This window comes from Notothenia rossii (genome assembly GCF_949606895.1).
Source record: "Notothenia rossii genome assembly, chromosome: 12".
Classification (NCBI taxonomy): domain Eukaryota; kingdom Metazoa; phylum Chordata; class Actinopteri; order Perciformes; family Nototheniidae; genus Notothenia; species Notothenia rossii.
Genome location: NC_136911.1, coordinates 5198786 through 5328635, shown reverse-complemented (window position 1 = coordinate 5328635; position 129850 = coordinate 5198786). Strand labels below are relative to the sequence as shown.

General features: G+C 41.6%; 1 protein-coding gene across 1 annotated transcript; it reads right to left on the bottom strand.

Moving 5' to 3' along the window:
• Window positions 1-19541: 19541 nt before the first annotated feature.
• On the bottom strand, window positions 19542-93184 carry ofcc1 (orofacial cleft 1 candidate 1). Its single transcript, XM_079661821.1, has 23 exons — window positions 93129-93184; window positions 89334-89400; window positions 88787-88966; window positions 84951-85055; window positions 84225-84308; window positions 81725-81937; window positions 80863-80960; window positions 79448-79531; window positions 79110-79174; window positions 77705-77828; window positions 71609-71851; window positions 68226-68374; window positions 67902-68016; window positions 66923-67208; window positions 60936-61027; window positions 59079-59218; window positions 47414-47665; window positions 44601-44853; window positions 43944-44107; window positions 40739-40898; window positions 25729-25926; window positions 20431-20557; window positions 19542-20302 (listed from the first exon to the last, which is right to left on the bottom strand). The coding sequence occupies exons 1-23, from the start codon at window positions 93144-93146 to the stop codon at window positions 20229-20231; spliced, it is 3291 nt and encodes a 1096-aa protein (XP_079517947.1). The 5' UTR covers window positions 93147-93184; the 3' UTR covers window positions 19542-20228.
• Window positions 93185-129850: the final 36666 nt, after the last annotated feature.

Here is a 129850-nt window from a genome sequence, read left to right as displayed (position 1 = left end):
CCATGTGCCCAGTGGGCTCAAAGCACCCACCAGTAGCCCAGTCATCCCCAATGTGACAGCTAGCTCAACGAAGCTAATGCTAATGCTGCACACCACCCCACTTCCTGTTGCGTAAAGTTGATCACACTCAGAAGCTCTTTTGCTTTCCAGGGCAGATTTAGATGCTATGAGGTAAATAATTCCCGTCGTTGGGGGCTTGATGCATGTCTGAATGCTTGGGTTGTCAAAAATGTATTATATGCAGACGATGCCAACTAGTTCACCGAGAGCTGTGAGGAAAGGGGATTTGGTGCATTGTGCCTTCAGAAGAGAACGCTGCAGTACTCCCATATTCAGCTCCTGCTTTGTGCCCCTCTGTACCCCCCTGAATCTGTGGGGGCTTTGTCAGCCTAATGAAAATTACATTCACACCCGCGCCACTTCTGCCTATACAGCCTACATTATGCAACAGATGAGCGCTGGGGCCACGGTGTCTAAGTTTGATAGCATTTCTTAAGCAGGATCAAACTGGAAGCGCGGGAGGAGTGTTGGCAGTGATGTGAATTTGATGAGTTCAACAGTAAAAATATTCACTTTTCCACGTCTAATAAGAATGAAAAACAGGTCTGCGCTGGGTAGATTTTTTTGGAGAATTTTTTCGGGAAGGAATCTTCTTTTGCAATATCATTACTGGGGGTAAAATTGATATACAAAATGAACTTTTTTGAATAATTGACTCGGTGCTTATAACGAGAGGGGATCCCGTCATTTGTTATGAGCCAAATGTATGCTACAATATAGGAAATCCGGTTAGGAGGAAAGTGATGAGTTTCAGGAGGCACCGAAATCTACATGCAAATGCATAATAATCACACATCTACAATATTGCAGTGTTAAGAAAAAAATACCTTGAATTCAATTATCATGTGGGCTGGAATAATCATAATGTTATTGGAAACTCAATTACGGAGGCAAGCCATGTCTGGAAATTAGCTGAACTTAGCTAAGGCAAGTCAGCCCCTTGAATTCATCAAGTATGGATTATCACAATATTACATGTTTCACTTTGATTCTGCTGTCCAAAGACAAACATTCGCAGTCACTGCTGCACACTCCCAACGTTTGTTTTATTCATGAACTGCGCTCTGATCTATTATACATACAAAACTGATTCTATGCTGATCGCCTCGGGCTAAGAGGCTCAGACATAGAATTAATTATATGATATACACATGCATGATAATTGTGTACGATTCGGTCAAACACAGAGGTATTTCTCTATGTGTGATTACCATTGTTGCTTTGGCGGCAATTATTTTCATTATTGTTGCTAATATTGTTAATGTTATTGTTTTGTCATTACAGCATTTCTCTGGGGCTTATTTTTAAGATATTAGGATGTATGTGACCGCTACTCTGGAATAAATCACGGCGTTGGCTGACGAGGCCCATGACATTAATACATAAACGGCACGCTCATATAGCAAGAAAATTACTTTGAAATTAAACACCAGGCTAGCACAGGTCGGGCACAGGAAATAGAGATAAGGGTGCTAATTCATTAAAAAATATTAATGAAATATCCCCCTCTACGCAGTGCGCGCGGAGACAACCATACTTTTGAATATTGCAGCATTACAAGTCTTTCCTCTGGCTGATATGAAGGGTAGATCTTTCTTCAATATTAATATTATATTGGTTGATACTCTGTTTTCCATGCAGAGCATGATTGAAAATATCATTTCCACTCGGTACTGGGAGCGTCATGCATGGGTTGGTTATCAAATTCCAACACACACTGCAAGGTCCAATAAGATTCCACTGGAAGATTGTCCGAAGACATTTACATAAAATAAACCGGGTTTATGCAGAGTTTGCTATGAAGGGAGTGTTGGACCTACAGTATGGAGGTCGATTGCATGCATTGGTGGCATTTCTAATACAGATACTGTATTTAGGCATGGAAACCGTGTAAGGAGCTTTATTGATATTTGCATAGTATGGGAATGTCTGAATATCATATGGAAGACAAAGCATGCAAAAACAACTGAAAACAGTGAAGCAATACAGAAAAGAACATTAATGGCTTTGTTTCTTACTGCTGTCCAGGGTCAGTGACTCTACTCATTTGTGTGTGATTGCCTTTGTGTGTGTTTCCGTAAACTTGGAGAGTTCCTTTCAGTTCACTCTGTCTCCAGCCTCTCCCCTGTTCCCCTGCACTGAGCTGGGGAACATGCAGCCTCGCTCCGAGACGACTTCAATCCCCTATTATCAGGAGAGCGCACATTGCCGCTCACAAGGGTTTAATTTATTTGTGCCTGTTTCAGCCCAAGATTAAAGTTTAATTGGCGCTGACTGGCAGCTCCCAAGTTTTGACTAATTCTCCTTATCGGGAATCCTTACCGAGTAGCTGTGGGCAATGTGAGGCCTGCTGCCTGTGTGCATGCGTGGCACCGGTGCCCACACACACACACACACACACACACACACACACACACACACACACACACACACACACTCACACTCACACTCACACACACACACACACACACACAGACACTGTCCAATCATCCACTTCACATGCGGTAACATGCTGTCAACAAAGTAATCCCTTATTTTAATTGGTCGATACCTGTGACTACATGTTTTTTTTTTTTTACTAGTGTGTGTTCTAGGTGTGTGCGCAGGTGTGCATGTTTGTTCACATGTGTTTGTTTGAGCGGTAATACACGTGTAAGCCTCATTTGTCCTTGGCAAGCACCCAAAAGCTTCTAGATTGTTAGCCATTTTAGACATGCATTGTATTATTTACTCTAGACTTTTATAATTAACTTGTAAAGGTGGAACCATCCTGCTTTCGTGCACACAGCTCTTGTTACTGCAAACAGAAGCTATGTGACGCTAGCAATGCATATGCATGTGCACTGATAGGTAAATGTCTCACAGTGATGCAAAAACAAGAGAAGAAAGATGCTTGGTAAAATAATCACTATTGGATTGTGGTTGATGCGACTGTGCTACCACGTCTTCCATGAATCGTTCTAGCATAAATCATTATAAAGTGCATTACCGTAGAGGGATTGCATTTCCATAAGTGCGTGTTTATGCCAAAGTGATACACAAGCGTAAATAACACTGATAATCTCAGCCTGTGTTTGATCAGCCAAATCTGAGTCTGAGGGTGCAATCATTTGTGAACTGTAATATTAGTGGCAGCTATTAAAAGCTGTGGAGGATTTGCAAAGCTTCATTTAGTCCGTCGGGGAGATGTGCGTGAAATAGAGTTCCTTTGGTCGTAACTAATGTCTCTAATTCTAATGAGCGAAGCTTCTGTGTTGCAGCTACATGCTCCTAAACTGGGAAGCACTGCATTAAAAGAGAGGACTCGGGAGGGCAAATGGACCCGAGTTCAAAGTCATCAGCTTGATCAGGCATGCAGATGTACACATGGTACAAAAGCCTGTATCAAAGAATTCAACGGATGTACTTTTGTATGGGGGGGGGGGGGGGGGGGGGTCACAGTCAGCGCTGACTTTTATCCTATAAAAACTGAACTGGAAGTGTTACAAAATTCGCCATGGCAAGTTTAGGGAAATTAGTCTCTATGACTTTGGTACTGTGCCAGTAAGAGTGACATTTGTAATGTTTCAGTGTAGAATAGATAAATGAGATCTATATTGGAAAAGGAAGATTATATAAAAGTTTGAATGTGAATGAAATTGAAGACTACATGCACGTGTATGTAGGAAGAGTGAGACATAAAGGGGGGTGACTGAGTCGTCCTGGCTAGTTGAAAGCAGTTTCTCCCCTGCCAGAGCAAATCTGGGATATTGCCAAACTCACAGGTAGCCTGAGCGCTGCGTCCAGCTGGAGAACACAGCCTCCCCTCTAATGCAAATAATGTGCTAATACACTGTCCATGGGAATATCAATGGGCCTGGCTGTCCAATGGAACATGCATGCCACTGCTGGCTACCTGTGGGAGTAAGGGGGACAAAGGGAAAATATACATATTTGAAGTAATGTGTTGATGCAGAACTAAATGACAAGCTTGTTCTCTACAGGCTGTGTATATTTTTTGCCCCAGTGACGCGTCCTAAAACCCGGAAGTAAGTTAGCATTTTACCACTTCCGGTTCCTTCGACAAAAACCAATGCAATTTCTCCATAGGATTTTGGAAAATAGCTCGAAATAAGGTCTGTGGTTGACACAAATTGAAGAGACGGATCACGTTTTGTTCAGCCGGATAATATCCACTTGTCTACCCTAGTTTTATAATTATCGAATCATAAATCTAATCGATAGATTTATGATCGATGATCGATAGATTTATGATTTGAATGATTCGGTTTTTGTCGAAGGAACCGGAAGGAGTTTACTCCCGGGTTTTAGGACGCGTCACTGTGGCACTCTATTGTTAGACCTTTTAAACAAAACACATTGTTCTGGATTAAGAACACTGCCCCTAGAGGACTCAAAGACAGTTACCTGTTGCATCTGCCTCCTGATTGGGTAATTGGCTCCAGGTCTGCCCAGGTGCAGGCTGATCACTTCAGATCAGTCTACCTCACAGCAGACAGACCTGCTTCTCTTATGCGTGTGAGTTTTTTTATGGACATTATTGTTTGAATTAGATTGTGACCATATGCTTGTTTACCTCATTCGTGGATAGTTGAATTTACTGTATTATAATTTGACCTTAGATGCATGCATTTGTTTCTATGTTTGTGATATGCTAAAGCGGGGTCGGCAACCTTTTTGATATGAAGTGCCATTTAAAAAGAAAATTATTATCGGCGTGCCGACGATCGAGAATTATCAACAGGAGCTTGATGCTCGTGGACTATCAACCGGAGGGCGGGGGGAGCCTCGCTGCGGGGAAGCAGTGTGTGGACCTGTCAACGAAACTTACACATTTACCATATTTAAATAATTGGTTTAAACTGCATCATAATAAGGACAATCGTCCGTTCTGTGATTCTCCAGAACACACATGTTATGATATTAGGGTTATGCAGAGTGAGATGAGATTGCTGTCCCTTTAAGAGAGAGAGAGAGGGAGAGAGAGAGAGAGAGGGGTGTGGCTTGTGCATGTGTGTGTGGATGGCAGAGCGACAGTGAGGGGGGAACGTGTGTATGTTTCTGGAAGTGAAACGAGGCAGCAGAAAAACAGAGGTCTGTGATGTATTTTGTGAAACAGAAGAACAGCTAAATAAATGCAACGGCCTCCCAAGAAGAGCTCGCCTCTCTCCAGTCATTTAAGCTAAAGTGGGTTATTGAGCCTGAAGCTTGTTGCTTCTGCCCTCCTCGACTACGGTCTGGGAGCCGCCAGGAAAGGTCAACACACACAGATGGCCAGTCCGCCCCTTTGTAGCATATTATTTCGATGAGCAGATCGCCACTGGGCTTTCAACTAAAGACACAGCCACGCAAAAACTGCGGCATTTGTACAGCTCCTTATGGGTACTGCAATTAGTGAAGTGCTTTCCTCTGTGGTGAAACGATCAGCACTGCACCACGGAGGAAAGCGGCTGAAAGTCAGCGGGGCTGCGTTGCGTGCATGGCTTCCTTCTGCAGGTAGACGCGCGGTGGCGGCGGTCTCGTTCAGGATCCGAAAATACAATTTAAATATTATTGCACACTTATTCCATTTATTCCTAGTGTGCCACTGGTTACGGTGCCGCGTGCCAATGCTGGCACGCGTGCCAGGGGTTGCCGACCCCTGTTCTAAAGTAACCACATTCTGGCACTAGCTTCAAATGTAATGCAGGCCTTCAGACATGGCAATCTTTTTTTGGCGGTCTCTTAGAAAGATAGTGGATGTCCCGAAAATGATCTCAAAACAATGTTTAAAAGATCAGTACACCCAATTTACCAGAACCCTTCTTAATCACTTAAGCGTATAGATCTATTTTCCAACTCTGATATGTTTTTCCATTCAGCTCTATAATGTTTGTATTGTGGTAAGGTCATGAAGTAGAGTTATTTGTTGGTAGTTAAAGGTGGGGTAGGTAATTTTGGAGAAACCAGCTCGAGTGCGCTCGAATTTGAAAATACACAACCGGAAAAAATCTGCCACTTCCTTACAGAGCCCCTCCTCGAACACACACGAACGTGCACATGACCAATGAGGGCACGAGATAAGTTTGTGCACAGATGGAAGGCTGACAGGCAGGTAGGCCATCCAGTTATTTTAGCCGGGCCGGCTCAGATTATTGGTCGTGCTTTTTACAGTAGCTACTACAGCTTCCTCAGATTACATTTTTTTATGAATTTTTTGCCAAAGCACTTCAGATATTCATTGCTATCGGATGTTAAGAGCATTCCATGGAATATAACAAAAAGTGTATCTTGAGCCGGTTTCTCAAACTTACCTACCCCACCTTTCTTGTAACAACTTTGAGAAAGTCTTCACACCATATACAAACAAATAGTTCACCTCGTTCGGGTATTTAAATGTAACATTTCCTCTAAGTCAATTTGATACTTGGCTCAATTCAACATCACAACTGAATCAGTTCTGTTTTTAGTTGTTTGGAAGAGACGGCAAACTTGTTGGATGTAGAACTTGTGAATGATGTGGTTCGGGTGGTGTTTGCTAAACGGCCCTGGAGCATCCCACGTCTTTTGGACTTGGTGAGACTCTTAGCTGGGAGTCATCTTTTGGAGCCGTGGGATCAGACGGGAATTGTGTGTGTGTGTGTGTGTGTGTGTGTGTGTGTGTGTGTGTGTGTGTGTGTGTGTGTGTGTGTGTGTGTGTGTGTGTGTGTGTGTGTGTGTGTGTGTGTGTGTGTGTGTGTGTGTGTGTGTGTGTGTGTGTGTGTGTGTGTGTGTGTGTGTGTGTGTGTGTGTGTGTGTGTGTGTGTGTCAAGGGTGTGAGATTTAAGGGCTGTCAGTGTGCTAAGATGGGGGCGGCAGTCCTTAATGAATCCTCCTGGTCTTAGGGTCTTTCATTGACGGCTGCTAATTTCAACTGACACTGCCGAGACGCCGCTGAGCACGGCCTGGCCACCGATCGGCACGCATCAGTCTCAATCAGGAGGAGATGCCCCCTCTCTGGCGCTATCTCACACACACACACACACACACACACACACACACACACACACACACACACACACACACACACACACACACACACACACACACATACTCACCACTTAATACAGGGTCAGGGCTGGTATCAGTTAAGCGTCATCCCCGAGGAGAGCACCTGATCCTGGCCGGGAGTTGACGCTTTTGCTGAGTCTAACTCTTCCTGACCTCCAGGTGCTAAATACTCTGACTCCGTTGTCGCATCTGTCACACCTGAGGATTGTGGAATTCTCCAGGGAAACACACCGGGGCCTCTTCTATTCTCCGAAGCAAAAACTCTTGATACCATCACCTTGGCTTATTGCCACCTTTTCGCACACCCAGTGACAACTCCTACAAACATTGTGCGTGCCACCTGAGGAGTGGCAGAGTGGCTTCCTCTCAAGCTGAAGTCAAGCAGCACCAAACAACAACACCCAGTAGACAGATGGTGTCACACTGCTGAGCCGAAGCACAGAGGAGCCAAATAACAGGGTTGCCAGTTATGGTATAACACCATCACCATCCATAGGAAATGTGGATGTCTCCTGTGTGTGCTTCAGTATTCAAACATGGTTTCAGTGGCTTGGCTTGGAAAAAGTACACTCCTGTATATCAGAGGGACACGTGTTGGCAGTCTCTGCTGGTCATCTGGGCCACAATCACAAACTTGAATTCACAAGTGTGACAAATGCACACCATCTCCTGCCTTCATCATCTTCCCATTGGTCCTTTTTTTATTTAGCCTTTTTTCCAAGGTCTTACTCCAGGGCACGGCAAATGTTCCTTTCTGCCGTCCAACTCTGATGAATAAAAAGCGAGGCGAGAGATGTTTACAGGAGGAAACAAAACAAGAAACAATGTTGAGAAATGGGCGCCGCAGTTAGTTTTTGCAAAACAATTAATGTTGCTTGCGGTGGGCAAAAAGCGCCCGCGGCCAAAACCCATCTCTCGTCCTCCTCAGCTTGTGTATGGAGTCGACGTCGCGGGTTTCTCTCTGTGTCAAGAAAGAACATATTCAAATGTGTATGGCTATTAAATGTTAATTTGCACAACAGATGAATGTCAAGTACAGCGCTTCATCAACAAAATGCCCCTGTGTTTCAGTATGCAAAGAGCCGGGCTTTCACCGAGGCGAATGAGCAAATGATTTTTGCATTAAGAAACCTTAAACTCATTTATTTTATAGTTTTAAAAGTTTGCGTCGCATTCAAGTTGCAGCTCTGCTTAAGAGATGGAAAAGGATTTCTCCTCACCTTTCCAGGCACAAAATGATTAAACCTTTTGGCTTATGTCTAACATTTGAACAGTGACTATCAAAACATGCTGCGGTGCCACTAAAGACTTCTGTTTTCCCCCTGTATTATTTCTTGTTTAGACCTTAATCTTGAGCACACAGCTTGAATTGGCCACAGCTCAGGAGTGACTCAACATCGTGTTGACATGGAAGAGTGTTGAACCATTATTGACAAATGTCATTGAGCAATGCAAACCAAATCACTGGAGATGGAGCGTTTTAATACGGCGAGCTTAGAGCGCTGAGAGATGGAGATTATCAGAGTGAACCACTCAACACATGATTTACAAATCCAAACTCAAACAACGCCTGACATTCAGTAATGCTTTATGGAGGCCTCTGTTATTGTATGGAGCGTTCTCTTTGACACTGATTTACCCTGCTCGGCCACAACATGGAACTTTAGTGCTTCCCCTTTAAGCTTTTTATTTGCCGAAACTTTAAGGGAAGGCCCTACATGTGAATACGATACAAAGCTTGAATTGTGTTTTCACCATGAACCGTCGCTTTTATAACATTTTAGGTTTAAACATACAAATGATGCATTATCTTATGGAAAACGTAATAATTTGCAAACATTTCCACAACTTAAATCTGAACATTTAATAAAGCCAGGTTAAAAATGAGTAATGTATTTTATTTGGACATATTCTAGTGAAAAACAGAAACAAATGTAAATGCTAAACAGACCAATTTGTGTTTTATTGAATGTTAAAGAAATCAGGTTATGAATGATATTTGAAAAAAAAACGTTTTTAACAATAAAGATAAGAATAAAACTGGGATCTGAGTTTATGTTAATAGCAGTATAACAGAGACTTCTGGCTCAAAGTCTGAATAAGAAAATCGTTTGCCTTTTATGATATGATTTTCCATTTGTTCCATTTATAGACTATAAGGCTCGGCCTTTAGCTGTAGCTCCGCCATGAAGCATTGTCCAGATGTGAGTCACCCCTCTTCTCTTTCACACAAACACACACTAAAGCCCCTCTGTCAGGAGAGCTCAGGTACGTTCAGAGCGTACGTACCTGACAGCTTCTCCCAACCACGTCTGCTATGGAGACGCAACACACACTCACACCCGGGCGCTGAAACAGAGACCGGAGAGGAAGCGTGGTCCTCGCCTCGCGCCGGAGCTTGAGCTGATGCCGCCTGACACGCTCAAAAACAAAGCTCAGTGTTTCTCCGCCGCTACGTTAAGCATCCAGTGTCAGGCCTTACCTGCTTCCTGTTTGAAGGCTCCACTGAGAGCCGGTGTGACGCGCCACCTGGTCAGTGTCAGCCGGAGTCAGTATGAGAGGGAGGGAGGAAGGAAGGGGGAGACCTGGGAGAAACTGCCCCCTCCTGCTGTACTGTATCGCTGCAGGAAACCAATGTTCATTCTCATAAATATTGATTCTTTTGTTCTAAAGAAGTAACATGCTGTACTATTGGCACATGCCGGATTGTCCAAAACACTGACCTTTGCTCTTAATTCAGACAATTGTGGAATTAAACATTATTTAACATTTGTGTTGGGGGACACATCGGAGGTGAAGCCCGGCAAAAATGTGTTTCCAAACTTGCTGCTTTTATTTTGCCTGCATTTGTGTCATATGTAATGCCTTCAGGGGATTTATGTATCTATTCATTTATTGAGCTACTGGTGCATTTTAAGAAGTTATAAACATTTAATAAATTCATTGTGTCAGCCCACTTTATATTGATCTGTAAAGTTGGGCCACATGTTCGAATTCTGTACAAGCTATAGGAATAATTATAAGATTGGAGAAACTGTTTATGCGCAAAATGATCAAATGAAAATGTGCAGTTTGATTAAAGTAGGACATTGCATCAGGAGTGCAAACGAGATGCAGAGCTGAATGCCTGTGTGTGTTTTCAGCCTTCCCCCAAATGGAGGCCACACTTTTAAGGTCAGCAGAGGAAGTGCAGCGGGTTGCAGAATGTTGCTGGCACTTAGCTCGCTCACTTCTGAACCTCGCAGACTGTGGCAAGGTCACCGCGGGAAGCACAAATGGGAGTTGATGGCTCCGTTGTTCCGTGTCATCCTCCCTGCTCTCCACCATACTATTTGGGGACGGCGCTACTGAGCGCAGCTGACATCACGTACAAACATGCACACAAAGGAGGCAGGGGACATTAAAAAAGCGTGGCACAAATAGAGCCCGGCCCGGCATTATTAAGACACAAGCTTCAGTTAGCCCACACAATGTGATGATGGGATGGAAGTGATGCATTCTCTGTCCCGAGAGAGCTTCTCATGCTGGCCTACACAAACACACATCCTTGTGTCCGAATGCATTTTTTGTGAGCTAGTTTTTTCATCTTTTTATAAATGGAGAGGATAATGGACATTTCTGATGAGAGGCCAGAGTGGTCCTGATCCTCCACTCGCCCTTTTTTCTACTCAAGAGTTTTTTTTTTCCTACTCTGCGAATGCATTGTTTTACTGCAAATTATAACCATAAAAAAGCCTCTGATCCCCCATTCTGTTAAATTAATAGAATTACGCAAAAAATGTAATGATAGCAATTAAGTCTTGAAAATGCAAATTTTATAGTCAAGGACGATTACCTCATTTATAGCATGTGCTGGAATGATGCCAGACGAAGGTAATTTAGATCCGGGTTGCTCACGGTTACATCATGATGAATATGAGACGAGCGGGGCCTCATCACGCACCTCCAGTCGCCAAACTCTCAATCAAACGAAGGTGGGGGCGGAGTTTAGGGGAATGAGGAACATGAGTGCTGTCAGGGACAACCCTTCCCGGGAATAGAGGCATACATCAGGAGCAAATGGGAGTGGAGGGACGTGCAATCTGCAGGTATTCTCCAAAAGATAGTATTGCATTTTAAAATGACTGCAAAGGGCACGTCTGCACTGACCATAAGCTTTAAAGGCCTGTTCTTGACTTCTGTGACTTTACAAATATTATGCATTCCAACTCCTCGACGGAGAGAAGCTGTAATGTGTTTTACAACGAATGCTGACATTTTGGAGTGAAATGGATTCTAACACAGGTTTGATGGAAGCCTCTCAGCGCGCCCTGTTAACCTCGTAATGTTTATTGCCCGAAATTAAGAATTCACATCCAAACTCCACGCCCAAATGACATTTAAATGCAGGATTTTTAAAAGCGTAAGTGTTTGGCTGAGTAAAATACTCACATTAGTTAATTATTCCAGAAAGCCAGCTGTAATGGCATGAATCTTTTATGGAGGTCTGCCTGGTGCCATGATCTCTAATAGCTTAACATTTCACTTTAGCACTCGCTCACCCTCCGTGCTAGTACACTTTTCTAATTAACAACTGTTTTACATGCTGGAGTGTGATGCAGGGGGCAGCATGGCACCAGAAGTCCAAACATGGAGCACCTATTGTTTTAAAATCCCTTCCTCTGTCTCTCATAGCAACAAATCACCAGGAGGAAAGTTTAATTTTGTTATGACAATTTATTAAAACAAATTTCACTGAGGTTTCATCCTCATGAGGGCTTGATACGTCCCTCCTATCCGTCATATATGTCCACATATTACCTGATTTAGCTGGATTCACCCCCAGGGAGATTTAATAGCAGAGAAAGCACTGAGATAAAATAAGAGAAGTATCCCTCTTGTTTCCTTTAAAACTGGAAAGCCATTTAACTAACATCTCACCCTGGCTATTACACAGTCTATTGACACACATTGCACCGGGCTGGACTCTTTCTCAACCCCATCCATCGGTCAAACAGATTGTCCCCTGGTCGGCAGGGGCCTGCGCCGCTAATGGAAATGGGCGATGCTGGGAGCATAGAGCCTGGAGAAGCCTGGATGATCCCTCAGGCCATGGCTGCCACGGGATGAAATAGAGAGACTATTACAGCAGAGTTGTAAAGCCCCACACGCTCCACGCACTATCATAATAGAATATTGATTCTATCAGATGCCAGGCCCAGGCCTGTCCCCGCAATGAAGAAAAGAGCACTAAAGGTCATTGTGTAAAAGAACAGGGTGGGGGGGGGGGGACAGAAGAGCAGAGAGGTAGAGAGGAATAGAGGACAGGAAAGAGAGTGCTGTACTGTATTTCTGTAATAACCCAATGTATCATAGAGCAAACAAAACTATTACAAAAGTAAAAGGACTCGTAGAAAAGCTGTACGAATGCATTGGAACCAGTCTTTACACATTTCTGCGATTCAATTATTTTGTCTTTTTTTTTTTGCATTGCCGCATCTGTCTCCACAGCCATAAGTAACAAGGAAGCAATTTCAACCATTAATTGTTGATCAAGGCGGTTGGGAAAAGCGCCAAAGGAAAAGGATGACAAATAAGCGCCCACCACGCGAACAGCAGTACAAATTACACCACAAGCAGGAGACGTTTATGCTTGATTGGAGCAATTTAATGTTTTCTTACGAAAAAAAGCTCGCAAATCCTGGGAGGACAGTTAAGGAAATGACTTTTTAATCATCCAAGGAGCCGCTGCGCCTTGTCTCTCCTGATGGCCCCATATTGAAGACTTAGAGCCATTAGGAGACGGAGTTCATTGGTGGAGGCCGTTCTTAGCAACAGTTGGACTTGTGGTATTTAAGGAGACAACTTTGTAGGGAGCAAACTGAGAAATAACAATTGATACAGCCCTAAAACAGTTTTTAAAAATATATACTTTCATAAATGTACACCACAGGAAAGGGAAACCCCAAGAAGCGTATTAGGGCCCCTTTGAGATTTCATATACTAAAACAACACTAGAGAATTTACAATAAAATAAAAACTTGTGTAAATGGAAACAAAAAATAACTAAATGCAGTCTAGTTTTACCTCTGAATGCCCTCAAATAAGGCCCAACAACACTTTTTGTGTAGCAACAAAAGCCATTGCAGTTTGTCATAAAGCATATACCTAACAATGCCACCGTTACATGCACAATACATTAGGAAATTGACTAATCTTCGCTGTGACATTATGGCCTGTACAAACTTCATGATGAATTCTGTTTTTCCAGGGCCCCACGGAAAATATATTCATGAAATTTCAATGTCCGATGAAACAAGTCATCTTTTAACCAGAGCTTGACTGTGACATCCAATTCCTCATTTCCATTCCTGGGCAAGGCTTTATTTTAGTCAAATAAATATCCATTCGTCTTGTGTTTCTTTTTTCTTTTCTTCAATTCACACACAGCCCCGGTAATTGAACAGTAGTTGTTGTCGGGGGCCCTGGCAAATGAAACTGCCATTGTAGCATCAAAAATAATCAATTTGATGAGTCTTGTATACACACCCATACTCAAAGTAATGTGATATTGATCTGGAGCTTTGATATAGTAGCTACTCCTCTTCTGCACCACAATGATTATTGGCTTTAGACAAATTCCTGCACACTCTTTTATCCAAACCCCCCCCCCCCACCCGCTCTGCTCTGCCACCTCTTTTGTCACAAAGCTTCAGTTCCAATCTGCAGCCCGACGTTGTGTGTGTTTTTAGGAACACACTTGGACGATAAAAGACTATTTTCTTTATTGCTAAACAACAGCGGGAATACAATTTGACCCGATCAGTCTGCATCAAACCATTTTACACGCGACTCAATTTGCATCTAAAAGACATGCAATTTCATATTGTACACCGCTCTCTCTCTCTCTCTCTCTTTGTTTCACCTTCACACACACACACACACACACACACACACACACACACACACACACACACACACACACACACACACACACACACACACACACACACACACACACACACACACACACACACACACACACACACACACACACACACACACACACATTCCTTTAAGTTATTATGTTTCATAGCGGTGTGAGGCATTGTGGGATGGCAGCTCCGAAAATCTAATACATTATTTAAATCTAAATCACCCTCCCCTGTCCGGCCCTGTTATGGATGACAGTGACGCTGCTTCTCTCCTTCTGTAGCTTTCTCTGAATCAAAGAGATGCCATGGAGCAAAACAATCATACGTTTTGGGAGTGATGGGATACGGGATGATGGATGGAGTTCAGGGCTTGAGAGACAGAAAGGTGGATGAATGAAAGGAACGGAGGAATAGGAGAGATGGATGGAGGGATGAGGAGTGAGAGGCCGCAGAGGAAAGATGGCAGGCCTCGGTAGCAGGCCGGTGTGTATTGATTAGTGTGTGTAATAAAGAGAGTGAGACACTTGGCCCCGGAGAGGACATGGTTCACTTGGTGTCTGCTTTAACAAGGAGTGTGTGTGAGATCTTAAGCCACTAAATATGCCGATGTGTGCATTTTACAAACACAAATGCCTATGGGTGTCTGCAGAAATGAATAAATGAAAAGTATGCGTGTGTGTGCACCTGTGTTTGTGTACATGCAAGAGTGTGTGTGGCGGGCTGCAGGCTGCATCCCCTTTGAAGCGTGCATGAAAACACCTCACACACACACACATAACCGGGGCCTGCTCATGGAAAAATCAATATGCTGGTGATAGAAATATGCGAGAATGTTTTCTAGGTGAGAGATTGATCTGAGCTCCACTGAGGGTCTGTCCAAATCCAAGTAATGGTTAGGGGCCAGCGACCTCCAGATCTCCACAGAAAACAATAATTATTACCACACTCTGCACGCCTGAACTCAGCATAAAGGCTGCGGTCAATGGCGGCTAAATGCTAACACTGCAAAGGTGGTGGCTGAGCAATAAGAGAAATGGCAGCTTTCAACAATAATTAGGTCTGCACAGTAATTGTAGATATTGTGTTTTTACCTAAATGACAAAAATCACCCTTTTTTCCTTATCAACATCTAATAGGGCCGGCAGATTGTTGAGGGTTTTATTCCACCAGGTTGTCAGATTAGAGTTTTCCCAAGTCAACCACTTTTCTAGGGACTATTTCTTTGGTGGAGAGTAGTCCAGGAATTCTTTACAGCAGCAAAAAACTAACACATATTCAATTCAAGGCTTTGAATTTACTCAAAAAATACTTTATGTCTGCAGTGACTGTTCTTTCTAATGCCTGACAAAGTAAAGTTTCTGCTTTTAAATATGATCTTTGTCCGATTTTAAATACTTTAACACCAAGTAATTATAGAACAATTTAACAAAAGCAATATTCAAATTGTTCTGCTGAATATAACAATTTTACAGGGGGCAAAAGGTTTTTTACATCTACAAATGTTGACATGCTTAGTCTTATTCAAGTGTTTGGTATGATAATCCTAAAAGCAAATATGCTAATATAGATGTTTTGTTAACGCTGGATTGGCCCAGGGAATATCTTGATATCACCTAGCCGGGCCTATCATCTGCACGGCAACTTTTTGAGTGATGAGTCTCCTACAGGAACCAACAGCTGTATGTGCAAATCATGCATATAAATCAATTACTGGGGCCCTATGTACTTTAAATGCACTCATTAATTAAGCAATGTCAGACACAATGAACCGTGAAGTTCATTACATTTTTAGCATTCAAACCCCGGATTATTTGAAGAGTGCATGAGAGAGAGGGAGATGGCTCTACCTAATGATTAGCCTCATAGCTCAATGTCGGGCGGACGCCAGCGGAAATTTCAGGAAAGCTGTTGCGAGCGGGGACAGAGCGGCGGCGAGCTGTCTGAGCGGAGTACGGAAACACAGAGGGGTGATCAAAAGAGAAGCAGGAAAGAACAACAACTGATCGTTCTACTTCTGAACTTTTAGTTACGTTTTATAAACAGAATGCTCTCGAACAAAACACGCAACATACCCCAGTAGGCCTACGTGTATTTTCATCAGAAGAATTTCTTATTTATCCAAAAAGTGTCTTAAGAATTTTCTGAATCCTTCAAATTAGAAGCATTGAACAGCATATTCAGGTGTTTGTGTATGAATGTGTGTCCATGACCTCGGTGTTGCTTCGTGCCAGGCTGCAGTTTGGTTCAAGTTGCTGTAAGATGACAGCAGAGGTGGGGGGGGGGAAGGGGGGTGCAGAGGGAAGAAGCTGGGCCCAGCTGCCTGGCATTAAGCAATGACCTCTGCATAATGAAAGATGGCGACAACATTTCCCACTCATTACAAGGTTCCACACTGTGACAAGATTTGCATATTCATATATTTTCCCCTCCACCTCCCCTCCCTTTTTTTTTTCACCGCAAATTATTTTTTTCCTGTGAGCAGGACATCTGCCTCCTTGACACTGAGGAAAAATAAATAAATATGTGTGCAGAGAGGCACATGATCCATCCAGATGCCACAGAAATATGGCACGATGTTGACTTCCTCGCACACCCCGACCGTGTGTGTTTTCCACGGCTTAAGCACCAGGAAATCATGTTCGGGGTCAGTGGAGAAGAATACAGCGTGGGCAGGAAACCTGACAGAGGTCTGGAATGTATTTCTGTTTTGCATATTCTTTTTCTACAGCGGTGACATGAATGCCACCGTTACACTGGTGTTGCAGGTCCGACTAAAAGTCTATTTCATTTGTTGCTGAAATGATTAGACCGGCTCTTCCACGCAGCTGGCTTCAATTCAATTCGATTTATACACAAACAGTCTGAAACACAATGGAGATTTGTGGATTTGGCCACCGCAATAAGCTTTTGGAAAAACGAAAACAGGGCCCAAGACACTAAACAGGAAGTATTTACACTATATATTTCAAAAGAACACGTAGAATTAAACATTTACGAGCTTGAGACACCTCAAACTTACCAAACACTATTAAAACTGATCTTTTCTACTTCTAAATTGCCCCAATATAGTCATTATCAGACACACCATTGGTCTCAAATAGGTATATAATGAACACATTACACTGTATGTCTCAGAGAAAATGAATGTACAAATTAGCTTAGCTTAATGTTAGCACTCAGGTGGGTTTTCTTTGTATATATGATTAAAATAAGTAATATTAAAAAGAGATGCAGAGTTTAAAATACCAAAGCATACATTATGATTTTGTTACATTATTAAATAGTTGCAAAGACAGATGTTGAATAGAAAAGTTTAATATTGAACATGATATGTTTCAAGAAAATAATCATATTAATAGAAGTCTAGGGAACACACATTATAGCTGAATGTCATCAGACGTCTTTGATTGATGTTAGTCTGTAGGATTTCTCTGATCATTAACGCATCAGAGGACGCTCTTCCACTCCTTACAAGACATAATTACATTTCAACATCAAACAAAGGGGTGCCTTAAATGAAAGTTGGGTGAATAGAAACGTATGCAAAGACAAAGTTCTTGATCAAAAGAAAAGCGTTAGTGGTTTCCTTTCAGAAAAACAATCAGGGGGAAAACACAAAGCAGTGAAAGTGAGAATTTGAATCCCTTTTATATAGTTGGTAACTTTAATTCAAATGAATCAGGCTGCGTTGCCCCCGCCAACCGCGCCAGAAGAGTCGCCGATCTCCTCGCAGCGGAACCATCACCGCAGCACTTCTGAATACAAACTGTTTTATGTGAACACCTCAAGCTGAGGGCTACATAAATATAGAATTAGACAAAGTGTTATTTTTTTCTTTTTATGTTTTATTCCCCCCCCCTCTCTCTTCTCTCACTCTCCAGCAACATCCCCAGGTTGGGCTGGCTCTAAGCAGATGCAGGCACTTACTTCAAAAAGTTGCGGCTCCCTTATGATAGCTCTGCAAAAAGCTTTTCTTTTAACTTAAATCAGCAAATGTGTGGAGCCCAGACCTAGCGGCGTGTTTCTCTCCCCCAGAAATAATTGCTCCCAGGGATCAATTTGAAATTTAAATCGCGGCGAAATGGTGTTTGTCATTAACAATCAAATATTTGAACCGTTGAAATACCTTTACTCCCCCCTTCTGCCTCCAGTTTGAAAATATTGCAGAGGGCATTGTTTTGATGAACTGAAAAGTTGGTGTTACTCTCAGAAAACATCAGAACAGAGACAAAGCAAGGGGGAAAAACATTCATCAAAGATAATAGATTTATATAAAGGTGTTCAGATATCAAAACAGCAATATTTATGCTTTTTAGACGCATCGATTCTGCTTCTGAGGCCTACGTCTTGTTGCTACGATTGAAATACGTACACAGAGAAATACATGGTGGGAAAAAAGGTGGTAAAGTAGGACAAATGGAGCGAGAGAAGAGCTTCCTGTCATCTCTGAGGCAGCGTCTCTGCTTAATGTTCATTAGGGGGCTGATTGAATTGGGGGGTGTAGCACTGTCACTGTTAATGGAGTGATCTCTAATTGGAGCGCATTAGCTCTATAGGTTCTGGCTACTGTCAAAGGCAGACAGAAGGACACAGAGCAGCGCGAGGGGCTCACATCCTGCCAACGACAAAGAAATACACCAAATTAAAGAAAATGTCATTATCTGTGCAAACAGTGGAGATACACAATGTAGACTTATGCCAACATTTCAAATCCCACATGGACTTATAAAATGTCATCCTAATACTGCCCTGCTTTCCACTTTTCACAACAATACTGATATTATTCCCAGTATTTGTCATGTTATACTGTTTATCCGTTTCTAATGTAAATATTGCTCTGTATTTCAATGTTACATGAGTATTTTTTTAAATAGTTATTATAATAGTTTGGTCCTTTTTTATTACAACTTTTCTTCTTTTACTATGTTTATAGTGTGCACCATACTGTATACACCAAGGAACATTTTGTGTGTGTGTAAACCTTCTTGGCAATACATCTAGTTCTGATTCTGATTTCTGATCACATCTTTTGCCATTTATCTCTTCCTGTTTTGCAGACATTTGGGCCCACAGAGCTGTGAGGATCTGAAACAGAGGTGTGTGTGTGTGTGTGTGTGTGTGTGTGTGTGTGTGTGTGTGTGTGTGTGTGTGTGTGTGTGTGTGTGTGTGTGTGTGTGTGTGTGTGTGTGTGTGTGTGTGTGTGTGTGTGTGTGTGTGTGTGTGTGTGTGTGTGTGTGTGTGTGTGTGTGTGTGTGTGTGTGTGTGTGTGTGTCCTTCCACATCCCCCCGGGCCACGACTGTGATGGTTTGAAGAGCAACTTCAAGGCCAAAGTAAGGTGTGTATGTACCTGATAATGGCGAGCACGAATGGCCCCTCTACCGCCATCCAACAAGACCCAGGAGTTGATCCGTAATGGCCGCCCATAAAGGAACATCATCATCAATGAAAATGACAGGTTATTAAGATCCGATTTTAGGAGGGGGGCTATGGCTTTAGTATGATAGGTTAGCTATCTATAAAACCTTTAAAGCCCGGCCCTGGACGACATCAGTCCCGTCTCCCATCTCCCGTGCCCTGCGCCAGAGACACATGCTAATAAGCTCACAACCTTTAATTAAGCAATATGTGTAAGTAGGCAGCCATTATGGCCTGATTTGTGAGCCACTTCATTACACTGAGCACCGGCTAGCAGACACATATTCAATACAAATCAAGCTGGCCTGAATATTATCCCGCTTAATGTGAGGCCAATATTGATATTTTATCACTCGGGTTCTGATTAGTGACTTTATAGAATCTTCATTTATCAGGCAGGGCTCAACACCTTCAATTGTACTGTTTCTGAACTATCTTTATTAGCTTTCAAGTAGTTCACATACTATGTATTGTTTTGTACTTACTTGCCGAGGTATGCTTTTACAAAAATAATTTACAATTAACTTTTTCTGACGAGTCAAACATTTACATTTCAACTATATTAACACAGAAAGTGAGAAAGTGCTGCACAATTGTATAAACGGTAGCTTTTGAAAAGTAATCAGATATTTTATACCACATTTTCCAGATGATGGCAGCAATACAGCGTTAGTTGAGCTGCTTAGTGAGAAATATTCAGTTTTTAATATTTTAATTCAACAAGGATCACAGAGTTCAAGTCAAACAGACGGTTGATAAGATAACTCACAGTCGTTTAGCGGCCATCTATCTTATCCTTTGCTTGGATGTCATTGGCTGAGGTCTTGCAGTGCGAAACTGGAGCCACACCCGCTTCCTCCTACGGGCTCGACGCGGTGGAACCCTGAGGGAGCGAGAGAGCCGACAAAACTGAGCAAATTCTGCTAAACAAACAGCCGCTAGGACCGAAAGGTAAAAAAGGGTCACATGTGAGATGAGGTGAAGACGATTACTGATTGTGTTCTCACTTACGCCCAAATAGCTTCTTCCGTTTTCGAAGCTGGTGTGAGGCACCTTCCATGTCCTCTCTCTGATTGGTCGATCCCTGGCCGGGCACCATCAGGGTTGCATCGGCCATCCCTTCCATGTCACCAATCACCTTAATGCGAGATAAATGAACAGCTGTTCACATGCATCAAAATGCAGGTTGGGTGACAGAGAGTGAGATTGGCAGGAGAACTGAAATGCTCCTGGAGGCCTGAGAGGAGTGTTGTCATGCACAGACTCTACCTCTGAACTTGGAGGAGAAGTAGAAATGGAGACTTTATATGACACACTCCCTCCAGTCCCAGAGGGGAAACAGCTCTCACAACTCCGGCTTGGCCTACTTATGTACAGGGATATGAAATACAACTTAAATCTCACCGGTATAAGCCATGATAAAACGATGGATCGTAAATGTGTCTGTAAACTTGATATATCTCTTCTATAAATATAGGAAAAAATGATATTGTGGTGCATAAATAACGATCGGTAATGGGATAAAATGATGTCACATTCTTTCCGCACACCTTCAGCTCTATATTTCATACAGCATCAAAAAAAAAAAAAAAAAAAGGTAGGCTGGCACATCTCAAAAGTTGCAAATTACACAGCAATTGAGCAAAGTTGAAAAAATGTGCCACAGAGTGCTTTCTTTATCTGGAACTAGTATAAACTTGCCAGATAATTACACGCGGTGTACTTTGGAGAAGTCCTCCTGCTAAGCAGATATGGCTGCCAGGGAGGCATTAATCTCCTCATGCAACATACAGTATGGAGCCAAGGACACCCCCCCCCCCCCTCTTCTCTTTCTCTCTCTATGTGTGCAGGAAAGATAGCACACACACTTCCTTTCCTGTATAAATCGTATTCATATTTCTGAGGGCTGCCGATGACCTCACGGCAAATGAAGCGTGGGTCCTCAGCGGCAATCAAACGTGCGGCAGAGTAATTAGAAACGAGGGGAAGAGGGATGCCGTTTGTCAATTCATGTTGCTGTAAGGTGTTTTTTTTTTTTCCTACCAAAGGTTAACTTCTTAATATTCTCTGCATTGTAAATTAGGTCAATATTGGTCCGAGAAAGAGTCATGTGGGCTGAGTCATGCAGAGGCGAGACAAAGGGTCCTTTAATGAGAGATTTGATGGCATCATGAGGTGTCCCTATTCCTCATCTCCTCTGATCATCATCTGTCATCATCAGATTGATCAGCTTTGTGATTCTAAAAATCTCCCAACTACAAGGGGATGTCCTCTGCTGATTACTCAAAGCATGCGTAATACAGCAGTCCTCCCTGCTGATAATTAAATGTGATCCAGTTAAAACCCTTCTATGTGAATCAACTGCATACCTTTTTGTTTTCCGACAAATGGTTGAGCACAGCCCGCCCCGAAAAGAGAGAGAAAAAAAGCTGAAATTGCCGAGAAAAGTGTTTTTATTTATACAAGTCGCTGGAGATGCTCATCATCAGCGTTTTTTCCGAGCCATAAATAATTTGCGGAGAGAGGTAATATTCAAGCTGGCAGAGCTTTAGTTGTGCATCTTTAATGGAAGTTTTACAGAAGCTGAGCCAGTTTGTGCATATGCTGCTGCCTCCCATATGGAGGAGAGGAGACAAAAGGGGCACAGTTGGCTTGTCCTATCTTTTTATAAGTCCATCGACACTTAAATGCTAGCCCCGGAGAAAAAGCGACACAGGGGGACATAAACCCACTGTGGTTTTAGGAGGGAAGATAATGACTTTGTCTGCATTAATTTCTTCATCAGCCATCTTGTTTCCTCAGACAGAGTGGTTATGAGGCCCTCTCTGAAGGTCCTAGGTTATATAGATGCATTTCCCTGCATAATCCCGGGCCCTAACAGTTGTTGTCAGCAGTGCATTTTGCGAGTTGGCAGCTGGGGAACATCTGTTTATAGGTAATGAGTGTTTGAGAAGCTACACCTCACTTTACCTTTAATGTGTTTTATTGGAGCACACTGATGGGAGCGCGCCTTTAACTTTTTTCTATCGTTGTGAATCAGCGAGAAGATTCCTTCAACATGGTCGCCATTAGGAACAGCGGCCCTGGGCGACGCGCTTGATGAGAGCATATGATGGATCATTAATATTAACTTCTTTAAACAGAATACAATATGCAAGTCAATAAAGACTTCATTTTATGTTTTACTGCGAACCCACAACTCAGAATGTAATCCTGCCTCTTTGTTCGGGCCAACATGGGAAGACAAAAACTTCGATTAATGGCTGAATAAACATCGGAAATATTTCGTTTCTCATGACTCCTGCCCCATTTCTTACCCTCCAAATCAAACAGGACACACCTCGCGGTTATGTTACATGCACACAGTGTCTATAGCTCAGGGCACTTCTTCCAGGACTTGCTTCTTAAGGTGTTCGTTTAGACCTATTTTGGATTTAAATGTGTGGGTATTATGGAAATACTGGCCCCTGGAGCTTTGGTCATGTTAGTCTAAGGGAGGAGCGGGTCCTTCGGGGCATTGGTGTCCAGGACGCTGCCTGAGAAAACACACCTCTTAAAAGGGAAATGAGTGATCAGTCAATATTTCCTCAGTAAATGGAAACAGAGTTATAGAGAGGATTATTCTTCTGAGAGGAAGTTACTTTAGAGGCAAATTCAGGTTTTTGTCACCCTAAGTGTCAGTGTAATGCAAATAATGAAATCCTAGTGCATAGTATGTTCTAAATGTAAGATGTTGAAACAATGATAAGCTTATAATAAAACCTGTGGAAATGTCAAAACACCTCAGTATTTTTGCTTAGAGTAAAACTAATGACATGATTTTTTGTATTGCTCAAACAGGATTCATGCTACATAACCGCATCACCATAAACCATGCCACTGTTCAGATAAGTGAATAAAGTAATAAGCCCATACAGGAAGACCCATCAAATTGCTTTAAAATGTCATAAATCTAAGAACAGATGGGACTCCTCTGCATTACTGTGGTCACCATCGTGGAGCCTTCGTCTATTTCATTCTTTATTTTCTATCTATTTCATTTTTGCAGAAGTGCCTGCGCGGCTCTTATTTCTCTCTGAGGAGCTGTCACCTTACATCTGAAGGCCAGTTTGTACACAGCGCCCTGTCGCAGTGTGCGTATCGCTGCCAGAATTATATAAAGCTCTAATAAAATCAGCTCAAGTGTTCTTCCGAGTGGTGGGGATGCCCTTTGGTGGTTCCCGGATCTTGCTCTATACATAAAACCAGTCTATATATTCAGGGGAGGATTAGCTTTGAATATGTAAAGTGGGGGTCCGCGCTGCGAGGGGAAGGGGAATGGCATGGTGCTCTCTCGGCGATGCTGCGCGTCGGTTGTTATCGCTCCCCTCTACCAGCGGGTGAAAGAGGGTGCCACCGGCGTCTCTGCTACTGGAGGTCCCTGCCTGTTCAGTTGCAAGGAACAGACAGCAACACCCAAGAGACACAGTGTGTGAGAAGAGAGCAACAGAAAGAGTGTGTGTGTGTGTGTGTGTGTGTGTGTGTGTGTGTGTGTGTGTGTGTGTGTGTGTGTGTGTGTGTGTGTGTGTGTGTGTGTGTGTGTGTGTGTGTGTGTGTGTGTGTGTGTGTGTGTGTGTGTGTGTGTGTGTGTGTGTGTGTGTGTGTGTGTGTGTGTGTGTGTTTGCCAAGAAGGTTTACACCTATCTTTCACTTAAGATGGCCTCGATGAAACTCCCTTCACAGTTTGAAGAATGGAGAGTCAGCACAGTAGAAAGGAATTGCAAAGTAGTATTTATGATGTCGAAAACATTTAGAAAAAACTATGTAGAAACATAACTTACAAAAATTACTTAGTATTGTTTGTCGAAAAATAAAAAAAGTATAGTATTTAAAACAATTTACAAAAAAACATATGTCAAAACAATTCTGAAAACGTGACTTACCAAAGAATAATGTATATGATGTCTGACATACTTTACTCTCAGTCAGCTAATGTGTTGTTTGAGTATTTGTTTTGAGTGTAGTAAATATGTGTCGTCATCTGTATCTGTATGTTTTTGTCTAGAAAAATAACAGTTTTTCACACAGGAAGTGATGATCTGTGCATCTGTATCAGAGTCGAATAGTGTGTGCTGTTTGGATACAAACAATCCACCCAGATGTCTCATCTGCTATGCACAGGTCTAGAGGCTACACACACACACACACACACACACACACACACACACACACACCACACACACACACACACACACACACACACACACACACACACACACACACACACACACACACACACACACACACACACACACACACACACAGTGCGACACCAGTAATAAATATACCATGCTGTGTGTTTACTCACATAAGCTCACCATCACTCAAATTATGACGGAGAACCATTAGAACGCGAAAGAGCCTCAGAGCTAATTGTTAGCGCACATAACCCCCTCCTTCCTCACTCCTCTGACATTCAAACTTCAAAATATTAATTTGGTCGGGATGATCCAGGTTGCTCTTGGGCGACTGACAAAATGATTGAGGAAAGGAACGACTTCCTGCCGCTGTAGCAGGAGTCACAAACACTACTTTTAATTAGGCAGCAATCTGAGAGTCAGTCTGTTTCTGCCTGTTGAAGGACGGAGAGCTAAATATAAGTTGCATTGGGTACGATGCCTGGCAATGTGTGCTTTTTCTGCTATCTAAACATTACGTCATCAACAGTTTGAAATAGATTGAGATGCTGAATGGTCATTATTAGAGATTGTAAAACGATGAAACAGGCAGAATAGAAAAAGGTGAGTTGTGTTGACTCGGTTGTACTGCGCAGCGTTTATAGATACACAGCAAACTAAGTCTTGATTTGATTCTCAGGACACATCCTGTCATTTACTATTTGAAGAGAATAAATCGTTTATAATGTGGAAGAAAAAATAACAAGGACCGAGTTTCTACATCCAATTCTGCCCTCACCCTTTTTTACTCTCTATTGCAGAGAGAGTTTTCCTCACCCTCTATATGTCCATTTTCGCTTTAATTGCAAACTTTAGTTAAAAAAGATCCTTGCTGGACTTCTTCTCTTGAACATTTAAATAATCTCTTGTTTATCACGACAACAGATTCAGACAGTTTTAAATCCATGATGTGAGGATGTCTTCTCTGCATTTTATCGAGTGTATTTCTCATAGTACCCTTCATACTGAAAAGCCTGTCGTACGTGATCCCATTGGCAATAATAGCAAATAGAATTAACCCTGGATATCCTGAAAGACAACTTGTGTTTCACAGGTTTTTTTAAATAGGAAAAACTTGATGTTGATATCTCACCTCAACGATAGCCCCGTCCGGTTGACGGAGGAAGTGTCTGTACCTCTGTTTCTGCCCACTCAGGTACAGAGTGTACACTGCAACATGGGTGCTGGTCTCCCCCTCTGGTGGGGGTTCACCCTCCCTTGGGGGGTCATTAGGGACTGCTGAGCCTGCCAAGGGGTCCTCTGCTGTCCAGATATAGTCGTAAACTGTAACCTAATCAAGCAAAGACATTAAAATACATTATGATAAATTGATGATAATGAAAAACTCTAAGATCCTGCATAAAAATAAGGTTTAGGATTAGAGCTTTTAATCAAAAACCCATGTACCGTATATTATAACTGGCATGAACCCACTGAGTTGCTCATTTTATTTACATACAACTGCGTACACCAGATAAGCTCCACTGGTGCATCAGCCGCTGATTCCTAGAGAGTCCTGTGGGGCCTGATCTGTGGCAGGTAAAGAGACAGGTTGTGTTTGTGATCATGCATACAGATGTATAATCCTGGTGGCAGGCTTGTTTATGACTCTTTGTGTGTCTGTGTGTGTGTATTGGGAGCTTACACACCTGTAATGCGCTGCCCTTCTGTATTAGGGTGAGACACGGGGAGCAAGCGGAGCGTGTAACGTGTTATATAGGTCATGTAACTCGGAGTCATCCATGTGTGAAGATCATGGAAGCTCTTTCCCCCTCTGATAGTGTCTGCGGGTGAAGGCTTTAATGTGTGTTGATCATACATTAGGCTGGATCTTATACATTATTTCAACTTAAAGGCAAGGCAACTTTGTTCATCCCTATGCAACAACATTAAATTAATGAGAATATCAAACTGTTGTTTGACATAAATCCAGTGTTCCTGCTTCAGACTTCCGGGCAAAGTGAGGCCCTTATGTCCTGTTCTGGGATGTGATAATTACCAGCAAAAGGTGCTTTCACCCCAAGTACTTTGCCGAACTTAGTTCATGAGAACTTAGTTCAGCAGATCGCGTTCACACCGGAATAAGTCCCTGAGGGAGGATAAGGCAAATGAAGCCGCTGACGTCACTTCTTCTTCTTCTGCTTTGGGTTTACTGGCAGGCCGCAAATAACTTCATAGCGTATACTGCCACCCGAAGTCCCCAACAGCTTCTACTGAAGCCTTCCGAGTAAATCGCCAGAACGCCGACACCTCCTCATCTCCACCGCTCCCACGTTTTTATTTTGTGTTGCCATAAGTTAGTCTCTCTCCGTTGGTGCGCTGGGCTAATGCTAATGCTAATAATGTTAATGCAGGTAAATAAAATGGCGGCTTCACCAACAAATGGAAACTTTTCACCCCCTCTTCAGTCCCTGCTAGAGAGCAGGTACTTTCATGGGAGAAAAAGTTCTCATGAACTAAGTTCTAGTTCCGGATTTCTTTTGGTGTGAACGCACATTTTCTGAACTATATCGGAACTATACTGGGAAAAGTACTCCGGTGTGAAAGCGCGTATTGAGTCACATACCTACACATTCAAAATTCACATGTATAAAACTATTCAAGATTCAAAGATCCAAAGATTTAAAGGCTTTATTCTGAAAGGCAAAAAAGGTAAATCGTATTTGGTGGATTTAAATATCTCAGTTCCAGGCTCCTCCAACAGTGCAACATACAATATAGTTAAGAAATAAGGAAGTCAAATATTGCAAAACGTGACACAATGGTGCAAGTAAATGCAGGGATAAGGAATAAGTATGTAAACTATCCCTAACTTAACGTACACTTTAGGCTAATTTGAACGCCAAATGACCTCATTTCGACCCCCCATGCTGTCTTTTTAACTTAGTCATAAGACATACCATGATCACGTTGAAGCACCAATGGCGTTAGTAAAAACGTCTAAACAGTCTGTACGTCCATCTGCTATAGGGAGAAATGTAAGCCATAATGCAAAAGTTATCCAACACCCCAGACTCATGCCAGGTAAAAGCTCATGGACCCACTCACACACACTTGGAGTAATGACAAGGAGGAAGTTTTTCAAGTAGTTTCTTAAATTCAAGGTGACCTCCTAATTGGCTGCGTAATTATGATTGGTTTAAAAATACAGAAAAAGGGAAAAAGGCAAACTCATTCAGCAGGCCGTGAGTGGCAGGGTCAAGCTGAAGGAGAGGTTTAATTTGGTGTTGTATCGCTGTCAACCCGCACTTATAAACGGTTAGCCAAACACAACTCTAGGCACTTCACCGAGAAAACAGTGGGAGCCATTACCGCACTCGTAATTGGAGACGTTGCATAAACGGCAAACCAGAGGAGAAAGGACCTCATTGTCAAAACGTCAAAGAGTCACGAGTGCAGAAAGACTAGCGAAGAACATTTTAAAAAACGTGTGTGTGTGTGCATGTAAGGGGGAGGTAAGGACGCAAGGATGCATCTCTTGAACGCTAATTAAGACGCTCATTAGTGAAAACGCCTGAACTGCGCCTTGCCTCCAGCTTGGCCTCTGCCCACACTGGAGGAAACTGATTACCTGAGTCCTTTAAGTAATCAGCACCTCTGCTAGGCAGCAATCAGTCTGTTTGGATAGTGTGTGTGTGTTGATTTGCTGCTTTTTTAAGGAAGTACAAGTGTGTGCAGAAACTCCCAGGTTCGTTTCCTACATTGTGTGTCTTGTGGGACGATACAGTAAAAACATCACAACCATTTAAAGTCACGAACATGGAGAGAACTGACATCTTTCCCGCTGTGCTAGCCACAGGAAGTCCGGCTATTACCCTGTGAAGGCCCAACTCAAGGGTTTCATAACCCAAGCTGTACAGGGGTGATAGAAACACCATGTATTCAGCCTCCTAAGTCACTTTGGTTAACACACCTGCTCAAATCCCCCTGTTTGTATGTTTTTTGGCTTGCATGAAAATAGATTTGTCTTTATGTTAGCCATGCCACCATCCTACGCTAATTAGCACGTGAAATCCAGTTGACAAGACCAGACAAAAGCTTGAAAAGGTGTTTGTGTGTTCGGTTTGGGTGATGCCATTTCATGCAATGCACCATGGCTCTCAGGACGCATCACCGCCGAGACACAAAAAGGGAAAGAGCATTAGAGGGGCCTGTCTGCTCGACACTACTCTGTTCTGCTCTGTTGTGTTGCGTTATGGTGCTAGCCTGGCTTCTAGCCCTAGCTTGAGTGCTCTCTCCACTCCACCATTGTTCCATTTGATAGCACTAAGTGACTGATTTAGGTTCAATGCCTGCATGGAGCAGACAGGCCAGCTGTGGGTTAAGCAGATAGCATTCAAGTGAGCTAACCCAATTGAAACCCAATCAAGCCGGGATTTATTGTTGGGGTCTGTATTTAGAAATCTGATAGAGTCTGCATCAGTCCCTTGACTTGCATCAGGAGAGACGGGCCTTATTTATTTTAGCGGAGGACTATAAACGGCTGTTTTCCAGCAGGGACATCAATTTCAGGATTTGTAGACATTACCGCAAATGCACACAGAGGACGGGAGGGAGTGACAGGGGCACAGGAAGTGGGGATGACACAGCTGCAAACATGGCTCCATGGCTCACAAATAGAGTCTGTCTTTCTCAGAGAAGATGCGATTTCACACCAACCGAATGATACCGTATGAAAGCAACATAAAAGCAATCAGCACTTAAATACATGTGCCTGTGGATAACTTTTTTCTTTTAAAATGGGCTGACATGTTGTGAAAAATGCCTGACCTGTCAATCATGTTTATTCAATCGGTGCAAATATAAAGTCTGTCAAGAGATGGAGTTATAATTATTTCACTGTGGTGTTAGTGTAAGGCCAACACATAGGCACCACTACTTCAAAAATGAAAAGGATATCATTTTGTGTTAAAAGGAGGGCTGTAATTTGAGTTAGGGAAAGTAGAAGTTGTTGAGATTTGTTTTCTGTCTGGTTATTTAATATTTGTGTTTACTTTTGGCTCACATGCTTGATTAGCATTTAAACGTGCCTCTAACAGCTAAAAAGAGGGAGGAAAGTATTTCTGGGAATTAAACAGTAATTTTCCATTGTCCTTTACTGTCATACATATCTATATCTCCTTCATTTCGTTGGACACAAACAAAGCACATATAGTTACAATGGGAATCACTCCCGTTCAAAAATGTGAAAGTCACCCATAGAGCCACCATTTTGAAAACACTACCAGAAGGGGGGATGCATCAGCGATTAATAAACACAAACCAACAAGGCCCCAGAGTGAGTGAGTTATCCATAGCCATTAAATATTAAGCTTTATGGAGAGAGGGAGTTTACATGTGTGCTTAAATGCATCAGTGTATGATGTATGATGGGAACACACATGTGTTTCGCTGAACTGAAGGGAGGAGAGAAGGAGAAGTCTCCACGGCCGGGCAGGCTGAGCCGGGCTGGCGACTGTCCAGGACCGGAGCCTGAGGCGTGGGCACGAACAGGCCTGTCGGTCCCCCTGATCCTTTAATGATTGATCCAAACTAGATAGCCATCATTACCATTCGTGCACTCTCTCTTCCCCAGGTCTCCCTGCCTCTGTCTAATTTTACCTTTCATTTGCATGTTCCCATGGACTAATTAAATCTTTCCTCTCTCTTTCTCTCTCCCTCTCTCTCCGTGTCCATTGGTATGAAAAATAATGCAGCACATTATTATGTATGAAATGTGAGGGAATAATGTATTCCAGTGGGTTGAAGTTCTGTAGACCCTGTATGTAATGAGCACACCAGAAGTCGACTTGCTGCACAGCCAGTGAACACCATACCTCCCTTTCCTCCCCTCTTAAAGACAAAAGCCTCCCTCCATACTCCAGCCACACACTTCACTTACCCACCATACATCCATAGGTGGGCTTTGGTTTTCTCCTGCCACTGCCGTGATCATTTTGGTTTGTAGTTCTGTCCCACTTGGCTTTAATTTACAGTGGGGAAATAATTAGAATCTCACTTTTACGAAGAGTGGAGTGAAAATGTAAACAATGCTTCCCTGCGGGCGGGTGCTTCATCACTTTGACAGGTGCATTTGAATTTGCCTGGGTGGCGGACAGGTTTGGTTATTTATGTGTCAGTCGCACATGGAAGCCCCGGCTGTGGCTGGGACTACGGCTGCGACCGAGACTGGGGAAGAGATTGGAACTCTGTGGAGAGTGGGAGATAAGTTGAGATTTGGGAGAACACTGAGGATGGTGCTGGTTCTGGACATGCTGCTGAGAACAGGGCTGTTGCTGGTCCTTGCACTCTGAAAGGTCATAGCGTATTAGGGCTAGATCCGGATGTGGATCCTGTGTGTATCTTTGGCGTGGGGATCTTGGTGCTTTACTTGGTGGTATCTTTGGAAATATATTGAGCAACAGCTGTGTATGGACTTGACTTTATCTCAAATAAAGCTTCCTAGGGTTAGGGTTAGGAATTCAGGTTTGCCCCTGTAAGAGACAGCCTGTTCAATCAAGACATGGCAATGGATGAGGCTTAATGGTCTCCATAAGGGCCTCAAAAGGTGAATGACATAAGATTTTGAAAGGGAGTATCATTGTTTTGTATCAAATAAATGCTATATCAGGGCACTTTAAACTACCTAAGGATGCTAAATTGTTTAACCAAATATGCCGTCAGAATATTATATCTTAATTGTTTGTCTTTTAGAAATGGCTTAAATGCTCATAAAACTTTATTAACCACTGTATGGAAGCTACGGTGTGTTCGAACAGACCAGGTCACTGTTTTCAATATCCTATATTTCTCTATCTCTTGTATTTATTTGTGTGTAACCATTTGACACTAGATGTTTCGGTAGATTTCAAACAAAAAGGCAGTCATTACACGAACATGCAGCGGGCACACTAGATAGAGCATCAATGATTATTGCCAAGTGAGAGAAGAGGTAGACGTGGTTGCTTCTTTTGTCCACAGATCCCCACACACACACACACACACACACACACACACACACACACACACACACACACACACACACACACACACACACACACACACACACACACACACACACACACACACTCACAAACAGACAAAGCCTCACACAGTGCGAGGCAACGCATGCATGCATCTCCAGTGCCTGCGGGCGCTTGGGGCTAGGCAGCAGGGAGAGAGGGGGGGGGGGGGGGAGGCAGGAGGGGAGATGGAGAGGAGGGGGGGAGAGAGAAGTGTGCACTGTGCAGAGGCTCTCTAAGCTATAGAGGGTCAAACCCTCCACTGCACCCCCCCACCACCACCACCACCCTGTCTGTCTGTCAGAGCTGGCCCGGGCTCAAGGCCTCTTTGCTGAGCACTGGGTTCATGCAACACTGTATGTAGACACACACACACACACACACACACACACACACACACACACACACACACACACACACACACACACACACACACACACACACACACACACACACACACACACACACACACACACACACACACACTTGAAATAACAGTCACATATACTGCAGTGCAGATGGACAAGCTTTGCACATCAGGGGTCACACTGCACAAATGCACATGCTCATTCACAGAGATATTCATGCATGCACATGTACACACACATTGGCTCCACATACAAGGTCAAGACATCATTGCACATGGCTGGGAACAGACCGAGCCACAGAGCAGAAAAGACCACCGACATACATGCATGGATAAGCCAAGCAATGTCAGCCATTAGAATGGAAATAGATATGCTATTATTGTAAATTTGCCCAATATGTGGACGCTCTGCGGATATAATTGGAGCAGCTTGAAAATGGCATGGATGCACACTGTCTGCGTTGGGACTGATTTGGCTGAATCAAAGGTCTGTGTCTGGTTAAACGCACCACTGGACAAGACAGGCCACCCATTCATATTTGCATGCAGGGACACACATAATGAACACACGGGTACACACGCGGAGTGACAAAAAGGCTAGTACGCTACAGTAGCTCTCATACACCCTCCTCATTACAGTGGCTATAAAGCCGAGATCACAGGCTATAAATATTCCAAGTGCAATAGCGCACTCCATCCAAAAGTAGCACAGACCAAATTGGACTTCGAGAAAAAAGATAAACAAGCAACAATGACTATATTTACATTCAGAAAAAAAACTTTAAAAGAGATTATGCAGTGAGATAATATCTCTGAGTGCCTGAGATAATCCAGAAAATGAGATATGCATAATTCACTGTTACTAATCTCCTTTGCAGAAAATAAAGCCTACTCCCAGCCTACAGTAAACAACTCCGATAGTAGCCCATCGTTCACTTCCACACCATGTCTGACTCACTCCCCTCAGGAGATCACTTTTCCAGGTTTGTTTCGAGCACATTGAAGTTCACCTGCAACTTTATTTAACAAAGGAAAATATGTGTGCTCAGAGATAATAAAGAAGGATGATTAAAACATTGAAGATGATAAATTAATCACTCCACCTGCAGATATGTAACCTTCATCATGGACACATAAGCCAAAGTAAAAAAAAATGCAAATTCACAACTTGTTTGTTTAATTTAAGATATAAGCAATATTAAAGGATTATATACGTAACACATGTGCATTCATGCCTCTAATATAAGTTATATTTGGCAAAAGTTGAATCATGCAAACAATCACACTGAAAAATATGTTGACTTGCTCCCCACTGATAATCCTTGTAAACACATTTTCCGACTTAAAGTGTATGAAAGACATATTTTAAGACGTTTGCTCAGAATTCCAGGCTCCGTATGAAGATGCTGCAGACAGATGTCAAAGTTGAGTATTGCCTTTGATATCCAAAATGTAACTTTGGAGAAGCTTCAACCTAATCAGGCCTCCCAGGCAGGAGGTGATAAGTATCCGAGCCAATAACCCGAAATGAGAGTTAGGGAATCAGCGGTAACACGCAGACGCACACACACACACACACACACACACACACACACACACACACACACACACACACACACACACACACACACACACACACACACACACACACACACACACACACACACACACACACACACACACACACACACACACACACACACACACACACACACACACACACACATACTGTCTCTTTAAGGTTATAAGTGAAACCCTTATAAAAAAAAAAAAGCCCCTCCAAATGTCTATCTCTCCTCGGGATGTCATGTGGGGCTGTTAAGACGCGACACCTGTCACGATCACCAGACCTTCCTCATCCCCTCCGGGCCGCAGGGAGCGGCCAAGGTCAAACTCTTTAAAGGAGAGGAAGGGAGAAAGGGGGAAAGAAGTGACTAACGACGGACAGTCACAAAGAATCAGATCTGTCAAGTTGGGCTGTAAAACCTCTACGGAGTCAGAATCTGAATACTTTATTTAACTCGGAGGGAAATAGGATATGGGGAATTGGCAACATCTTAGAATAAACATTTATAAAAATAAATGAAAATAGAGTAAAAGTGTCAATTCAAGTCCAAAAGCCACTTGGACACAGGCTCTTTAAAGGCTGCACCTTTATAGATGAGTTTAAGTTAGCATTATGTTCATCGTTGCCTCATAGAGTACGCAACGTTTTTCTGCATACTGTATAAGTCATGTGACATTTACTCTACGTTGAGTAAACCACATTAACAGTGTATCCACACGCAGAAAAACCTGGAGCTGTCCTCTTAATTTTGATTCCATGTGTCGGGGCCTCCTACTAAATCTTATCCCACTCTTCAACAGTCGAATGTGTTGCCTGATGTTTCCCATTATGGAATGGCTAGGGAACAGGCCAGGGGTCTGTAGGATGGAGGAAGGAGGGGAGGTTGAGGATGAGGACAAGGAAGGAGGAACCAAAAAGCATCTCGAAGTGGTAAAAAAACTGCCGTCAATTTAACTTTCTCCAGCTGGACATGTTTTGACAGCTGACAGGCTCATATTCTCATATACTAGAAAATCTCTCCCTCACTGACAGTCACATGAGGCAGGTGTCCGAAACATTCGAAGAACACATTGTTTGGAATTGGCCTCCAAGAATCTTTGCTTGATCCTGTTCTGTGACACCGGGGTCGAACATGCTGTAGGCGGCTAACCAAAGGCACTTCCTTGTTTTGACTGGCTTTCTCCTCCTTTTTTTTGACTCCCTCCCTCCTTTGCCTCTGAAAGAACAGCCTGCCCAGAACCAGGCTTTGGTAGATAATGACATCCTCTCCCTGGATTAATTGTGAGGGACACATTAAGCAATGGGGCTGACACTCCCTGTAATTAAACTGTTCACACCAACGAGTTCATACTGGAACACTTTCTGCTTTCTCCTTCGATGTGCTGCTAAAGCTGTTTAGAAATGGGATGAGACATTATAGGGTTGTGTTTGGGAGAAAAGGGAGTGCATGACCTTGTGAAATTGGTGGGATCCGCCTGTGTTCACACCGAATAACCATATCTTGGTAATATAAAACCCGATCTCAAGATGATACTCGCACTTAATGAATCTTACGATGTGACACCATTAGTGATAGCCCTTGTCCACTGAGCCAGACAAGCTTTGTTTGTTAAACCACTGAAAACTACCAGGACTAAAAATGTATCGAATGCGGAAGTGCCAAAAACTGCAGTTCCTCGAACGGCCATTTCAGGCTGGTTTCATAAATCAAGTCAATCCCCATAAATCCCCTTGTTAAAATGTCCAACTTTAGTGGTTTGTTTGTTATACAAGTTATGATAATACCTATTCCTGGGTCCATCCCCTCACATGGCCAGGTCTCTGGGAAAGTATGAATGGGTTTGGGTGTGCCTCTTGCTCCAAACAGCAGGTGATGAACAGAGGTCAAAGAAGAGGCGCGTGTATCAAAAAGAAAAATGCTGACTTGAACAAAGGAACAGACAAAGGGTTAACAGCTCGCCACCCACAGCTCATTTAAGATAGAGCTGGGTAAATGGGAAATGCCCTTAAAAGAACAGTTGTGCAGAAAGTAGTTATTCAAGCATTTGCGTCTTTAAAACCCTATATGTGTGAATTGGAGAGGAGATGAGTCTGATCTTTATCTGCTTTTTTTACCCTCCTTTTTTTTTTTTAACACTGTGAACCGCTTTCACACATTACTGCCCAGCAAAGTCCGTGACCTTTTCAGGAACACAGGCATGTAGCTGTGCAGTCATATCTCATATTGAGCTCCCTAATGCTCCGACTGGATGCTGTGCTTGCTGCTACGTCGCTCGTGTCCTTGCCTGCCTGCTCGCTATCGCCTCGGGCCATCGGGGCCCACAGCGCTGTCCACAAAAAAAAGAAAAAAGAACCCATCCCCTGTAATTGAAGAAGCCACTTTAATGTGACATGCACATGCGGGCGTAGAAAGGTTTGCAAGTATACACACTTACAAATGACAGTGTACTCACATGCATAAATGTACACATGAACGAATACACAATACATTGCTGTTTGGTAGACGTTATTGGGGGGTTGGGCGAACTTTGTTGATCCCACGCCTACACACACTCGTGCACACACACCAACCGTAGACCAATAGTTGCCCTCTGACTCTAGACGACCCCTCCTGGGCTACTGAAGCACTTAGCTCCTCTCCTGGTGTTCCTGTTTTGCTGTTTTGGGTTCCTGTTCAGGAGCTGAGGGTCCTATTGTTGTGTGACAGCGGTTCCTGTGTATCCTGTCACAGTCCACTACCCCCTCTGTCCGCCTTCCTCTTTAAATCTTCTTCTTCCTTCGCCTGAGTTTAGATTTTTGTCTCGGATGGCCTCATCCTCACTTTACTGTAGTATTTGCACGACGTGAAGTGCTACATTTCATTGTCTTTTTTTACCGAGAGTAAAGATGCAATTACCCTCAAAAGTATTTCACCTGTGATACCATAGCTGCCCTGGACGGCACCTGGCAAACAACCAGTTGTATTTTGCAGTTCCTTTCTGCCACATATCAGATTTGTGAGTAAAGATGCCATGCTGACTCCTTTACTCTGATACATGAAATTATTGTAAACTTAAACGGCACTTACAGTAGAGGGCAAAGACCTGCCAAAGCCAAGGCTGCATTCAAATGCCCCTGGGATAATCTTGTTTCCTGAGTTTGAATGTTATTCTTCCGTCTAAGGTGTGTTCGTGAGCTTTAAGGTGTCCTCCTTGGCGTAGTTAGTAATTATAGTAGCCTGGATAGGGTTATTTCGTCTAAAAACGAGAGGCATTACAGAATATTTCCGATTGAACTTTTCAACAATATTTAAACACCAAGTTATTTATTTGTAATTGGTAGGAAACAAAATGGCGCTGGTATGGCTTTGATCAGGAGGTACCATCATGTCACTGCTTTACATTAAGATGGAGAACACATCCTACATGATTAACAGCTAGCCTCCCAGACTCAGGTTATCATTAGCACTCCAATCTGTGCTGTTTGACTCTCAACAGGTTTACTCCCCACCAACCACGCTGCTGTTGCAAAGCACCTTGGGTGTTCCCAAACTCGCCGCTGGTAACCCATTACCTAGACATACGGAGACAAACGGCACGAAGGTACGCAAATGTTGATGCAATCAGGTTGGGAAAACATCTCCAGGGCCACCACTCAAACCCCCTCTTTCCCTCCTTCCCCCACTTCTTTTAATCTCTCCCTCTCTCCTTCAATTATCACAATGTCACTAGCACCACCACTGGGAAACTTTTGGTGAATTAACAGGAAAAGAGCTTTGCAGCCGGCGCTACACTCCGTCATTGTCATGGCGGTGGCTCTGACAAAACAGTTTGCGTACCTGCTTAAGTATTACAGAAATTAACACCTCCCTTCCAGGTACAGTAATCAACGGGGTGACGGGAGACAATTAATTAGGTCCATCTGCATCACTGCCTTTACATAATTAATGGGGCTCATTACTGAACTAGTATGATGTGGAGCTAGCTAGCACACACACTAGCTTAGAGCATGATAGTACTTAACACGCTATGAAAGTGAAGACTTTTGTTTGTTTCATTTGGTACAAATGTTATTCTGATTAACTCATTTGCAGTGTGAACAGCAGTTAAATAAACAAATGGAAACCTTTTATTTTGGCTGTATTCAAAGCTTTTGTTAGCCTCCATGCTAACCACCTTAACACAAAGACACAGTCACATTGATTGTGATACAGAACAGCTGCCAAGTGACACTAAAGTAGGATATAAGAACATTCCTTCATTATAAAGAATATTTCTTTAATTGAAGCACACTTGGTATTTAAAGGACGCTACTTATGTAAATAGCAGTGTGAGGTAAGTCTTGAAGAATTTCAATCATGACAAATTGGTGGTTGAGCTAATCCCTCCCAACTCAGCTGTTAACCACAACACTCGAGGCATTTGATCTTTGATGGAAAGTCATTATTTTTCCTTCCTTCCTGCCTACAAATCAAATTAAAGAGTACACAGGTAGATGGATCTGTGACTCATTCACACTCTTTGCTAAAGCTCCACTGCTGACATCTTAACCTCAGAGTCATATTTAAACCTCAGAGGAACTCAAATGATCATATGGCATGCAGGAATCTATAATATAAAGTTAATTGGCGAGAAAGTAAAAATTAGATTATGTTTAATGACCGCCTTGTGGAAATTACAAGTTTGATAATCATAGGCCATTTGCAGGTTGGTTATTGAATGTGGATGTTTCAGTGCTGGAGGGAGATGCAGCGTCAGACGAAATGTGCTGACTTTAGAGTTACAGCATCCGGGAAACAGTTTTTAAACTTTGATTTTGTTTTATTTGCTTTAACTAAATCCTGTATTGTTATCTTGCCAAGTGTAAAGTTGTGAAACCACATGGCATTGAGAAACTTCAAAAAATCTTTTTACTATTAATGCCAACATATATAGCCTGTTATCTTAAATAAGGTCTGCTCAACATAAAACATGACACTCTTCTTGTCCCATTGCTGCATACCTTACTCTTTATTAAATACTAAATGAACCTGAACAAATATTCTCTTGTGATACTATAGTTGCCCTGTATTGCACCTGACAAACAACCAGTATCAAATTAGTCTAAAACATTTGTGCAGTTTCTTACTGCAACATATCTGATTTGCTGAAAATGTCATATCCTTTTAAGAGCGTGCTGTTCAATAACTTTCTAAAATTGGCTCAATATCAGACGGCTGCTGTTCCTGTAAGCACCTTGTTTTCCTTCTCCTCATTCCTCCCCTCTCTCACTCAGCTAATGAAGGCCTCGTGGCCCACTGTTATTAAAATTACGCCCTTGCCTCTGATATTAATTGGTTCCGTAATAAGGAATGCGTCGGATTCATTATTTAATTGCAAGGGCATATTTGGAATACAGTTTCTGAAATGTATTTTTAATGAAAAACACTACATCCTGACCTAATCATATCAACCTTATTCTATCTAATTAAGGATGCAAAAAATCATTAGAGTTGCAAAATATTAGCTTCAGCTCTGTCGGGCTGCTCCTTTGCTCGCCTTCATGAATATATTTTTTTCCCTGTCTATGATAAATAGTTAATGAGGGAAAAATGACAAAAATTAGCATGAAGGCAAATTAGTCTAATAGGGATATGTCTTTGCTGAGTTGGGAAAGTGACCCTTTTCACAGGAGAAATTGTTCCAATAATTATGAAATAATGGCACGGCCCATCTTATTTTGATGAAAAATGGTCGGCTTGAATAATGTAAAAATCATAAAATGCAATAACCCTACATTTTCATCATGCTGGAGAATGTGTTAGCATTTTATCAGTTTAATAACGGCAAATTAAGGATAATATGAATTATGCTGTAATTGTTGCTGTGGAGGAAGATATGCAGTAATGCAGGGATGATTTAGCCGAGCCACCACAGCAAGAGGCCATCAGCGGCTAAATGAAGCATTTTCTTAATCACAAACTTTAGGGATGTAATTTCTTTCAAAGTCTCCAAACATTGGGAGGTTCAATTCTCTCCCAATAAACAGGTCCATCACCATCCCATTAGCAGTGGTGTAGTCACCTCTCTGAGGCAGGGCTGCACTTCATTAAGGCTTAAAAACAGGTGGGAAAAGAATAGCAGATTAACTCTTTATTTATGTAGGACGCTTATTGAATTTAATAGGATGTTTTAAGACAGTTTCAAGTAAGATAAATGTATTTTTAGGTACAAATGAAGTAAATAATAGTCATCATGTTCTGTCTTATTCATCCCATTCTTCTCAGTGATTCTGAATTAGGAGAACAGGAAGTGAGGTCACTCGTGTCCGGTCAAAATGTTGGTTATATTTTTTGTATTTTCTAGCTATTTTTGTAGACACCAACTGTTGAACTGCAGTCAATCATTCACCAAGGTTTGACTGAAGTTTCTGGTTCCATTTCACCCCTTCACAGCCGTGTGAACTTGTGTGAGCAAAGAGCAGCGGAGTTAATGAACATGGAGAACACCGAGCGATGTGTGCCACTAACACATTCTGCAGGATAAATTAAAGGGTGGCTGCAGTTTGATCGCTGCGTTCCATTTTCCCTTATCTCAACAAGTCACATTTTCAATCACTATGCAAAGATTTTACATCGGGTGTAGGCTCGGCGCTAATACACTGCCCTTCCCTGTGTCATCTCCATCGACCAACCGGCTGTCAAACATCCGACAGCCTCTCGTGAGCAATAGTAATTTCATGGGGATATGCATTTATAGGAAGTGGGATCCTGCATGTCCCTAGCAGTTGTCTGGAGAATGCCCAGTGTCACATATGTATCCCAGTATGTGTGTTGATTGAGCAGTCTTACTTTAATGAAATATCTTCGGAAATTGGTTTCCACAGACTAATCAGGCAGCCCGCTAGCCGAGTTTCTGTTTTGGTAATTATCTTGTACTAATTAGAATGAAGCTAAAGACCTCTGAGATGAATTCTCTGCTTTCTGAAATGTAACTAAAGAAAATGTAATGATACAAAATGAGCCTGTTCTATACATCTCCTCGGACGTAATATCTTGGTTAAAGTGACCCGATTGGATGTGGTATTGTAGTTGTGATCCCTTTCTTTACAGACCAATCCAACAGATAATGATAGTCACCTTTTGTCTCTCCTTAAGAAAACATCCATTAGCCCAATTAATCACCAAGCGTTTGAGGAGACGGCTGCTTACCTTGCGCCTCTCCCCGTTGAAGCCTCTCCATTGCTCCGCCTTCTTGACAATGTAGCTCAGTTCCTGATTGGACAGCTCCAGGTCTTGAGGCAGGAAGTAAGTTCCCTCCTTGGCTGTGAGGCGCTGAAAGACATCCAGCATGCGCCCATCGTTGTGAAATCTGGAAGGGGAGAAAATAAGTGATGAGGGGGGGGACGCAGTGACGCCATTCTGAATCACAGCCCTGTAAAGGTCACATGGGGTCAAATGCCAAAGCAAGGAAACGCATGCATATTTGTTTTAATGGTTATAATCACAGCTAACTAGCTCTGTGGCTAGCTCCTAGCATCATGTATTGTTTTCATATTGGCTGGCTTATATTGTATGGAGCAGGTCAAATCACAGTGATCCCAACTTGCTGGAAGAACTTCTATTGATTAGACACTACAAAAGTCTAATACATCGATACAAACACAATGAGAGAGCAAAAGGAATCAAACAAATTGGCCTGTGAGTAGGAAGCACTTTGTAAAGACAAGCTGCAGCGCTGGCTGTGTGTCTGCGCGGTGGTACATCTGTTACTGTGTGGGAGTCAGATCCTGGGATAGTCTTCAGTGTTATTGGCGAGCTTCAAAGATGGCAGCTGCAATGGACGTGCTGGTTGCAGATGTGTCTGGAGAGACCGGCCTGAGTCACAAGAAAACGTTCGGCGAAGCAGAAGGCGTATTGATTCATATCTCCCGATGAGCGCAAGTGTTGCTTTTCTTTTACCACACAAGGGTGCACGCAGCCAACCCCTAAAAACAATCACCATGTCTGTAAACAAATGCCTTGGCTGACCATCAAAACCAGCAGACCTTTCGCCCTTCCATAGAGAATCTATCCTGTCAGAGGGTAATCAACTCTCAAATAAAACCAACATCAAGGAGACGGGGATTTATACGAGAAGCTGGTGTGGAGCTTTGAACTCAGCATCATTCCCCATCGCTCTTGGGAGAAGGATGTTTGTAGAATGTTGACCTCAGACACAGGAATAGCATGCATTCATTTTCATCCTACACTTGAATTGCGCTTCTCATTCATTTATGCGCTCGCTTTCTTTGAGGAAATCAGCATCTTTGCATCTTCGGACTTCAAAACTGGCTGATTTCCTTGGTGTTGGGAGTGCTCTGAATTTCAGTATATGTAACTTATATAGGGGGTCCGACCTTGATGATAAGGCTTTCCTTTAGTGGAGGGGTCACCTTAAGGACATGTTAACTTATGGAATACATTTGAACAGAATATTCGACATTAGCAGGGTGGATAGAAATGGAAGGGCTTGTTTGTGTGGGGAAAGCATTACAACTTAATTATTGATGCAGTGTTTTCTATCTTTGACTATGATATTTATACTTTATTGACAAACAATTACAATAATTGCCCTACCTCCCAATCCCATGCCAACGCTCATGAATTTACTATAAATATCAGCTGTTAATCTTGAAGAAGAGGTGATCCATGAGTGATTTTGCGATGGTAAGGCTATGTCCAGATGTAAACTGTACATGCACACTTGAGAAGGACATCACTTGAGTAAGAGAATGCTAATTAAGTATATTTTTAGTTTTTGACCCTTGTAATCATTTGCATGTATTTGCACCACAACTCACTTTTTTGTATCTATGAAGTTTCAAACAGTATAGAGATTTAAAGCACATCACTGATGTGTATATTTGCAGCCAGTGAATAAAGGCTGCCTAAAATGTAATTAAAAAAGGATAACAGTCCATTCTATCTATACATATAGCCAGAGGCGTTTTTTTTAGAAATAGGTCACGCTCTGTGTCAGAGCCCCCTTCCTTTGCAGCCAATAGGAAACTGTAACCCATAAAATTATCAGCCTTGCTTCAGCCTCGTGGCCTACATTCAATACAAACCAGCGTGGCGGTTGAGTGGCAGAAGTCATTATTCCCCGCTGCTGTTTTAATATTGTCCATTTAGTCGGAGCCCGATAAGCGTCCCGCTTACTGAAATTAGATGGTACCCTCTCCTCGGCCGCCAATCTCAAACTGATTAATTCAATAAGGGTTTTCTTACATTTTGAGCCGTTAATGGAATTTGGTCCTATATGGGGGTGGGAGAACACACCTTGGAAGAATACTGAGTTACATTATTCAGTAATCTATCACCCGCCCTTCTACTTTTTCACTACCATGCTGAAAATAATGATGTCCTTCTATTATTTAAAAAGTGCAATAGTCATCTTTTAAGCCGGGAATTTGGAATTAGTAGTTCTGCGGTGCATGTTTAAGTCCACCCTCCCATTGCAATGCAGTGCCAATCTCCTGTCATTTTCTGAAACGGAGACAGAAGATAATGTTTGACTCAACGCTGACTAAGAACTCTAGTCACAGAAGCTCCATGAAGGCTTGGTAGAAAAGAGTCTGAGGTGCTAAAACATATCACAAACAAAAAGTAAATGGTTCAGCATGGGCGACCTCAAACTGCAAGACATGAGGTGAAGACACGGTGAGATACTGTACAGTGTTTGTGTTCCCCACCGTGTAGATGTCCATTTCAATATGTATGAAACCTGCAGTGATAACAACCATGAAAAACATTCCGTCTAATCAGATAGTGTAAGGGGGCTATACGTTCACGCAATATCAAAACACATCACACTTTTGGATTAAGAACGCTATAACATTTTCCGACCAATTGCAGAGTATGGTGTTTTCGTAACTGTGTTGTGTATTTCTGCTTATGTGTGTGTAGATGTGTGAGGTTGATGCATAACTGCATGAGTAATTCTTTGGGACTAAAAAATCAAAATGGATTAGATCAACATTTGTTTTCATTTTCTGCTTATTTTTTTGGTGCTTTTCTGTGAATAGAGGAAACAAATGGTGGACGGTGGATATGGCACGAGGCTGCAGGGTTAGACGGTTCGGAGTTGTTTCTGAACGGGTGTTTGAGAGTAGGAGGCCACAGAAAGGGTCTTCCTCGTCATTGGAAGACTTTCCATTTGGGTTCTGTCAATACAGGATCAAGTCTGATATCATAAGATCCATATAATATCAAGATACATAAACATATTGTTAATGTAGTGAAGATTTCTGCTATTGAAACATATTTCTCTACGTTTTAATCATGTTGGAGGTCATGGATCCAACATGCCGTTTATTAGCAAGTTTTACCAAATTATCGGATTTGTTTTCCGTCCCCGCCTTCCTGCACATCTGACCTGAGCATGTTGATGAAGAGGATGGTGACGGACAGCAGGAAGATGACTGCATAGAGGAAAAGAGTGATGATCACTCCCGCCGCACCTGATTGGTCAACTCTGAAGAAGTGCCAGTAAAGCTTGGCTGCGTCTCCCACCGGTGTGTCTGGGCTGTAGGCGAGACGCTGAGGAGACAGGGAATGAAAGAAAAGAAGGAACAAAACAGACATATATGGATAACTGTTATACAACCGGACATTTGCAATATGGTAAAGCTCTTGCCCGGGACTACGATGTATCAGAAAGATCACATGATGGCTCAAGGACCGAACACTGGTCAGCTGGTGCTCCTCTCCCTCTACATAGAATACAATCCCAAATCCAACAAAATGTATAACTTAGCAATAAGTACCAAAAAGAAGGAGTTATTATAAGACACCATTCCAATGCCATTTCATTAACCTCATGTCAAGAGTCCAAATCAATCAGCATCTTCGTCTCTTGAACTGTCACAATGAAATCAACCGCTAAAAAAAGACACCCATCCAACCTTGCACATTTTCATTCTCACCCAACGCCCTCCCCCTCTTTTTTTTGTTATCTAAAGTCACTTTGCCAAGATAAAGTGAACTCCTATTTAAAGTGCACAAGTGTCCAAGTTATTTTTAAGTGACTTACCCCGAGGACGGCGTCCACCGCAAAGACGGCCAGGGGGTCGAGGACTGTCCACACTCCCTGAGCCATGATAAACTTTGACGTGAAGGAAGGGAGTGAGCCAAATATCTGTTGACAGCCACATCTGATCAGAACCAGCAGGAACGTTGCTGCGTTCAAGGTCAGGGGACCCACCACCACCATCGCCAGCTCCTCCCGGGTGTGCAGCAGAGAACTCTGGTACACCAGGTCCACCGTGTGTGCGTGGAACTGGAATCTGGAGGGAGAGGAGACGGAGGCGGGTGACGTGTGAAATGTGTGCATGTGTCAATATGCATGTGGTGGATTTGTGATGCTTTCTAGAGGCAATTCACAAACTGTTGCTAGTGGTTGATTCAATCATATTCAATTAGTTTGATGACAATTAAGGTTGTATTCGGCTGTTTGCTAGTACATGCTGCCCTTACTGGTCAAATGTGATGTGTTTATAAGATAATCTGTGTATTTATATCAAATTAAACTTAAAATAAACGGACAGACGCTACAATAATATTAACACCTGAGAGCTTTTGTTATCCAGACTCCCCATTTACCGCAAGCCTCATGAGCTCCTTAATCTTCCCATCAGTCTGGAGGAGAAGTCCAGTTTTTGCTCATTAATTTCCATCTGATTTGCTCCAAGAGTCAAGCGTCTCTCAGATTCTGTCCATTAATCTGACAGTGGAGGTCCATTGGTGTTTTATCTGAAGCAGATCTACTAACACACACATTTAACCCTATAAAACACCTCACTGAATGACCGGTGCAGACAGAAAGGTTTTTTTTTTCACTCTGCAGGTTTCTATTTTTCCAGATAAATTGCATTGCTAAATCTCATTTCAAGACTGACAGGGGAATATTTCATTTATAGAGAATCGTGATTTAATACAATGAAAGTTTCCAGTTCAATAACTTGTAACAGCATTTTGACATTGGCAGCATCGTCCCATATCAAATACTGACGGTCATCATTCCATATTAAATCACATTTTGTATCTCTTAAATGTGATGTGTGACATTTCAAAACTGCAGGTGGCACTTCGTTATGTAATGGATTGAGCATGTGACCTGCTATTCCCTGGCCATGTGGATCTGGATTAGTGGTAGGATCTAATTTAATTATAGCAAAATATTCAATAAAATAAACATGTATTTACAAGAGTAAAATAAAATGAGCACATATTACATTACATTGTAATATATAAATTAAATACCCAACATGACAAAATCGTATTTGCAATAAATAAAGCTAAAAATACACTGCTTACAGCTTGATGCATAAACAGTCTATTAATTAATTTAAATATACCACTTACATGTGCATTTGTGCATGATGAGTACTTTTACGTCCGCTTTTGAGCACATGACTTGTACTGTAGTAATTTTAGACTGTTGCATTATTGTGTTAGTATATGAAAGTGCAACAAAAAAGAAAGGAGTTCTCTAGGTGACTGAAGGAACATCGGGGCCAGAGACTCCGTGGCCCCGGGGCACACTTTGCTGTCCACTGATGTCCAAGGATGGATTATGGGAAAGCAGGAGAGAGAGAGAGAGAGAGAGAGAGAGGAGGAGAAACAGAAACAGAGAGGGAGGGAGGCCTGTCACACACACCCCCGCCTCTGAGCCTGTCACTTGGCCTCTCTCTCTCTGAGCACCACCAGCTCCGGCCATGGCATGGAGAGAAATGCTCCGAGGGAAAGCAGCAGATTTGGACATGTGGAAGTTGTCATCCGACGTTGACCCCCTCTGTTTTCGCAATTTGGTTTTTTCACCTCCCGTACAGTACACCCCCTCAGTCCATTTAAAAAAAAAAATTCCGCCACATTTTTTCTTCTGTCAGCCATCACTTTCCATGATTTAATGTTTGCACCGCCATGTTATTGCAATAAAAAGCTGCTTGTATGCATGTTTGCAGCCAGCTTGTTTTATTGTGATGAATTAAATCAGCACCACATGCTATTGAGATGTGATTTAACAGTTCTGTGGTGTCTTATTGCTGTTCATTATCAATGCCGTGTAACAAATAATAAAAATAAATTCCTTCCAAATAATGTAGCCTTTTGGGACATGAAGCTGTGCAGTGAAATCAGCAAACTCCCCCAGCAATGGTTTGTTAATATTGAGAGAGTCTTGTTAAAATGTTAATGGGGGGATTCCAAACAGATGATTTGGGGCGGATCCACTGTGTGTGTGTGTGTGTGTGCTTGTTTGCCAACACACACACACACACACACCCACACACCCACACACACACACACACCCACACACACACACACACACACACACACACACACACACACAAACACACACACACACACAATGCACATCCTCTTTCTTTCATTTGCTCCTTGACCCCGCCACATCCCATTTTACCACCATATTTTGCATGTGTGTACTACGAGCTTGCACGAACTTGTGTGTGTATCTGGAATTTGCATATGCGCTTCTATGCATGTGTCTGCCCCCTGTGTAAAAGATTTATGTCAGCAGTGATGTTTGTGCTTAAAAAGTATGTAGTTGTGCTCTATGTATCTCTATCCATAGGCTCCACTAAACCCATTTGTGTGTGTGTGTGTGTGTGTGTGTGTGTGTGTGTGTGTGTGTGTGTGTGTGTGTGTGTGTGTGTGTGTGTGTGTGTGTGTGTGTGTGTGTGTGTGTGTGTGTGTGTGTGTGTGTGTGTGTGTGTGTGTGTGTGTGTGTGTGTGTGTGTGTGTGTGTGTGTGTGTGTGTGTGTGTGTGTGTGTGTGTGTGTGTGTGTGTGTGTGTGTGCAGGGTGATATCAAAGGAAGCAAACTCACTTGTTGACAGGAACTGCTATGGCCTGGAGGTAGAGCCACTGGCTGCAGTAATGCAGGTAGAGCCTCACAAACCACATCAAAGCCAGCAGCAGCATAATGAGGCCGAGCTGCCGAACGGAGCCACGCCAGCTACTATGCGGCTGTTGTTGCCCCGGCAACGGCAGGCCCAGCTCGGACGGTAGCATGCGCAGGGCCAGGCGGGCTCGCTCGGACAGGCGTGAGGGGCGGGAGGCGGCTCCAGGCAGCGCTGATCTGTTTTTAGACAGAGGAGAACCGACATTTCTCATAATAATATGCATTCAAATAGTTTGACAACATGGTAGCCTATCTACGTAACAGTTCCTGTACACATGTGGCAGTGTCGGTAAAGATTATATTTGAAACAGGGTACATGCTATTTAAAATAAGGTGGGCTACAACACTTGATGTTTATGTATCTACGTTTTAATTCCCAGTGCAATCACTTCCTTTCCCATGCATTACACAGAGAGTAGTATTCAAATGCATTGTCTTTACCCTCATCAGATGCATGCAATGAATAATAGGTAGGGAAATGTAGTATTCAAATTGACACACATCCACACATGCACACACAAACAGATAGGAATCCCTTCCAGCAATGCGCAGCTTCCCTCAGCACCTCTGCCTCCTCTGTGCCGCCCTTTGTCAGGCCTGCTCAGCTATTCCCTTTCATATACAGGGCACAGATGGAACAGTGGAGATCAGTGGAAACGAAAGCAGAGGAGAGGAGAAAAAACAAGCTACAATGGGCTTCTAACAGGCCCGCCTTAAACATGTCATACATAGCAGTGTGTGTGTGTGTGTGTGTGTGTGTGTGTGTGTGTGTGTGTGTGTGTGTGTGTGTGTAGTAAATTAGTGTTCATTGTAAGGATGTGCATACAAATCAATTGACTATAGTTCGAACATGTCAACACAAGCAGACACAGATGACCCTAATCGTCTGCAGGCAGTAATTAGGCGCAGGCTAACGTAGGTGTGTACATTAGCGCGCAGTTAGCATCACAGAGTGTGACTTTAGGCCGTAGCCTGTGGACATCCCTGCGCTTCACCACTGTGTCCCAGAGCACAGTTGGAATTCACTTTGTAGTGTGTATCTAGGGAAATTGATACACTGCCTTAAGACGAAAAAACAAGAAAAAAGGAGAATCAATTGTATTGCCCCCCCTTTCTCTCCTTACCAAATAATTAGGCTAGACTTGCATCAAAATGCAGCATTGTGTTTTCTCCTCTTGCATTGCTGCTGGATTATGAACAGCTGTGTTTAAAACAAAAGGGATCATCTTTCCTGTTCCTGTGAGGTGGGTACACGCACACTCCGAAGTGTTTATCAAGTTACTGAGAGGATGCACACGGGTGTAGTGTACGGTACTCTCGGGAGAACTCATTCAGAAAACGCTCAGTCAACAGTTTGGGGTGATAAATATTCATAGCTCAGCTGAAATAAAATCGAGCAGAAAGGATAAACATCTGGCATAAAAGTTAGATACCGGTCAGTTCAATGGTTGACATTTTACATTATAGTACAATTCTAAATGAACAATGCATATACATACTTTATATAGCTTGTGTGAGGTCAGTAAGATGCTGTAGAAGATAGTGTATGCAGGGGGGGTGTACATTGCATCTGATGCTGTTTCATTACATGTAAATTAAATCCTCTGAAGGCATTGTTTACTGTTTTTACCGCACTATTAATGTTGCATGAGACCAGTATGTGGTAAAGGAACAGACTGCTCTTTATTATGGGATGCTACTGCCTCCATTAATGAATAGCACTGGCAATGAAGATAACTCTGCATTACTCTGGATATTTACTTCGTGAATACAAGAAGCCATAAATGATACTTTAGATATACAGCAGATCTTGCAAATTAAATACATGGGATTTTAGATGTGATCTCGCATAATACAGCAAAAACAAAAACCAAGAACACTCGTCTCATGTCTTGTTTCCTGTTTTATTTTGTAAAGAAACTCTCCTTGTGTCTTGTCTTAATATCACTTCCTGTCTTTGTTTTCCCGCCCTTTTGTGATTGTTTGCTCTGCCCTGATTCTATCCACCTCTGTGGAATCACCTTCAGCCCTTGGGATTTAGTTTCTGTTTGTTTATATGCCAGTGTTCTTTGTGAGTTCCTTGTCAATATTCCCCTGCTATGATGCTGCTCGCTTCGTTTCATTAGCATTCATACCCAGGTTTTATTAAAACTCACAATTTGTGTATTCGTGAATCAGTTTTTTTGTATTGCGTTAGCCTTCCTTGCCCCACTTCTGACAGTGAACATGTGCTATTCCAGTGTCAAATGTGAGTTTATACCTGATTTTAAACGGTAATGCAAACCAAAAGATCATAATGTACAAGAAATTGCATGTCTCTGCTTCTCTTTTGTGATTTTAATCCAAGCTTTTTCACCACTTGCTTCACTGTGTGGTATGAAACTGCTTTCCGCATGTTCGCAAAAAGTGGAATTACAGAGTAGACAAAAAAGCAGCGAGACACAGACACAGGCAAGATGCTAGCCTGTCAAGTGGCATTAAACAGAAACAGCAAACACAACCTGACGCACATCTTTCACATAATGAAGATATTGATGATGCATGAAAGAGGAATATTTTTAGCCGTCTTCATGTGGCGGCCTCTTCCAAAGGAAACTGGTAACATGATGTGAAATCTGTTATCACCACTGAATTGATTTCATTATGGCACCTCCAATTACAAAAGTACAATGTAGGAAAAAGAGGGGAAGGCAGGGGGTGGAGGTGTGGGCTTCTTTATCTTGCAGGATATTTCACAGCTTGTCCCCTGAACGACTGATAGTATGTGGCGTAACGGCCCACAGATGAAACCAACCATTTCAACAGGCATGCTTTGGCACATAATACTCTATTTTTTTATTGTATGATTGTGTGAAATCTGGGCCAGGAGCTGTTCCCTCATTATTTCAGTTTTGATTTGTTTGTTGTTAATTCCCACGTCATCAAAGCACGTCGCGAGAGGACTCATCCCTCTCCATAAACCTTTCTACAGAGTGTCAAAGCCTGTAAATCAGATTTAACTAGCGTATATGTGCCAACCATTGGAGCAAGAAGCATGTCCTGGACTGGTTTTCCCAGGCTGTGTCCCTTAATGTTGTGTGGCGTGACATAACGGGAGCTGTTCTCTTAAAAATAGCACAGAGTGAATATCAAGTATAGACAAGTATTAAACCTCAAACACGGCATGGGTAATGAGAGATGGAGGGGGCGGGGGGGGGGGGGAGAGAGGAGTACAGTGGGGTGTTTTTAAATAGCAGATTTATGGCGAGGTGGCTCCGGGGCCGAGGAGACTGAAGGTAACAATCCCTCTGCAGGGCCCTGATGGCTTAAACCCTCCAGTCTGAGGCCACTTCAAATATTGGACTTATCCCTTTTATTTTGAGGATTAAGTTATTTTCTGTCACTTTCTTATTTGGGCCACCGGCATTGTTTATAAATGCACACGTCTTTCCCCACATAGTCGGAGGATGTCTTGCTGTTGGGGAAAAGATACAGTGTGGAAATAGAGTTAAAAGGTTGACGGATAACGTGATTGTTTTCTTAGTGGCTCAGATGCACGAGTGTTGTGGTGATTATGGAAGTGAGATTAGCTTAGGTGTCAAGAGATAGGACTGAAGATACCTCTTCTTTGTTTACATTTCATTTTTGAAGAATGCTGATAATGCTTTTGTTTTGGATAGTGACAGTATCAGTCATCCGTCCTGAACTGGCTCACTTCTGAGGCGCACATATGAGCTATATATTGTATTTTAACATTATTTTAGATGGTGTATTCACTTTTAGTCTTTGAATGTCGTTTAAAAATAAATATCATCTTAGCAGACCATATCTGATAACAATATTCAGTCTTTAGCAAGCTGTTTGTTATAAAGGCCTTAAAGGGGCCCTATTCTTCTCATTTGCAGGTTCATATTAGTATTTAGCGCCTCGACTGTGACATGTTTACACTACTTAGCGCTAGCCAATAGAAGTGCAAGTGTTACCTATTGATGTCACTATGGAAGTAAACAAAGGACTACAATCGAGGAGTTTCAGGGAGAGAGAAACTCCCTCTCGAGGGAACTTCGAGATGTTAGCCTTTGCAGACCATTTACATGCACCATAACCTATAACACACACTACAGGAAAGAGAAAACCCAAAAAGCATAATAGGGCCTCTTAATATAAAAAGAAAACATGCCATCGAAGAGCTAAATGCTATATCAGCTAGCCAGAAAACACGGATATCATTTAATATTTGCACCAATAACCTATAGGTCAACCCACAGAAAGTAAGTTAGCTAGTGAAGCACTTTATCAACTATGTTGCATAAGTTACTGTATCTATGCCAATAATCCAAGTTGCATCATGTACAGATGCTGCAGTCATAGAGGCCTAACTGCCTATTCATTGCATTTAGCAAACAAGTTTACGTAACAATTGGCATGGCAGAGCTTTCGTACAGGTGGGGAAAATATAATACAGGAAGCTATGAAACATCACAAATAAAACTGCTCCCACAAGATGCATTAAATGATAATCATTGGTTACCAAGCTGGTATCATTTTCCAAATCACCTCGATTGCGTGTGTGCATAAAAACAAGTTGAACAGAGCAGCAGTATATGCCCGCAAGGCTTTTGGATAATTGAGTCATTTTTATATCATCTTGTGAGAAGTTTTATTTATACTGGAAAGAATGTTTACGAAAAAAAGCTTCCGATTCAACTTTCTGGAGCTCCTTCTCTCTCTTGTAATTGTATTTATTCCAAGAACAATTACCATTTGGGTCTTTTTACAGAGACCCTGGCAAAGGGAGAATACACATAAATGAGTTTCATTGACAAAATAGGAGCACAGTGGCAGGTATTTGGGGAGTAGTTAAAGAGAATTATGTAACAGTGACTCAGCTGCAGTACTGGAGTCCATCATCATGTAATTAAAACAGAACGATGCACCTCCAAATGATCAGAATTATTTGCAGCAGAGTGGAGGGGAGCACAATCAGAAGCAGGAACACATTAATGTTCCACTTAATTAGGAATCCATGTTTGACTAATAGTTGGCTGCTCGTTTTTACAATGCAGGGGGAGGGGGGGGGGGGGGCACAATGGAAAAGGCCATGATTGCTATGTGCTGTTGATCAGCAAGCAATGGATTAGATGCAATGCTGGCACAGAATGGCAAGCTTGTAAAAATGTTGCACTGCTGATTGTATCATATTTAATGTGAAACAGTGTTGACTGGGAATAAACAGTGTCATGGTGGGAATTAAGGGAAGGATGTTGGGTATTTTATGTAAACTTCCACTTGGAGATTACTACTCATTAGTTTCAAATAGAGAAATGTATGCAATTGATTACAAATCCATTAAAAACGGATGTATTGTGTTAACTTTCAGGTTGGCACTCGACTATTGTTTTGACTGGTTGGCAATGTGAATATGGCGCACCTTGATACTCAGATAGGGGGCGGTACTTTCTAATGATCTGCAGGTGACATAACAAACCTGAATGGCTTGTTGAATCCCATGTTTTCTGACAGAAAAGCCAATAAAAAAAAACCTGGGTTGCCTTTTTACGCAGAATGGGATGGTCACACTATAGCCAAACAAGTTGTCTCCAGTCCAATGCACTAATATTCCCTGTTTAATGGCAAACCTCTCAACTTTAGCTACCAGCAATAATACCCTTCAAGTACAGAAATTGGATGATCCAGCTCCATGACTCCTCCACTGGCCAAACAAATCCCTCCTATAAAAATGTGTTTTGGCCTCCACACACACCTTGGATCGGTTTAGATGTATACATGAGGTAGCCCGTTCACTGCCATGCAACATGTGGCGTTTTTATGGAGAGCCCGACTTAGCACGAGAGGGGATTAAAACATGGAAATGGCAGGTCCCTTGGTGCGCCATAAACTAGGAAGGAAACATTTCAAATGCAGATGCACCTGGGATCAACAAACACACACTGGGCCTTCCCATGCACTCACACGGCTACTACAGCTACCAACAATGAAGAACAGGTTGTTGTTACCTCTATAAACTCTTTTTGTGAGGCAGTGGTGCCAGTAGATGTGTAATACATTAAACGATTAATGCAGGACAAATAATAAAAAAAGGAGATCTGTCTATTCATCAATTTGGGTGAGGCGTACAGGGAAGAGTGCTGCAGAGGCTGAGTATGGGCCTCCAGAGAGTTGCATCAGTATTTAAATGGATTTCACTTCTCTGACCTTGCCTCGTAACTGCAGGACATTGTCACCAGAGAGATAGAGACAGAGAGAGAATGAGGAGAGGATGGCGAGATGAAAGATGAAGGGAATTACAGGCAGAGATAAGGGGGAGCGAGTGAGAGGATATAATTAGGAGCAAGAGAGACTAACTATATGTTATATGTGTGTATTTAGGTAGCAATCTCACCCGTGATCATAGAGCAGATAAGGCATATGAACAGGGTTGAATGGGCCAACGGGAACAGGCTCCAGGTTTGTGTTTGGCTGTGTTATAATTGATCAAGTGTCACTCTTATCTTGCATAAGCTTACAAACAAGACAAAACAGCAACTGTAAACTTTTGTGCAATTATCAATCGAGCATGCTTCAATTCTAAACTGGGAATGGCTAAAACAGGTCCTGATTGCTTCATGCTCACACACACACACACACACACACACACACACACACACACACACACACACACACACACACACACACACACACACACACACACACACACACACACACACACACACACACACACACTCATTTTAGAATCACATTCTGATTACATTGGCATCTACGACTTGTCAGTGGTATTATTAGAGCTGCCAGTCAGCTGTGTTTTCCTAAAAAGTTCATATTTATTTGCACAGGGCACAGTGCATTAGTGCATGTTTGTGCTACAGTGCATTAGCTAGCATGTATCTGCGTGTACAAATCCATTTTAAAATTCTCCGCGAGTTGTTTGTTGACTTTTCAGATCTTTTTCAGATCTTTTTTGGGGTGTTTATCTTGAGGAACGAGTGATTACAGATGAAAAAAGAAGAGCGTGAGGGAGGTGTCACCTCTGGCCTGGGTCTCTTTGGCTATCACACCCACACCCACCATCATGGACAAATCACACGCAATCGCTCAAATGCTCCCTCATGTAGTCATTTTCTCTCTATCCGAACCCCTCCTCTCCACTCCTCTCTCGTACGTGTCTGTGGGAAATACATTTCGTTTGACCCGGAACACCAATGGGACCGCACTCGGCTCTGACTGACAGCTACATCACTGCAGATTAACCAATCAAATCGCAACGTTAGCCTGTCAGGGATCTGACAGCTGTGATTTCCATAAAGGAAGTTGATTGTGTACGTCTGTGAGCTCCGGAGTGACCCAGGGCGCGTCTGGCCGCAGAAACCCTAACATGTGCACTCGGGCTGGGTAGCCAGGGGCCCCCTCTTTCACATGCACGCTCGCACTCATGCAGACACATTCCAGACCCAGGGGTGAACAGCACTGCCATCTCCACCCACCTCTCCTACCAGCGTTACATCAGAATTGATTGACCCTTGCACCGAGTTGTGATTCGGAGCCGCAGTGTGCCGGGGATTGACAGCCTGGGACTCGCTGTTATTCCAGTTGTTTTTCTCCGAGTCTGTTTCTGCAGAGCGATCCCTCTTTCCCCTCAATGAGTCTCTTCTTTAGAGGAGGAATGCCACTTCAGGGTGCATGTTATCAATGTTTTCCGGCACGTGATCCTGCAGCGAACGATATAACTTGTATGCAAACAGATGGAGGGCACAGGAAGACGGAGACAGACACAGAGTGAGTGAGTGCTCTGATAGGCTCGGTTGGGGGAAACGGGCGGAGAGGATTGTTGGTCCCCAACGAGGCGAGCTAACTGGGGGAAATTAGGTCAGTGTGTTCCCTCTGACTCCACAACAAGAACAGGCTGTGCGTGTGTGTGCATGTGTGTGTGTGTTTTGCCGGTGCACCTACAGTACACTGCTGTGCTATAGGGACATACTGTCTGTGCGTGTTTCTGTGAATGTGCTACCAAAGGTCACGCTGGACTTTTAATACAGGTGATAATGATGTCCTCCCCTTTGCTTCGACAGCTTTAATCCACACTTAATAGTGTTTGATAAATAGCTTTGAAGCCACCCGTATTTATTTTGACTCCTCACCCTTCTAATTGAAACACAAGTGTAGGATGTAACTACTCATAAGATCATCAGTAGGAACAAAATACTTCTGAATAGAAAAAAAAAAAAAAAGGTTAAGTGACATTTATCCCCAAATGGCATTTTGGAATACAAAGCTTTGGGGACAGATGGAGTCAGTTCTGTAGTCGTTTGGCCTCCGGAGGATGTGGATGCCTTTTTTCATTCTACCTCCCACCCAGATATGCCTTTACTTTGTCTCTCTTCATGTCTCCTGATCAGGACACATACTATAATTGATATGAGATTTAGGGGGTATATTTCAATGTAATTAGAATCTTGATAATTGGACTAATTAGATCTAATTGCTACGTGAGAATGACTTTGATTAAAACAGGTTTCTCTCCTCAAAACCAGAACAGAACAAAAATTGTTGGGTGACATTGTTAAGACCCAAAGCTAATTTACAATAAACATGGATGCATAAAAATAAGTAACAACAGATATGACCAAATACTAAGAAAAACAACTAATAATACTGATTTGGATGTAATTAACCCTGAATATAAGTCAAATGTTTGTCAAGTCTTTACACAAGCTAGCAACAGTTAGCTTTTCTGAATAGCACTTTCTTAGTTGTAAAATGAATTCACTTTATGTATGTTTACCTTTTCTAGAAGATGTTGCCTCACCATCCGTACGCATTAAATTAGCCCTATCAAATTACAACAGCTGCATTGAATCAGGTGCTTTGATTTTGCTCAGTGCTATTCTGTGAGAAAAAAGGTGGTTAAGTTTACACTTGTTGACATCAAATAAGCTGGAAGGTCGGCAGGAGCCTTTCATGCATGTTCAAACAGATAGCAGCAGCAAAGAAACTTGTAAAGAGAAGAAGAATGATCCCAGGCTTATTTTCACCTGCCAAGAATTGACTTGCAACTGTCAATACTCACATTAAAAATAGCATTATTATCTTGTCTTTGGAATTTTAATTTATGGTTCACCGTTATTGTGATTCCATGCAACCCTTTTCAAAGGTGGATAGGAGCGCTTTTGAGGTTGTCAGCCAAGTACTTCAATAGAATAATACAAAAGAAGATAATTAAATGTGTAACTCGAAAGATACACAGAGAAGTTGACCCTCACACACACATTACATTTAAAAATCAATATGTATCACATCATATACAGTATAATGCAGAAACCACAACATTATGTATGTTGAGTACATTTGAAACTGCAATCAGAAAAACTATAAAGTGTAAATTATGCCTAATGAATTTGTCTTGAACCAAAACATGTTGTATAAGTTAACAGACAGTTAGGTTTAGGGTTAGAATTAGGCAGACACCCACACGTTATTTACTAGTGTTATAACTATTGGTACTGAGCAAACTGAGGCTCTGTGAGACATTCCTTTACATTTTATTACATTTATTCTACTTAGAGAATAAAGTGTTGCTGACTGTGACAGTGTGCAAATGAATGCTCTGTGTAAAAGCCTTCCCAGACTATCCTAACTGAATCTTACTGTTTCCAAGTGTTTGCTAAATAATGCATGAGCATCTGATTTGCACATTGGTGTCGGGACGCCCTATAAAAATCTCAATGAGCTCGATCTCTTGTGGCTCAATAGATGGCAGTAATATCCCTCAATCACTGCAGTATGAATCCTCATCCCACATGAGAATGCATGTGTGCGCACGCATACTGTACACAGTGGAGACACAAACACACTCCCACACACATGCACAAATGCATACAAAGATACAAACAAAATGCCAGAAGAGATGGAGATGACATCATTACGGCACATAAAACAAAAAAAAATCCGTAAACAATCCCTTTCGTCTGTCAGTCCTCAGGTGATGTAGAGAATCCCAGAGTAAGTCAAACAGCACAGTGGGAGAGACGGGTGAGGGAACGACTTGTATGCATGACTGCAGTGTCTTTAACTTCCCTGTGAAAGCCGGTATCTTCCTAATGTTCTGATTAGGCGAGGGCAAAAAGAAAAAAGGCGCCTTTAGCTCAGAGATACTGTGTGCGTGTGAAGATTAAATCAATAGCAGCAGCACCTTCACAGGGCATCAGGGAACCGCCAGGGCTGCAACTCAATACACTCCGTACCTATAACTGATAGAAATGTCTCATCTCACGGAGCCCGGGCGACCGCTCAGAGGTAAAAAGCGGCACTATGAATAATCGTGAAAAACCATTTAATTGTGTCCCTTTGTGCGCAGCCTGCCCGGGTTCCTGTGTTTCGTTTTGTGTTCACTCTCCCTCCAGATAGTCCCTGTGTCGTCATTTGTTGGCAGGATACGCTGGTAATCATTTGAATTCCCCCAGTATGTTCAGAAGATGTCAGGGAGTAGTCTCTGATCTTGTTTAATATGTGACCAGCAGCTATAAATTACCAACTCGCAGAAATGAGGAAACATGGGTACTTCTAAATCTCCAGGGAGAGCTCTCGTTCTGTCTCCCTCACACACACACACACACACACACACACACACACACACACACACACACACACACACACACACACACACACACACACACACACACACACACACACACACACACACACACACACACACACACACACACACACACACACACACACACACACACACACACACACACACACACACACGCACTGTAGTAGTGTGTGTGGCAATCCCCTCCCCTTAATTTAGTTGAAATAAAAACAAATACCTGTGAATCTTTTTGTTGAAATAAGCAATGTTGCTCTAACGGTGCCGCTACCTTGTTGCATTTAACACGTTTTGGCCAAGGTGTTTTAAAAATGCCGTGCTTCCTGCTTTGTTTATATTTCATATATCCCTGTTTTCTCATTAAAATCAAATGCTGTAAGCCAAGACGAAGAAGAAGAAGAAGAAGAAGAGAGCCAAACACATTTTTCCTAACCCTCCTTTGTTGCGTTTTGTTGTGCAGAGGAGCAGGAAACAAATAAACCACATCGTGACATAATGGGTGTAGGTTGAGCAATTGTTTGGTCTGGCTGTGCAATATTGTTACAAAGCAAATTAGTTTAAAATAAAAGATTGATTCCTTTTGTCGCAAAAATGTAAATCACTGAGGGAAATTGCATGTTGAAATTAAACATTTCTGCATTTGATTTCAAAGTAAATCTAATGCAGAAATGTTTTGTCCTGTCTTTTCTTTCTAACAAACTTTCTCTAGTTTAAGGGCAGGTCATGAGGCTCCGGGAATATATCCGCCTTTAACTTATTTCTGGTAACAAATGAAGATTAACCCTACCACTCATTTAGTTTGGGTTTCCCTCGGATGCCATGTGACTACTGTATCTATATCTGAGGTGTTGGAGGCACATTTGGTTGTCAGCTGCTTGATGCCGTGCACACCACTCTCTGTCGTCACCCACAATTTCCTTTTTTTCCCTTCCCCACGTTTGATTTTTGCCAGACTCAGGCGGGATAATGAGTGGTGAGACTTACTGTAGGGAGAATGTATACTCCTCCATCTCCTCCGTGGAGAGGTTCTCCACTGAAGGCTGCATCTTCTGTTTGCCTGCCTGCCGAGGCGGTGCGCTGCTCATGCTGGGGCCGCAGCTATTTGTCTTCTTGATTGGCTTCTTCTGTGAGGAGCAGAAATCGGGGAGAACACATGCGGATGTCATTTGTAATCAAAGCAGGAAACAGGCCTCTGAATTTATCTTGGGGGATGCACACGGTGACAGTGACAGTGTGCGTGGCACTCCGGAGCCTCTCCTATATCTCAACCGTGCCTCAATTGACACGAGAACAAGAATGACGGCGAAATCGCATACGGCACGCCATCATTCAAGTTGAGTTCATTTGGAAACGTGCGTACAGTGACGTTAAATATGTGATATTGGAGCAGCTGGCACTGTTTTTTTCCACACAAGTCGTTTACTGTCATCGTCATAAACACAGTCAAATGGAGTTAGGAAGTGGGGTTTTAAATATTTCACCGAGGTACTTGGGAGCAGATATTATTTGTTAAGCCGCCAACATGTTAACGGCTTGCTTTCCCTGGCCCTGTCAGCCTGCCTGTGTTGCCCTTGGGTGGGCTTAGTGCCTTTCTGCTTGAAGTTGTGAAATACTCACTGATGTATGTTAATGAGATCCACAGTTGGAATAAGCAACCTCTCCCTTTCTTCCGCCCCTGTCTCACCACTTTTTTTTTTTTTTCCTCTCCTCCATCTCTGTCTCTCCCTGTGAGATAAACTGGGCCCGGGAAGTAGTAAATGGGCAGGGCCCCATAAAAGCTCCATCCGTTTTCATAGGGCAATCTTTGCCAAAGCAAGCTTGGATTCCAGAGTGATGATCACAATAAAAGGGTGGAAAGGAGCGGGAAAAGAAGGCAGGGAGGGAAAAAAATGCAGGAGATATATAAACCACAATGTTCTCCTGTGTCTCCCCACAATAAATTTAATGCAATACCTTAAGAGCGGATTCCGTATATAGCTGGATTCCTGCCCTGTGGGCAAAGTGGTCGCCTGGAGAAAATTCATTTTAATTAGGCTCGCACTGCAGGTTGAAGGGTTGAAATCTGATCCCGAGCGCTCCCAGGCTGGGGCAGGTTGGAGATCACTTCACTTAATCATTAGACAACTGGGTTCAACAGCACGACATTTGACAGAGTTAGCATGGTTTTAAAGATAGGGGGCCATGAGGAGAAGGAGAAAAACGTGGTCTACAGAGGCTAAGGATAAATAAAACCTCAGATCAACAAACTCATTTATTAAACCGGTCATCACTGATAAATGGTGGACTGAGGAGCCTCATGTACAGTAGGAGGTTAGTATGAATAAAGACTTGGAGGGATAGAAGAAGGAGGCGGGGGGGGAGGCTCTGTGTGTGACAGACGGAGGCTTGATGTTGTTCACAGGCCTCTCACTACCTCAACAATAACATCGCACCAACAAAAGGCCGCAGAGGAGGAACAATAGCAGCATTGCCAGATCAGCACACAGAGTCACTTTGCAATTACCACTTCAAAGTATGGCAGGTAACATGCAGGCTTTGATTAATTTAGCTTAAGTCCTCTGTAGCACAGGAAGAGGCGTGTTCACAGCGGCTCGGAGGAAAAGGGGAGGCCTGGCTGGCGTTGCTGATTTCACAGAATTGGAGCTGCTTTGGCTTGTCAAGCAGATCAAAACTGGCTTTGAAGGCAGAAAAATACCTGTTAGTGTGAAATGTATTTTGACAAATCTCAGATAATAAGCTAGGGAGGTGTGTGTAGGGGGCGCACTGAGGGGCGGGGAGGAGAAAGCAGAGGGTGCTCATTTCAAGGGTGGGAACAGTTTCCCCCCTAAATCACAGTGTTACCTTGTAGTGGATCCCGCCCTCTGCTTTCTCCCTGCACGGATCGCTCTTCTCTCCCGTGTTTCCAGAAATGGCTCCCGAGGAGGAATTCTTCCCTGCATCCCCCCCCCCCCCCCCCCCCCCAAAGAAAGACAAAGTAATGTGCAGTGAGTGTGAAAAAAAGTACAAAATGTTCGTGTTTGCTTTCTTTCGCAAACCACATCTGGCAATCATAGTTAGGATCAAGGGTGGCGGAGTGGTATTTATATTGCAAAATCCAAATGATTGCGAGTATAGACTTGTTAAAAGTACTGAGGAAATATCCATTTTTTAAAGTAATGAAAACTGACAAAAAACTACTTTAACTATGAAAAAACATTACAAATCAAAAAGATGATTTACTTACAAAACATTAATCAAAACAACAATTGAAGGTTTAAAATGACTAACACTCGGTGTGCAGTATGAGGAAATCAAATACAATAGGTATTGCATATCTGAACACACTTGTTTACTGTTAATCTACTGTATGTTTTTTTGTATACTACCTAGAGTCAGAGTCTGTCTCCAAAAAAATCTCCGAGCTGAACCTCCCTTTCCGCAACGCTCTAATGTACGCAATTAGAAATGATGAAAAATCTCAAAAGAAATTAACTTGGGTTGTAACACATTCCCCCATTCTTCTTTTCTCCGGAAAATGACTTTTGAAGTATTTTTTCATCCTAACCCTCTTTTTTATTTTCTCTCTCGATCTATCTGTCTCACTCTTTTTTCTTTTTTTTCCGGCTGTAATTTAAATGGTAAGCCGCCAGATGTGTGTCTCATGCTTGAAGAGTCGGAGATCTGCATTATTTAGCATATTAACATTCACAGAATTTAAAAAAGGGTTCCTGCATTGCCTGGAGGTTGTAATTAAGTAAACCTTAGCTTGATACATGTACAAATCTCACTATGTGAAACTTTTCCCCCCGTGGAACCAGTCACATCTATATGATGCATATGGAAGCCTGCGCGATGATATAATTTTTGTCTTGCTGCGGGATTAAATATATCAGCAGTAATAACTTAAATAGAGGCGACACATCAGAAATCCTTCCGACAGCTAAAATGTACTTAAATGGCAGGAGGAGTCTGTTCCCTGCTATTTTTAAACCGGTCTGAAATCAGATTTCATCCTAACACAGCTGTAGTTTTTAATTACCGTCGCTTTGCTGGTAAACATGTGGAGTGCCTACAGTTACAAGGTAATGGGGTTATATTTGTTCTATTCCAGGAATCAAATAATTTATATTTCTGCATTTCCAAGACGTTACATAACTGTTAACTGACTTTTGTGTCAAGATTTCAATAATCTCACATCATTTCACATATTTTGTGTTCACTGTGTTAACATTTCTTCCTGTCTCGACCTTCTTTTTTAATCACTGATGAAGAAATGTCAGAGATGGAATAGCATTTAGAGAGTAAAGAAAGAAGGAACATTTCAAGAGGAACAAGTCCGATCCACTTTTGGGTCAGATATACAAATGTTTTATATTATTTTCAGACCACATTCACCCATAAAAAAAAGTTTAGAAGTTTATTCTGTATTTCCAAATGTATAAAACACCCATATTGAGCAAAGGAGAGTATAGTCATATTTTATTGCTCATATAAATAATGAAGATAAAAGGGACAATTGGTCAAATACATAAAAAATGTATATTATATTCAAACTGCATTTACCCCCCAAAAATAAATCTGTGTATTCTGCATTTCCAAATTGTATTTCATTCATATTTAGCAAAGTAAAGTTGTATTTTATTGCTAATATAAAAATGTGAAATGTTGCAAGTGCAGCAATAGTATATTATAGTATGTGTTACTATGCAAACAGTATGAGACACGGCAAAGTGGCCCATTGCCAGCTGCTTCTACACACACACACACACACACACACACACACACACACACACACACACACACACACACACACACACACACACACACACACACACACACACACACACACACACACACACACACACACCCACACCTCAATCTCTATTACTAACAACAACAACAGCAACCGTGGACTTGTCGAATTGGACCACTGTGGACTAGGATGCTTTCATAGACTACACACACACACACACACACACACACACACACACACACACACACACACACACACACACACACACACACACACACACACACACACACACACACACACACACACACACACACACACACACACACACACACACACACACTCATTACATCAGGCCCCACTTGCTAATGCGCAGACGCTGTGGAACCGTGGTGAGCGCGGAGGCAGCATCGACAGCTTCGACAGCTAAGGGCTACGTCTGTGAACTCGGAGCGTTGGAGCTGCCACAACTCCAGCCTCTCCGGGCACTCAAGGCCAACAACAAACTCCTTGTTATCCCCCTGCGCTCTGACACACACACACACACATCCAGAGCACTGCACCCACACACAGGACGGCGTACAAACAAAGATATTCATTTGTAGACACTTGCATACATGCACACACATTTTCTAGTGTAGAAACACAAATGAGTATACCTCACAACTCAACACAGCTCTTTTCTCTCCTGCTTGCACACCAAAACAGGCCGAGGAAAAAGAGAGGAAGGCTGGGGGCCGTAACACTGTGGAGACCCCATCACTGTGTTGCTGGTGAGATGCAACCAAGGCTGTATGGGGGCTCTCGCTCACCTAGGCCCCTAATTGCCTGATGACTGGTCCGAAGTTATAGAGGGATCGAAGGTCAGTGACTCACGGATTACCCCCGAGTCCACGTCCGGATCTCGTGTTAAGGTTGCTATGATACGGTGAGGATTTGGTGTCGCTTTACACAGGAGTTTATTTTCCTGTAATCCATTGCATTTTAATGACAATAACAGACACTAAATGCATACTAATGTGTAGAAAACGACTTGTTTCACTCTCAATGCTGAAGTCTTCTGCAAATCTGTCTTTGTCATTTCCACAAAGGCTGGTGCTCTTTAGAGGAAAGACTTCACCTCTGGGTGTATTTGTCCCACATGCAATCTTGTAGCCTTGTTTACCACACGGCATGATACACGTGTATTTCTGCAAATGGGCTTCAAAGGGTTGAGTCCATCCATTTGGAATCCGGACATTACTGTAGTTGGATTAATTGGCAGGATGCAGAGTGCGACTGATTGAGAGGCTATGACGTAACGTTGTGGTTTAAAAAACTCTTGATGACTGGGACCGGCCCGGAGGGGAGCACATCCTGAAAGTGCAGGGCAGCGCTCCAAAGAAGACATTAGATGAGGAATCCTCGAAATCTCCTACGGCGCTCAAGGGGATGGAGTCTACGATGCATTTGTAAAAAAAAAAAAAAAGAAGAGAAATGAAGAAGCAATATGGCAATCATGCGCGTGTTCATAGTGATCCTCTAAAGGCGATCGTGAAACAAGAGGCTAATCTAATTAGTCGTTTGGGTTCAAACAAACCCAATGTAACTGGATCATTCAGTTAATGTGAAAGGTCACTTAACCCAGTGTGCCTGTAGCTAATCTCTTCGTTAAAACACCAAATGCACTCCTATGCTTGGACGAGTAAATTAATATCATCCAATGGCGAAATAATCACGAGAAGGACGGTGGATCTTCAGACTTCTCGATCAGAACTTGTCAGAGTTATTATCTCGGATTGGGATGTCAGGTTTGGTTCTGTAATAGACACCTCATCGCGCACTGTGATTTTTCTACGGGGATTAATTAAGTTAAGGCCTCAGGAATACAAACTTCCAGTCTCACTGTCAAGCTCTGCCGTGTGTACGTTATCGCAATGACAAGAGGTCTCCGTATACTTGTCCTGATTCTGAGACAAATTGGTAATGAGGAAAAATCCCGGTGTCACACGCACGGCAGAAAAAAAGTGATCTCCACACATCAGAAACAGAGAGGCATGAAATGGGAAGTAAATGTCTACTGACTTGACAGAGGGCTGAGGAAGGGGATAATTTGTTCTTTTTCTCCTCGCTCAATTGGATTTCCATATTTCTTTGGCTGGGTTAAAGTTGTCCGTCCGATCGCTCCCTTCAACCTTGACGTAATCTCCACATCTGAATGCCATAATTCGCTCCAGAGGTAATGCAAAATGAACAGGTCTGTATGCAAATGAGGCCCAGACGTCAGGTCGGCTTAGGGAACGGGCGTGGACGAGGTGTTGTGCCGGACGGCTTTTGATCCGTTATTTCACTTACGGATCGGGTTCACTTCCCAGGCAACCTCCTCACCTGGCTGCGAGAATGTGTGTGTGTCGACGTCCGTGTCTGTGTGTGAGCCCTCGGAAAAGACCCGGTACCTTTTGCCTTGTGTGGCAGAACATAAATCTCCCATAGTGAGTGCCTCCCTCCCTTTCCTCTCCCTCTCTGGAAAGGCAGGCAGTTCGATGGGGACACTTCCCTTGTGGGCGTTAGGATCTCTGTGGGGGGTCACAGGTCAGTCGGCGGAGGAAGCGACAAGCTGTGAAATGTAAAAGACCAATTTCTTCCACATGTTTCAGTGCTGGGAGAACACTGCCAAGCTGTCAGCCGGCATCACGTTTAAAATGGGCCAGGGTGCTACCCAGCAGACCTGTCACAACTCATTTGTAATTAAAAAGCCTGTGTGATGTTTAAAGCAGAGCACCCCAGAAACTTTTGAGGACTGTTAAATAAAGATGAGCTGTGCGTGCAAAAAAAAAGAAAAGGAACAAAAAAAAGTGGGATGTATTAATAACAAAGAAAGTAGCCAGTCGCCTCTGGAGTAGATCAATACCAAATGAGCCTGGATCTGATTCCTGACGAAAGCCAGGATGTTGGATTACTTAGGTGGTAAAACAAGAATATTATGTTTTTAAAATGAGGAAATGGATGCTTATTATATTAACAGAAGTCATTAGCCACCTCTAGATGTGGTTACGATTGTGGTATGACCTTGCCTTGACTGACAGATATGTTTTCAGAACATTGGAGTAACATATTGGAGTGTATCCCAGCATGCACTGAAATAAAAGCAAACTAACAACAGTCCATCAGAACTGAAACATGGAAACATAATCATAGTAACACCTGGGAGTGCAAGTCTCACATCAACCTGAGCTGCATATCTTCGGACCGTGGGAGGAAACCAGAGAACCCGGAGGAAAACAGCAGAATGTGGGGGAAATATGCGAGCTCCACACATAGACAGTCTGCTCTCTGTGAGGAACAACTAACCACTGAGCTACTAAGCAGATGCTACAATGGTTCGTTCACCTGCTATCTAAAACCGTTGCCTCTGGAAAAAAAGTGATACCAAACAACGGTATTCAGATTACACAGGAAACCAGAGTAATCCAGTGACAATGGGAAGAACTTGTAAATGGAATGTATGGTGCATTAATCGCAGAGTGTAAGTTAAAAAATAAGACTTTTACCGCATTATCTCAGTAAAAACCATATAACCGAGAAGTGATAAAGCCAGAAAATGTGTATTTAATGATACAAAAATAACAAGAATGTGTGTCTGCATGTCACAATATATTGTTTACTTTAGCTAAATTGGGCAATGGATTATAAAGCCATGCATATTGAAAGTCTTATATTTCTTGAATGTACTCCCAGAAGAGTTTAAGCATGGCTAACATTAGCATTAGCATATCGATCATTTGGATAATTTATTTCCAGTCCAACAACTATAGAAGAAAAGTGAGAAACGTAACACCGAAAAAGAATGATGGTGTCATTTTACAAGTTTATATAAGGCTTTCTGTGTTGTGCTTCTTGCTCAAACATAATCTAACTAAGAAAACATCCTTAGTTTGATATCGCTCCTGTCTGTCAACACACGGTGGATCAACACCACCCAACCCTCCCCTGGAGCAGTTCTCCTCAGCGGAACCCTAAGCGAGGCCTGCCACTCTTCTCTTCCCAGTGCTTGTGACATTCGGGTGACATTTCCTCCCCACCGCGGCATAGTCGGGGGGTTTTAACATAGGACCCCTACCTGGCAGAGATGAGGAAGAGCAAGCCGAATCAGCTGACAGGTAGAGAGGAGACCCCCGGTGAGAGAGAACCACAGAGGGCTCTCCTGCTCTGCTGCTGGGCCCCGCCTGCTGGGGGTATAACTGGGGCTGAGGACGGAGCTGCGCCTGAGGCTGGATCGGCAGTTGGCCTGGTGGTTGGTCAAGACGGACCTCAGGGTGGGGCAACAGAGGGGGGTTGGGTGGGGGGATGGATAAGCTGATACAGCGCTCTGGAACCCCGGATGTCCCAGAAGGGAGCCGCTTTACCTGAAACATCAAAAACAATCACTGTGTCTAAGGTCTACATATGGGTTCAATGAACATTAATATAACCACTTTATTTTGATGTCAACAACAATTATGATCATATCCTTCCATTGCATCACCTTATTTTGTGGGGAAAACAGCATGTGTGTAATTTAACTACAGGTGTTAGAGTTAAAACTGCAGACAACTATTAGTATTTGCCATGATTACCTAAAAATAATTCAATTTTGATCCGATTTGTGGCTAGTATGACTGCACTCCCTATTGTTAATCAAAGACGTGGGCTATTAACATTGTTCTGAAATCACAGCAGTAACGATGATGCCGTAATGCAAACAGCATGTCACAGTGGAAGGGACACATACAGAGACAACCCCAAGACACAAAGCTTTGTTCTGGCTTTTAATTCAATTAAGATGTTTACTAATCTAATCAATGCATCAGCCATAATGCATCCGGAATCGCTGGGTAAAGATGTGGTTCCTGTTTGCTCTCTGGGGCCAATTGCTTTTATCATAGAAATCTAAAAATTCAAACCCTGTTTAACCAAATCCACCATCCTGCCCGCTAAATATCAACATGCACACACACAAGAATATGATATAGCCTGCACACAATTAGGAATATAACATAAAAGAAGATGATACGCATCTGCAAAAGAAACATGCATGCACATGTTTCCTGATCACACACCTGAAAGTACAAGTTGCACAGCCAGTGGTCTAAATCTGAGGAGATGACGGCTTCAATCTTTTTGAATTGGTCCAGGCGTGTGTTCGGCTCCCCCCTGAGCAGAGGGGTTTTGAACCTGGGTCAATGACACATAACCGGTAATGGACACTTTACAACCAGATTCATGATGGGTTAGGTATTTTCAAACTCAAGGTCTGAAAATAATTAAAATGTTATGATAGTTTGTGTGATGTTTTGAACGTAGTAGTTTAATGAGCCGGAATATTAAGGAAAAAATAAAAACAATTGAGGACCAACAGATGATTTGATACGGCTTTGACGCACCTGCCCTGGATCAAACCGAGGCTCGATCCGCAAACAGGAAATGACCCCCACGCCACTACAGAGCTGATGTGACTGCCGTCCCCTGGTAGTGCGATCAGCTGGAACACCAGGACCATGGAGGGGACGACCTCACAGGCCGCGGGACAGATCTGCAGACACATCGGAAGACACAAAGTCACTCACATTCCCACTTAGTTGGACTTGCTACGGGAGTAAGTGAACATAGACTAGCTCACAACCATGAAGCCAATGACAAACTGACACTCAGAAGGTACCAAACAGGACAGGAGCCCTCGGGGAGCTACTTAATCTGCATCCTAGACTTGTAACCTCTTTTCACTTATTTCCGTGTTCTCTAAAGAGCTTTCTTAACTGCCACTCTTACCCGTCCAACCTTGTAAACTCTCTAAAAGGAGATGTTGGATAATGATAAAGACAGTTGATCTCAAACATAGGGTGGAGGAGAATTGCCGTTGTAGTATAGGAGCTGACAGTTATTTTGAAGTGAATTTGCATTTAGGCCACATAAATCAAACTGATTATGTCAAGGGGCATCTTGCATGAAACTAAAGGTGTTAGCGGTTAGCAGTCGACGGCAAACATTCTTATTTAGCCAGAGAGCGGTGGGTTTGCTTAAAAAATGAACTGACAGTGAGGTGTGTGCCACTTCATCCATCACTGGGTGGAAATATTGTATCCCTTTATTAGTTGTAATGGAAAAATGCAAGGGACTTGTTTTAACACATAAATCATGTGTATCCCCCCGTACCCCCCCTGATAATCTGCTTTTGGTATGCACCTGTGAAATGATGGGTAGTAGTGTCTGAGTCAGGACACAAATTTATGGCATAATATCACGGATTATGGATATTGAGGATATTTCATATTATTCATTTACTGTAAGAAATATGACCTGCATAAATAGTCATTTGTGTGCATATGTGTGAAGTGCCGCACGCAGACATGTGTTTGCATATGTGTGTGTGGGATGCGTTGCAGTGAGGTTTGTGAGCCTGGATGATGGGCTTCAGAGGGTTTTTTTCACTTCCTGTTTGCTGAACGAGCTGCTTTAACCATTTAAATGTGTTAAATGCATTTCCTGTTTAATTAAAGAGGCCCTATTATGCTTTTTCTGGGAGTTTCTCTCCCACACACCTCAAAATGAGCATACTAAGGCCCCTTTAGAAAATGGACATGGTGCAAGATGACTCAGTTCTTAGTCATATAACTAAAAATGATCCCCTGATGACCAAAACATAGGAAAACAAATGAATAAAATGACAGAAAAATACATCGACCTCCGTAAACTCCTCAGAAGTTTTTACACTTTTTATTTCCTTCCTCATTCCTTTTGCTTCCAGCTTTAATATTACATTTTGGGATTTTACGCTTCTTCCCATTCGGTGTAAAAAAAGTGCACAAAGACTACGGGCTCTTCAGATGTCGGGCCGACTCCTCTCATGTGCTCCCACTTGCCTTGCATATCCAAGACATGTTCAACTGTACTGCACTGTTTCTGTCTAAATCCGAAACCCAGACACACAAAGCAAAGGGGTGAATGAAAAAAAAAAAGAGGAGAGAGAGGGAGGAAAGGAAAATAAGCTCCTGGCTTCCTCTTACCATCACTAATTCCTCATTTCCTCTTAGAAGGCACTGTAAGCACTCTTGAAATTGCACGCTACAGTGTGGGCAAGAGGAGAGGCAGAGAGAAAACATCCAGGCTGATCCTGATAGTGGTGGAAACGCTGATCAGATTTGTTTGTCAATGAGAACAACAACAACAACAACAACAACAGGTTTGTCTATATAGCACAGCCGAGGGTTTGGGGAGGGAGTAAGAGTGACATGAGGCATTTACCGCGCTGTACTTAAACCTTTTCTACCTCTGAATCAGATCCCAGGTCCGCATTCAGTTTGTGCCAGCTTTTACCCGTCCTTTATATTTTATAGGAGCTGCAGACAATATTATCAGGCTGCTGTAGCTCAGTGAATACGCCCACCAGCACATTGGCAGTGTCCACATGTGCTAAATGCTCCAGCTAAGGCCTGTAGAGTTGCCATCAGAACACTGAAGAAGCCCTTCCTGAGCCTGTACAAAAACTCTATGAGGGACACTGGATTTAGTGCCTTCTGTTTTAAGGCTTTGCTCTTGTGAATCTTGCCTACTGTGCACACACCGTCCATGAATAAACACAAACAAAGAGATCTAATCCACTGGTCAATATCGACCATCCAAAACGAGAATGCAGGTTTTTAAAATAAGCTTCTATGGAGAATGTCTTCCCCTCAAATCAAGAGGTTTAAGGAAGTGGTTGTGAAATGTGCATAGATTTAATGTAATCTGATGTTTTGTTTCATGAAAAGGACCAAGAATGAAACAGGTTTAGTCCTGGACTGTACATTGGGAATGGAGGTTGAATTTTTAATACTCATTTTAGTCAACTTCCTCCTTTTATCCAGTTGCAGAGGCTCAAAGACGTGCAGAAAAGACACTACATTTTTCATTGCATTTGTACATTTTCATTCCAATAAAACATTGCTTCCTTATATAAATGAATAATTGATCCGCGGTTTGATTTACATGCATGGATTAAATGTCATGTTTGAAAAGTTGTTGTTTAATTCATACGGAGATCCCTGGAGAAAAACCTAGAGGCTATGCGTGCCGTATTTTCATATCCCGTCTTTTACAGCAATATAACTTTCTCATAACCCTTTCAATCTTCACTGCAACTGATGAAACCGGGGGAAAGAGGAATTTCGGAAATAATGTGGCAAAAACAAAAAGCTAAACACGAGTGTAGTCGGTTCTGCCATATTAGCAAAGCATGTTTTATTGTTGGCTTTTATCTGAGGGGACTGTTTGTTTCCAGATTGCGCTTTACTGAGACTTTCCGTTGTATTTCACATCAAAGGCTTTGTCTGGGTTATTGAAAGTGAGTGTGTTTTAATTCAGGTTCCCTCAATGTCAAAATTGCTTTTGGATAAGAGATATTTATATTTATTCAAATATTTTCCTGGAAATAAAAGAAATATTCAAAGCAGTGTCCCCAAGCATCGCATGAATAAAGAGCTGGTTATTAAATGAAATTGCAGGGTAACAAATCACAACCTGATTCTGTCCTTTCCTTTTGTGTATAAAAAGTGTTAGTGTCAATACAGGAAAACAACTTTTTACTGGAACCTCAAAAATCCAACCTCTGGGTATTTTTTCGTGATCTGTTTTGTTTGAATTCAGTTATGACACATTTTTTGCTTGAAATTCAAGCAGTTTGTCTAAATCCACAAAAAAAGCGAGATATTTCTGATGTCTTTTTGAGTGTTTGCTTTTTTTAAATGCTTCTTTCTTCTTTCTGAGTTTTATGTTCTGCTTTTGTCCTCACCATGAACAGGCTCTGGTTGATGTTCAGGTCGGTGTCGCAGTAGCGGCCGCGATGCTCGATGGGCTCCGTGGACACCGCCCGCTCATGCTGCTCCTTCTTACTGCGCCAGGCCAGAGCTGGACCCCCGAGACGGCTGTGAAGGGCCACACTGACTGTGTAGAGGCCCCTCGGCAGCTTGTCTCTGGTGGCTCTGAGGCAACACACACACACCTCCACAGGCTGAGGGGATGTGATCTGGTCCACCTGTAACACACAGAACATGAGGTCTGATTACAATATTCTATTCATTTGTTCTAACATCAACTGATTGTATTACAGTGGACAGTGATACAACACATGGATTATTGACAGTAGACCTGCGTACTGTATATAGTCAAAACAATGTCAAACCTATTATTTACAAAGTGTTGGACGACATACTTCACAGAACAAGTAAAGATTGTGTATTGGAGAAGAACTTCAACTATTATTAGCAAATTAAGTTGATAGCACTAGAAACCCTTATAATTATATTAAGACTGTAGATTATAGTCAGGGTTTGTTTTCAGTTAGTTAAGTGTAACAATGTTATAATTGATTATCAACTTCATCTTACGAAAGCGTTTATATTTGTTAATTAAATGTTGCACTATGAGCTATGACCTCCCTCTGATAAACAAACATTGTTGACAGTGTTTGGCTTCCATATTTACCAAGTTGTAAATGCTGTCAAGACTTATGTTATCGTCTGTAATGCACTACATAACTCTTTTAAGGAGTGCTATGTAAATAAGGGATACTTGCTTAGATACTTTGTAGCTTCCCTCCTTATTTACTTACATAGTTAGCTGTTGTTGAACTTAGAAATATCGTTCTCACTTCTTGTCCTTAGGGTTAGGGTTGGGACTCTGGGTTGTGACCTAAAGGACCTAACCCTTACCCTAGTTTAAGGAGTTTTGACTTTTAGCGTAGCTCAGTGCTGTCTTTACCTCAGATTATTAAAGTGGACCTATCATGCTATATTTGAATAATATAGTGTAGGACCATACCTATATAAAGCATATTTATACTTTTTATTTTTCAAAATACCAAACAGATCATGCATTTTAGCCATTCCTCATTTCTCTCAATTTAACACTGTCTTTGCATCATGGGCTGATTCTGTGAGAACAGCACCATCTGCAGGCCTGGCATATGTACTACAGCGTCTCCAGCGCTTTCGAACGGCAATGTCCGTGGCTGTCTCCTCCTGATTGGTGGAGTTGGCCCAATAGCCGTGTGACGTCACAGAAGTGTTCAAATCTGGATCAGTCTGTATCAGATCCGTTGCAGCCCCTTTTTAAGAGATTTGGGTATGGAGGGAAATAGAGAGGGTTGTGTTTTCTGACACTTGGTGAGTTCCCTGGAACACCGGGGACACATGTTCATGTATAAAAGACGTACACAAGTGCATTTTGCATGATAGGTCACCTTTAAGGGAAACCCTCCAGTTGTTGGTATTACTGAAATACTTTGTAACTGCGCTCCTTAGTTACTTACAGTAAATACTTAGCAGTTGTTGAACCAAGCAATCTTGATTGACAAGTTTTTCTTGTTATTGTAGAAAATACTTTAGAGTAGCACAGCATGGTCTTTACCTTAGATTTTCATGACATACTGTAACCCGACAACATCCTTGTTAAGAACATAATCAGAATCAGAATACCTTTATTAGTCCCATTATTGCACCATATCAGAAAATAAGGTAATAACAAAAACCAAAGTAACATGTCATTTACTAAAGCCCCTGTCACACTGTCCCGAAATTGACACCCGATGGACACACGATTAAGGAAATGTTCAAAATTCGGCTCTGATCGTAAAAACATCGGGCCATTCGTGAGGGCATCTTAAGCCATCGTATGACCGCCGGTGGAGTTTTTCAGGCTCCGGCAGCAACTTCGTGAGCGGCAACTTCGTAAGGCACTCGTGAGGGCATCTTGTCAAATCGTGAGGGCATCTTGTTATCATCGGTGCCATCGGGCATTCGCCCTCACTCTGATCGGGGCGAGTGCCCGATGGCACCGATGATAACAAGATGCCCTCACGATGGCCTTACGAAGGGCAAAATTAAAACACGAATTCAACACGAAAATGAACCTTCGCAAGGTCCTTCGGCAATTTTTTGGCATGCCAAAGATTTTGCCACCGTTCACGAAGTTGCTTCCGGAGCCTACAAAACTCCACCGGCGGTCATACGATGGCTTAAGATGCCCTCACGAATGGCCCGATGTTGTTACGATCAGAGCCGAATTTTGAACATTTCCTTTATCGTGTGTCCATCGGGTTGTTTTATTGCACAACAAAATCATGTAAATATATTATGTAAATAACCCAATTTGTGTTCTGTGAAACTGAAAAGGATATAATATATTATTTTGAAGGCGAGTTGACAGGAAGTTGTTGTTGCTATGGAAACAACATGACGGAGAAAACTTAATATCTTCTACATATAAAGATGGATAAAGTAAAGAACAAAGTCTGAAAATATCAGTACAGTATCATAGTACTTTAACATAATCGTTTTCGTTACTTTCGTTACAGTTGTATGTCTTAAATGTAATGTAAATGTTGCCTTCGTGTGTGGTTCGGGGCCATGTTCGTGCGAAATTCACAATTCCATATTCGTGTGTCCATCGGGTGTCAATTTCGGGACAGTGTGACTGGGGCTTAAAGGAGTGAAGTGACAGAAATATCCCAACCTTGCTATATCTAGCCCATCCAATGAATATAATATTAGGAACGACATCTGGACTTAAGACAGCATGGCCACAGTCTTAGATAATGGGGTTTTTTGTCGCTTGTTGGAGCATTGACAACTTCTAAATGATGATTCCTAACCATGACACTTTGTATTTGTTTTTGAGGAAGGCAACTTCAGGTACGTTTTCTTAACAAGAGAAGTGTTTTTGTCCAACTGCAGTGAAGCAGTCATGTATGTAAGACTCGCCCGTACAGCTGCGGGCTTCCATCCGATGATCTCCATTCAACCATTTAGAGGTTAAGTGCCTTGCTCAAGGGCACATCAGCATTCCTTGTTATCGAAGTTGAGAGCTGTATTTATTTCCCCTGGCCACACTGCCCATTCAGATGAAGGTTTGAAAACGCCAACCTTGTGGTAACGAGCTCATCCCAACAACCTTCAGGCTACATCAGCCCACTTGTTGTTTATTTGCTTGTTTGTTTTTGTTGACATGTGCCTCCTTTTTAGGGCTTAGCATGAGTAATAGGGTGGTGCGACAGTTTACTTTTATGAAACATAATCATAGAACAATGTAAATACATATTCAGTCTCTTGTCCCCGATGGCATCTGTTGAACAGCACTAAATGAAAAGTCAATCTGGCTTAAACAGAGCCACTTCTTTTATCACCACTGATATGTTTTTAATCTTCAGAAGCAATGCTGATTGGTCCCTTGTTGTTTGTTTGGACATGTTGTCCATCCATTTGTTCATCTAAAACACGCTATCCTTTCCTGTCCAATCTAGGGTTGCACCTATCCACTACTAGTATAGGATATTTGCAGGTTCTAGTTTATATAGCTGGAAAGGCAATTCCGAGACAATTGATCTATTCAGTTTGATTCTACGTTTTCGCCTGATTGCACTACGATAGGGAAAACATATTCAACATGTCAGCTGTTTGGAGGTATTTCATACTTACTACTCCCACATGTATTAATACTACTCGCCATATTTCACGAAGGGTGCCAAATTAAAGATATAACATAACCAACTTAATGAGGCACCTCCGGAAGCATGAGGCTAAGCAACAAGATCAACACATTTCAAAAGTGTTGCAGGTGCACAGTGAATGTTTTCACTACCAAGTAATGATTCTGAATGGATGGATTTTGTCTTATAATGTGAGGAAGCAATGTTTAGGTAAAGCCTGATGTGGCCTTAAACATGAAAGAAGGATTCCAATGGCTTAGGAATTAATGTTATTATCAAAGACTGCTATTCAATCGGTACCTAGAATCAGACGATATCGAAACCCCAGTTATCGTATACAGTATCAATACTAAAAAAGGCCTATTTATGCATCTCCTGTTATCTTTTTTAAGTGCATGCATTTGTTTCCCTTTGATAATCTCAGATCTATCTTGCGAAGCGAATTTATTTGATGTACTTGAATTATCAGTTGACCAACTTAGGTCTAATGTTAAATATGTCTGCCAAATAGAGCCAGTGTTGTCACCAAAACAACCTGACACACATCACACACACGTTCACCTCACACCGGTGTGTGAGGGGGGAAGGTGTGTGCTGAGCCCTGCAGTAATGCCCCTCAATCTACCCACTGTGAGCATCTTTGCACACCGAAACAACAAAAACAATTTAGGCAGAAGTGAAATTAGTATAATTGGTGGCAAAGCGGTTTAGCCCACACATCTTCCATTTGGGAGGAAGTGATGGAGGCCTCCAAACCCCCACACTGGAAAGAGATGGAAAAGAAGAGGAGGAGGATGATAAAGGAGGGGAAAAGAGGCAAATAAATAAACAACAATACCAACATAAGGAGGTATTGTTATTATCTGGACCTGCCTGCTTTGCGTGTAAAGGACGGTCGAAGAAGGTAAAAGGTGAAGTGAGACAATTTTCCATATCAGAGGTGGTTTGTTTGCCCCGAGCCTGAGTTGTGCCTAAAGTGCCATAACATTACAGAACTCCTACAGATGAGATCAAAGGCTCCAGCGAGGGATCCTCCGTGGTTTTTCTGGCAAGCGGCCGTCCTCTCGCTGAAACATCTTTTCAGGGCTTTCCACACATTGACTGATCACACAAAATGCACTCTTAATAGAGACAGGAAATGCCACATACAAAAACTTCCTTTCTTTCTAAGTATGGGCTAATATTCAGAGATTAAGCTTTCTCGTTAATTATTTTCATTTTAATTAGTAAATCTTAATTAACAATGAACATTTACCCTTAAAAATTGTTGGCTTCGGAATGAAGGAGGGGGGTGAAGAAAGCAGAGAATAAATATGACAATCTTTTTGGGACCTCCGGGCAGGATTACTGATGCAGGCTGCCTTAGTTATTAAACACGTTCTAAATTAAATGCCTCCATGAATTTTGCACAGATATATATTTTCATAGTTTTGCATGCCAAATGTGACATTTTATATTTCAGATTCATCTCGCTGCAGTCATTTTAGGGAAATGTCATATAAACAAAGATTTTGTCATTTACCAAAAGAAATTACTATGCGTGGCAGGTTTGGCCATTGCTTTCTCTCCCTCTCTTTCTCTCGTTCCCTCTCCCTCTTTTGCCCCCTATTCTGCCTGTGCCGGTTGTTTCAAGTCAGCAAGCCATAAAAAATCTTTATCTCAGTGAAACACAGCAATTTGGGAGATAATCGAATGGTGACTGGGGGGCACAAACGCCAGTCTGAGGAATTATACCACAATCTCCCCTGCATTTACAACCTTCCTCAAAGCTAGTTGTCACCCTGGAAGGAAAGCCCCCGACTGAAGATTCATTACATCTTTAAGCCAGCATGGTGGCATGGCAGCCTCATCCCCAGATGCAACACAACAGCAGCCTCCTCCCACAGCTGCTGATGCTACCGCTAAAGCTGCAGCTTCCTCCTCTCTTTCCCACTTCTCTGTTCCCCTTTTTTCATCTCCAAAGACTCCTTTTCCCTCCTACTTAAATTCCTAAAACCACGGACGCCATCCGCACAAAGCAGGAGGGAAAAAATCTTTATACTGTATAAAAAGAATGTGACTGAATAGTTAGCATACAGTATATGAGAGGGTCTTTGCTCATGGTGCCTGTATGTGAATGTGCTTTTGTGTTGGCATACAGTACCCAATAGTGTAATGAAAGGAGTGAAGGAATTTGTAAAAAACATGGGAGATAATGTCCTTATTCCCTTACAGGTCCCACTCGTGGCATGATTTCATATAATTACATCATTGCAGTGTTTTTTGCACAAACAAACTCTGCATTTTTTTGGGTAAACATTTCGGGATCGATATCTCCCCCTGTGATACAAGCCTTTAGGAGATTAAGGGCTATGTCACTTCCTGTTTGTGCAGCTCACAGTCAGAGCGGCTAACAGATCTTACCTGCCACTGGGGTCGTGATGCCGAAGAGGAGGATTCTGGGAGCTCTGTCATCTGACCATATTTGGCCATCGCTTCCTCTTGGCCTTCCCCCAGCGCTCTGAGTGAAGGGCTTTCAATGGTTCTGCTGCTAGACACACACACACACACACACACACACACACACACACACACACGCACACACACACACACACACACACACACACACACACACACACACACACACACACACACACACACACACACACACACACACACACACACACACACACACACACAAATACAAGAAGCTAACCCTGTTAACAGCCACCTGCATTTTGGACTCTGTTGTTCCACTCTGTAGCCAACAGCAGCTCAATCTAATAACACCACAACAAAACACTTTCCACCGGGTCCCTCTCTTTCTCTCTCCCTGCCTATCTTGCCGTTTCAATCTTATCATTGGTAATGTAATAAGCGGCTGCTTCGCTCTGTCTCCTCGCCACCTCTCTTAATTCCTCAAAATAAAGCAATATCACAGGAGCCCTGGCCTGCCTGTGACTGGGGATAAGATGCTTGTAAAGGGAGGGATAATTCAGCAAATAAATGCTCGGCATCAAAGGCAGGCACTGGGTCTTTCTTCCCTTTCTCTCCCTCCTCAGTGTTCGCCTATCAAAAGTATTACATGTGCTTTCATCAGTTCACAACAAGGCACAATGTGCTTCTTAATGCAATTACTCGACCTCCATTAAATCAGAAACAGTGGAAACAAATGAATTACACATTTGTTACAAAAACCACAAGTCAGCTCTCTCCTCTTTATTTTATTTTCCTTTCATAGGCGCAGGGAGAGAAAAAGTGGAATCATTTCTCATTAAATTTCAGGCAGATGTAGCCCTAGGTGATGCATAGAAAGTCTCCCATGCCTAATAGCCACCCACCATTGATATCAGAAGGAATTTACAGAGTTCAAGGCTGTCGAGAGGAGGTCATCTTGCTAAACTCCGAACCACATTCATCTGACAGGGCTGGTGTCCGACTACCACCCACCCATAACACAACCAAACATAAGAGGAGATACTGTACAGTACAGTGGTTTGTGATATTATCATGTCAGCCGGCGCCGTAATTACTAAAAAGTTAAACATGCTAAGCCGATTGCCCACGGGGCTTCGCTGCGAGATCTGATGTGTGATCTCATACTAAAGTGGATGGACCAAAAATGGATGCGCCTCCAAGCCCGATGACATGGACGGATTTCTGCGCCCTCGAGCCAAAATGCCCACAATGCAATGCTCGTTGACGGGAGAAGCCATGCAGAGGACATTTGAATTACATTCCTTCTTGAACGTCAGTGGGAATACGAATGCTTTTCGCACAATTACAGTCATGGGACATCAATATGGAGAGAAACATGGAGAGGGCTCACCACTGCAGCAGTGTGTTCGGTCTGGGCTGCGGAGCATCGTCACAGTCTCTTTGTGAATGAGGCTCCTTTGAAATATTAAAGTGGATATGTTAACAAACACTGTTAATGTGTTAACAGTCATTATCCGCTAATTGACAGTTTCATTTAAAACCCATCAATCTAAATGATGATGTAAGATGTTTTTTTTATTTCTGTGACTGAGTGTTATTAAATATTTCTAATAGATGAGCGCTCAAGCTTTTGTGTTATGGGAGAATTGCTTTTAAAATGATCTATAGGTGGTTATCTAAAACTAAAAACCAACATATACTTCACATACACATCAGACGGGTCTTTACCTTAACATTTCCAGCAAAGAAGTCCATTAGCGTCTTCTTTCTGTTTGCCCACTCACTCCTCTTCAGCGGTCCCTTCTGAGCCGCCTGCTGAAAAAACGTGTAAATACACATGCACACTTTCTTTGGATGCAGCTTTATGGAACAGTGCAGTGCGCCATAATGGCAGAATTAAGCACAAGGAGCAACTGTAATGCAATCTGCAGGCAATCGATACTGAGCCAGGCCCTTAAGACATGTAGCGTTTGATGAGTATTTCTGCCGGTTTTACATTCAGTCAGCACATTCACACTCCCCATTCACATGCATTGACTCTGCTAAGTGACAGCGTCTCGCCCCGTAGAGGCTTTGTACGGCAGAATAGAGACAGAAGAAAAACGCTATTATTTTTAAAATAGATGTGAAATCTCTGGTGGATAATGTGCTTTCAATGGGAGGTGGGTGTGGAAACAGTAGGAAAGCGCATACATATTATAGCAGAATAAGATAACACTGATCCCAATACTGATACAGTACACAGTAGATGCTGCTGATTATCCAGTAAGGGAGGATGAGTCAACTGTTGCTAGTGAGACATTGTTAAAGCATTTCTTTCCCAATTACGTTTACTTTCTATTCATATCATTTGATACTCCTACTCTCTTTTCAAGCAAGATTATGACTAAAAATACAGAGGATGGAAGTTGTGCATTCTCTTTACGTATGTGCTAATGTTTGGGTTTCTTTGCAATCTAGATTTGCCAACACAATGGAAACCCCATGTTCTTGTATCCTCTCCCATTTCCGATTTATAGAATACAAACACTTGTTTTGAACGGAGCTTCAGATCTTACCGCTAGTTCACAATATCCCTACTTCCCCAGTTGGGAAATAAAAAGTAGTCACGCTCTATTTTTCCTGAAAAGAACATAAGACGGGTAAAGAAAAAGAAATCTGCTTCTGTGAGAAACAAATATGCATAATAATGCAAAACAAAGTTCAAAGACGGAACAAAAGTGTCTCCACAAATAAGTTAATTGTGCGAGGATATTATGTAGCGTAGATTATACAGCAGAAATCCATGCACTCATTCTGAGCCGAGGATGAATGAGTTATCTAACCTTGAATGCATGTTCTACAAAAAGCAATTTCAAATGAGTGCATTCAGCAGAGATTCAGATCACTGAAAATGAAATGCAGAACTTTTACAAAGGTGGCAGTGGGAAGAAAAGAGGTTGGGAACAAAAAAATGGAGCAAGGAAAGAGAAAATTGAGAATGTAACACACATACAGATAGACAAAACAGATAAATGTACACGCACACATGCACACACTCTACGTCCATTAGCCGCAGCCACTGATACACAGCATAATGGACATGGCTGATGTGCTGGTGAATATGGGATGATGACACAGATATTCCTCTTTGTAGCCCTGACCTGCTGCAGTGAAAGGCTGCCAAGCGTGATCATGTCAGGCCGCACACGCTCCCTCAGCTGCTGGGCGTAGTGGGGGATCTGCTCCTCCACTGGCCTCACTGCAAGAAATAATACAGACCTTATCATATTTACCCATAATGAAATGCTACTGTTGCGTGATGAGTGATTCTTAGAATTTTGTAAATCTATGAATGAAATATGTTTCAAAGACAAATTCAACAAAAATGAATGTAACGTCCTGGAATAATAGAGTGGTGCAGTGATGATGTACTTAGTAGGCCGACCAGGAAGTAAGCATCGACAATGTTTGTGAATATTTAAGAAAATAAGCTCTGTGGCAAACATGTTTCACGATATTTAAAAAAAATGTGTTCGGCCCGATATTCCTCATGTTTCAAAACCACTTTATATTATGAAGCGTACATTACAATGGCTAAAGTAAAAAGCCAATGTAGTGCTTCACCACCGCTATCCCCAAGGTGGCTTATGTTCGGTGTGATGACATTTAGTACCTCATTTAGTAGTCACTTGTTAGCAACCGCTGTTTGTATGACACAAAGAAGCTTTCTGACATTTACGAATAGGGTATTTACCTACAGTCTATGGTATTTAGAGGTGTGTTTTATGTCGTACAATAAAAAGTGAAAATCTGTTTAGCTTGTTTTAACTACAGAACTTGTTTTAGGCTTCTAAACACCAACACGTTTAAAACAACGTTGACTCATTCCTCCACCATTTAATTACTCGCTATATCTTCTAATGATCAATTTATATCATGTGCAAAGCAAACATATTCTATACTATACTTAATATTATTGATCCGGCTATCAAATTCAAAACGTAAATAAAAGCATAGCATTACTTTTTACAGCGCTCTCTCTGCCCATTACCATCCTCCCTGCTTCGAGTCCAGCCTCTCCTCCCGGCCCAGCACTGGCCCCAGTCTGGGCTTTGGCGATGGTTTGGGTCTGGGAGGGTGTGGAGCCCGAGGCTTCACCACCACCGTGGAGCTGAAGGACTGGATCACTCGCCTTCACCTCCAACACCTCCTCATCCCTGGAGGCTAGCAGCGTACCTGGAGAGATATGCATCGGTGGGCACACACACACACACACACACACACACACACACACACACACACACACACACACACACACACACACACACACACACACACACACACACACACACACACACACACACACACACACACACACACACACACACACACACACACACACACACACATTACTGATGGATGTGCATATATTTACCACATCCAGACATACACTTACAGAGACTGTACACAGACCCATGAAGGTGGACTATGACAGCACCTCACACAAAAGCCAAGTGTGAGCATTGACAAAATATGCATGTTATCACTTTAGAACCTTGTTATCCTTCAATTCTTGAGTTTTACATAAACATATTAACAGGACCTTAGTTCTACAAGGCCATTAAACATGAATAAATTAGCGTGCTATGCTAGTTTTTAGCTAAAGTGTTAGAAGATGTTTGTTCGAGTCTTATAAATGAAATATATTATACCATTCATCCAAAATCATGCAGGAACAGACAAACGCATGGCTGGAATTTCCTAATAAAAGAAAAGAAAATAGCAGATATAAAATAGGGTGCATACTGTATGGTTGAACTGATGCTACAGATCTCAGATATGCAATGTGTTTCTATACAAGAATCGAAGGAAGATCCTGCTTTGGCAATAAGTTCATTTGAATTGGAACATACATAGAAAAAAGTTTACTTCTACACTGTATTTGAACTAGTTTCTATTTAGCAGCCTAGAATCAATTACAGAAAGCAGAGAAGCATCTTAGCTAACCTGCTTGCTGTGCGTCTTTTCAATTTTGCTTCGCCGCCTCGTTGGTAGAAACAAGAAGGTATTCTTCGAGCATCCGTGTATTCAACGTGTGCAGTCCAAGATGTGCAACAGCCAAAGCCGTTATCACTGCCTAATGCTTTTCACATAGAAGCTGATATCAATGCCTCACGCCTTACAGAGAACTAGAATGAATAGAGTACCAATTCAGTTTTCTTTCATCTCCAAGCCAAAGCAATAGAATGTTTCAAGAGCTGAAGATCTGAGACAGACAGAAGGGATTTCTCTAGGATTCTTTTTTTCTGAGAAAGTGTCTACAGCACTGGCCACTGTCCATTTCATTAATACTTTGTCGTATTCATGCTCTTTCTTGAGAGATGTGCTTTGTAGCAGACTGTTAAAGCTGAGACAAAACCCTGAGAAACAATCACAAAATGTCAGGATCAGAACTGACATACACTGAGCTGGTTCTGAAGCTGCAAAAGAAGACTTGCCTACACCGGTGGGAGGCATCACACAACGGCATAAGGTGATTGTCTGGAAGTCTATTGTGGCTCGGTGAAGTGCTTACTGGCAGTCGCCGCAATTGGACTCCAACAGTACAGAAGTAAGAGCTCTCTCTCTTCCTCCTTCTCTTCCTCTCCCAGTCTCTCAGCCTATTGCATGGAGGAACTGTTAATCCGAGATCCTCTTTACTTTCTGTGGGATTTCATGAACATTCCAAGACAATGGATGGGGCTGCTAATCTCGGTGGTACAGCTAAATCCAAGACAATGGCAAATAATACAAGCTGGCTAAATTCTACCGTGTTGAAGCGGGCCTAAACCCATCACTTGTGCGCTGGAATTACAAGAGAGATGTGCGTCATGTCAACAGGATCTGGTGCGACTGTCTTCACCCAGAACAATGCTAAGCTTAAACCACCTCAGTGTTGCCTGGCTGGCTACATATTCAAATGAAACTGAGCTAATGAGAAAAGGCACGCCTACTGTGACACAATGGCTGTGCTTGGAAAGCACTGAGTATAAGTGAAAGTCCGCTTCTAGTTTTATTCTTTGTTCTGTTAATGCTGCTTTAAGTGTTGGTGGAAAATGTAGTCTTATTTTTGTCTGGGTTGTTTATGATATCACTGTCTTGAGCTTCTCTTTAAAATACTGCACCTTAAGACTGCAACCGGCACCATTGTTAACGCTGATGTTAACAACCTGACTGTTTTACTGTAACTTTGGTATTCTAGTTTGAGGATGTTATATCACAATGTTTTTTTCAATATATTACCAAACAAACACACAAAATTTTCTAATTTGTGAGGAAATAATGATTACACTCCATCTCAGCACCTTTGGAAAAGTATTTAAAAAAAACGAAATTTGATTATATTAAATTGTTCTGAATTTAAATAATAATAAATATATATATTATTTAGTTAGAAAGTTAGAAATGTTTTATTCATTGCTATTTTGACCATATGTTTCCTTATAGCCAAGATACAGAACTAGAGTAACTCTGGGATACATACCTGGTATATTTATGAAGGTATCGTCCTCATCCAGCATCGCAGCCATTCTGTGATACAGCCTGTTTTCATCAGCGTTCAATATTGCTACAAGTCAAAACAATTATAACGTGAGTACACCCTCAAAGGTGCTGTAAAATTGCGTGCATGTGTGTGCTTCAAAATTACTTTCTACATATCAGACAAGTCAATCTAAACCACATCCTAACATGCGAACGAGGGAAATTAGCCGTGGCTGGAGAGGGCTGAAAATCAAGTATGCAGAGGGGTAATGAAATAGGAGCATTAACATGCCTGTTAGCCGGCCTGTCATCATGTGATGAGATTTGGTTTGGCGAATCCTTTGATATTACACGGCAGTGATATCCAAAAGATACAGGTGTAATGGCTTCTCCATTAATAGCCATGTTTCATTATAACAAGCATATTACTTTTCTCCCAAGAGCTCGCTTTTAATAGGCCTACTTTGGGAGGGGGCTGCAAACTATTGATATGGCTCTGCGTGTGCCATTTGAAAAGGGGGAGAAAACGCCATCATGGAATGAGAGTTGACCAATGATACGTGACCTTCGTCAATGACAGCCGGTTAGATAGCCAATCTAGTGATGCCATCCCTTGGTATATTTACATAGACCGTCCTGGCGTCTCAAATGGCAAACTGCTACCAGTGATCTCTCTCACCTCGCTTTAATGAACCGAGGAGAACTATTATGACGGAGAATGGCATACTTAATTCCAGCTCATCTTCAGTGCTGACCCCAGCCATCCCGCAATGCCTTGGGTCTGTCTGCTCCGCCGACGACGGGTCAAAGTAATTTTGGGCGCGTTTATTTCCTGTGGAAAGTGCGAGAGGCGAGAGAAAGAGGAGTTGGGGGTTGGCAAGTGGGGAAGGGAAGAGGGGAGTTGTACAGGTTCAGGTTAGTGGTTATTAGAAGCACATGAAGCGAAATGTTAATTTTGAAACCCACACTGTGGAAGGGCCGGGGCAGCGAGCAGATAAGGCAGAGCCGAGATGAGACGGGAGCACAGAGCCAGAGAGGGAGAAGTGGGATAGAGACTCGCTGCACCTCTCCGCGGCCTGCAGTGCTCTGGGGCCTAATTAGCATGCCGCAAAAGGTCACGGCAGGCAATCTCTTAAATACGACTGCCATATGTTTGCCGTGTTCAAAAGGAACTAATGAGAAAGTCTACAAGCTCAAAAGTACCTGGAATTTCAAAGACAATACCTTCTAAATACTCCGAGGTCAGCGGCCTAGAGGACCGGGCAAGTTTGGAGGAGCAGATCCAAAGGAAAATAACCCGAGCCCATGTCTCATTGACTTCTTATTAGCAATCACTGACCTATGGGTATCAAGTCAGCTCCACAGAGTTTATGGGAATCCAATGGCTCCGGGCCTTTTTCTATTAAGGGTACACCCCCACCAAGCAGCTTTCTTAACCCCAAATCATTCTCATTACAGGACTTGAATATTTCACTCCAATCTAAATTGCTTTACTTGTATTTCTAAGGTTGTGGGGCGAAAATAAATGGCATGGTGTGTTATATCATGTTATATATTCCACACAAGGATCGCCTTTATTTAAGTATTGCACACATACAAATGTGAGTGTTTGCATAGGAGCACCGCTGGCCCACTAGGCCACCGCCCAAAAAAAGCTCACTGGGATTCTTTCGTGCTCACATGAAAAATCTGAGGTTTTAACACTTGATGTTAAACAGTCAGGCTGAAGAAGTTATTAAACAAGGAGCAGCCGTGTGACTACTCAACGGGGCCATAAATTGACTATGAAATTCACACGTTAAATCCCTCTACATCATTACAAAAATAATTTGAACAATTTTCTCCGCAAATAACTAAGGTTATGAAACCCTTTTCTCAAACACAAATTTGCATAATGGAAGTAACGTCCACGGATTTTGAATCATATCTGTGATTTACCTAAATAGTCTGGCTGTCCTCCAGTTCATCTCTCTAATTTAAATTCTCTGTTCTTCCATGCATATTATCAATAACTAGCTGCACAGAATGAGAGATGATGACATGTTTATTTTTGGTAAAGGCCAAATAGAAGTGTCACAAACATGGTACAATGTGACATTTTGATCGTCCAATAACAGCTCAGAGTCACTGCATATTCACACTCTCTAATGTAAGAGGGTTGCTTATTTTGTACTTGTGATGTATGGTTTGTTTATCCAAAATATGCTGCAATTATCACAAAGAATGAAGCAATGATCCTATAAAACACATAGCGTGTGATTTATAAAATGCCTTCTGCCCGTAATAAGAGTTTCTATGCACATGACACAGCACTGTTAAAGCAAAGATATACTATTAATAAATTACCATGTATTTTGTATGCTTTACGTACGTGGCCTAATTTGCATTTTCAGCTATTAAAAAAGAAAAGAAGAGACAAATCTGCCTTAATGTTTTGGGACATAATTTTTTTAATATTTATTTAAGGATGGTTTGGGAACCGGAAATAGTTTCAGCCAAACTACCTGAATGCCCACAACAATGTATTCCTGGTGATTTCCCTGTAATTCCAAGACTTTATAACTTAATAACTAATATATTAACAATTTGTTCTCTTCTTCAAGCAATATCTGTCCATTGGAAACACCCAGAAAAGCCCTCAATCAGTCAGTGGCTAAAAAACCTCTTTTGTTGTTTGACCTCAGAGAATTAACCTATGAAGGGGACGCCTGATACCTTCTTTGGAAAGGAACTAGATATGACCCTGTTGTTATCACTTAGTATGTGAGATGTGATGTAGCTTCTTGTTTACCAGCCTCATAAATTACTGTTAAAACTTTCACTTTCAATTTTGAATTCACATGTCATTTAACATCATTTTTAATCATGTAAACTGTTTAAAATTATCTATTATTTCTATTAATATCTGTATATTTCTGTACTTTATTTACACTGAACAAAAATATAAACGCAACACTTTTGTTTTTGCTCCCATTTTTCATGAGATGAACTCAAAGATCTAAAACATTTTTTACATACACAAAATAACCATTTCTCTCAAATATTGTTCACAAATCTGAAAAAATCTGTGATAGTGAGCACTTCTCCTTTGCCGAGATAATCCATCCCACCTCACAGGTGTGGCATATCAAGATGCTGATTAGACAGCATGATTATTGCACAGGTGTGCCTTAGGCTGGCCACAATAAAAGGCCACTCTGAAACGTGCATTTTTGCTTTATTGGGGGGGTCTGGGGGGGTCCGAAAACCAGTCAGTATCTGGTGTGAGGGTTAGGGTTAGGGTTAGGGTTAGGGTTAGGGCTAGGTTAATGTTGTGAATCGAGTGGCCCATGGTGGTGGTGGGGTTATGGTATGGGCAGGCGTATGTTATGGACGACGAACACAGGCCACTCGATTCACAACATTACCCGAACCCTAACCCTAACCCTAACCCTAACCCTCACACCAGATACTGACTGGTTTTCGGACCCCCCCAGACCCCCCCAATAAAGCAAAAATGCACGTTTCAGAGTGGCCTTTCATTGTGGCCAGCCTAAGGCACACCTGTGCAATAATCATGCTGCCTAATCAGCATCTTGATATGCCACACCTGTGAGGTGGGATGGATTATCTCGGCAAAGGAGAAGTGCTCACTATCACAGATTTTTTCAGATTTGTGAACAATATTTGAGAGAAATGGTTATTTTGTGGATATAGAACATGTTTTAGATCTTTGAGTTCATCTCATGAAAAATGGGAGCAAAAACAAAAGTGTTGCGTTTATATTTTTGTTCAGTGTACTTTTCTTGTCTCTTATTTTTTCTTTGTGTTATGCAAATACAAAACTATTTCTCAAACTAACATGCAATGAGTAATGTGTGCTTCATCATACATGTTTATGGTCTGTTGATTGATAATAAAATGTTTTAGTCCGATGCTGGCCTGTCCCACACACTATTATAAGTGTAACCCTACCTCCTGTGCACAAACATTATGACAATAATTGATAATAATTACTAGCCATGCAAAGCAAAAAGCCAAATAAAACCACATTAAATCAAGAATCCTACATGTGAGTCATCCCTGAGAAAAACTGGCACGCTCGCAACCTTGAACGCATCCTAATTTACCATCCCATTCCTCAAGAGTTCTCCCTGACATACTGAATTATAAGGGGGCATATTCGTATGCCTGATTGGCCTTAAGCCGTGTTTCGGGGGCGTTGTGAGTACACCACACAGACAGCGAATCGGCTTGGTAGCGTAGTAGCGTATGTAAATGCACTCTCCTATGACTCCAGCCCACCACAAGGCATGTAGCCGAGAGTGGGAGTCAAGGCTGATTGTGTCGAGGGTACTTCTAGATAGAGATAGAACACCCACTACTGCAGCGGTCTCCAGCGGAGGAAGAAGTTATACGAGGGTTGCTTGTTAGGACACGCTTGCCTTGGAATGCAGGGACCAAGGGCCCCCCGAATGGAGAGAAGAGAGAAAAGAGAGGAAGAAAGAGGGAGGGAGAGAAAGGTTAGATCAGGAACACATCTACTGTCAACAAATTTGAGGCTAATGAAGAATGAAGCTTCACCTCTTTCTTTGGCAGGGGCTTGCAGCTCCGTTTTTTTTCGGTGAGCTGCAAGGGTGCTATCTGGCCTGTCACCTCGAATTTCTCTCCCCAGCCAAACCGGAGGAATGGAAAGCTCGCTGCTTCCTCCTCCATCGAAGGCTGGGTTTTCTATGCCAACCAGAGTGGCGCTCTCGTCTCTCTCTGACAAAATAAGTAGAAACATAAATACAAATACAAACACTGACATGAAGGGGCAATACAACAGTCAGGTCAAAGCGACTTCTAAAAAAACATTTAAAGGAAACAAAATGCTTCTATTGGGGAATTTTCTGCGCCTAAATGTTCAAGCGCATCCTCTTGGAATGACACTAAAACACAATTAGGTTAAAATTAAATCAGAATCTTGCAAAGGAGGAGGAAAAAAAGGAGAAGAAGAAGAAATGATTAAAATAATTACAAATTGCGCCCTGACAAGCAAGAGCAAAATTTAGCCCAGAGCCATTTGCCTGTAATTAGTTAATTAATCCTTACACAAATTATGAGCAATAACTCATCAAGCAGGACTCACCCATCAGAAATTCAGCCGACTTGGATTTCTTCTGCTTAGGTTGCTGCAGAGCCTTCTGCTGTAACTTCTGGAGGGAAATTGTTAAATGAATAAATTAGCTGGAGAATGAAGATCATCATTTATGATCCGCAACTAACGCAGTATTTTAAATATGGGACGACACTAAAATGTCATTTAATTTACATCGCCGCTAAAGGGGTCAAGCACTAATTGAACAACAGGAGTGGAAAAGAATTTAATCATAAATAGATAAGAAAAGTTGACGTGAATGTGTAATGAAGGTCACATTAAAATACTTCCTCCTTGCCTGCTTTTTTTTTTTTTGTACATGAATGGGCAACAAACAACTCTCTCCTGGAAAATGATGCATTTGTAAATGAGTATGGAGATCCAGTCCTCATTACTTTCATCCACATGGAGTCAACTTACAAAATCTCAAAGGAGCAAAAAGAAAACGTCTTTAAATACCACTATGTCAGAGAATTTTCAATACAGTTATTTAATGTTTATCCCTCTATTTATCTGTCTATGTGACATGCCATGTCAACACTATTTCGACTTGTAGGTGGTCTACATTGTCTTGAAATGGAAAGAAAAAGGGAAAAATGTATGTAAGCAAGCATGTCTTCCTTTGAAATCAAGAGGATGTGGAACAAACTCCGCAGCCCCACATTTGTCTCATTTCTGCGGACAAGCAGAACAATGAGAAAGCTGAGGTAAAGGCGTAAGTAGTTGTTTTTGTTATGGATATGTTTACATAAGAATGCAGCATTTAAAAGGAGCTCTGTAGCTCAAAGCGTATGGAGCTTCTTAAAGCATCATTTTATGCAGATTTCAATGATGAACTGCGCTCATGCCCATGAACAGCATGTATTTGTATACAATATTTAATTTCAAAGGCAAAATCAAGGGGCAGAATGGGTGGGGGGGCTTATTTCAACTGTAAATGACAGAGCAATTAAAATAGAGAAGGACTACTTCCAGACCAATCTGGAAAGAGGAGTTTTTGTAAATCTGTTTTTACATTCAACAAGCCCTACAGCAAGACATTCATTTATACTACTGAGATTAATGCTTATCTAATTGTAACTTATTTAAAAACCATTTTCATTTCGACTGGGTACCAATCAGTTTTTCTGAGTTTCACATACTGTGGAGTATGAGACTCAGTGGTGTTTTCGTTTCTTATTTTCATGTCATCAGACCCACCTTTCGGAAAGACAAATATTGTTGGAAAGCTTATGTGAAATCAAATCAGGTAATCTTTTTTTTTTTAAAGCAAACAATCATCATTTGCTCTGTGTTACACCAGGCCAGTTTTAAACTATAGCTGCCGTTTAAATAATACATTTGACATTTGCTTTCATTATATGGTATTAGAAAGCAAATTGTTATTGGAGCCTTGCAAACTATTCTGAAAACTAAAATAAATTAATTGCATTTTTTTCTTGATACTGTAAGATTGTTTTTCAGTCATTTCACAAACCATACTGCCTACATTCTTGTATGAGTTCATTATTGTTTGCCAAAAGTAATTAATCATCAAATTAAAACAATGAAGGAGGATAACGCTCTTTATTTCACAAATAATTGTTTTGCCCTCAGGGCTAAAGGCACATTGGGGGATCAAAGGAGAAATCACATTAAATTCAATCCTATACAAATGCATTTTGTTTATCAATAATTAATGCAAATAAATATCTAATATATCATCTTCCTCTTGTATATTAATACTTAAACATAATCCGCATTATAATACGTTTTGCAGATGTTGCATTTCTAAAACGATAAACAACAATTCATTCCTGAGGAGAAATCGTGGAATAAACTGAAAGTAGGGATTGCTCTTCTATGATAGTGGGATAGCCGCAGAGTGAACTGGTCCAGAGCTAGCAAACATTTACATTTCCCTGTCATAAATATGTTAAATGTACAGTGCTTAATCAAAATCATGTGCCAAGAAAGTTGGGTGTATTACAACATGCACATACAGTACCGAAACAATAGCCCCTGAGTTTGTTCTCTTGTCATCTGAAGGCATCTAGGCATGCCCCCTTAAGCCATCACACGTTCCCTGTGCAGCACAAACTGCTTACTGTGCAGTCAACATGAGAAAAGAATCATTTATAACTGGTGACAAAAAAAAATCCATGACTTCCTCTCCCTTCTTTCTTTTTTTTTCTTTTTTTGTAAATGTGATTGTTGTCAAAAGGAATTGAGCACAACAATGCCTTGTTCAGTTCTTGTTGCATTCAAAGGCATAGCTAGAAGGGCTTGGGGAAGACCGCTCGCTGCTAGGGGCTGGTGGGCACAGACCAGCTAGAAAGTGAATTTTGCATACTGTACGGATCATCGCCCAGTTCAGCCCAGTCACATTGAATCTGCGTTCAACCAATTGTGCTTCATGAAACCGTCAACCCTCATTTACGTCTGCCTGTTTTCTTCCCCACGCAGCTGTAAACAAGGCCCGGCTTTGAGCTGTGTCTCTGTCCCTGAGCGCAGACGGGAAAAACCTCGTCTTCACAGAGATACTTGAAGCTACCGTCTCCAGACAAGCACCCTGTGTGCTAGGCAGAGGAGTCAAGGAGTCAAGGACAAGAGCGTATCTGGAAATGACAAGAGTTTTAAGAGCTTTAATAACAGTAGAGATCCCTGCACGTGTTTTGTTTTTCCTTCTTATTATGAGCTTTAATGGTCCCTAGTATGAGGGCTGTGTCGTGAGTTCCTTAGAGTGGCATTGATTAGAATTCAAATGAAAAAATAAAGTGAAAAAAAATGTATCTCCTTTAAATATAAATATATAAGTCTGAATATAAGTCTGAATATATTTTTTATAAAATGATACTGTAATAAAAATGTGGCCTTGCTGAATCAATAACCACATCAAAAGTGATTTTGTTTTCATGTTTATAAAGTATTTTTTTTATCTATCAGCGTAATAAAATTCTATGAAATGTCATAAGAACAATGATAACGTCTTCAAAGCTTATTTATTTAAATCACGACAGATAAGGTTAGCATTTTGTTTCAAAGGCACACAAAGCCAAACCCGTAAAACGTGAAAGCTTAATTTATAGAGCAGAATTATATGTGCACGGTAATTGTGACCCAACAAACAGCCTCTTATTAAACAACAAGCGCGTCAGTTGGTGTAGACAGAAAACATAATTAGTATTCAAGCTTAATTAATCTACGCTGGCCCCCTTTAAGTGAATTAGTCAATTATTTATGCATGTGTGCTCCTTTGATGCTTACAGATTATGTATGTTGCTGGGAAAAAAAAACTTGAAAAATGACTTTGAAAACTTTCCACCATAAAATGTCACTACAAGCTTAGAAATATCAGTGAATACCATGAATGCTGAAAGAAATAAAGTGTGAAACTTCAGCAAATTTTTTTGACAAATGCCAGATATGTCAGTGCCAGAGAAGCAAAACATTGTGATTCATTGTCCGAAATCCGGAGCAAAAGATAAAATAAATGAGCCAAATATGTACTTTTTGTGTGCCCTAATCCGTGGAATGGAAGTCTAACGCAGGTCGGATCAAGGTCTTTCCTGGGATCATGGGAACTCCTTGGGATTTTCAACAGCCTTTTTGTTTTTACCCTTGAGAAACAGGCACTGGCCTCTGCACCCCTCAATCCCCCATTGAGATCCCAGAGGCAGCGCGGAGGAATGCTAAATGTCAATGGTCAGCCTGCGCCAGCACCTTCAGTGAGAGAGATGGAGGTACAAGGCCTGACCTTGTTGTGTTGCGCCTGCTACGAGGGGCCAGAAGTGAAACTGTACTCACACTGCTAAAGGTGTCCATCTCCACCAAAGATCATCGCTGGCTGACCCTGACCTCTGAACGATGGCGAGGCCCGCGAAACAGAAAGTGTGAAACTTGCGGTGAGGAATGTGCCAAAACAAATCAATGTGAAGTGCACGTGAGGAGAATGTGTTATTGACATAACACATGCTTGATAATTGAAAGTTTGCTGATGTTTGCAAAGGAGCTCTTCTTATTTTGCAGCTCTAAATCCTTCATGCCATGCAGCGTTACTCTGTCCCTCCCCTGCTTGTGTGTTTAAACCTGTTATCTCTGCAATGCATCTCGCAGAATAAAAAGGACAATAAAGCCCATTTATTATCACAGATAACAAATTATTTGCCCTGATTATTCAAATAGTTTATTCATTTACATCTGGTACAATATCATTTGGTGTTTTTATCGCCTTTTCCTATGGTAATTCACATGGCTCGCACAAGTTTCTGCTGAAATAGCAAAACAAACCCCAGGCAAAATGTGAAAGATTATCCCATACCATGCGAGCTAGGATGAAATGCTATACTTTTTCACACTGAACACTGCTCCACTGGGTGTGATTGAAAAACATGTAAAGCTATTGAATCTGTGGTTTGTATATGTGAGGGGAAAATGACTGTTGTAACAAGTGGGCCAGTGTTTTTGTAATTGTTTCAAATTACACTCTGCGTAATAACTCAGTGAAAGCAGAGCCAGTGTGCGGTCCGTACACATTAACTAGTCAAAGACCACAGGATATCCATGCACCTTATCGCGGCCCAGAAGAAAAACTGATTGTGTAAACAACTGTGGAGAAAAAACTCCTTCGCTGTGTTTCCAGCTGTGTCTATTTGTGTCCAATAACGCTTATCAGCAGCTACACAAAGGAAGGATAATACTTTTAGATAAAGAGGTACTTTGCAGCCTTTCCTTTACATGTGTATTTTTATTTAATTAAATACAGCCTGTTTTAAATTTGCTGATGTGTTTTTCTGGGTAATTAATAGGGATGTGCATGTGAATGTTTTATACAGGCTGTAAATTGTGTTGCTGCTATATTAGTTGTTAAAAGTGCATAAATCCTGCCAAATACTGGCTCCCTAACCAATAAGATCTCCAACTTTATTATTAACCATATACATGACTGACTCACTTTTCTGCTTAAGGTTCAGGCTCTCTGTCAAAATGTTGTAAGCTGATGTTTTACACTGAGTGCAACAAACCCCTAAAGTCTTACGGCTTTGATATCTGGACTTAAGTGATCTCATTATCTTACAATACACGGATGCAACTATACATAGTGTCCCTGCAGAACTACTTGTTTTTGAACTGTACACCATGTCAATGTTTTCTCGTGCCAGGAAGAAGCATCTATGGCTAAAGTTTAACAGCAGAAAGGAAACACAGCTGTCAAATAATTGCTGTTATCTCAAAAAGATAATAAGAGTTATCAAAAGTATTCAAATGTTTGCATCATACCTCCTTCATTCAATGGCTGGTTAACACCACCAGAACCCCCCTTTTTAAGCAAGTATAATTCACGAGGGAGTTGTTATTAATTATCTCTACAAATAATGTCAATATAAACCAAATGACACACTTGTTATGATCCTGATGTTTGTATTTGTAGTTTCCTGTTTTATTTTTGTCGAAACACCTTCCCTGCTGGTTCCACTTCCTGTCTTTGTGTTTTCCCTCCCTTGGAATTGTTTGCCCCGCCCTTTTTTCACCAACCTGTGTGAGATCACCTGGCGGCCCTCTCCAGCTGTATCTCATCAGGTTTATTAGAGTCTGGGTGTATATAATCCTGTTTGTCACAGGGTTCTCTGCCAGTCTCTTGTTGGTGCTTCCTGTTGTGTGGTCATGCTCTGTGTCCCTCACCCAAATAAAATGTGTTTGAAAATTATTACCATCTTTCAATTGTGCACTTTAATGCTACCATGTATACAATGTTACATGAAAAACGAGTGTACTGTAAAATAGACCACAACTAGCCCAGTTGCTATAAAGAACACATCACACGAGTACATGTGTGTAAGTTAAACAACTCTGCAGCCGATTCTGGAGATCTTCTGGGTTTGGATTAGCCTATTAGCAGTGGTGCGTGAGCTATTTCCATAATATTTAAATATTCTGCTGCTTATTGCGTTATGTGATATTGCTCTGTATTGTGTACATGCTGCTGGGGTCACTGGTATGCCAAGATTAAGCAAAGCTGTTGCTGTGATGTTTTGTGTGAATGTGTGCCTTTAAGCTCATGCTAACGCTAATGCTTGCTGTTGTTTACTGATGTTTGTGCCGCCGCGCACACACTGCGATGTTCCTAAGCTGCTTTATATGTTGTTTGTATGTTTTCACTTGATGCTGTTGGCTATGTGGATACAATGGTATTTATTAGTGACGCTGCACATGATGGATTTGCTGGGCCTTGTGTGTGGTTCTGCTCCTAAATGTTTCAGTTTTTCTGTTTCCCTGTGTTGGTTCTTGTGTTTCCTGTGTCTCACCCTCTTGGATTGTTCTTCAATTTCTTTTTGCTTCTTTTTGTTTGAACTTGTCTGTCTCTTAGTTTTGGTTCTGATAAATGTTTTTATTGGCTTTATACCTGCCTCCATTTTGTTTCTGCTTTTGGCTCCTACTTTCTTCCATACCCTGTCACAACAACAGTTTAAAAGAAAGCAAGTATGTACATTGCGTCTCTAAAAGGACATGCTACTATATTTGACCTGCAACTATTTTTTCCATCTCCCTCCGCTGCCCTAAGAATGACCATCTCCTCTGTCATCTAGTCAGCTAAGCTCAATCAAGTCTTAATCCAGAATGACAACGGGGTCTGTGTTGAACTGGACGAGGCACTTCCTCTTTTCTATGGCATAGTGCAACCTGAAATCTTTGCCTGACATTCTTTTTCTTCTCCTGGAACATGGATCAGGGATGTAATTCAATAGTCACAGAGCGGCAGGGCACCGTGCACCAAAGACTGTTTTATTTGCTTGTGGACAGAGGTATTTTCTTAATGTTTGACAACAGCCAGTGTCCCTGCAGACATGGGAGTTCACACAGCAATAAGGAGAAGACAGAAAGGGCAGAGTCTTTCTTCTTCGATGGTTTTGCATGCATATTTAGACTAAATGTACTTGCACTTTAACATGCACTTACAAAAAGATGTATCAGCAGTGAAGTGAACAGTGGAGTATATCATGAGTAAATTCAAGCAAGTCTTTTACATTTTGTCAAAAGAATGAGTACATTTAAGAAAAAATTGTAAGAAGCTACACTTTAGTCATTTGATCTCACTGGGTTTTAAAGCAAATACTGCAAATAGCTAGCACATTATATTAGTAACTGTATACATGCATATTGTATTTGTTTAGGATTAAGAGGTAATTTACCTTGCGAGGCCCGAATTCTTCCTCTTCATGGTCAGCTACCCCTCAGTCGTCAAGGTGATGATGACGCAGTTCCTAACCACACACACACACACACACACACACACACACACACACACACACACACACACACACACACACACACACACACACACACACACACACACACACACACACACACACACACACACACAGGCAGTCTCAGATAACCTCCTCATGTTCACTTTCACTCCCTGCAACGAAAAGTGCAAGAGAAAGTCTGAATTAGATTACACCCCTCGCAATTTTGGATCTCAGTTTTCGTATGTTATGAATTAAGTTGGGAAAAAAGCAAATATTACTGCAGGATAAGAGTAGCTGTGTGTCATTTAAATTCAGGTAAGGGGAGATATCTGTTACAGCATGAAATTACCATAACCGTTGAGTTGTGCCAATATAAAGTGTAAAAGTCCCATCTAACAGATGGCATCTCTGTTTGTGTTTTAAATGCGGTTTCATTATTAATGAGGAGTGTGAGAAAGACAGTGTCTCCACAGAGCCGGAGATATTGTTGCTAAAACGGGTTTCTTTATCACCTTTCAGGACAGATTACAATAACCTCCCCCAAACTGAAGATAGACTACTTACACTGCTTTGTAAACATCAATTATGCAGTATATGACAATTCACACAAAAGTTCCCCTCATGAATTATTTAAAAGGTAACTGCAGACAAACGTATTTCTCAGCCAAAGACAATACAACAAACGTTACATCTGCTGTGAAGAATAGGTGCACCATACCCGGCGGATTGGACCAGGCATAAAGTATATTAACACTACAGCTAATGCATCCCATAGAACAAACAGAATGCTTTATCATTATTTGACTGCAAAGCCATGCGGCCATTGGTGGCCTTTTCAACTGAGGAAGAGAGATTGCTCATTTGTTTTGGCAATGAATAGTCCTTATTTGTTTGAAAAATGAGTTTATGATCAGTGCTGTTAATGCATTCAAAGAATCCATCCTACGATCTGTCATTGAGTATCGTTCAATGCTGTAAACAATCAAAGTCATTAATGCACATTCTAATCAATACAATGCATCCAAAATGGATCCTTACAGCACCTATAATTGATGTTTTTTTGCTCATTAAACTGCTATGACGTGATCTAAATAAGATGCCCAACGATTTGGACCCCCCATTACCTGGCTGAGCTGTCGTTGATCGTTTACGCGATTAAATATAGACCTAAATCTCCATCTTATCCAATTAATTCTCTGTGCAGGCATAAGAGTGGCTAATGATGTTATCTTACCTAATTAACCTGTATAGGGATCCAACTCCAGGACAGGGGATTGCTCATCCTTCATCCAAGTGTTCATTATTATCATTACAATCATTATCATAAAGGGGCTAACTTGTGATGTTGGCCATTCCATCATCATTAATCTAGATTGAGTCCTTTTTTTTTTTTTTTGGGTTGGGGGATCCTTTGGGGTCATTTTTAATTATCACTAAAAAGGAAGGGAATTCTAGCAATAGTTGTGGTCACAGCAATCACTGGAATCCCGTGAGGCCACATTACTGGAATGTGATTTGAGTAATCATGACTGAGGGGAGATTTCTGATTCGGCCGTGTTCAGGGCCCTGAAAGTCCTCCTAGTTTTCTGTCAGCTTTCCCCATTGAGCGTGGGCTTCAACCTATTAACGCAGCAGACTTGGAGCAGATCAATAGCTCTCATTGGGCCATGTGTCATTAGTTAATCGGATATTGATGAGGGTATTGACACGCACCTAATTAATCTCAGGCCCGGCGCCGGCTTTCATATGTTTCCTTAATTATGCACTTTGTCTTAGTCCTTAACATCAGCAGGCTGCCGCTTCCTGTTTGACAGTGAGTAAAAGTTAGCTGTCAAGTCTCACTCTTAACTTATAAGTTTATTTTCTTTCTTTGCTTTTTTGATTTCATACTGCATCAGCAGCTTAGTAAAGTGATTGTTAACGCACATTGTTAGGTTTACTGTTGCAAAGACAAGAGCAATGGTAAAGTCATCTTCTTGACAGTGTTTCACACAGAATTATTATTATCTTTGGTAAAAAAAAAAGAAAGAAATTCAATCGAACAAGATGCATATAGTGTCATAAAACAATTATTATGTTATCACCAGCACAAATGTATTTAAACATTTTGAAACTATGTCTATTTTATAGTTTATTTTTACATTAAATACAAATGACAGAGTTGAGTCTATATCACTATTGATGCACCTTTGTATTATTATTTGAATGCATATTCTTTTGTTAAAAACTAAATGCAGTTAAACAGATGCGTATAGTCTTCTTAAATTGCACTCAATTACATTATTTTATTACCGATAAAAATCTAAATATTTAAACATTTTAAATTAATGTGCATTATATTTATATATATTTTATATTTAATGCAAATGTAGGCCAAGTCTCTTATATGTGCTTGGTCAAAGTGTATATCTGCACCATCCATGTACCCTCATTTTATATTTAGGCATATCTTTTGGTAAACTTTGAAAACAATGTGTATTTTACAGTATATATTTTTATATTTAATATAAATTAGGTGAGTTTTTATACAAAGTGTAAATACTGCATTGGTTAAATATCTATACTACTATCCAGGTACCCTCTTTTGTGCGTTTGCATACATGCATGTTACCCTTTGACTATGTGTGAGCTTATACTGTGTGTTATTGTGTGTGTGTGTGCCAGTGTTGACGCACACATGCTGATCAATAGAGCTGCGCATTAGGGTGCTGCTGTAGATGAGAGAGCACCTGAAGGTGACCCTGACTCCTGGCATCACCACAGGGGTCCAATAAGCTGCTGCTCCGCAAAGCACAAATCTCCAACTTTTAGCCTGCTGCTGTTGGTTTGATTATTGTTTATAGATACAGCCGAGAATTAAAGTATGGCCCGCAGGCAGCATAATTATTTACAGCTGAAAACTCATATCATTACCAGCATGCTCCTAATTGCCAGAAGTAATATCAATGTTAGTTGATTAAGTGTATTTTTTTCATCTTCCCTCTCCATAATGTGCAGAGATTGTTTTCCCTCAGCATATGGGGTGACGGTTTATCTCAATACAGCTGTTCATCTGGCTTGACTTCTATTTTTTTTCTCACTGGTGTTGATTCCAAAATACAATATTGCCGTATCTTCAGAGGGTAGCGATCGATTGCTTCACTTTTTGTAGTTTGCTCACAAGGTCAGAGAAAACACAAGAGATTCATCCTTCATTGCTCAAAAATAATTTCTCCCTGTAAAGATTTTTCCTAAATAGATACAGATGTGACTTAGAGAGGCTCAAGTTTTGACTGAAGGTGATGTCAGAGCTTCAAGGGAAAGGCCAGTGGGCTGTAAAGCTACCTTTTTTAATTCACTATCAAATGATTAATTAAAACAAATGTTTATATGACCTGGACCTCCCTCCCTCTGCTATGTCAAAATATTTCATCTTGTATTTAAGGCAGCAAGAAAGATGATGCTATTAATAACAGCGGCTGTGAAGGGGAAAATACATAAACCTTGAAGGCTACTTTGTTATTCACATGTAGATTACTCAAACATGAATGTGGCACTGTGGCACGAGAAACATCTTTTCTTAGACCTGAGCATAGAAATCTCAGAGTTCCAACAGAGAATATATGTTTCATTTAAAAAGGGTAAAGGTTAAATAATTCTTACAGACACAAGCCTTTTATTTATATACTGTAAATTGTCTATAACAACACACCTGCGTTACAATTGTATTATTTTCAACATCACTATTGAAAACATCGTTAAAGCTATTGCTAATAACAACATGTGTTGCTCTTGTTTACACAACAAACAAACTGAAATAGGACTCAGTATGTATGAGTGAATGCAGGTATGTCACTAAAATCAGAGGTGGAAAGTAACTATTTATAAAAGTATTGTACTTAAGTAGTATTTTGTTATATTGTACTGAGTCTTTCCATTTAAAGCTACTTTATATTTCTACTCTGCTTCATTTCAAATGCAAATATTGTACTATGTTTATTTAACACTCACAGTTGCTTTGTACATATAAAAACACATCTCATAATGGTATAATGTGGTACTGTACTACTAGTCTACACAGTACTTCAAGTATGTACATTTGGTCCACATTGACCAATCACAATACTACAGTAAAATGCTCTTACATGTAAATAATAACAACCATAATAATATAATACAGTGAAAGTTGATACTTGAAGTACATTTAGCAGATACTACTTATGTACTTTATAATATTCTGAAATGAGCCATGGTGCAGACTGAGTACCTTCACTTTGTGTACCTTAAGTATATTTTGATTCTAATACTTTGTAATTAAGTACAACTTGGAAATAAGAACTTTAACTTGTAGTGGAGTATTTTAAGACCGTCGTAATTGTAGGTTTACTTTAGTAAAGGATCTGTGTACTTCTTCCAACGCTGACTAAAACATTACTGTCATGAAACTACTGCATCTACTTGTCAAGCATTGTTTTATCTGGATTCTGTTCAGGAGTCGGCCATTTCGTTTTTTGGTTAAACCAATTTGTATCACTCTTGTTTTGCTTTTGCTTTGACCACAGAGTTCATGCAGCCTTGTAAGAGTGGGAGTGAGTGACACTTGAAAAAACAGGAAAGGTTCACTTGCTGTGGAAGTCAGCCCAGCCCGCCTTGCATGATGGAGCATAAGTAATCCAGAGAGGAGAAGTCATAGAACACTTCTACTGAATGTTCATCTCCTTTCAATGCATCATATCATTTGAGAAAAAAATTAACTGACCCCAAAAGATTGTGTCTATAAGGCAGTTAACAATTACAGGAATCCATCTCATGCTACTACAGTTAAAATTGTTAAGAGGGGCGGAATCATTTTTAAAAGGGCAAAGCAAATAGTGATTAAAAGCGGGCCTAGGGTCCTCATTAGGGCATGATCTCAGAGAAATGGAGATTAAGGGGGGACTGCTTGAGAAAGGTCTTGCTGACCAACAAGGGGCATCTCGCATGCAAGTGACTCCTCGATGACAAAGATTTATTATGCGCCTTGTGTGACAGGCAGTGAATCTGCCTCTTTGATGAGCACACTGACTGCGAGTTCACGCATGAAACGCTTGGGGAAATTAGACAATTGTCGGAATGAAACTTAGAGCTAAAAATAATTTGTCTTTCTTTCTTTGTCATACATTCTGAGACGCAGTGATGTCATCGCACAGTGAAGGACTTGTGATCCCTTTTTAAAGATCAAGTGGCCCCAGGCGGTGGTGTGTCAGTGGCTCAAAGGCTCGGGAAGGGATGCATAGGATATGATATTAGATACAGTCAGAGATATTAAGATGCAAGTGCCGACTGATAAGTTCATCTATTATTGCAGAAAACACACTTTGATGACACAATGAACGAATGTGTAAATCTAGGTGATGGGTATACTGATGCTTTGTTTATTTAATCAATTTCTATTTGGGTAATCTTTACTACTTGTATCAATAGTTATTATCAACATTGAATTGCTAATCCGTGACAAAGTGAAGCACAGCCACAAACAACTTTTATTTTCAAATAAAGACCAGCGATCACATTATCATGTTATCTCATTATTTTCAAAAGATTAAGGGCTTGCAATTTGCATCCGCTATTTCTCTCCTTTAAATAATAAAGTTAACAATTTAAGTGGGTGTTTTGCAAGCCGACGTAATTCAATTAGTTTGCAGCTCTGTTCATCTTCTTTGACTTGACAATGAAACTTATGTTCCATTTCTGTCAATTGCCGAAAAGCATGGTGATTATAGGCGCCCCTAACTACTAAACTGATTCCTCAAATTCCCTAGAGGTGGTGTAATGACATGATACGTTTGTCTCTGCTGTTTAGCATGTTTCACTGACTGAAAACTGACTGTGTTGTGTTTGTCCTTGCAGGTCAGTTTAAATGTATTTATTATTTGATACCGGTGACGATTTGACATTGTTTGACATTAATTATGATATATTATATTAGTGTTTGCTATCAAGATGTTATTGAAATGTTGAAAGCCCATCTTGGCTGGACACTTTTTGGTGCATGATGCTTAAACGACTTACTATCATGCAGGGGTTTGTCCATCAATGATTTTTCAGGTCACAAAATAAATTGTCCATTATGCTGTGCTTACTTGGAAGAGTTATGGATTAAACAAGTTAACATTACAAAGAAGCTTTGTGTCACCCGACAGGAAATGCTTATTAACTAATAACTCGCAAGGATGTAAGCCAGTGTGAATTAACATACCAGGAAATAGTGTTTCCAAGTTGGACTCCTGCCTGAAATGAGATCAACCTGATCTCCCAGGTGGTCACTGACTAACCCACATCTGTCTAAATAACTTGGAGAACGTTTGAAATGTAAATGTCTTCAATGACCAACTCCACTCAGCTTTTCTTCAATGGACATGCAACGCTGACCCTTAGGGCAGTAGCAAGCTCATTGGACTATTCATAGACTGCGTCCTCTGGTTCTTGCCTTTTAAGATTTTTAAAGGGTGTAATGTTCCCTCTGTGAGTTTAACCTGCATCTCTTTTGAACTTTTAATGATCTATTTCCTACAGTTAATGATTCAACACTAAGTTTACTACTGTGTGTGCATTGACATATTAACACACAGGCAAAGCAAGGACACTATTAAATGTAGTTCACTGAGGTAACTGTATTTCTCTACAGTATGTTGGCTTCATTTAACCCACAGGATGTTTCATATTTCAACATTTACATTTTCAAATTGACTTTTATCTCTGAGGAACTTCCACACATTATAAACTGTCACTGTATTGGCTATTGCTGTACAGACAGTTGAACAGCAGTGTGTTGGACAGTATGAGCTTTAAGTTAGCAGGTTGTTTTTAGCATTCACTAGCTAGGCTATAGTTTTTAACTAAGTCAGTGTAAACAAAAGACCTCACTTAACTTTCAGTATTTGTTGCATAATCCAACACTTTATATTGTAGAAGACAGCTGCGACGTTTCTCAATACATAACCAACAACCTGTTAAGATAGCTAGCTTCTGTTAGCTAGGTGAATGGATGGCAGCTACAACTGACTTCTCCATGAAAACTCCTACAGCAAATCTGGTAAATAATATATCTCGTAAAAAGCTATTTCCTCTGCGCTTTGTAATATTTCTCATAGTTATCTTCTTCCTTTCTTCGCACTAGTCAACTCATCTTTGTTATATATATCAGTGTTGCAAACTCTTTTCAATGTTTCTACTAAAGTGGCTAGCAATAGCTCTAAAAGTTGCTAACTGGCACTGGCAGCATATTATGCTCATTTGCATATCAGTGACGTTATTAAGCAATCATTTATATAAAGATGTATGTGCCGTGAATGGAGAAAACACTTATATATTTAGCCAACACAGTAAAAAGTATGAATATACAAAGGAAGTGAGGTAAATTAATGTATTGTATATGCACAACCGTACAGATAGATAGAAATCGTATCTCCTTTCAAGAATTCTCCAACGTACATACAAAGGAAAATAAAGCTCGTAAAAATAGAGAATTGAAGACAAAAATGTAGGAGTAAAACATTTATTTTATATTACTTTACGTTATTTTTATATTAATACAGAACAGTTTTTGGCACAGCACACATCAAACTGAGCGAAAGTGCAGTGGGATTTGTAAGAATGCGGTTCATAAAGCCAGGTAATCCACAGACTTTGTTACAGTGTGTTTGCTGTAAAATGAACAGCATTATCAGCTGCTCTGTGGAAGTTGTTTAACTAGAGATAAAACGTACATAAAAGGCTAAGTCAATGTAAATGCAGGTGATGCACGATGTCAATGCTCAATAATTCTTTAATCTCTTGCGTCTTATTTAACTTTTCAACATCTCTTAAGAGAGCTAACTCCTTTTTTGTTTAAGGAACTGATGCAATGCTGTTTGGAATGCAAAGTAAATGCAAGCCCTTGTAACAATATATTTGTTGATATGGTGTAAATCTTTAACAATGCATTAAATTCTGTTTCTGTCATCACAGGGTTTTGACAGAGGGAAACTGCAATAGACACCTTTCACAGGGCAGGTAATGTAACTGTCTGAGGGCACTTGTACTGCTTTGCCAGTTTCTATAACTCCTAGTATAAGAACTCATTTTTGCCATTTGCAAACTTTCTTGATTTATGCTGTGCAATATGCATGCAATAATCAAAATAGATTGTTTGGAAAGGGACATTTTTTTGCTTATTTCCTTTGTGAATCTCTTTTAAAAACAATTTAAATGGTGAGCAGCACATTGCACCTCAGGCAGCTTTATCATTGAACGGTATTGATGACAGGTGTTCAGTTGAGCACTTTCCTTTAGATATTTTGTCATCTCTTGAGCCTGTAGTAGCCAAAAATGCAGACCTCCGTCAAAGCTGAAGGCGATCACAGTCCCATCCTCACATGAGCGTTTAGATGTGGGCCTGCGTGAGGCAACTCTTAGAGCTCAATATCTACAACGCATGAAGTTATAAAGAAGACAGAAGCAAAGCATCCTCTGTTGTATAAAAGTCATACATCGCTCGCAGGCACCAAAACACAAAAGAAGTTGAGCCGTGAACGTATTATGAAACAAGATTGGAGAGTGGCAAATTGGTAATTAGCCTCTACGCTGCAAATGAGCATTACAGTCTTGCTTATGACTTTCCTCTCTGGTCCCCAAAGCCTCTTCTATTAATTTAGCTCTGAGGGGCCATCCATAAACAGGCTGAATAAGCTGTTAGCCTTAACGACGAGTGCAAATGAAGGGCTTGCTAAATATGCTGTAGGTAAGAGAGATTGTGAAACATCCAATACTCAAATTACAGTGAGTGGAGAGGGGAGAAGGTAGGAATAAATTTGTTTTCGCAGGTATTGTGTGAATCATGTACAGTTCTCGTATAATTTCATAGAAAATGTGGTGTATCAATTTAAAAAGAATGTTCAACAATTTGCAGGAAAACCGATCCCTGCCTGATCAAGATAAAAAGTTAGGTGAAGTCAAAAAGATCAATTACATGTTAGTAAAGCCTTACTTTTATTTGACTAATGTTTTGTACAAGACATAGAGCAATAAGGTATAAGTTACTGGGAAGCATTTCTGCATTTACCTGCTTGGCACATATGCTCATCAGCCGTCGTTTGTCACATAATATGTTCTGTCTCCCGGCTTTAATGTAATTTGCTCTGAACTCTTGAAATTCTCCCTCCCCTCCCTCATGAGGTCAGTTTCCTGCCTCAGAATTCATTCAGCCCTCTGGTTGTCTTGCATAAGAACAAGTATAGCCCATTACCACCAAATGAAAAGGAAGTAAGACAGAAACTTCCAAATTAATTTACAGTGGAACACACCTTACAGGTAACTGACTTGAGTTTGATGTAATTACTCCAGAAACCATAAATGCCGGTAATTGAGAAAAAGCCTACAGCATACAAGGATAACGAATGGCGAGATAATGGAGGCAGTGAAAGTCTTAGCTATTCAGATTGATGTGAGGGGAGAAATATCTGGCTTCTTTGAGATGGGCAATTCTCGCAAATACACCTCACCAACACTGCTAGCCCGGCGCCTGCCCTCCCTTAAGCATTGCGCTTATATTCAGATGAGCCAGCCATTAGCTCTAAGTGGTCTTTACCCCCAAATTCTGCCATTTCACAAATTAGCCAATTTTAGACATTAGATGTTAGCCAGTGGCAAGGGTCAAAAGGTCAGCTGTGGTAAATATGAGGTGCAAACGTGCAGTTAAGGGGATTAATAAGGGCTCGTTCAAAAGCACTTATGTGGAGCGTGCAGCACGTTTACTGGAAGGGAGAATGGGTGCTGGCTATTCAGGATGAGTGACATTTCAGCTTTTAAAATGTTGTGAATATCTCACAGTGGCTGAGCTGTGCACTGCTGTGACCTGGATGACACATGATTTAAAGCCATCGCTCTCTCTCTGCTGTGGCCTACATTGTGTCCTAAATGTCCGCTGCATGGTTTAATGCAATAAACAAAACAGCATTAAGCTTTTGCCCTGCACTAAAGTGGAGAGAGATGCTTGTGAGTCCTGCAAAGTAGACTGGAAATAGAGAGATTGAAAAAGGGAGAGAGCACTCTCGCATCCCTGCCCTTCCACTCCATCGAGTATGCACCAGGGCAGACGGACATATGGGTGACGCTACATTCTTTAAAGAGAGTGAAGCAAATTCCTGACCCTCCCCTCCCGCCCCCATCCCTCTCTCCCGCCCCGTCGCTCACAAATTGCCCGTTCGAATGTCAGCCCTCCTCTTTATCAAACAAATCCATTGTCTGCCAATTCGTGGGGCACTGACAAGAAGAGGCTAGCAAACTGTGGAACCTCTCGCCTGTGAATGAGTGCGTGTGTTTTTGAATATGCTCGCTAGCTGTCGTATTAGCAGTCAGCCTTTTCAACATGGCGGCACACAGTCAGACGCACAGCCAAAAAAAATCAATACAGCTTTGCATGGGCCTGACCCACATACAGTGAGGCCACTGACTGCGTAGTGGAGGCTGTTTCATTATTCTGAAAGCAAGTGTATGGTGAAATTGCGTGTGCCTACATGCATTTGTGATTTTGTGTGCAAATGTGTGCGTATATACATTTGCACGTGCATGAGAGAGGTTATGGTTTTGTTGACTTGGCTTACGATGAGTGCAAGTTTCTTTTTGAGAATGCACATATAATAATGCATATGTGTTTGTGCAAGTTTAGACGTCAAGTCCGAGTGGGTGTTGAGTTCACACAAGCCCTTCCTGCTGCCTGACTTCACTGTCACTGATTGCAAGCGACGCAGAGCTAATAAAAGAGCAAAGCTAACTGTCAGCAGCGATTAGGCTGGCTACACAGACAAGACAAAGAGAGGGAGAGCACGGCGGCATTAGCTATGGTCATTAAACAGGTTGAGTCAAGGAGGAGACTATAACCTGGTTTATTAAAGGGGAGGAGGGCAGCGCTATAGAATTGTTTGCTATAATTCACATTTCAAACATATATTTAATATAGTGCTTTCATGTTTGGACAATGGAGACAGGTTTTGAATTTCACACATATTTCTTGCGTGTGTGTTGTTTTTTTTTAACAAAGTTAATACATGCCTTTTATTTAGTGATATGCAACAGCTATACCACCCAGTGTGGGAAACCAACACTGGTAAATTTGATTATTTTGAATAAATATGACCTATTATAACACATTATTACCTGCATGTATCAGTATTCATATGGCTTTGTATTGTTTTTACTTTACTGTATTTAATTTATCTCAGTGTCATGAACATTAGCCGCATAATGTTTTTAAAGATGTTCATTCCAACTTCCCAAAAAATCTTGATGTTTCTTTCACAATTAATCTTAATTGAAGGTTTACTCACTAGATTTTTTGAGCGCATCTGCATCTCACATTCTTCAAGTGCTTTCTTGGAGCTCACTCAATTGGAGTTTAGTGTCGGGTTCAGGTATTTTTTTTGTAACCGAAAAACCCGAACTGCTGGTGAGTCAGCATGAGAGTTCAGATGCACAGTTTGCCTGCGTTGTGAGCTTGTTTGGGCGTTTCCGTTTAATTACGCTACCTTTCCATCACAGATTCTCCTGATCTTCCCTCTTTATTCTGTCATAATTATGATGGTGATTGATGTGATTTCTTGTGGTTGAATTAAATCAACAAAAGAAGTCCCATCCTTAGATCTTTTTTATGCTTGGTGCCGACAGTTACATGCTCACAACCTCACCCTATAGCTCTCAACCACATAGCTTTCTACATGCACCCTCATGCAAATACAAAGACAGAAACATGAACACACATTGAATAAGTTCCAAAATGTTAACCTGTTACCTATTAGTGTGTTTCCTCTTTTTGCCTTTTAGCAATATTAGCTCTGTGGCTGGCTGGTTCACAGGCTGGCAGAAAGGTTACCTTACCATCACCCCTCTTCCCTTCAACATCATGCATACCAATGACATTATCTCTAGATAAATCAAATCTGAAACCCACCCATCTGCTTTTTTTAAGATTAAGACGTTACAAGTTATGCATGCAAATATGCTACCGCGAGTTGGAGTGGCTGTGTGGTGGTTTTTGCAAAGAAGGCTTCTGAAGCAGGAGCTCCTGGCACATCAGCACTTAGTGAGACATTTATGAGCAAGACTAGCTGCTACGTTTCATCTGCAGTGGCCTCTAGGATGAAATGTAAGTTTAGACCTGAATCTGTTGATGACAGCGTGGATTATGAGAGGGAGACATGACGGGAAAAGAGCAGTTTTTAGGGGGAGGCAACAACATCTATGTTGTTTACATTGACAACAGATGCCTAAGCAGTACATTTGCATTGTAATGATATGACCTAGCGTGTTCTCAACCCCAACCTTCAGTTCCCAAAGTGCACTGAGTTCTTGAACTGCCATTTTATTAACGATGTAAATGTATGAATACAAAGTCATAAATGTGTCACATGCTACGATTGTACTTTATGAGCATGAGAATGTACAGTTTGTTTTGAATCTGCACCAACACAATGTATGTGATAAGATAAGGGGCGGGACATCTCTAAGCGGTTGACCAATCCCAGCCAGCTAACCAATCAGAGCAGGCTCTGGTTTCAGACAGGGGGGGGGAAGAGGTGCTGCAGCACAGGCAGTTTGAGAAAGTGCCTTTTGAACATTAAAGGATCTAAACATGTCTCAGTAGAGGCACAACATACAAATATGAAACTAGACATTCAGAAAAATTTACATTTGTGTCCTCCTTATCTGACATAGGCCATTCCTACAGAGTGCAGAAAAGGTAAAAATGGGACGAATGGATGGAGTGATGCAGGGAAGGACAGATGGAGGTAATTAAAAGTAAGAGGTGACCTGAAAGCCCAGACAGGAGGCAGTAAAAACAGCAGTTAGAAGTGCATGTGGGAGTTCTTAGGAGGACTAGTAAGTGAGATGTAAACGGATATCCTTCTTTAAACTTCAGAAATTGTATCATGACCCTGATCATTTAGATTGTGTTATCGCAGTCGGATGGCACACATTGAATTTCTGTAGTACTTTGATATACAGTGCTCAAATTCATCTAAAAGCTACCAATAATAAAAAGACAGAATTAGAATAACTCAGATATGAAAACTCTGTACAGTGTGAAGACTGCGTAACACGATATCAAATGTTAAAGATTTTATTCCTCCCGAGGCAATTTAGCCCAAATAAAAAGAATAGAAAAATGTTTTGAATTAAGACTTTGCCCTTCTGTCATTTATACATGCACATATAAATAAATCTAAAATGTCTTTTTTCACTTTGATTAAAAATGAAGCAAGAGCAAAAAAAAAGTCCTGCACAAGAACATTTTGTAATCCTTTTGTTGCATGAACAAAAAGTCAATGGGGGTGGATGATTTTTTTGGAAAGCAAGTCAAGTGGAAGTCGGATCTTTCTTTTCCTATTCTGTAACTGATTGCCGTTTCCTCACATATTTGAGTTTTTTCTCTATTTATAGATCTGTTTTTGCATTTTATATATCTGTACAAATGAGCAAATGGCATGCAAACATCACACAAACAAAAGTCCATATGAAATGCACATGCCTGAGAGGCAGGCACACACACAATAAATACACTCATGTAAAAACAGAAATGAGTCAGACGTGCACACACACAAACCCAAAGCCTGTTTTTCCAGCTTGTGTTAGAAACGACTGCCAAGAAGCAGGGGTATCCCACAAGCCCTGTAGCCAGGAGACTGAGCCTGATAACCAGATTGAAACTTTCTGTGTCAGAGCATTTGTTTCTGTGTGTGTGCAAAGGAGAAGGACGTTGTTTTGTTAGCAGAATATAAGTCAGAATTTCTATCCCTTGTGTGACAGTGTTCAGGTAAACTCAACAGCTGTGTTCTTCTTCATAGTTACATACTTGTTTCCCACATGTGGTTGTGCACTACATGTATGGGGACAAGTTGTTTCTGCTTGTTTTGTGAATGCACATGAGTTGGGTGTTCACGTCTTTGCTCCCTGAATCCCTCCCACCAACTTGCCTTTGAAGGCCCAGTCTTATTGCTCCCCTTTCCCTCTGCAGGTCACCCTTTTCTGGGAAGAGGTTGGCAGTCTGCCCCCTCAGACTGGCCTCCTTGGGGGTCTCCTCAAAAAGCACCTTAGGAGGAATTAGTCTATCGCCATCTGTTTCTATATATTTTACATTTAACACTTCATTTACTATTCTTTTTTATGAAGACATTCAACAATTGCTTGAATAACATTTAAACATGTATTTCATCTGGAAACCCAAGTATGTCACGTGACATACAAAATAACTGATTATTTTAATTGTTTATTTAGCAGGGACAATGCACGGTAATGAACACTTAAAACATTTAAAATGTGTCAAGTGTAACAGTGCCAGATTTAGCTTTGAACTCATTTCCATCCGCAGTCCTTCACATAAAATATTTAAGAAGATTACATTTTACAAACCTAGCAAAAAAAGCACATACTTTTAAAAGACTTAAAATGGTCAAAACTCAAGAAATTGTGTTTTTCAAGGATGGTACAGTGGTGGGATGAATATGGCTTTCTGTCAAACACCTTGATAGCTCTCTTGTACAGCTGTTCTATGGGTTTCAGGTTTGTGGCACAAGCAAACGACCAGTTTGTCAAACAGTATTCAATGTGGGATAGAATCATACAGTGGAGGTATGACTTTGCAGCATTGTTATAAAAATAATAATCAAACAATGAACTAGTTTGCAATGTAATGAGCAATATTGAAGCCAACAATCAAATGTCAGAGAGACAGGAAGAGAAGAGGACTGATTAGTCATATAGAGCATGTAATAAAAGAAAAAGAGAGCATAATTAATATTTTGCTCTTTGGCTCTATTCGAGGACATTCACACTGTTCCAGTCGAGTAGCTGCCTTTATCAATGCACAAATATTTCCGATTTAGCGTAGCTTCAAGCAACAGAGAGAGTGAGAGTGAGGGAGCGGCTGCAGAAGAGAAAATGTTTCCCTGAGCCATCAGCCATAACTGACATTACCGGTTCCTCCTAGTGACTCTGATTAACTATTGTCTCTGACTTTGTTTGGACGCAGCCATGAAATGCTGCAGTGAAAGCAACCATGAAATGCCATTTTATTTTGTATTAAAAGACCAAAAGCAACCGCACAGTATGCATTGGCATTAAAGTTCCCTACTGTGCACTGTTCATTGGATTTCATGGAAAGAGCAGAATGCTGCTGCTGCGTTTACAACATTTTTCTACTTTAAATTAAAGGGGCCCTTCCATTCTTTTTTGTTTCGTCTTTTCTGTAGTGTGTCATAGGCTTGTGTGCATTTAAAGTCTGCAACCCTACATTTCCGCCTCCTTTTTTTTACTTGTTGACATAGTATAACACTATGTAACACTCTTCCATTCCAGCTCCTCAAAACATTTGACATGACAAGCTAAGGGGTGGGACATCTCTAAGCAGGTTGACCAATCACAACACAGCTGGCCAATCAGAGCAGACTGGGGTCTGGTTTCAGACAGAGGGTGAAAAGATGTATGAGGAAAAGCCAAAAAACACGAAGGCCATAGTCTGAGCATTACCAACTTTAAACATTTATTTCCTTCTTTCTTTCTGTCACAAAAAAAAACCTATTTGCACTATAATGCAGTTAAGCTATGCTGGTACGGTTACACAAGCAAAGCGACTCATTGAGTTCAAAACTTTTTGCCTACATCTTTTTTCGTCTTTCATCTTAGTTTTTATACCTTAAAGCCTTTTCTCAAACTCGACTTTAAAAGCCCAATGATCCATTATGTTTGCAGCATTTGTCAATACAATGAACAGGCATACACACATGCAGGATGCAAAATACACATTCACAATCTCAGAGCTAAAAACATTACCAACAGAAACGTTTGAACTGCTCCGCATGCTCAACAAATCAATACAATTATCTTTTGTTCTTAGGATGTGTTTTCTTTCCCCAATAAAAATCGAAATGTATTTTTATATGCCTAACTCACAGCGGCAAAATGTTCAATGACAACACGGCGTCTGGGGAACCAGGGAAGTCTTCGTCCCGGCAAACAAATACGTGCATGCTATTTTCTGCTCCTCCAAGATCAGATATTTAGGGCAAGGTGTTCACAGTTTCCTCGTGGGTCTCTCGGGGGAGTCATTTTTTTGTGCTTCTTCTCCGGGATGAGATAAATGAAAAACCTTTTGACTTTCCCTCCAAGGAGAGAGTGCAAGGGAGGAACTGTGAGCTACGCTGTGGAGAATGCGCCATGCCTCCAACGGAGAGTCAAAGACAGAGGGGAAAACATTAATAAAACAATCTCTTCTCATTATAATACTGTTCGGCTTTCTATTTTTATTTTGGAGCCAACATGTCACTTTAGTTGGGAATGATTTGCCGCGACACCCTTTGCCACAGTGGCATATTGTTGCGTGTTTTTGTCATTACTCAATGTCACTTTTTTATGATATTCCATAAAGTCGTATATTTGCCTTCTGAAATAATCAAAGTAACAGTTGCATTTTCTTTTCTTTTATTAAGTCAGACTAAAAGCAAATCGTTGTATTCAGAATATTAACTGTGCTCCTGTCAGTGCAGCCGTTTCCCGAGCGATTCCTTTGAGATGTTGATGGTTCCTTTAGCATCGTCATCTGGACTTTTGTTGAACTCTCTCGTGCTAACCGACTGTTATTTTGGCTAAAAATGCCGTTATCACTTTGGACATCCACCTCTCCATTTTTCTTGGTATCATCTCTGTTTTTCTATCTGCTTGGCTGTCAGTACATCACTCCATCAGTCTGCATCCAACAGTTCCCCCTGATCGAATGAGTAAAGATACAAGATTTGAGTGTGCTGACAAGGCTGTGGTGATCAAAAAGAGGTGGCAGCTTGCGCCAGGCAGTTGATGGATATGAATACGGTCCCTTAGGGTTAGTTTGACGCTCAAGTCAGTCGAGATGGTAGATGGATAAATTGACAATGGAAGTAGGCCTAAGTTAAGTAACTCAAAAGAGCTGTTTGCATTTGGCTAATACTTTCTAATCACACTTGCATTACAGAAAGCTGTGTTTGGATTAAGTTAGCATTTGTACAGTAGTTTAGCAATGTTTGTTTGAGAGTGCAACATTGTATTTGAACTTGCAATGTTAGGGTTAGATGAGAAAGGTTCAGCATATTAATTATTAGGAAACTGTTTAATCTACTGTAAACATTGTTTTTGTTTAAATATAAAGGTACAGGTAAGGTAGGGTGTATTTAACAGCTTCCTTACATCATGCTGTACAGATATCTGTCTAGCCTGTGCCTACATAATTGTCCAACTTCTTTAAAAAAAAATTAAAGAGGCGTGAAAATAAAATATATTTTCTTTTCGTTTACTTTTAATTTAATTTACAGCATGTATTGTAATACTACATCTATAGGCATACACAGTCATCAATATGCAGCTGTATGTCTGCAGAGAATAACAGGTATGCAGCTAAGCATGAACATTTTCACACTGTGTTCAAACGACCTTGTCTATCAGTGTGTTACCTGTGTGGGTGTGGGTGGGTGTTTGTGTGAGGGATGCCGGGTAAAGGATAAAAACAAAAAGGTGTGGCCTCATTAACAGGCTTGTAGCCACCTGCCAGAATCACAGATGGGTAACGTTGGGCCATACCTGACTGTGTGTGTGTGTATATGTGTCACCTTACACTGGGGTTATAGCAGTGAAAAGACTGACAGTTGACTCTAAATCAAGATGAGCATTTGTGCAATCTTCCCACCGTGTTGGATGACACACACACAACCACACACACTCTCTTTCTCTATTCCACAGCAGTTATGCGTCACCTTCACCTGTTAGTCATCAGTGTATCAAACTTGATGCATTGGTCTGCTATGACTCAGATCTGTATTTAATATTCAGATAGATAATTCACTTTCTGGCAGTAAAGACAACATTAGTATGGCCTGGCATTCAGTTGTGTTGCAGTGTCAAAACACAGTATGGGAATTCTGAGCATTGAGTCAGCTTCATTTCCCATTTTGGACACAAATGTACCGTATACCATATTGTTGGAAATACAGGAAGTATCTCAAACATCGTGCAGTGCCTTCATTGTGAAAGGAACAAGCATGGTGTTTTTTTTTCTCCATCGCATAAAAACTGTGAAGAAAGAGGGTTGAGCAATAGCCACCTTCATCATCTTCATCAAAGTGTCCCTAACCACATGTTGAGAGGAGAGAAATCCTTTAAACTTGCTCAAGTGGAGGTGTACGTTCAACTTAAGGCAGGGCAAAAACAGCATTAAAAAAGCTCAATGTTCCCCAGTAATCCAATCGCATCACACCAGTCCCTAAATCTTTGTCAAGGAAATGCAATTGTTATAATGCGTTTATTGAAACTTGGGCAAGGTTTTATTTAATCATGCCGCGCTCTAACAGCACTGGCGGTAGATGAGAAAAACACACAATCTTTCATCACACCATCATCCTTGGGAAATCCAATTTGTTGCTGTTCCTCATGCCCCGCTGCGCTCCACACGTGTGATTGCTACATGGTACAGCTCAGAACATGGAGTAAACTCCCAGTTAATGTGTGTTGCATGTGTTTCTTTCTCTTTAATGTTCTACAGTGTGTCATAACGGTTTCATTTTTCTGGTGATCATAAGAGTAATTCTGTGTGTGTGTGTGTGTGTGTGTGTGTGTGTGTGTGTGTGTGTGTGTGTGTGTGTGTGTGTGTGTGTGTGTGTGTGTGTGTGTGTGTGTGTGTGTGTGTGTGTATGTGTGTGTGTGTGTGTGTGTGTGTGTGTGTGTGTGTGTGTACCTTGATGATGAAATATTTTTACTACACATTCTAAGTGAAAAATATATTGAAGAAATGGGAAGTAAATATTTGAAATGAAGACATGCAAATGTGCAATAACCAAATGTTTCCTGATCAATTACCAATGTTGCTCTCCTATACTGAATGACGATGCTAGAATTGTGGTTCACAAATAACAACATGAATGAGAAAGCATGTCTAAATACTAAAATAAATCTAGCTGTTGGAACATCTTCATGTAATCTGCATGTTCACTTAAGAGCAACATTTAAAATGGCCTGCTGCCCAGAACATACTGTCCAATTATAACAAGTTTTATTTTGTTTAGTAACTACTGTTTTGCAATCATATTCTGGTACTTTGTTGAGTGGCCTTTGAGTTTTAATAGACCTGTGCTGTAGGCCTACCCTTGCTGTGTAGCACACACAGCCGCCTGTCTTATTTATTAGAGTACAGGAGTTGCTGACAGCTCACAGGTCCGGGGCTTATGGTGCTTTGGGAGTAAAAGCCTGGGTGATGACGGGGGAACGACCCGAGCCATGCTCTCACTATGACACCTTCCAAATGTTCTTGTGTATATTTAATTGTGTGGGCGCTTGTGGGATAGACAGAGAGTGTGCTCAAGTCACTTACATAGGTGAAACAGTGGTTGTGCGTTTAAAGGAGAGTCTGTAACTTTTCAATTATTTATAATCATACGTGTTTTATTGACATGATATCAATAATTAATTTGTTGAATATTACAGTTATGATCAATACAGGTACATTGTGCCACCCCTAGTTTGTAGCTATATTTCAGTTTGGAGATAAGTGCTTGGATGTCTATTGGTTAACTTTCTGGGTCATAAAATGGAAGTACAGACACAAGCTGCTTGGCTTCAGAAGCCACCACACCCTGGCAATGGAAAGGGTGGTGTGTGTGTGTGTGTGTGTGTGTGTGTGTGTGTGTGTGTGTGTGGTTATATAAATGTATTGTGAGTGCTCCTCACTCCTCCACCTGCCAACTTGGCAGGATTTTCTCCCTCTTTTCTTTCTCTCTCGTAAAATTTGCCAGATGTTACAGATTAGTCAGCATTTCACATTGGCTCTAGTCTTAAGTCAAATGCCATCACCTCGAGCCACCCCTAGGTAACCATAAAGGCTTGAGGTTAACCAAATGGAGGAGGGCAACAAAATATAGTTGGGCATTGTTTGCAGATGGGAAACCTTATGGTTGTAAACCAGAGAGGCTCTAATCCAGCTGTGTTTAAAGCCATTACTGCGATGTAGCCTCAGAGAAAAGGAATTTTACTCCAAGATTTCAGCCAGTCGTGTTCTGCTCAAAGCTTCATGATGTGGTTGACAATATGTTGAAGGCAAACCGTGGCGGTTGGCAACTCTCTTCATCGGAGACCAATGGCATGTGGAGTGTGACTGACAACTCTGACCTACAATGTTTGTAAGGTGTAACAACATATTTGACATCTGTATTGACTCTGTAAATAACTCTGTGTTATAAACTTTTAACCTTTACATTTTGAATTGTCCTATGCCCAGATCAGACAACCTGCAAAACCAGGCATTCTGCATTGGGAAAACATTTTTAAATTCCCAATCAACGCAGTCTTTGTTTTACAGTCAACGGTACAAAGTATAAGCAGAATAATACAATAGTTATTTGTGCTGTAACTCATAAACCTATATATTAATATATATATTTATATATAAAGATGAATTTCCACAAATTTGAATATGTTCGGTTTTTGTGCAAAGCTTTGTTCCATGAGTAATACATCTGCAGCTAGACAAAGCCATTCAAAAGTCATGATTTGAATGGGCAATATGCTATTGTATTGTTGCCCTATACTTTCAAAATGACATACAGGTTACATTTACAAACTATAACTGGAAGAAAAACACAGGATGTTCTGGAATTGACGTAGACAGAGATGTCACCTTAAATTATAAATTACACAAGTTGAGTGAGGTCACTGACCGTACTAGAAACAGCATCCTGGGGACTTGTCAGGTACTTAGTTAAAGGTGAGGTTCGTATACATACACACTGTCTGGACACACACAAATGTTACAACTTTCATACCAATATGCATGTAATATCATTGCAGTACACTTTATACACTGATCACCACACAGACTTTCTTTGACATGAACCACTGCAACTGCAATGATATTACATGATGCATATTGGTATGAAAGTTGTAACACGTGTGTCTGTGTGTGTGTGTGTGTGTGTGTGTGTGTGTGTGTGTGTGTGTGTCTGTGTGTGTGTGTGTGTGTGTGTGTGTGTGTGTGTGTGTGTGTGTGTGTGTGTGTGTGTGTGTGTGTGTGTGTGTGTGTGTGTGTGTGTGTGTGTGTGTGTGTGTGGGTGGGGGTGTCTGTGTGTGGGTGGGGGTGTCTGTGTGTGGATGTGTGGATGTGTGGATGTGGGTGAGGGTGTCTGTGTGTGTGTGGGTGTAGCATTAAGGTGCTTCAGATGTTCTGGAAGCTCAGGCCCTCTGGCTTCAGCCAGCTGGAGTTCTCCAAATTAGCTCAGCACTTCATTATGCAGCTCCTGTCTCTTCCTCTTCCCTCAACCCCCCCCCCAACTCTCTCCCTTCTCCCAAATTCTCACTTCCCTCTTTTCCCTCACCCCGAAAAAAAGCTATGCCTTATCCTCCTTATCCTATCCCCTTTAATGAATGTCTCTCCATTCTCTTCATCTGCTTTTTACCGTATTTTTTTCATTTGAACTTGTATCTCCCCTTAATCAATCTGTAACATCACCAGTTGACAAAAGCCATGTGAGTGATTTCTACAAATGATAACATATCAACAAAACTTAAAAACTCCCTTTCCAGTCACATTATAGTCGCAGTGAAGCACCTGCTCGCCCCTCTCTACACCCTTCTACTTTGCTCTTCTCCCTCTTGTCCCCCTGTCCATTATCTCTCAGCTTCCCCCTGCCCCCCCTTCTCTCCCACACCTCCCTCCCCTCTCTGACTCCCCTCTGCTTAAGATATTTAGCTCCAGGTGAAACAGCCAGCCGACCCTTATGTTGCTTCTGTCTGTGAAGCTTTTGTCCTCTCCCTCTTAATTGCACCGAGGCTCGATGCAGAGAGTGTGTGTGGCTGTGTGTGAATATGTGTGTGTCTGCGTGTCTGTAGAGTATGTGTGTGTGTGAGTTGTCTACATGCCTGTGTGAGCCTTTGCTTTTCATCTGTTGCCTATGGTGCAATTCACAACCCCACTCCCCACAGGATACCTGCACACACACACACACACACACACACACACACACACACACACACACACACACACACACACACACACACACACACACACACACACACACACACACACACACACACACACACACACACACACACACACACACACACACACACACACACACACACACACACACACACACTCATGATTGAGGTTGTTAGCAGGTGTATAGTTGATGTTAGCATTAGCCACATTAGCCTAGCCCCACCATGCCCCCCAGTGAGTCTCTGTCTCAATGGAAGCCAGGGATTTCTTTTCATTTGAGGGCTAAAGGGAGGGCCTGCGTTGCGCACGCACACAACACACACACACACACACACACACACACACACACACACACACACACACACACACACACACACACACACACACACACACACACACACACACACACACACACACACACACACACACACACACACATATATATTGGAGGGCCTGAGGGAGGGCCAGTAACTGAGCCACCAGCCAAGGGAGCTGGACCAATTACATTGTTAGGATAAATGTAGCGTCGGCTATGCATGGATTGTGGTACTTAACAGCCGGCGCGAAAAAGAAAAACCCTCCCTTCCTCCCTTCTCTTGCCTTCACCCTCCAGTTTGCCAGGGCCTTCTTTTTTTTTTTTTTTAAATGGAGGGGAATTTAAAAACAGATTTATGGGTCAGTTAAATATAGTAGGCAAAACTGATTCCCTAACCAACCACCCCTCCTCTGTAACTCCCTCCATCTATCCCTCCCTTGTATCAGTGCCACCCTTCCATCCCCCAGTTTTGTCTCATCTACCCTCCCTTTGGTCTTTTATAAAATGATATATCTCTTAAACAGGATGGAACAGTTCCCCCAGTGGAACGCTCAAACACAAATTGACAACCCGGGCCTTATGGTTTAATAGGCACCCTGTATCTCTCTGTAGCTTCCCCTCCCTTTCTTTCCTTCTATCTCCGTCTCCCTCCCACCTCCCTCTCTCCTGTCTCTTTTTCTCCTGACCAACTAGGACTTATTAAATGAAGCCTTAACTAAATCTGAGTTAATGAATTATTCTAACACCTACGATGTGATTATTGTAATTAATGGGACACCGACGTACCTACCTTCTCACCAGGTTTTCTAAATGAACATCTTGACTAATGTCTTTCTTTTTGACACAGATTTAAAGCTTCCTCTGTCTGCCTTTCCCTCCTCTTCAACTTACAACCCCAAATGCATTGTGGGAAAGAAATCTGGGTCTAATATTCATTTTCCTCCTCTTAGGAGAAAAAAAATACCCAAGAGTATTTATATTATGGTTTTAATAAAATTGAGATCGCTTAAATTAGTGTTAAAAGGATTAGCATGATCTTAGCGGGTACAGCATTGTGCCAGTTCAGGTTTCCGTGGTGACGGTGATCTCACATGATTTGCTTTCCATTTTGTCAACAGGCTTAAGTCCATGCGATGGTATCAGGGAATGTTTGCATTTGGATGACAAGCGTCATTTGGCAATCCAAAATGTTTGTTTTAGGGGCGAAGACAATCCCTCCTCTGTAGCATTGCTATTTTGGATATGTTTTTGCTGCTTTTCCTTTAGAAATGTTCAGCAGGAGGGGAGGGGGGTTAACTAAAAATGTGTTTACCTCACCATACTGCGAGTTGTAAATGCAACGGTTAGCAGGTTTTCAGCGGCGTGCATGGAGGTGCGAATCTCCCTCCTCACCTCACGCCAGCCTGCAGCGCCAACACACAGACATGCACACATACTTTTAACACACACATGTGTACACACACACTGCCTGCTGCTGCCTTCTGCTAATCCACAGCACCAGCACAATCCACTTTCAGGGCTGCGCTTCTGCAACCGCGCCAAACAGGCCACAAGTTTGGTTCCCTCTCCAACACACACAGTTTCCAGGGCCACGCTTGATATTCTGTTTCAGCAGCAAAACACACCAGCACCCTTCAAAAGTTGTATGTATAAAAGCAGATAATTTGACAAAAAAAACCTCTCTCCTGGTGTCGGTGTTAGTTCACGATCCTCGGCCAAGCCTTTCATCCCGAAGCCAATGTGTATGGGGCAAACATTGAGTCTGCTTTGATTTTCTAACCACTTAAGAAGATTTGGTCATGCTTAATCCAGTTTCTCAGTCGAATTTCCCTCCGAGCTGGTAATTATGGATGAATAAAGTGTAGACTTCAAGTACTGCTGTTGCTGTTGTTATAGACCCTGCATCGGGTGTAGTACCCTCCTCATTGACCTGCAGGTAAATTGAGTAGCCGAGATAATTCATGCACAGTAAATGTGGATTAAGGTTGCATACTTTAGGTAGCTATCTGTTGTGATTCAGTTCTATGAAGAATTTCCTATAAGATGTCCTGTACATTCTTTCATCTGATGTTCCTCTCTACTGATACAGACGGTGAACGGCCAGCATTTCAATAAATCCTATTGTAGTTTTATTTGATTTTTTTCAGATTTGTTTCCGTAATATCCAAGTTGAACAAACAGTATTTCATTAGCTCCATCAGCTTGTATTTCATAGCTTTAGTTGATTGTATTTGTATAAATTATAATAATCATTTAGTCCTGTTTTAGAAAAAACGTATTTTTTGCATCCATCCCAAAGAGCATCATATTTTTGTTTCTTTTTTATATCAGATCTGCCAAAGCAGCAGTGCCTCATCTCCCAGGTATGCTCGTTGTGAGGGGTACAGGGTTGACCCGTGTGGACCCTCCACTGGTCTGTCTGCTCTGAGCCTGCAGCGGAAAGGCAACCAGGCACTGATGAGAATCCCTATAATTGGCCCAAACCTGCACACATGGCCTGGAGCTCCTCCACTCTACATTGCCAATGAGAGTGGAGGATACAGATGGAGAAAGTGAAGCAGAGAAAGAGAGCTGACCTGACTGAAGATGCGGCTACATATTGGTCTCTGTGAAAGGATGTAGTCTGGGTTTAGAAAATTCTAAGTAATGGCTGGAAATGAAACTGCTCACCTTACTTGAATACACTGAATTCTAAAATTTCTTTATCCAGTATCTGTTTGTTTTTAATTTTACAACATATTCCCCATCTTTCCAGCACAACTTCTCTTATCCATCATGATCCATGCATTGCTCCAGTCCCTCGTTGGTGACAGTACATTGTGTGTATGGTGCACTGCTGCACGTGGCCCTGCTATCTCCCAGCCACACTTCTGGGGCTGGCATTGGGACAGAACATCCTGAGGGCCCTAACTTTCCCCGGCTCCCCAACCCCTCCTCCCTCTCTCTCTTTCTCCGTCTGTTAGCCATCCAAGAATATGCCAGTCAGGTCCTGGGCAATCTGCATGCTGCCCTCCTGCCATCTTCCACCTACTCTCTCTTCCTCTCCCCTTCTCCGTACACCCATTTCCTTTTTCCTCACCTTCTTCTTTGCATCTCTCTGTCCCACATTTTCTCTACGCGTCGCCTCCCTGCTCCTCTCCTCTCTGGCCTTTGGCAGCCGCTGTAAATCCGCTGCATGGAGTGGTGTCTGAACGTAGCTCAGGACCGTATGTGTGGTGGCGCCCTCTGGACTCGCTGGCACGCTCGCTGACAGCTTGATTTGGAACCAGTGTAGCAGAGAGTAGCAAGCTTGTATGAGAAATCTTGTAAATCTACATATCGGGGTAATATTTAACATGGTTGTTTTGACAAGTTCAAGCTGAAGGTGTTATTTTTAACGGGTCATTGTTTGATGGTTATTTCACCCAGAGCTGAACCAACATTTCATTTGGACATTTGTTTCAAAATAGTGTTAATTTTCCCTTTTGAAAGATCATTTCTATGCCCAGGCTGCCACTAAATTAAATATCTCATTCATATTCAGCTACATGTGCTAAAGGCAACATTAGGCATATTCCAGCACCATTGACTGCTATGCCTTTGTTTACTTCCGTGACATAGTGACATCACTATAATATAACATTGGCTCTTCTATTGGCTAGCGCTCCAACCCATTAAACATTAAAGCATTGAGACATGTCACATGAGGCACAACATACAAATATATAACCTGATCTTCTGCATAATAGGGCCAGTTTAACCTTCCCACATTAGGATTGTACCTGTTGCTATGGGAAACCAAAAAAAAAGATTCAATTAAAAGCATGACCTAAAATATTCTGATTGACTTTCAAATACTACCTCAATATTTGTACATTGTTGCCTCATGTTGTTTGTTTCTGGAGGAAAGTAGTACTCTTTTCTGATTGTAATTAGTATCACCACATTGAATGCAAAAAGTGCTTAGCTTTGCTTTCTGGGTATTTTTTTGTTGTTTTCCAAGTATAATCAATAACCTATGCTTGGCGCACACAAACTTGAGGCCATTGTCAGTGGGTGGGATGAAAGAGTGGATGGACCGATGGGCAAATGGCCTGTTGTTATTGAATGTTATTGATTGGCCGTGTAATTTCACTGTATAAGGATTGATGTGACTTCACTGTAGGCCACATCTGCATTGTAACAAATGGGAGGGAACACAACAGCTACTGTAGCAGGACCTCCTTGGAAAAGAGTCTGATTGATGCAGACTCCTCCAGGGGCCGGGATGGAGGGATGGATGGATGCTAAAGAGGAGAGCCTGGCAGCTAGCTCCTAATGCTACGGGGAGAGTGACGAGAGGGAGGGGAGGAGGAGGAGGAGAGAGAACGTCCGGGGGCAGGCATGCAGGAATACACACACACCGCACAGACGTGGGGAGGATTTTGACTCTTTAATCTTGCCCTGTGTTGCTTTGATAAGGAAAGAAATCCCCCCCTTGCGAGGAAGATAGAGCTGTTCTCCTTTTGTCTTAAAGTTATGGGCATATTTATGCATGAGCTGTTTATTTGTGTCAGGCTTACAAATTAATTTCTTCGAGTCCTCCAAAAAATAAAGTGTGCGCCCAAGTTAAATGTGACTTTGCAGAGTTTGGAGACAGAGCGTGTCAGTGCTGATGTCTGTGTATCGATTGCATTCGCCTGCAAAGAATAGCTTCCTTGGCTGTAGCTATGAGTATTTAAGTATACAAACCCACGCACATTCACAGATTCACATTCCTTTGAGTCTTTCAATAAAGTTTCCCAAGAGCATATGCATGCCAAACCTGCAGTAGGTCACTGGATGTCGAGTGCACCACAGCGCTCATTCTTCCTTCCTCTTAATTTCCATCCAAAATTAAATGTGCACATGCAAAAATTGGGGCAGCGCTTTGAAAAAATGACTGGATCACATGAAGGAGAAACTCACTATCCAATACTAGTCTAAAAACGTCACTAACCCCTCCTTACAGTAACACTTGATTTTCAACGTTTTTTTTACTGTTGACCCATCAACATAAAAGCAACTGTTCTATTTGGCAGGCTTTCATTAAAACCTACAATTCAGAATTTCCGCTTCTCGTAACTCTCAAAGACACACACACACCCAGGTACACTCATACAAATATTATGTAGCTGTCATAGGTGCGGAGCTCTGTTTTGAAGCTGCTTCCTGGCTTTGAAGTCTCTGACCTTTTGGTCACACACCGATACAGAACGGGACTGTCAAGTTGCCACTGCCTTGTGCCACATTCCTCTGTGAGTGCAACCACTGGAGCATGCAGGCACGCGCTTACATAAAGATTCACAAATAGCCTCCCATGCAAATGTGTAGCAATAGACAGAGTTAAAGATAACTGAAAAGGTAAAGGAGGCTACAGCTGTAACAACTAAAAAGGGGCAATAGAAACAAGTTTTATAATGACATATATGTGTTGTGCTTTCAGTTACATAGTAAACTTACAAATGGGTTGAGTCATAGTAAATTGTTCCTAATACACAGGTCAGAAACAGGATACCATTGTGGGTGGTCTTAAAATAGAAGTAACTTGGGCTGGGAAACAATATTTTTTTGTATAAATCTGTTTTATGCTACAAATAATTCAATTTTCTAAAGAGATTTTTCATCTATTTGTACAACTTAAGCTAGATAGGAAATTAGACAAACTGAAACAAAGAGCCAGAGGTCAAACTGGGTGCTGTTAAAATAGAAGTTACTTGACAGAAGTGGCTAGAAAATACATTAGTGTTATATTAATCTTCAAAAAATTAAGATAGATAGAATTAAAACGACATGAAGCAAAGGGCCGGGGGTCGAACTGGGGCCTTGCAGTAAAGATTCAGCCTAAGAACAAATATGTTGCAACATTGGGCCCCTTTCAGCTTAACAGGTAAAACGGGCGCCACATGCTACTTCTTATTTAACTATACAGATCCTACACACACACACACACACACACACACACACACACACACACACACACACACACACACACACACACACACACACACACACACACACACACACACACACACACACACACACACACACACACACACACACACACACACACACACACACACACACACACACACACACACACACACACACACACACACACACACACACACACACACACACACACACGCATAAAAACATAACCCTGCTGCATAAGTATGGAGGTGTGAATGTATGAAGGAGGCCTTCAGACATCTGTTTATGACTGTGTGCTGGCATTTTATGTCTCTTTGGACCTTTTTTTCTCTCCTTCTTCTAGACAGTTACTCATGCACTTAATTTATGGCACACCTGCAGAGAGCGTGTGTGTGTGTGTGTGTGTTTTCATTTCTGTGGGTCTTACTGTGTGGTAACTCTCCGGCTCACAGTAGAACTGTTGATGAAGGAATGTGGCTCGCTCTGACTCACCTGATGATTTGAGTCTTACTTTGTGATCAGCGCGCGGCGGGGAGATCCCACACAATAGGGAGGCGTTGAGCAACACAACACAGTGTCCCTTAAGTTCAGGGGCTACGATTCATCGAGGGGAATTGATCTGTAAACAATCCTGGAGAAAATATAAGTTTGAGATGTAAGTGTTGCTAGAGCAAAACACATCATGAGGTACAGAGGTGGAAGAAGTATACAGATGCTTTACCTGACTAAAAGTACCAATACATTGTTGTCATACATCATTACAAGTATAAGGAACAAAAGTATTATCAGCAAAATGTACTTTAAGTATATAAAAGATAATAAAACGGACAAGTCAAATCAAGCAATATGGTTCTTAGCCGTGATATACTGAGCGTATACCACGGGTAGAATTGTAAGTCACTTTTCACAACAAGTCAGTATCCCTACGCGTCTGAGAAAAACAGTATACAGTTGGGCTGAAAAGCAAACTGCTTGCAGTGTTGTTGCAGTGTTGCTTGCAGTGTTGGCCGAACCACGCCCCTCTCGGCCCGTCTACACTACAGGCATCGAAAAATGCTTTCAACGCTTCGCCCATTCACTTGAATGGGGTGACGTAGAAGATTTTTAATCTTCACCCAACTGCATTATGAGGAGCATGGCATGGCTTTGCAAGCATCACGAGCATCTATCGGCATCAAAAGTAGAACAATGTTCAACTTTTGAGGCTCGATGCTTGGCATCAGCCAATCAAATCCCGTTTATGCAAATCCCGCCAGTACAAGCGCAGCCAATCAAACCGCGTGTATGCTGATGCCGCAGGTCTTGACTATTTTCCATATGTCATAAAATGGAGGATAAATGAATCATTGCCGTGGCAAGTGTCCCAGTCCTGTATGACTGTACTCTGTTCACCTACCGGGACCTAAACCGGAGGAACCAGGCATGGCGGGAGGTGGCAGAGACAGTTGGTGAAACTGGTAGGTTTTCAACTGTTTGGGGAGTTTATATCCAGTTTACTTCGTTGAAGAAGCAAGCTTTTTTTTGCTTTGTATGCCGGGGGCGGGCGGGAGATTCCTGATTGGTTGTTGGTCACCTTGGGCGCGAGAAATCGCCAAGCCTCAGACACGCCCAGCTTCAAGATTCTTTGATGCCTTTAGTGTAGACGGGCCGTAGCTGTGATATAATGAGCATATACCACGGCCTGTCGTGAGCTATTGCTTAAATATTCTAAAAAATATTGTTCTATCAAGTAGCATTTTACTGTTACTGACAAACCAATACTTTTTGAATCATATTTAAATAATGTGATTCTTTTGTGACTTAAATAGTTAGCCCACTAGTTTTTTTAGATGCATTTTGTTAAAAGTAGTTAAAGTTGTTTATTATAGTTAGTAAAATAATACAAATACATTATTTCCTTTTTTTAAATGTAGTGGGGTAGAAGTTTAGGTAGCTCTAAATGGAAATACTCAAAGTATAGTACAATTACCTCAAAATGGTACTATAGTACACTACTTGAATGTACTTAGTTATTTCCCACCTCTTAGGACCATTTAAAATGTGGATAAAAGTGGAGTCTTTTATATTAGTACAGATGAGTTTCTAGGTGTGAAATGAGCAGTATCTAATCAAACATAGACACATGTGAGACAACACCCACTCACAGTAACCCACTCACAGTCCATCCCAGTCCTCAGAGCTCCTCATGAGACGCGCTGCAGGACGACGCGTTACGCACTGAGCCGCTATAATCACATAATCGATGACTAAAGAGTTCAATCCGCTGCCCTTTTCTTAAGACGGACGGGCAATGGGAAGGAGCCGGGTGGGTGGTATTTAAAGTTCACATGTGAGAAAGCTTTGTTGCCCGGCCTTAGATGGATGGACGCGCTCATTTACATTTCTGCTTCTTCTTCTTCACACTGTCTTCAGAAGCGTGCATGGTCTACAGAGGATCACTCCAGCATGCTGGCATCTTCCTCGTTCTCTCTTTCACGCACACTTAGATTTTGTCTGTCTCTCTGCATCCGTCTTGCTCTTTCTCAACCGTCAGATGTGTAAATACAAGCCATGCTCCCAGTGAAAGCCTTTAGGCTGCAGAGTACACCCTAATTACGGGGAGTATTATTTAGAGGACAGTTGTTTTAACGGTTACACTTGGCTGAGGTTATAGATAGAGAGACAGATCTCCAACATGTTCGATGTGTATGTACGTTAAGGACATATTACTTTTTTTAAAAAATAATCCTGAGAAATTAAGTATTCAACTTCAAATCAGGCCGAAACCAGATTTAAAGCCAACATTTGCCCTTCTTTACTTGGTGAACATCTGCAGAGAGATTTGGGGATAGGTGTTCACTGTAATTATCCAACCTCAGCTAAGGCGATGTGTAAAGTTAGCATAATGGAATCCCTATAAAAAGTCTTGTGGGTAGTAAGAATGCCTGATATCTTGAGTCATGATTTACCCGAGTGTTGTTGAGTAAATTCTGTGGACGTATGTGTACAAGTACCAAAGAAAAGTAAACTTTTCAGGTTTTATATCATAACATAGGTGACATCCTTGAAGTATGATGTCTAAATACAATCTATCACAGTTGGTCTGACTGTGTTTGCTGTTATGTCTGCTCGCCGTCTGCAGAAATTAAACCATATGTTTGTGATCAGCAACAACACATGGCACGAGCGTGGGATCCTGGGAAAGAAAGCGGAGGGAGACGGGGCCCATACATCCTGGGCCGGGAAGGAAAGAGAAAAGGGATAGAGACGACAAAACAGATCCCATCTTTATTAGAAGGACTCGGACTGCGGGCTTATGTGTCCTTTTGGGCTCAGGTCGGAGCTTATTAAAGGAATAGAGAACGCTTCCACCCCCTCTGTCTCACGAGACGGCAGGAACATTAAAGTACCTGAAAGGGATCAGCGTTAAAAATGGCTATCGGGTGGTGACAGTCGGGAGTAGCGTCAGAGCTACTGCAGGCCCCCCGCAGCCATGTGACAGTGATGTGATCTAGTTTAAACAACAGCTGTTTGTGATTCCAGGGGAAATTAAGAGCAAGATTCCCCTTGAGATGACAGCGGCTCACTACTCCAGTTATCCAAATGAGGTGTCTCCACGTCTCAGGCACGCTCACCTTGTAAAAACACACTACCTTCCCCTCAATGGTGTCTGACGTTTGATCCTTTTACATTGTCTTTCTCTGGGTCTAAAAACAAACTGCCCCACTGTTCCTTTTTTGGCTCTTTTGCTTCATTCCACCTCACGCAGAATCAGAAATCCTTTACTCGTACCACCTAAGGGACATTTAAAGCAAAAGTGAAGATAGAGACAACAAATAAAACACTATTGGATAAAGGGCATGCACTTAATATTAAAGTTACTCCAGTTTACAGAGTACACATTTGGTAAGGAGCAGCAGTATTTATGAAATAAATTAAGTGTAACATGTAGTATGGTAGAAGCTAGATAACACAATGATATATTGATATATATATTTAATTGGTCAAACTAAGAAGGCAGCCAATAGTCATTTTAACTACATATTGCTGTTATTGTACAACAGTGGTTTCGTAGTCTTTGTCTTTCAAGTTGTTTCACATTATTGCACGTTGGATGCATGAAGATCACCTGTCGCATTCATGTGTTTGCTTGTGTGCATGGAGCCACCCTCCTGCCTAGCTTTGGTGCTGTATTGAAATGATTAGCGAGACATTTTTTTATGATGCTTGCCTGCTTTCTAGGCATGTGAATACGTGCACAGGACTTACACCACCCTCCCCTCCATCCCCCAGCCTTACCCTCCAGCTATCCCTGCCCCGTCCCATAAAAATGATGCAATAGAACTAAATTAAAGAGGCTGAGATAATCTGTAAATGTAGCAGTATTGTGCCCCCTATAAATTCCTTTAGATTACTAAATCCGTTTAATACAAGTCTGCTGTTTTGTGTCACATTTAACCCTTGTGAAACAGTTTTTATAGCACGAGGCCTCGGGATGTATTAATGAACATCTGAATACCAGGGATTTTTGATGAAATTTACACAGGAAAGACCAGGAAAAGTCAAATGTCCATTGTAAAACACAGATATTGGCGATATGCTGTGCAGTCCCTTGTGTCTATTGGCCATTGTGAATTGTTTGATGTGGGTTTGGAAGTTTGGCATGCTGCTGTCAAAAATGCGTTGCTTGTAAAATAGGGGAACATTTTGTAAGTGGTTGTGCATGATCCAAGTTTCTGTTACAAACCAAACTTTATTCCTAGTTTTTCCCCGGTAAAATCATAGGAATTCTTACATTATTTCCTCAAAGGAATCACTGTCCATGCTCTTAGTGCTCCAACATGTGGATTCATAAGCCCGTTTAGAAAAGCCAACATTTTTTTTTTCTAAATTTGAGTGGCATTACCCTTTAAATACTCACACCGCTCAGTGTTTTTGGGGAACCAGCTCACCCATGAAACCCTAGAAAGGTCCCAGCTTCCCCTCACATGTCTTTTACCAGGTCATATTGTTGCTGTTCCGTGTTAAGTGCTTGTACCAGCAGACATATGGG

Coding starts and splice junctions, on each gene's coding strand:
- ofcc1 (XM_079661821.1), bottom strand. Junction 81,938..84,224: donor TACCTTCATAAATATACCAG/GTATGTATCCCA, acceptor ATATCTCTCCAG/GTACGCTGCTAGCCTCCAGG. Junction 47,666..59,078: donor GAGTATACATTCTCCCTACA/GTAAGTCTCACC, acceptor GTCTAAAAACAG/ATCAGCGCTGCCTGGAGCCG.